Raw genomic sequence first — 140,626 nt, 5'->3', positions numbered from 1 at the left:
CCGTACTAGCTACCGTGTAACTCAGGGTTTAACATCTATGTATCTGTGTGTGTGTGAGAGCCATGTGTTAATGTCTTGTGTGTGCGCTGTGTGTTTCTGTGCCTACCTTTCATCTTTTAACGTGTATTTTAAATCCATGAAAACTTGAATATGTGGGGTGTTTTTAGAGGGATTGCGGGGGAATCAGTAGAATGTGTTACCAAAAATGATCTCTGGTGAACCGACGACCACTCCACTGGGAACTGGAACTGCACAAAATCACTTCAGCACAAAAGCAGAGAGAATGCTGGTGGTAACAAATGCAACTGAATACGTGTTGTGTGTGTGTGTGTGTGTGTGTGTCTTGTATGAGTGTATTTGTAAAGGTTATCTGGCGAGCGAATCGAGAGGGCATCGTATCCCAGATCACACTCCGGCTCGCCACGGAGAAGACATCTTCTAACAATGTACTGTTGCGATACACATATTTGTACTAATGTCAAAAGTTGAAAGCAGTTAAGTATATGACTCCTAGTAATTCTAGACTTCGTATCTTGGCCAGTGGAGCTATATTCTCTAGCCTAGTCATTGTGTCTGTATCCTGTTAGGCCTGACGCTGTTGCCTACTCTTAACCTACGAACACCTACAGCACTGGTATGCTTAATCCCTACCGATAACGGCTAACAAGTCAGTCCAGACCTCTGGTTTTCGCTTGGTGTGGGTGCAAGAGACGGCGGCGCGGCGCGGCCCCGTGATGGCGAGCGTAGGCCTACGCTCAGGGCGGGGTCGACTGTCATGGTTTGAGTTCAGAATCGAGGGGATGTCCGACGCGACTACACCAATACTCGCATATCTATATAGTCACGCTTCTTTCCTTCAAAGCGGCATTTCGTTAGAGCTTTTCTTTTTTTTTTTCCATGTCAATTTTGTGGCACTCGATAGAGCACAAGTCATCAACATAGTAAGAAAATAAGGTGCTTCTTTGTTGACTTGCCTTTGTTTCCTTTTAACATGGTGCGCTTATTTCATCCTCCCGTAGAAGGCATATAGAGACTCAAAGGCAGCGTCTGTCAGTCCGCTGCTTCTATGTCTGCGGTTGTGCTGCCGGCTATTGGAAAGTTGTATTTCCGTAGTCAGATGAAACCTACTGTTGGGGGACACATCTCATTCTCTACAAACATAAGTGCTATAATAAAACATTAATTACCTTAGAGTGTCTCAGATTGTGAGCGGCACACTTGGGTCCGCCATGAGGCCTCCCCCTCTCTCTCTCTCTCTCTTTCTCTCCCGTCATGTGACATGTGACCTGTGAAGCCTCCGCCTCCGTTCGGCGGAGGGACTTCAGGGCAGGGAAGTGCTTCCTGCTGGTCTAAAGTGACACGCCAGAGCTCTGCGGGGCAGCGGCTCGTGGCGTTGGGCTGTCGTCACGACAACCGTTACTCAAATCACCACTCGTGAGTGGGGCGGGGGTGATCTGAGGCGTACTCGCCACACCCCCTTTTATATCGCTGGCTGCCTCAAATCGGCGAGCCTTTTTTAAAAATAGACTTTGGAAATAACATTAGAAACGCAAAAAAGATTGCCCAGAGTTCTTGGTGTGGAGAATCAAGGGTCCTTTAAGCTTCTTTGCAACGGTCATGACTGAACGAGTGAGGCCAGTCTGGGGGGGGGGGGGGGGGGTCTGCCTGGCAGCAGAAATTCTCCCCATTCATTTCCATCTTTTGCTGGGGAGTATTATTTGGCCTTAACTCCAGAAGGTGCTTCAAGAGTGTTTTCTATTTCTCTATCACCTGGTAGAAGACTGTCCAGTGTGGTTTAACATGTACGTTTTTTTTTTTTAAACAAAGTGCATCTTTGTCTGAAACCACTCAGTTCACATTCTGACGTCTCTCAAATAGATCTCTACCGTTAAATGTAGTTCTACATGTCATAATGATTTACTCGGGCGCAGGGGACTCCCCTCTCAGACTGTCGATGCATCTGTATGTAGGGGCCAGTTCAAATTCATTATATTTAAATACAACATTAAGTGCTTCTGTTGGGGCAATACAATCAAAGCTTTGGGAAAAGGGACAACAGGGAGGGGGGGGGGATAATATAATTTACTTTTTTTCGGAGGAGCAGGGTAATAATCTTGCATAATTTAGGGCTTAAGGTGCATAAATGCATGGGTTTACAGCTAAACTCTAGGCTACGCTACATTGGTCAAAATAAGATCGCACACTAATAGCATGTTGGTGCAGAAGTGCTCCTGTGATAAATAACCAATTAATCAATAAAGGCGTATTTTACTAGTAAATGTGTTTAGCAGTGATACTGGACTACAGAGGCTGGGGGGGATTAGGGTCACTGCACAAAATAATGGTATATCACTTTGTTGAAATCTTCCTCGCGCTAACCAGACTCAAACTTGGAACATCACTCTGAATCCATGTAAGACAAACCTCACACGAGACGGCTATGGCAACGGACCGCATCAACACACAGCTACCAACCATGGCAACCCGGCCGACAGTGGAGACCACATCTGTCACCGAAGCCGCTAGCTTAACATCTATGTGCCGAGATTCAAACAATGGGACCATTAATAACACAAAATAAGACGTTTTACCTTGACAGATACCCTTACTTATGATGGGATGTTTGGGGGGGCTCTTTTAAGTTTTGGGTTGTAATGCGGGTGGGGCTCCAAGCTTATTTTACTCTTGAGTGCGGGGGGCCAAGGAAGAGTTGAGGAGGGTGCGCGGGTGCTTACAGACTCATGGAGATAAACCTCTCTTCATAAAACAATGTAAAACCACATAAGAAAACTAAAAAGGAAGTAACAGCTAGCTGCTTAATCACTTGGAGCAGCAGGGAGCGCGAGGAGGAGCCTCACCTTGCCTCCTGCTCCAGGTGATGACGTGCACAGCTCGCAGGCGGGGCTACAAAAACAGGGAAAGGCAGTCAAACACAGAGGACTCTCTCAGAGCAGCGCATCCCGGGGGAGGCTCCCATCACTCCTCCTTCTGTAGCACTCCGTCTGACGGACAGTCGTCAAGGCAACAGGGGGTCTCCACCTCCACCCCCTCTGATTGGATGTCTCTGCTGGCTAAGGCACACGGGATTGGCTGGGCCAGGGCGGCCAGATCCAAGGGCTGGCCGATGTCGGGGGCCGCTGAGCCGCCGTTCAGCTGCTGGGTTGTAACCTCCGGCATGGAGGCCGCCTCCTCTGAGGGAATTGGGGGACTGCTGGATGGGGGGGGTGGCGACGTCTGAAGGAAGACAGGTGGACAGAATTGTAACAAAACAGCAGTGGGACAGGATTTACAAAAACCCAGAGTTATGCTAGGTTCCTACTTGCACACATCTTCAACGACCTTTCATAATTTATATTCTGTGTAACATGATGTGTTGAATTATGGGAAGTTCCGTGAAGACAGAGGTGTCAGGGTCAGCTGCTTGCAGTACAATAAACTAACTCCTCTCTTTCTGTTTGTATTAAGGCGGATCTGTGTGGACTGACTCCTACTCGGACTCTGTCAACTCAAAACTATCGACACACAAAAAGATACGATTTGATGTGGACTGGCTTTGTGTTTGAATTCCAACCTGAAGTTGGATGTGATGATAAACTACACAACTAAGATTTAAGCAATAAAACAAAAACAAACAAAAAAGAACACCTAAATGCAACACGGCAATTGGGAATGTGTTAGAAAAAGGAGGGAAATTATAGCGGTGATCACTATCCATGTTTGCAAATGTGCAAAGATATAAGAGCTTTGTATGAATGTTAGCTACCTGTGATCTGTTGGTAGGTGCCTTTTTCACTGGCCTTACTTTAGCTGGAATCTCTTTGCCCCTCCTGTGATGAAGGAACAGACAGAGGTTCCGATCAGATGTGGAGCACAACAAATTATTGGTGGTCTGCTCTCCGGCGTTTCAGACAGACTCCACACAGAATTAGCAGCAAAGTAAATCCATGCAGTCAGTTCACTTCTATTTAACGTTGGGGAACTTTGTAAAAGCACATTCACTCTCTGAAGCAACAGCGATTCCTCTTTGTTATGAACGACTATTCAAAAGAGAACATTTAGGATCTGATTATTTAAGCAAACATTCTTTCTCTGCTACAGTAATATTTATATAAGTGAGTGAAAAACACTGATCATCTTAAAATCATCATTTTCATCTTCTCAACAACTGTAAATCAATTTACAAAAAGGCAAACTGGATTTTTTTGATAGCTAAGTGTAATTAGTGGCTGGCTGTGTTGCTTTTTATTATTAAAAAAAAGAAAAGTTAATGTATCATGTTTTCTTTAACAATTTACATCTCACTATTGATTAAATAAAATGCTTACGGTAACTGTTACGGTAAAGTAGTGACTAACTAGCTTAGTTATAAGCATTACAATATTTAATTTATGTTTATTATATTGATCTGATATAAATCATATTCTTAATTTGTATTACCCGCCCAATGCTGGAGATATAACTGTAATCCATGCATCTCATAAAGGCTATCTCAGGGTTCATCTTCAAAAGAGGCAGCAGTTTTGGGAAATTCTGCAGTTTACTAAATTATTATCCTTGAAAAAAGAACGTATGTATTTTTTATTTAATTATTTTGGCTGACCGACACACCAGCCGCAACCAACTCTGACCCGTGAAAGGAAAAAATTGGACCGGAACCTGTGCACAGACGAAGATGACAATGGCTTTCCAACTTTGTACATTTGTTTTTCTGATTGTAAAAACAGGACACACACTCGGCGGAACGAAAATAGCTCTGCAATAACTCAATTGTCCTTCGCTAGCCGTTTTGATGAAAGAATCGTGGCGTTACTCACCCTCTCCCTGCTCCGACAGACACCACCTGCATGTTGAAACCTCCTCGTCCACGGACTGGTTTGTTTCCCGCCCACTGGCCGACCACCATTCCAGCTATCTCCAGTTTCCCTCCCTGAGGGGGGATTGACTGAAGGCCTGAACAAAAAAAACAAGTCAGTATACCCAATCTAGAATAAGAAACCAGTGCTGTGTCGCAATTCAGGAATATGTGCTAACTGGATACACTGTATGCTAGTGTTGTTGGAAATTGACAAATAAGAATAAATTGATTTCTTCATATTTGATATATCAAAAGAGATATTTCAATGATAAGGTAAACAACTTTTAGTAGTACACAGTATGTATAGATTTATCTTTTTATCAGTTTCTTTTTAAGTTTGTCTTCTATGCCTTGTGTTAAGCACTTTGTCTTCTGGACATGTCACACCCCATTAAATCATTATATTTTATTGGGTGTTTGAGCTTTTCTTCACCATCAATAATTAGTTGAAATATTGCATAACAGAACCTTCAATTCCTTTATGCTTTACATTGTGGAACGATACTGTAATTCAACAGCATACTCTTCACAGAGCTCATACTAAATATTTTCACTTTCCACTTAGCGTTCGCACAATAAACACTCAAATGTTGTTAGAACTGGAGTGTAGTTTTAAACTAGGACAAAGCAAAATGTGTACATTGACTTGAAAGGTTAAAGCATGCTTTAAAAACGATGTGTAGAGAGAAAAAAAATCATCTCTGTACCTGGGAAGGCTCTGGGTCTGTGTTGGGCAGGGTGATGTGGATGATGTGGGTGATGGTGATGAGGCATGCCCATTGGGCGAGGAGGGTACAGGGGAGGCATGGGGTAGAAAGGGGGCACCATGGCTGGCGGAAGGAAGGCGGGAGGTGGAAGAGGAGGAGGGGGAGGAGGGCGGGACAGGTTGATGCCCTCGAGGATTGCCTGACGCATCTTCTCCACCTTAGACACCAGCTCTTCCTGCACGGCAGAGAGACAACTGCGACTGAGCCCAAGAGTTATTCATGTGAATCCATCTGAACAGCCTTTGTGCGTCTGATCAGGGAAACTGAACAGCAGAAACATCCTGAGCCGGAACAAACGGCATCCCTCTCTTCACTCAACTCTCCTGCAATTCATCCACCTCGGCATTAGTTTTTCCTTTGTGCTGTCGGCCACTGCGATAATTAATGGGATTATAGAGGCGTCACTCTGCAAAACCACCGTGTACCCACGGAATGGACCGAGTGATGTGCCGCCTCCTCTCCACAGGCTCTTGTTACGCTTGTTTCAGGAGTTTCATTCTTCCAGTAGTTTCAACTTTATATTTAAAACATTTTGACAACGTAGCCCACGGAAAATAATAAAATTGTATGGCTAGCTGTTGTTTTTGTGTGCGATATCATGTACTAAATGTATCTAAATGTCTGAACATCACATTACATCAGACACTCTGTCCACGCAATCTGTTAAAAATTCACTTCTGTTACGGCATGTAAACAAACCACATACCTATCGGCTGTGTGCTCAGGATCAGACTGATCAGATCAGATCATTAATATATAAAACCAGATGAGAACGGCTCATTTATTCTTATAAATCTACATTCATATCAATAAGTTCTGCTTATGATTATTCTGTTCTTCTGTTATTCTGTATCTGTATTCTGATTATTTGACCTCAGATAATGTCAGAAGTTTGGAGCTGATAACAAACCTGCAACCAGGGGAAACATGACAAAAGAGTTGAGAACCACTGATATTTTCCCTCCACTGTTACCAGTAGAGGATAGGAATAAATTACAGTTTAGCTCAAAGCAGCATGTTGAAAGGAGGACCATGAAATATGTTCTGGGACAAATGAACTAAATTCCATTCGCTTATAACAGACATCCATCACATCCTCGCCACGGGATAACACATACCTGACCCTCGCACATGTCAAGCAGGGCGGACCGGTCGCGAGCGGCCCGGGACAGTTTGCTCTGAAACAATTTGCCGTCAAAGAAGCCCCAGGGGCAGCAGTGTTCCCAAGGCAACGGCTGGCCACACACGTCATTGATGAACAGCGCTGTGTCTACGCCGGCCATGAAAAGAGAAGCCAGCTGCACGCCGCGGGAATCCACCTTTTCCACCTAACAGCAAATTCAGTTAAAATATTTATACATTTTTAAAGCATGGAGGCGGTTTAAAAACAAGTGGTAGAAAATATGCAGGTGTTTATGTATTGAAGACAATAAAATCCCGTATGTAGACACCGAAATCCCTTAAATTGGTCTGTAGGGGTGCAGGAAGATCAGTATATTCTACCAGCTTTGCTTGCACCACGTTTCAGGGTTTGTCTCATCTGACTTTTGACTGACACGAGCAGGTAGGTTCTGTTAACACAAACGATAACAATGTTTGTCCAACAATGAGGAAGTGTGCAGTGGGATCTCACTTTGAGCTCCTGTAGCTGATCGGGTTCATAAAGTTGGCTGGAAACAGCCTGAGCCAGAAAGGCATCCAGCTCATGTCTCTGCAGGATCCTTCCTCCAGGCCACTGCATCATATACCTGAGAGAGAAGATAAACAGAGTACATGTCTACAATGATATTGATGGAAATAACACTCTGTATACTGCCATTACCTTTAAAGGCTTTCGGTAAGAATTGTGCCCAATGACATAATACAACAGTCCATTTTCTATCAATGGAGGAAAGGGCAGATTGATCAACGCCATAAGAAATGAGTCACGTCAAATGTAACCACTGACATCACACACTAAACCACTGCCAGCAGAGGCGCAGAGCACCATCATACCTGAGCACACAGCACATGAGCAGCAGATGCTGTGGGACCTGCGCTGGGTTGAGGAGGGCCGGGCAGTCGGAGCGTAGGCAGGCCAGGAAAGCCCTGGTTCTCCTGGAGCGATCCTCGCTGGCACGACCCAACCACAGCCGCCGCAGGTTGGGGCAGGTCCACTCCCGGAAACACAGGGCCGGCACCAGCTCGGGAGTCAGGGCCGACTTGGCTTTACCGCTGCTCCACTCCTTGACGATCACTGGAGGAACTGCAAACGCGGTGGCGAGTTAACGCATTTACACAATTTGGTTTCAAAGGACCGAGGCAACCGAGGCAACCGATTTAACGACGCAATCGATTAGAGACAACGATTCAGTACCAGGCGTCGAAGCACACAGATGTATTAGCGTTGTGATATTATTCTAATCACATCGCTTATAACTCATCCAAAGCTGCTAGAGGTCAGAGAGCAGTTGGCTGTGTATCAATGTACCAAAATATAAGTAGTAGCGGTTTCATTCTAAAGAAAGAACTGTAAAGAACTGACTGTTTTCTTGTGTTATTTTTTTGAGTGCTTCAGGGTTTTTGCAAACCCCAAAGACATTGCACAAATCTTGGAGGTGCGCCTTACCACAACCTTGGATGCAACATTTGGGTCGAATAATGTTCTGCCGTTTAAAAGAAAAATAAACATTCATCTAACCTCTTTCTCCCCGATCTCATGAAGCCAAGACTAAATTGTCAAAAACTGGAACATCTTTAAGCTGGTTAACTGCCTCAGTAAACTACATTCCGAATATTGAAAAAGTATAATTTAGTCTGGACTTGCACCCTAATTTAAGAGAGAACTTACATTTAGCTGTTCCAACAAGCTGCAGACTGCTTAAGTTTATGCACAATTTCAAATGTTTTCACTCAAGTAGCTTTTCTAAATGAACCAGTGCTTGAGTCACTGTATTTGAATATTTTCCACCACTCAATTAATGTGAATATGTATATAATAAAAAAAAACATGTCCTCCTTATTGCCCTCATCCATCTACTCTTATGACCTACCTTCCAGGGGAGCCCTCTTGCGGAGAGCGAGCCTCTCCAGGCGGCGGTGCGTTTCAGCCAAGCTGAAGAGGACCCCGTAGGCATACTGTCTGCCGGCACGGAACAGCATAGAGGCAGGAGGCAGCTCAGAGTTACACTCGTCCTCTATACAAACTGGCATCTTCATCTCTCCCTGCAGGGTTCAGAAGGTGAAGGAAGGAGAGATTACCGGGTGGCTCTGACGACATTGATACATGAACACCATTTTCATTTTTTGGAACAATTCTTTAACTAGACAAGATGACTTAGAGGCCTTGCACAGACCAAATATATTCCAAAGACAAATCCCAAATGCTAAATAATTGACATGTAAGTGAAGCAAACCTTGGTCAAAATGTGGTAAATCTGGGGATACATTAGTCCTCTTCGGTGTCTGTGCTCAGCTACTCGAAGAACCTCAGCACTGACCTAAAAAAACAGGAAACATGGTGACAAAAAATTACAACTTACAACTGTGTCATTTGGTTTTGAAACCTCTTCTACATGCCCACACACAAACATACACACACCTGAGGCAGAGGGGGTGTGGTTATGTCCATGTGACTGCGCGTCGCCATAGACAGCAGTGACGGAATGTGTGATCCGCTCCCGTTGCCTTGGGAACCATCTCCAGAGGCCAAGACCACCCTTCCAGCAGGATCATCCCACCGAGAGGCCTTGTCCGTCAAATGGCTGACAGAGAAGGGTTTATGGTATCGTTTCATCAAACTGGTCTGGTATTCATCATGTGTTTATACAACAACCAGAGGAAGCATTTCCTCAAAAAACTTTTGAGCTGATGAAATAAGTTAGCTCGATGCTAACCTTGTTTTGACATATGCCGCAAAAGGAAATTAGCAGGAGCATAAGGCACCCAATAACGTGCCACACTAATCCCAAGTGTTCCTATTTGGACTTTTAGGCTAATTTCTGGGGGAAGTCTGTGTATCTTACTTTGCGTTGCTGTCGTTGGGCTCATCTCCATCTGATGACGATGAAGGAGACGGAGAAGGAACAGACTGGGTGGTGGTGTGATGATGATTGGGTAATCGATTTCCCCCCTGGGTGGAATCATACGGAGCCGACCAATCAGAGAAGCCCATTTTGCTCGTCATTGAATCATTGCAGTCTTGGGATTGTGGCGGTGGGTTCTGGAACAGAGGGGTGGAGCCAGGTCCATATGGAGCATTTTGATAAGGTGGCTTTAATCCCAGAACCTGGGGAGGAGGGAACTGTGATTGGACAGAAAGGAAAAGAAGAAAAAAAGGATTTAAAAAAAAGAGAAACGCGAGCGCAAGGGAAAGGGAGGGGGAGATGAACTAATACTGTCCTATTTTATTTCAGATCCAACCAGATGCATCTAATCGAGGCATGTGGGAGGATTTACACCCTCCTCCTCTGTCATTTTTACTCCTCTAAATGAGCACATGCCACAAAGGGATTTCAACGGGGAACAAAACGTAATCCTTTCTGCTACATGTGCATTCATGTGGAGGCCAGACAACAAATTACACACACCTCAAAGAGGAACAAATGATTACTGGGCTAAGGAATCTACCTGATTCTTTCCAGGCTGCATAGGTCCCATGTGGCCAGGGGGTCCCCCAAATCCAAAGCCAGGCACTAAGCAGAAAAAAACAACTATGCAAATTCCCATTTTCTTCTCATAAAGACATATTTACTGAGGCAATAATGAATACATAATGATTGAAAGTTATTTTTTCTAGATCGCTCTACTACTCACAGATAAACGAAGAGGGTCCCATGTTGGGGGAGCGAGGTTTGGAGGCAGCTGAGAAATAATCCACAGCTTTCTTGAATCGCTCCACTTTGTCCTCCATACGAGACTAGAACCGGAGGACAGAAAGCATTATGTTGACTGACAAATGACAAAAAAAAAGCATCAGATATTCACTTTTGAAATGCTTTGCTGCTTTTATCTCAACTAAATCAACAATCTACATTTCAGTTCATTTTTTGTTGATAAACTATTAGACGAATTAACTAATTGTGCCATCAAGTAAAATTAGCCAATAAAGACTCAACGGGGATAAGGATTTGATCAAATGCTACTGAACTCCAACCCTACTTGCTCAATCCAAACATTCTGGAAAGCAACGTTGCAGCCTCGATGAACTGAAACTGGATAATCCAGTAAGTGCTGAGCAATGCGATGGTTCCACACTGATGTGTGAGGAAGTGCGCATGCTGACTCAGGGTCTTGTGTCAACAATAATGACCCATTTAACCATCAGGATCACGCTGGAGTGTACGCTCAGAAATGAAACAACTCAACCTATTTCAGTTGTCAAACTGAACCCGATAAAGTGTTGAACATCATTGACAAAGGCGCCCACCTGTGATTGTTTGAAGACATCTCTGGCGATGGTGTCAAGGTTGCCGAGATCTTTGATGGAGGAGACGTACTCTGAGACGGCCTTGATCACCACCTCACAGGGCGGCAGCACCAACTGGTGAGCTCGCACCTAAGAAGGAACAGTAGAAAGGCTTTAATCCACACTTACCTGTTTGGGTGTGGACTGACACTGTCAGAGCCGCGTGACGATATTCTGTTACTTATTGTATTCAGTGGAAGCAAATAAAGAGCTTAAAAAAACTTCTTTTACTGCCGTGTTACTGGAAGGCTCTTCAATTACACCGGAGTTAAACATATGGAAGTGGAAGTAAATTGTTTGGTGCGAAACCATTGGACCCACTTGTTTGATTGCTCAGGGGCAACGGTCAGGTTGATGGTCTGTTAAGGACGGTTCCAACCACAAAAATGAATACAGTACAGATGGCATGTGTGCTATTTTTTTAATTCATCATTAAAAGTAAACATTTAAGACAAACCCTTGATAATATTGAGAATAATATTTAGTTCTCCATAATGAGTTAAATTTGGTTATCAAAATGTTCTCCAGCAGCTACATTTTAAAAATTGGAGAGATAACGCCCAGAAAAGGCCTTCACTTCAGACGAGCTGGTCGGTTAACAAACCGCATACGAGTGTCTTTAGTCGAGTTCATAGCAGAGTTAAATTCATTAATTTGCCAGGTCTTCGTAGAAAAAAGAAATTGGCCTCAGAGGATGCAAGTCATTACTCATAATTGGTGAATTATAGAAGAAATGGCCAAAGCTTGAAATTGAAATACTTTGTGAAGATCAGCGCAGAGGATGCTATTTGACTTTTTAACTTATTATGTTATGTTCTATCAAACTGCCAAATTTATGGCATCCATTTTATATCAATTTTAAATGCATATAAATATTAAAAGTTTACTTTTATTGTTAAACATGCAGCAATGTTGTCTATAAGTGGGAAAGCATTATGTCCCTAAACCATTGAAAATATTTGATTTGAAAAGACAGTATGGCTTCTCTCAAAAATGACAATTTACTTGTAACACATGTCGAGGTAAAGCAAAGCTAATTATACAGAAGTTTGTGATTCTTGGAGCCGACATTCTCACAAGTAAGTAAGTAAACAGAGGACTTTGGACTTAACAATACGGCACCTTGAGAGAGGCTAGTGGGTGTTCTGGTCCCAGCAGACTCCAGTGGAAGGCAGCCAGGTCCTCATCAGGCAGAATATGATTTCCTGGGAGACAGAAACTCCTTTCAATGTTTGTTGTGTCAACAAACATGGACAAACAAAAAGAGTGGTGCCAAAAACACAGCTTGCAAGTAGCTGTGTGTATTTCAGAGAGCTAAACGTAGCATAAACGTTTGGTTTTTGTGTATTTGTGTTGTCTGTGTGTGTGTGTGTGTGTGTGTGCGCTCCTCACCCAGCAGAGCAGCGAAGCAGGGCAGGTGCTGTGTCTTAAGCCCGAGCTGCCTGGCGGCCTCAGACAGCAGGTACTGGTGTGTGGTCAGGTTCTTGCCGTTCCAGCTAAGTTTGAGCGCGTGCGATGAGAAGTAGGCGGGCACGTTGCAGAGGGCAAACTCGGAATCCTGAGCAATCAGGCCGGCAAATCCAAAGTCCCGGTAGAGAGACAGCACTTCTTGGTGGTGGTCCTCCAAAGTCTGTACAACCTGTGGAGGCAGAGTGGACAAACTAAGGCGGCTGTGTCATAGAAAACCAAAGACTCAAAATGGAGTTAGACACAGTTTATATCCTTTCAGGATTAGCATGGTTTGATTTTGTCATATTTTGAGAAATGCTGGACAACTGTTAGAATTTGAGATTGATTTCATTGACTTATAGGTTTAACAGAAAATGTATCTGCAACTATTTGGATGAGTCTTTTAAGTAATTGTTTGAACAAAAATGTCCAATTGAGAAGATCTTGAGCTCCCCCAACTTGGCTGAATAGTAATGCATTTTGGACTTCTGGTTTGACCAAACAAGTAATGTGAAGAAGTACCTTCTCTAGAACTTAGACCATAAAGAGAATCCTTAACAGAGTAGACATTTGCCAAAGACGGACTAGCATCTGTGAAACTGATCAACTAGAACTCTGCAATATACACCGACGGACAGTTGAGCCAACACTTTCTCTACCAAAACAATACTAAAGCTCGACAGCCCTTGAAAAAACACATCTGTGGAAAGTTTGTGCAGCAATTAGTTCCAAATCACTGGCGATGATGCACATACCTGAACCTTAGGTAACACTATAGCTAAAGAGCACACTCATGCACCACCTAATTGGTATGAGATGTGGTCAGTAACACCAGACAGAGCACGCAGGAGAGCTTCATGCTGGAATCGGTATGGTAATCTTATTAAACAACTTCAGTTTTCAGTGCGAAAACTACATAATTACAATGTTTAATTATTTAAACACTAGGTTTCTATTAATTGAGCTGATAAGCAAAACTGAACAGAATGAAAAATGAATATATGAGGCAGATTATGAGGAAACGGTTTCCCGACTTGTTTAAATAGATTACTATTTCTTATGTGACCAATAATAAAACAAACCAATAACTCGTAATCAGTTTCAACAACCAGCACAATATATTAGCTATAACTCCAAAATAGACTATATAGACATGCAGTACATGTAGAGCTACGGATTAGAAGGCTGCATAGTACTAATGACTCAAGTGAAGGTTTAATTCATGCAGGGGTGAGATAATCAAAGTTGCAGAAATAGGACTGTTTCTCAGAATACGGCCAGAAAAAACAAGAACGTACACACGGGAACAGTGAGTAATGATGCCATACACACACAGGGATTAGAATGTATTGTCCTGTAATGTGAGTGGGATTTTCTACCCTCTATCCTCTCACAGCTCACTATGGCAGTGTTTCTTAATGCTACCGTCTAAGCAGATAGGCAGGTACATGAAGAGCAAAGAGAGCTAAGTGAAGTTGAAAGTATTGAACCACAAAAGGCAATCAGCAGTTTTGAAGCTGTTATGGCAGGCTTTGTACATAATGTTATTAGCCATGTGTATTTTTTAGCAAACCCACTTACTGTAATTGTGCCAACAACTGTGCAAAACATTTTTTTTTTAATATCCTCAATACCAACTACGTGAAATGCATCAAATAAATCATTGCACATGTAGCCATGGCAGACAAAGGGGACCTACAGGCGTATCCACTGTGCAGTTGTCCGATGTGTAAAAGGTTCAATGAGTTCATGTTGTGTAATATACGGGCTGGCTAGACTGGGTCATGGTGCAAATGCACATACTGGTTTAGCGAGGAGCTGCTGCTTCATATGTGCACTGGATACTTTCCTCCTCCCACTAGACCAGCTCATCGTCCTCAATGAGGGAATTACACAGAGAGACGGCTATACTCTGCAGGCTAAAAACAGCAAATGCAAATCAGTCCACTTTTTTTATTACTATTAAACACCACCATTACAGATCGACTCATTTTACTGGCTGCACTTGCTCCCCAGCTGCAAGGAGCTAAAAGGGCGCTGCATGATGCAAGCCGCTAAACGGGCGTGCAGAGAGAAAAGGGCAAGTGGTTAAATCCACAGTATGACCGCCGTAAAACAACTCGACACAGCCACCATCACTCATTGCTCACCCGCACTCGGAAGCGAAACATGGCCAGCCGGACGCAGTGGCTGAGGCAGGCCGGGGGCAGGAACCATGCCCGGGGAGGCGGGGTGGCCTTGCTGCCGACGTGGTTGACTATCAGCTGCGCGGTCTGTCGCTGGCCCTGAGCTCGCCGCGCCCACTCGGGCCAGCGCTCCTTCCCCAGCGTGCCGTTGAAAACCACGACCAGCTCCAGGCCGCCCTGGTACAGACAGGCCTGCGACAGGGCGGCCAGGTAGCCCAGCATGGCGTTCCACTCTCCCCCGCACACCCAGTCCGTCTGGTAGCCGCCGTAGAGGCGTTGCAGGCCGGAGTCCGCGTCGATTAGGATCCTGGCAGGCGGGGGCGGCGGGGGAGGCATGGGCCCGGGGTGATGTGGGTGGTGGTGGTGTGGATGGTGGTGGTGGTGAGGGGGCTGGCGGGCCGCGGTGCGGGCAAGCTTTAGGAGGTCCACCGGGACTGCGGCGCCGGGACACCGCTTCTCTAAATACTCTTGAAAACCCTGCACTCCCATGACGGTGTTGTTGAGCCTGTGCGTCTGGCCGGGAGCGGGCTCTGAATACGTTCTGTACGCCGTGGTTGTAACGTGATGTGGGGCGAGACCGTAGCTAGCTGTGCACTTTAGGCAAGCTAACTGGTCTCCGATGAGGTGACTAACTGTACTTTAGTTAACCCTGCAGAACGTGTGTCACCCGGACACGGGAAATGATCCACCGTGCACTAGTGTAAACGGATGTCAGCGATCGTCGTTGTACTATAGAAATGACTATTTCTCAGTTTTGTGCGTGGGTGCTCAGTTTAGTGTCCATCCCTGTGGATTTTTGGTGAGATGCCAGCAAGGCCAGTGTAGCTACCTACAACCAGAAAAAGTTCAACACATTTCTTGCTCCCATAATTTGGCTTTAACATAACCGGCTCCAAACAAGTCGTTGGCAGCAAATAACGGATATGCAGCAAGGAGGTGGATTTAGGTGAAAAATGCCAATAAAATAAAATTTCCTGTCGATTTGTGCACATGAAACGGATGCAATACTGCGCATTAGTTAACGTTAGCAACTCACAGGCTGGATGGCCAGTTCGCGGACATTATGTTGAGTCGAGCAGCTTGCAAAAATCCTTAATTTGTGTGACAGCTTAACAATTTGACAGGCAGAATTCCGCACATTTGCACTGATAGCTCGCTAGCTCGCGGGTTTTCCGAATATCAATCAAAACAAACTAACAAGCTATGTCCCTGCCTGGCTGGCTAGCTGCACTAACATTTGCTAACTGTGTGGCTAGCTGTTAGCTGCTGGCAGTGTCCCCGGCGTGATTTGACGCGTCAACTCCCGAAGACAAGTCCGGGGCGGACACGACGCGGAATGAGATGGATGTTTGACGAAATAAAAGAAAAGTAAATAAAACAAAATAAAAATAAAAGCCCGATGGTGCCTCCCTCGCTTTCTTCCACACTCACGGCTTCATGTTGCAGAGGGGAACATTACTTCCAAGCGACATCAGCCATCTTGCGACTTCCTCGCGGCCCAGTGGAGTGGGAGGGAAGGCGTAGAGAGCTGAGGGAGGAGGCACAACCGCAGGGTATGCTGGGAAACAGAGTCAAATACGTGTGTCACGTCCAACTAGAACAGATGCGGTGGGAAATAGAATGGAACTCCAACTACCAGGGTGATGATAATGACGGTTAGAAGAAGATCATAAAGCCAGAGTAGAATTTCTCCAAGTGGCCCAAAACTGAACCGCCGTTATTTGTTCGCTATCAGTCTGAGTCTGGTAATATTGCGTCTTGCATTTTAACATGGGAACGCGATGTTTCGTCGATAATGATACTATTACGCTATCGAACTACTGTCATGGCAAACCAACACCGATGCTGCCGAATAACGAATACAGCAGTGCAAATATAACGTTAGGTGATGAAGACCAGCGAAAAAAAACACATTAATACATCAACATTAACTTGAATAGAATATAAATGACTGGGTGGTGTAACAGGTAGCATTAAAATGATAGGACGGTTCATGTTAAATCGTGAGTGTTAATGTTGCCTCCCGGTGGTTCAACACAGTATCGGACAGAAAAATTGCCACGGGAAAAAAAATGGGGGAATAAAACTAACTAGGCCACCAGGCCTTCGAGCCTGTGTATTAAAGTTACCATGGTGACACGATGCTAGCTGGAAGTATAGAAAGCAAAAAAATGGAGAGAGAGAGAGAGAGAGAGAGAGAAGGAGATTAATGCCCCTGTGTGTCCCTCACTCATCCCCGGGAGGAGTGGACGTGATGGCCCGGTCAGTGTGCTCGCTCTCCGGAGCACTAAAGCTTGTGTTCGGCAACCGGTCGACCAGGGTAGGATCAGTCTCTCAGTTCACCAGCAGATAGTTAACGTTCATTGTTAAAAAACGACCTTTTGCTTTCGGTTGCTTTAAATATTCGTAGTGGTTTAACGCTGGTCTTGGTTGGACAGTGGTAGCTAAGCTGCTTAGAGGTTGGTTGGTTAACGGGGCGCGCTTGGTTAATGTCGCTGTCCTTTCAGCACCACTCGGTTTAAAAAGAGAACCTACCGATACTTCTCTGTTTGTTAAAACTGTAAATGTTTACTTCAACTGGTCCCTGCAGGTCATGAATCATTTAAACAGCATTACAACAGGAGCGCAGTCGACCAGTGGTGGAGTCAGTTAACGTTATAATAAACAAGTAAAATCCTTGAGTTCGTAACATTAAGTAGTGAAAGTATTATCATCATTGTAGAAAGAACGGTACAGAATTTGAAAATTTGACAAATACTTTCATACTTCTGGTAATCTGAATATGGAAAGTAACCTAGTAATCCAGTGGAGTAAAACGTACAATGGTGGTTTCTAAAGTAGAGTAATATCATAACCTCCCCTATCTGCACATACACACTTTATTGTCACTGAAGTTTAACATCCAACTAGAATGTTATACAGCAGAAGCTCAGAGTAATTTAACCCTTTTTTCTGCAAATAACCACCTTTTCTCTGTATTTTCAGTTTCATGGTGCAGCGACGTTTGATCGGAGACACAATTCGACTCACACTGTGAGTTGTTCAGTATATAAAACATGTTTTCTTAAAGGAGTTCAAGCAACAACTACCTTATGGCCTCATAAGCCCCCCACCTTGTGGAATTCAACATGTCTTTAGGCATGTCCACAAGAGCACCGACATTGTTTGGTCCCACTAATGTCCCGGCATTGTCATCAAGAAGCTGCAGGTCAGCATGTGTCTTCCTCTCTTCTTTGTCCCACTAAACTCCCTGTTTTCTCTCCTCCGTTCTCAATCCCTCCTCCCTCACGCCAGGCCATAGTGAGTATGCTTACTTACGTTGCACACACAGACATGTACCATACGTCTAATTAGAACTTCTCATAACCGCTAAAGGATTACAAGCGTGTGTCTTTGTAACAGCTTAGAGTCTTCTCAGTAGTTTTGAGGAGAAAGCGTCTACTGCGTCGCATGAGGAGGAGTTCAAATTTCATTGTTTGTGTGTGTGCTCGCGTTACAGCCTCCCCCGGCGCGGTATGGAGGCAGGCACACTGTAACACTGATCCCTGGTGACGGCATCGGACCAGAGCTGGCAAAACACGTGTGTGAACTTTTCCGGTGAGTATTCACACACACACACACACACACACACACACACACATATACACATATTGTTTGAATTAAGTCAGTAACAACACTCATACTCTCGGGCCACTACGTGACTAAGCTCTGTGATATCAAAGGAATCTCCATCTGTTCTCTATTATGAGGTTCTGCTGTGTGCCAGTGGACTTTGAGGTTGTCGATGTGGACTCATCCATGGCCTCAGAAGATGACATTGATGATGCCATAATGGCGATCAGACGCAATGGAGTAGCACTAAAAGGTTAGTGTTTTATATGAAACGTGTCCATACAAGGACATCAATGTTCATGTGGGTCAGCTGTTGCTAATCAATTAGGCCCAGAGAGCTAAACATAGCCCTGTGCAATATCACAGCCAATACATCCCAGGAAAAATTCGAAATGGTCATATGGTACAATCAAAACCTTTCAAAAAGCTGTGGTTGTGGCGCTAGAGCAAAGCTCATTTAATCACAGAAGCAATTAGGTTTCATTCCCAGGATATCATGAATGTCTGAAATTTCATCGAGTTTTCAGTCTAAAAGAGCGACATAGTCATCATGTAACCCACGCTGAGAGAGATGAAAGATTCTCTAAGAAAAGTTATGTTTATTTATGGTACTTACATTGCAGATGACAAAAAGAAAAAGCTCTTGTGAGTGCGAGTCATTTCAACCAGTTACCACGATAGAAAATACTAAAAGCTCGCTTAGATTTTCAGCATTTGTAAAGAAGAAGTCCGGACATTCTGATATTCTGATTTTTAGGTGTAACTTTGCTTGTTTATCCAGGTAACATTGAAACCAACCACAACCTGCCACCATCCTACAAGTCCAGGAACAACCTGCTGCGGTGACTTTTTTTTAATCTTTCATCACTTTCACCACCGTCAGTGCATCTCCTTCTCCTATTCCATCTGTCAACATCTTTCTGCCTCTCCATTCATCTGTTCTATCATTTCCTTCTGTCCTCTTCATCTCATCCTCTCTGAGCAGCACCACTCTGGATCTCTATGCGAATGTGATGCACTGCCAGTCTCTACCAGGAGTGCGGACGCGACACAGAAAGATCGACATCATGATCGTCAGGGAGAACACAGAGGGCGAGTACAGCAGCCTGGAGCACGAGGTGTCTGTTCGCAATCGCACCGTTGGTGAAATACGAAAACCATAACCAATCCGGGCCTAGCGTGCATCTCTTTCTCTCTGCAGAATGTACCGGGCGTTGTTGAATGTCTGAAGATCATTACCAAGACCAAATCTCTGCGCATCGCGGATTACGCATTCCAAACTGCTCGGGCCAAAGGACGGCGACTAGTCACTGCTGTGCACAAGGCTAATATCATGTCAGTCTCTGACCGCTGTCTCTGCGTGATTTTGTTCATCTGTCTCTTTAAAAACACATGACACATCCTAATGTGTGTGTTTGTTGGAGCAGGAAGTTGGGTGATGGCCTCTTCCTGGAATGCTGTAAAGAGGTTGCGAGCGGTTATCCTGAAATCTCCTTTGAGAGCATGATTGTGGACAACACCACCATGCAGGTAGCTATGACCGAGGTCATCAGATGTTATAGTCTTTATATCAGGTTCACTCACTCGCATTTCTGTTGGTAAATACATCCAAAGGCTTACATTTAATACAGAGTTTCTATAGTTGCATTATACATTAGCTTGGGACCCTTAATTATAGTTGAAGAAACAAAGTTCTAACGTAAGAGTTTTCTGATATTCTGTTTTGACTTGTTGGTATCAGCTGGTTTCCAGGCCCCAGCAGTTCGATGTGATGGTCATGCCCAACCTGTATGGAAACGTCGTGAGCAATGTGTGCGCTGGGCTCGTTGGGGGACCGGGTCTGGTGCCTGGAGCAAACTACGGAGAGAACTACGCAGTGTTTGAGACAGTGAGACGGGTCACGTCAAGCAAGAGGGAAAGGGACATCTAAGAGTATTTCTTTGGAGTTGGGTTTCTGATCTCCCCTTGAAGTTGTTTTGGTCTGCGCCGCTTCCTGAGGGAAATATCCTCACTTTTAAGCTCCTAAATGCTCCACCATGTCTATCAGCTTGTTTCCTATTTTTCAACAAAGTGACATTGTGTTAATAATCACATGTTAAAGGTGCTACTTCCTTACATGGTGTTCTACGTGCAGGGCACCAGGAACACCGGGAAGAGTATTGCTAACAGCAACACAGCCAACCCCACGGCCATGCTGCTGGCCTCCTGCCTGCTGCTGGATCACCTCAAGCTCCACGACTACGCCAGCATGATCCGCAGAGCCGTTCTCTCCACCCTCACTGAGACTAAGGTACTGTCACGTCCCACTAATGGCAGGTAATCAGAAAAATAATAATATTCACATTGTTTTGTCATCTCCTTTGTCCTCCAGCTGCACACTGCTGATCTGGGAGGCCAAGGCTCCACCTCAGAAGTGCTCCAGCGTGTCATGAATGCAGTTCAGAGCACCGGGCCCCGGACGCTGAGCATGTAGAACAAACATGTGTGCCTGTCTTTAGTTGTTCTTCAATGCACTTTCAGAAAAACAGCAAGTTTGGGGATTACTATACTGATATAAAATGTAATGGTTTTTTTTTTTTATCTTAGTAGAGTTTCCTCTCCTCCCGACTGTTTATGCACTTCTTTTCAGTTTACATCCTTTACCTGAGCCAACCATCATGCTGTTCCCTGTGTGAGACAGACCCAATGCTACACCTGTTTTCTGTTACACCCAATCCTTTACATGTTTATTAGTTCTTTAATGTATTTAGTATGACGTGAAACCAGTTATATTTCATACGTTTAAGTTATTTCATCCAAACAGATGTTTTACTACTGAATGTAGTAGGCATTGATGAAGTTAGTAAAGACAATAAAATCCATGTCCCCGTAGTTTGTTTTCAGAATCATCTGTGGTAATCCATACACATATTAATGCATGCAGCATTGGCTTGTTTAGACCACACAGAGTCCACATTTACTTGAGTCCTCCCCACCTGTTGTTGAGTCTGTTGTAACTGAGTGAAATGTTTTAGGAGTTGTAGCTGTACTATTTGTGCTGCACACAAGCTCCAGAATGGGACAGCTGCAACTGATGCAAATAATTGATTCAGTTATAGTACATTATTTTAAATTACTTGAGTATTACCTGTTAATGTTAGATCGTTTCAAGCATGATTAACTGACTTTCTAAAAAAACTCAAATATGTTTTTTTAGCAACAAGTTAAGAATTAAAATCTAAATAACTCAAATGGATGTGTAGTAATTATAGAGGTCTATGTGTTATTAATTAAGGTTCTGATATAATCATTTCTATTTACTGCCAGCCTACTTTTACCCTTCTCACATTGCAAGCAAGGTGCGTCGTACTGATGCACTGGAAAAGTCCACCTTCCTCCTCTCAGCTGAAGGTGGCCCAATTCTTTATGAAATCCCCCAAAAATAAACATCTCATTTATGGCTCCAACGTAACATTTTCTAAAATAAAATCTAAAGTAAAATATGGCTTCAATCTGAAGACACGTGTAGTTGCAGTGGTTAATCAAATGTCTTTATTGTCCTTATTTAAGGATCTTTCACTCCACTGAACCTGACTTCAAAATAAATGAGAATCAAAATGAATTGTATCTTGCTCGGCTCAACCTCTTGCTTCTAAGTCATGTTGCTCTTTCCTGTAATATGTCTGGGTCCTCTCTCATGGTGTCAGCATGTACAGTATCTCCCTCTCTTCTGCTGTCCCTCCTCCACTCCCTCGCACGTGTCCGCTGTCTCCTTTGCTTAACAGGAGCAGTCTGCGTTCTCATTGACCATCTGCTACAACTTTTACTTGTAGTAGGATTTTGGTTTGCTCCGGTCTCTACCGGCGGAGCGAGATTCAGTTCACACATGGCGGATTAAACATTTCTCTAATAAGAATATCAAGGCAGTTTAGTGTGACAATTCAAATGAAGGTGTTCTGTCTCTATGTTAGTCTGCCGCTGAAAAGAACAACAACAATTGCAACATCGGCTAGATTAAACAACTTTATAGTGACTCTGGAATAGACGATAAAAAAATATGCGTTAATATATTTTCTGTACCAATGCTGTGGGAAAAACATCTCTACTGGAGTTAAAGCTCACCGATGGAGCTTTTTGCAGACCAAAGAATTCCCTTTCATAATAATAATATCAAAATAATGAAAAGAAACAGCTTGAGCAGCCTGTGTGAGTGTGTGTCCATGTTTCTGTGTGCATGTTTAAGGTCGCTCTGTGGGCCCCTCAGTAATGAGGGAGCAATCGGGGTAGGCCAGTTGAATACTGCAGAAAGAGAGATGGAATGCATTGGAGACAGAGGGGGGGGACCAGGGAGCAGGGGTGAGAAAAGGGCAACTCTCTTGTTGCTTCCTACTCATTTATCTCCATGAAGCGTAACATCCCATCTGTCACAACATCTGACGCTTTGTCTCCTCTCTATCTAACAAATCACACGTATCAGTTGAATGTTTGCCTGAAAGGTCTTTGATCATTTTTGGGAGGCTACTGACAGAAATATCATTTGATCTGATGGCGCACGGACCCTCTTTGCACTTCTGTCCTGCACTGAATCTGGATCAAAGTAAGGCCAACAGCAACGTGGTTTATATCCAAACAATCAGCGGGAAATTACATTAATTTACCGCTGCAGCCCGGGCATCATCGTCCTTTGATCAACCCACCTCTTTTCCCTCGTTTCCCTCCTGCTTTAAGTCCAGTAGAGAGAGAGAGAGAGCGGGCGGGATATGTTAAAAGAGGAAGGCAGAAGAAGGGAGGCGATGGGGAGACAGGAGTCAGCAGCGTGAGTTGGCTCAGGTCACCCTCGCAGTAATAAGCCAGAGGGAAACACAGCATGGACGCGGTTAGTGTGTGCAACAGCAGATCAGGTTGTCCTGGACCCTACAGATGCTTCATGGGACGCTGAGGACGAGGACGAGATGAGTGAGTCGCCTGTGTTTGCTTGTACTTGCTTACTCTCTCTCTGCTTTCTGCTAGAATGGGAATTTATTATTGGCACAAAAAGGTGTTGGTTGCTTTTAATGAGGTTCAGGAAACAACAAGTGGATGTGAGTTGTTTTTTTTTGAGTGAAGATTCATCTGTTGACAGAAGATCATTTTCAAACATGAACAATGATTAGAGCAGAGAAAGACAACATTCAGAGAGGATTGATTTGTGCTTTATGTTTTGTGAAAAGCAAAATAAGTATTAAACAGCAGGTGTCCGGTGGTCTAATTGGATTAACATTAGCCAAAAAGCTTTGCAAACCAGAGACCTGAAATGACTATGGGCAGAAATAGATTATTTATTAAGCCTTTACATACAGTTTATATGTGTTATCGCCTGCTATGAAGCGAATGCCTTTTACACCTTCAAACTGAAATATTTACACTAAGACGTGCTACCAACAGCTTTTGTAACAACATTACATTGCTATTTACATGTTAGTCGTTTTGTCAACCCTAACAGGATAATAATATGTTCTTTATAATACAGTTTTTATATTGTGCAGTAATCGTTTTTTTTAGCAAAATTCATACTGGATAGATTGCTTTTCGTAAATAGGGAAGGGTTAGGAAAAGAAATAAAATCCACGTTCAAATATTACATAATAATTATCAGCAAAATGAACACAAAGTATCAAAAGTATTTCACACTCCAAAAATGTATACAAATTTATATTTATACCTCGAACTTTTGTTTTGGTAAATATTGGATGATTTTAACATAATGTTCAACATGGAGCCTTGGGAGAGGTTTAGAAGGGAATGTCTCTGGAAACGTTAATGTTTTAATATTCAATCTGGTCTTTTTTAATCTTATCCCCATGTTGCTTACAAAATTACGTTTCCTTACAGCTAAACTGCACTCTCAATTTCATTTTGGATATTGCACCAAAAATAAAAATGCTATAAAACTACTACTATTAATTATTCGGCTTAAAAATGACAACTATAGGAAAACAAAAACAAAACTCACTTTATTCACACGGAACACATTTTGAAACATATTTTTTTCACAACACAGGTTTTTTTTTTACAGTTTCGCAGAAACCGTAATTGATCCCTGGAGATGAGCCAAACCACTCTGTTCTTATTAGACTCTGCACATTTGCACTAGGTAAATAGTCCTCCATGAGGGCCCCTCTCTGCATGTCTTTGTGATTGTGTGTGTGTCTGCTTTTTGAACTGTAACGGTTTGTGAAGGCGATTCTGTAAACATTCTACTCATCTCATTGTCTTGCAATTAATGTGCCTGCCCGTGCTTGGCCGTGCACATACACACTTCATTTCAGCTGTGCGTTTGTGATGGGATGTTAACAGGCAGCAGAGGTCAGATAAAGTGTACGTGGTACCAGCTTTGACCCCAAACAAACAACTACTCACACACACACACAGAGTTCAAGTGACTAACACAGGTCCGCTTCATAATCAGCAGCAATATGTTCGAGCAGTGCAGAGAACAATGAGAATTTGAAAGGGCTTTCACTAATTGGGTGAAGTATCACGCGAGAAATCAAATCGGAGTGGTGGAAAGTTACAGAGTACATGTACTCAATTTATGTACTTCGGTAATGTAATTGAGTGTTTGTGGATTTATACTTTTAATCCACTGGAATCAGACGAACACCATGTACTTTTTACTCGACCAAAATTCATCTGACGGATAATAATTACTGGTTTCTTTAAAGATAAATATTTTTCCTGAAAAATATACAACCTATGGGATGCGTATAAAATCCTGAGCGAATGTTCCTAATGTCCCAAATGTTTTAGCTTGTGACCCAGTTGGGCCTGTTTCTCATGTTTACACCAAAGCATGACTTGCCCTCAAGTTTTCTCAAGGTTTTGTTTCTTTTCTTTCTTGCAATGCCGTTTTTCTCACTGTTGCCTTCATACCGTATAAAGTTTAAGGTAGAATGAGGTCCTGTGACGATGTGAGGGTTTCGGGACAGAGGATGTTGTATGTGTACAGACTGTAAAGCCCTCTGAGGCACATTTGTGATTTGCGATTTTGGGCTATACAAAATAAAATTAATTGAACTGAATGAGTAGGATTTGCACAACCCCTGAATGCCATTAGAGCTGTGCTTCTCTCCAGCAGGAGAAAGACAAACCCAGATTTCACCCTTCTGTATTTGTGTGAGTTATCGCATTTCTTGCAGCTTCCCCTTGGATGCTCACTTACTATCTGGCACCTGGAAACTGCAATCATCTTCCCTTCAGGATCATAACTATAAGCCTGTTGTGTGAACAGTCTTATTACTCTCCTTTTTGACATTTACCTCTCCTCCCCTCTAAGCCAACATATCGGTCTCCACGGTAACAGACTCATACCCGTCCATCGGCTGGTCGGCGGCTCCTGTGACCCCAGCGGTGAGGAACGTCACAGACTGGGAGCGTGATGCCCTCCTGGCAGTGGCAGAGGTCGTGGTGCTGACAGTCATCTTGGTGATGGCGCTGCTTGGCAACGGACTGGTGCTGGTAGTGTTGCTAAGGCGGAGACAACACCACAACCCGCTGCACCAGTTCATGCTCAACCTCTGTGTGGCCGACCTGGTGGTGGCTCTTTTTCAGGTAGGGGAGTCCCAATATACCGGTATTGGCAATAACTTTCATGTCTGTAGCGGCAATCTTAATTCCGTCCTCGTTGATCGTTATTATCACTACAGTCTGTGTTTGGGCCGTGAGCTTGACGCGTAATGAATCTTCGTAGACAGCAACTTCGTTTTAAAAAGATTTACTTAACAAAACTTAGTTACAAGAAACATTCAGTGCTCGACTTGGCACAACGGTCAACAAACTGTATTGCTCTGCAGACTGATAAACCTCGACTGGAGAACATAGGCTATGACGTCATCAGCAACGAAACTTAAAGGAGCATTGACACATTTTTTATAAGACAATAAACACATCTTATTAAGGCAAATATGGCTCTTACAATGTTTAAGTGAAATACTTATATCATGTTAATAAGACACATATGGGAAGACAAAATTAGTTTTTGAGTTAAATCATTATTTTAAAGAATATAATTTTTGTTTAAGCCAGAATAATCATCATCGATTTATTTTTATTGCTTTTTTATTGCTTTTCTTTATAGCTTTTATGACGCTCCCCCTTCATCTCACTCCTCCCTTCCTCCCTCTCCGAGGTGTTGCCGCAGCTCGTGTGGGATGCTAAAGGTCTGTTTCCTGGGCCGGACTTCCTGTGTCGCCTGGTGAAATACCTGCAGGTTCTCGGAATGTTCAGCTCCTCCTACATGATCGTAGCCATGACGATGGACCGACATTACGCCATCTGCTGCCCCCTGCTGGCGCACCGCAGTGTGGCCACTCAACGCTGGAACAGCTTCATTCTGCTGGCCTGGGGCCTGTCGCTGCTGCTCAGCCTGCCACAGGTAGGGAGGCACAGGAAGGGGGACGCAGGCAGGGAGACACAAAGGCTTCACATATTCATTGTTGCTAACATTTGACATTTGATCCATATAAAAGTCTGTGTGTGTGGTCTACTTTGCTCGTGGCGAGTGTTTTGCTGCGATCACAAACTACCTTCATATATAAATAATTTTGCACACGTTACATTTTCTTTTGTGTTTGTAAATTTTGTCCAAACACGGATTTCGACGTCTGCCCACACACCTCTTTACTCCTCCAGGTTTTCATCTTCTCCCGTTCAGAAATTGCCCCAGGGGTCTTCGATTGTTGGGGCAACTTCACCGAGTCCTGGGGCCTCAAAGCATACGTGACCTGGATGACCCTGGCCGTCTTCATCCTCCCTGCCTTCGCCATCACGGTCTGCCAGGTAGAGAGCGACGCACTGCACCAGGAGAGAATTAGTCCCAGATGGGATTTGAAAACATCTCAACATCACCAAATGTCTCATTTTCTCTGAGGTGCGAATCTTCAAGGAGATCCGCAACAATGTATACCTGTCGGAGCGCCGCCTGTCCCCCGCCCCGCTGTCTCCGGCGAGACGGGATAGCCAGAGAGGAGGAGGAGGAGGAGGCAGCGGAGGAAGCTCCAGTCTCTCCGTGTGTGTTTCACCACCCGCGCTCAACCGCTCCAGCAGCGACACCAGCTTCGACCCTGAACCCACCGGTCTGACCCTGCCCATGGGTCCTCTCCATCGTGAGATTCACGGGGCGCCCTCCGCGGCCTTCGGCCCCCCGCCCAGGGGCCCCGCTGCCGGCGGTAGAGGGGTATCAGCGGCCATGTCGAAGACGGTGAAGATGACGCTGGTCATAGTGCTCGTCTACTCGCTGTGTTGGGCCCCTTTCTTCAGCGTCCAGCTGTGGGCCGCTTGGGACCCCAACCCGCCTCAGAATGGTACCACTTTTCCTACCGGACATGTTGCAGTGTTTATGATTGCAATGGCTTTTACTCTTTACACAACATTCTGTCATCACATAGAAAGTGTCCATTGTGATCAGGTGGAGCTGAAACGTGATGCGGTTTGTGTGTTAGTTTACTTCAGTACCAGTATCCAGGTATAGGTCACAAACAACTTTTACTTTTATTATAGAATTGTAGGAGTTACTAAGTGAGGTTCCTAACTACATTATTCCTATTTTTTTAAATATCTTTATTCATGTGTCACTCGATTTTTAATTTCCCAGATAGTCCGTTTTATACTCAAATCTCTTTTCATTGAGTAGTTTAATGACATTTTCCTGACAATACTTTTAAGTAGTGATGGAGTATTGTGTGCACTGGGGAAATTGTACTTTTAAAATAGTACTTTTTAAAACACTTCCTTTTATCACTAGTTTTGATCAGGCATGTCCCAACTGCTTCCTATGTGTGTGTGTGTGTGTGCGCGCGCGCGTGCGTGTGCAGGTGCAGTGTTCACCCTGCTGATGCTGCTGGCCAGTCTGAACTCCTGCACCAACCCCTGGATCTACTCCGCCTTCTCCAGCAGCGTCTCTCTGGAGCTCCGCCTGCTGCTGCTCTGTCGCACCAACTCAAAGCGGCGGTCCTCGTTACCCAGCGACTCGACCACCACACACACATCCAACTACTGAACAACACACACACACACTCAACACAATCAGCGTGAAAGGAAGTACAGTCAATGAACAGCAGTCTCACACCTTTCCCGTCCAGGTGAGACGGGGTGATAAAATCCAACTCCCAGCACCCCTTAGGTTCAGTGATGCACACGTTATGTCTTTCACGTTATATTAATTCATAATAAAAACAAGATTGTGTACCTGACAGGCAACCAGCAGAGACTGTAGGCTAGTTTCTTTTTTTCTTTTTTTTTTTTTAAAAGAGTCTGTTTTTTTCCCCCTGCAAATTAAAGAAACAAGTTAGATTGTGTTAATAAGTGTTACCCTCATTTGGGTATGGCCAGTGGTTTTCCAGTAGACTAAACTATGCTAAAGAGCTGCCCGCTGGGCAAGGATGCCATTACGGTAAACAAGGCTAATTGTATTTAATTATTGTAAAAGCAGGTGTTTGGCTAAAAATGTTCTTGTTTTATTCACAAAAAATGAAAATGAAGTTGTTTTTTAAGTTTATTCATTTTCTCAAAAGTTCATACATACAAAAAAACATCCTCAAAAACAACATTATCCATTTTACAGAAACTGCAATTATTTTTCACAAAAATGTGCTGTGGTTCAACGGCCCCTTTTCCAGAACACTCACGACGTGACACGTCAAGGAACGGAAGACTGAAACTGAAATCCTAAGAGTCATATTCTTTTTCAAATAGTCGTATCAAAGGACAAATAACTAAAAGTTTGAGTGAAATTGTATCTATGCAAATTGAACTTGCCTTATGAATGACACTATATTTTGCAATGCGTTTACTGTTACTGAAACCGGGCTTTAGGAAATGTGACAGCAGGCACGTTCACACTCTACTTCCACTTAAATAGGAACCCGTCCACCGACATGAAAATAACTTTGCATTAAATTCATATCCTTCTACTGTAGGAGTCTGTGTGCCCTCGGTACCGAAATGACTCATTTTAATTTATTTTAATTTCTACTTTCAGAAAAACATTGCAATGAACTGGTTTCAAAAGGAATACTTGCATTTGGTCCGTAAAATGACCAGAACCTCGTTAAACCTGCAAAACATGAAGCCTACAGTGCAAACTTACACCCTTTCCACCAGATTTGTATTCACACTTTAATCTAAAAGGTAATAAAAAATAGTGTTCCATTACAGAAACATAACAGCTGTACCTTTCATTTGAGCAATTTCAATTGTCTTCAGATTATAAAAGGATAAAGCATAGTTTTATTTTTGTTTTGTCTATTTTCTTCAGCATGAACAGAATGAAGGGCTGAGTCAAAACGAAAATACATAAAAATCCACCAGGCATTGATGCGTAGAAAATACTGGTAGGTAGGATCAATCAATTGGTTTTATTCTCTTTGTCAGATTTGTTGACAAACACTAAACTAATTTATCCCAATCCTCATAATGACTTCAAGAAATAAGTCTGTAGTGTAACAACAATAAAATGGTTATAAATATCCTTCAAAGCGACTTTCAAAATTGTAAACAAAATGCTTTTTTAAAAGGGGTTGTATGAGATAAAATATCAGTTTTAGTTTATGCAAAAATGAGTTTCGCTGCAACATTTGACTTCAGTCAACTGATACGTGATAAACTGACCGAGTACCTCATACAACCCCACTTCAAAACACCCAAACAATCCATTTAAACAGTTTCCAACGCGCAATATTTAGAAGAATATTTTTAAAAAGTTAAAACTGTTGTATCAAATCTTGAATTATGATTTATTTTCTCAAAAAATAAAAATGTTCATTCAGGCTGAATAGGTCTCATGTCTTCTGTTCCTTTTTAGCCTGAACTCAAAAACACCTTGAACAAATGTTTGCAGTAAACTCACACATTGATCAATGCATTCATTTCATTGACTGTTTGTGATTGATAAAAACATTGTAAATCTGATAAGACGCTTTCTGACAGCTCAGATATAAACTGACACATGTTGGATAGGTCGACTGAATATTAAAACAAATCTGGTTTAAAGTTTTTAAAGTGTCAAAATCCAAATACTGGTTGTCAGATTTTCATTAAACAATTAAACTAAATGTTTTAAGATCAACAGTTAGTAGATACAACTGTAAAACTGCAATGTGTTATTTGCAATAAAAAAAAGGTACGCAACTCAAATAGTCCATTATGATTATTAAAATATTTAGGATCGTGTGAAATTTAGTTCTCTCCATCAAAATTCATCAGGACAGCCGGGCAGTTCACACACACCAAGTCAACCTCTACCTCTCGTCCAATAACAGTCTTTTACCCATCCGGGGGGAAAAACAAGAAACAGCTCGGGGTGTAATTGAATATTGAGACTGCTGGTAACACAGCAGGTAACTCTGGGGCGTAACAGTGTGAGCATAGTTCTTCCAAAGTGTCTTTATCAGCACTGCGATGCAGGAGCTGCTCTGGCTGAAGAGTGTAGAACACTAAAATTACACAAAGTGCACAAATATTTGTGAACAAGCAAAAGGTGAAGAGTACAGTCTTTAACTTATTTTCCTATGCCTTTTGCATTTTTAAGCAATATTTGTTTTGTATGTGCACAACTATGGGTTTAAACTCCCTCTGGTGAAAACAGTCCTCCCAAATTGTTCTTCGTTTGTGAGCATGACTACATATTAACCTGGCAATTTCACTCTTATCTGACATGTGAACAGAAAGATTGGCCCTATCCACGTTAATAGGAATGTGTCCTTTGAATTCATGCCCAGCTCCTGAGAAGTGAAGCAATGAGACGACGTCGTATGTGAGGGTAAATGTACAGTATTTGTTTACTGCAACAAACGCAATTTCCTGTTTAATCCTTGGCTCGACTGCTTGTGAGAGGTTCAGCACCTTTCCAGCAGGTTGACCCTGAGAGTAAAGCCCTCATTCATTTATTGGGTTTTTATCTTAGTCATTATGTCTGCTGTGCGTCCATCTTCTGCCTGTATAAGATTCAAATGGTGCGCTCCTAGAGGACTTGAGGTCACAAAAGGCACGTCAAATACCAAAAACTAGAGGTCTCAATGCGGTGAAAAGCAAGTCTCAGTTATTTTATTTGAAAATAAACGTTAGTGTCTATGGCCTCAGGGTTGTGTAAACAGATTCTATCGCTCTACCAGGGCGACGTGTGTGTGTCTCCGTCTGGACTCTGTTTTTTGTTTTCTACACCGTGTCCTCGTCCATCCTGGCAACTTCATCCAGCACGACAGCAGCTGGCTCGGCATTCTCCCCGTCTGATTTGGACGGAGAGGGAGGCGCCAACATAGCGGCTCGCTCCTCCTTGGGCTCCTCCCTCTCTTTTCTCTCCTCATTTTTCTTCTCTTTTGCCAGCAGCCGGTAGTTGAGGCCCATTCCCAAGAAGAGGATGAGGCTTGCAACAATGAGGATGATGCCACAGGAGATGTAGGTGTAGTCATAGCGCTGGTAGTAGTTATAGAACTGACCTGAGAGGTGGGGGAAAATAGACGAGTCAGATTTAACATTCATTTTGAAGTGTATGTGACGTATTCTTTCATAAACTATTTTAATCTCAAATGTATGGAAGCCCATTTCTGTTGAAGGACTAGAAGAGATTATTTTTTATCTTTATTTTTTTCTGGCAGAAATTGGCTTCCGTACAAATGGAATTGTCATCACTTGGGTTTGAATGGTGACTCATCAGGATAATCCGCTCAATGAGGCAAATGGATGCATATTCAATGACCCTCACTCTGGTGAGTACGGCCTTTGAAAGATCTGAATCAGCCCCCATGTGCCATCACCGGTGGGAGTGGGATCACGCTGATCCTGATCCAATGACTCAGGGCCTCCCAAAGTTAAATGATCACACCTACAACTGTGGGTGTTGAATTTAAAACAGACGAGCTGATGCTGTTCAAATAAATACAAGCGCCCCCTTTCCTGTTATACGTGTCGAATGCTTTACCTGTCAGCGGCGGGCCCAACAGCACCGGCCCACACTCCACTATGGTGACCAGACCCACGGCCGAGGAGAACCTCTGAGCTCCCACCAGGTCCATCAGTGTCTCAAACAACACTGCGCTCAGCCAGCCGAAAGCGAAACCAAAGAAGATGGCGTAAACGACAAATCCGGTGTAGTCCTCCGACAGCGGCGCCAGCACGTGACACACGCCGTTGTAGAGGACGGCGGCGGCAAAGAAGTACTGAATCCTGGGCCGGACCCACTTGGTGTTGGCCAGCATGCCCATGGAGGGCCGGGCGAACATATCCACCAACGCCAACACCGACAGCAGGAAGGCCGCCTTCTCTTTGCTGATGTCTTTGCTCTTGGCAAAATTGGAGAGGAAGACGAGGGGAGCGAAGAGGCCAAAGAACATGATGACGTTGCCGAAGAGGTAGAGCAGGAAGCCGCGGTGTTTGAACAGCGTCAGGTCGATGAAGGAGTTGATGGTCTGCAGGACTGTCTTCTTAGGCTGTGGCGCCAGGGAATCCACCGCCTTGACAGTGTCCGCCTCTGGGTCGGGTTTGGACAGCTGCACTTTGGACACGAGGGGGCGCATCAGGGAGCCGGCCACGCAGCAGTTGAGCAGAAGCCCCCCCAGGATGAGGAAGCTGCCTCTCCACCCAAACTGGTCGTACAGCCAGGTGTTGAGGGGAGCCAGCGTGGACAGGAACACGGGGCTGCCTGCCATAGCGATGCCATTGGCGATGGGACGCCGCTTGTAGAAGTACTGACCGATCATGGTGAGGGCTGGATTCAAGTTGAATGCAAGCCCCAAACCTGGAGGGAGAAGGGTGGAGGTTACAGGAGCAGAAGATGACGAAAATGATGGAAAACTAAAGAGCCTAAAGATGTGGAAGTCTGAAATAGTTTTTACCAAAAATGGAATTACATTAAGAGAACTAAAGCAAAGTCAGTTAAACTATACGGTTTCAAAGGGTACATTCATCTTGGAAGAGAGTAAAACACTGACCTCCCACTACGCCTATGAAGAAGTAGAGCTGCCCCACTGTGTTGCAGAAGGAGGCCGCGACGAGTCCCGAGCCGGCAAGACAACCTCCGACTAAGATGATTGGTCGACTGCCAAATTTATTCACGAGGATGCTGCTGATTGGACCTGGAGAGATGCAAGAGAACGGGAGGTGGTGTCATATTAGGCAAAGAGACCGTATAGGGAATGAGGCAAAAGGGGTGTTGTGGCGTGAAACAATAATGAACAAATCAGATAGTCTATAAAGAAAAAAAGAAAGCTTCAACATCCGTTAATTATTTAGGAGGATTTTCTGTGTTTTTTTAGGAAAAAGGTTAACCCATGTGTAACAATCATTCAATTAAAAAAAAAAAAAGCCCTATGCTCATGAAATTGATAAATGCTGGTAGTAACGTGCTGGCAAAGTTTCAATGTAATTGTATCAGCTCACCGTTCACACCTTTCACCAGCAGGGGGTGCTATGGTGCAAAAATGGACAATTACCCGATTGTTTACCAGCAGCGTGTTGCATGGATGTAACATGGAGGAAGAGGGGAGGAAAGAGAGAAGGCGTGTGGGGGGAGCTAGGGAGTGCATGGTGTAGCATGGGACACGTCAGAGTGGAGGGTGGGGTAGGAGATGAGTTCAAAAAGTCACGAGAGAAGGAAGTAAGGAGGAGGAAATGAGGAGGAAGAAGACAACAAAAAAGTAGAAAAGAGGAAGAGGAGATTAAGTCAAAAGTAGTAAAATGTAAGAATAAAAATCATTAATCACCAATATGAAGTCCCTTAACAATAAAAACAAGTAATACAGTTGTAAGAGGATTATTAAAATAAGAACCAAAAAGATTATACAATTTTTTACAAACCCCAAATAAGATGGGTCTATAGTTTGTGTACGTATACACTTCTAGTCGAAGTGTCCCTGAGCAAGACACCTAACCCCTAATTGCTCCCAGGCAAAATGTGGAAAAGCCATGGGTTTAAAGTGTAATGTAAGTCGCTTTGGATAAAAAGCGTCAGCTATATGACCTGTAATGTAATGTAAAAGTATCAAGTATCAATATATTCAAGAATGTTCCAGCGACTTAAGCGACATAATGAATGAAAGCAGCATCACTAAATGCTTTTGTCCTGCAACATGTGAAAGGAGAGCTGGATGATATGAAGGTCCGTCCAGGCTCATAAACACTGAGCATCTTTGATAGATTGGGCCTTAAAGAATTGTACATCTAAGAGGGAACTCTCGTTTGAATCAAGCAAGGCCAACAAGAGAAAGGAGAAAAAAGGGAAGAATAGAGAAAGAAAAGAAGATAGATGAGAAGATAAAGAGGCAAAGGGGAAGGAGGAGAGTGGAGGCATTCCGCGTGCTCAGGCTGCCTGCCAGCATCACTATAAAAGGGCCTCACATGGACTCAGACTGCACAACGTGAGTACAAAGTAAAGTCTGCTGAATCTATACAGCAGCTCTGTGTGCTCCCTGCATGATGGGGCGGAACGAAAAGTAGGAACATTCCGCCGAGATAACGACAACATGAATAGAAGGTGATGCAACTGTTGAGACGAGCAATTGTGTTACTGAAAAATATGCCAAAACAATATATTTTTCAGAAAAATCTGACAAGTTAACGCACTTTCATCCTTATTGAACCACAGAGGTGCGTTCAGGCTCTAGGTATTGAGTTTTTGTGCCTTCTGCCTACTCAGAGGTTAGATTCAATAGGTTTAAAGCGTGATTTGACTTTCCGTAGAATGTTCAGTCGATACTCCAACAGTGTTAAGAGTTCTGCAACATGTTGACTGCCGATTCCAGCTAGTTCTCGGATTAACTAGCTGGAATTCGGATGTTCTAGAAGGTAAAAGCATTAGAGACCAGTCAAACATACAGACAACCTGTGAATGGACCCTATCAACATTTTTTGGCAGGTGATTCCAAACCTTTAAATATTTGGATTAAACACTACCCATAAACACTAAATAGGTTAATTGTCTTGTTTTATGTATTGGATGAATTAGCATAAATTAAGCGTAACAGCTCTTACTTTCCAGGACACTTGAGGTTTTTAACTCACGACTGTAACACTTTTCAGCTAAAAATAAACCAAAAATATTATCTGCTGTCTGGCACTAAAACATTTGTTGGTTACAGTCCTAATGTTGTGTGAAAGAAGATATGATACATACAAGTTTCGTGAAGAAATATGAAAATGACGTCTGAAAATACTCATTCAAATATCGCTGCCATTCTGCTCTCAGCTGACATCCATTACCTCACAACCATGGCGTGGTGTGTGTGTTCACAGACACACACCACGCAGGCTTTGCCCTTGAAACTTGGCAGCTGACCACGGTGGCTGAGGGGTTGGGGGGGGGGGGGCAACTCGGGCTGCACGAGACTCACAGGATCCCTAAATACCCCGTCTAGGTTCTTGCGTTGCGTCGTGGTTGCGTTATCGGGGGCGCTGAGTTTCCATGTTGATAAAAATCCCATGTGGATAAAAAGAGGCCAGCTCGGAGGCAGCACCAGAACACCCGTCGCAGAATCATCGCGGCGAACAAAGGTGAACCTGTGCAAGGACGGGAATGAATGTGCGTCCACTCAGCGCTCACGCACACATGAACAATCAGTGGTGACGATCTTTGTGACACAAAGAGGGCCCGGAGTGGTGTTCTCAGAGACATTATATAAACGATCCGTTGTTCCCCTCCCAGTCTCTCTGTGTGAGAAAAGAAAAACACTGAGTGGAGGAAAAGCCTGTCCTCAGCTGCCCTCCACACAGCAACCACAAACCATTAAACAAAACATCTGCAGAGACGCAACCCGACTGTGACGAGCTACCCGTGTGTCTAAATTTAGCTTTTGCCTTCTCACACTAGGTTACGTTTGGTCGTGCGTTACAATCTGGTCTTTTTTCAGTGGGCCATTCAATGCTGGGATTTAAGGCTGAACTGAAGAGGAAGAGGAAGAGGAAGCAGCAGAGCATCAGCTGGTGTCGAGTCATTCTGACCACCAGCAAACATACGTCAGCAGGGAGACAAAATGACCACACTGCACTAAGGATGTTAGTATATTCAAAATGTCTCAAGACGCCTTCAGCAAGGAAACTGTTAAGGAGCTTTAAGATTTTTTATATTTATAAACAAAATAAAAAAAACACTTTCATAAAAGTAGATTTTATGGCAGCAGTTGTACTGTGTAACTTGTTCGCTTCGTGTTTTTTCTTTCTTTTGCTAAATCGGCTTACGTTTTAAATCTTTTTCATGTTAGACCGTATCAGTATCCTGTAATCCAGAGCACTTATTGCATTAAAACAAGCCGATGTGCACTGATGCACGTATTTTCACATTTCAAACACTACTTCTTCACGCCCACGAAGGATTAGAGAAGTCAGACGTCAGCGCTCACCCTCGGTGAGGCTAAGGCGGTTTTAAATAAAAGCAAGATAATTAAAAAAGGTAAACTGTTTTCACCACCATTCCCGTAAAGCCCTTACACAACTTGATAAGTGGCAGGTAATTAAAAACAAATCTTTGTTCAGGCCTATCGTTTTGGCACTGTAGAATGAAGATACTCCAGTACTTCAACTCGGAAGAAACTACTTCAACATCTGCGGCTGTTACACAATTTCACTCCTCCCCTCGGCTCTTCCCCTCTGCTGAATGCCCAAACACACGTACAGCAGTCCGCAAAGCTCTGGAAAAGGATGAATGAGTAAGTGGAAGGAACGGATACCGTTTTAAGATACAAGCTGAGACTGAGCGAGCAAAAGAGATGATTGTCTCTTGCTTTAAGGGTGTGCTGGTGATCAAATACACTGGGGGGAGACGGAAGAAGGAGGCCTTTGGATTAGGAGGGAACTCTGACACCATTGTGTCAAGAGACAGAAAGAGACACCCGATCTGAAACTAGATCAGGGCTTATTTGTAAATGGAGGCGCTGTAGTTTGAGCCGTGCAAACAAAAGTCAGTAAAGACGTGCTGCACACTTGAACACGTTTCTGAGCCGTAAAACAAAATGACAACACCAGCTGTTATTTCTCTAATCTCACTTTAATAAATCATGGTCTCTATCAGAGCGATGTAGTTACTTTTTTTAAATTCTGGTCAGTTTTCACAGTGCACCAATCAAAGTGGAGCAAATAGCGACGCCGATTCTCCTGAAGGGTCTACAATGCGCAAAAATCCCTTCTCTCCCAGTTATCCTCGATAGTTATCCTTTATAAACATATTTTGCAGATCAAGCATATCGTGTCCAAGATGTTGAGCAAACATCAGGTTTCTGGAGAAACGTTTGCTGCTCCCCCTTCAGCAGTGAGGTATTCAAGCTGAGCAGAGACAAAAAAAAGCCTGTAAGAAGATTACACTTCCGATGGGATTCTTACCACCTTAACTGAAGCCATAGGCATTCACGGGGCGATTTTGTTGTCTTTTTGCTTCAGTGAAGCGTAAACGATAGAACATCACGCTCAAGTAACAAGAAACGCAACAGGCTTAAGAAACACAAAAAAAAGACCCAAAAAAGGACACTCGAGAAGACGAGTAAGAGCTGAGTTAAACACTTAAACTTATGGCATCCACTGCTACTGATACAAGATGAGTGTTGGTGCTGTGAAGACAGCATTACACGTGAGTGCAGAAATATGACGGTACCTCTGTCACAGTAACTCACTCACCTCCAGCATACATGACGGCCAGCATGATGGAGGAGATCCAGGACACCTGACTGGGCGTGGCATCAAAGATGACCTCTATCTCCTTGAAGAACACGGTGATGGACTTGGGGAAGGCGTAGGAGAAGCCGATGGAGATGAAAGCCCCCAGTACCACCGCCCAGCCCCAGCCACCTTCGGGAGGGGGGGGGCGCACAGGCCCAGCCGGCGCGGGAGGCATGTCTGCTGACGAGGAAGAGGAGGCGGGGAAGAAATGGCCGGACGAGGCGCACAGAGATCAGGACTCAGAACCTGTGGGAGAAACAGAGCAGAGAGCTGGTAAAAAAATCTGCGTAGATGATGCAATAAGCTGAAAGAGACGAGCACAGAGTTCCTCCTTTCCTGCCTCTTAGCATACTGATAGAAATTGCTGCGAGATGAGAGGACAGGAGTTAAGAGTTGGAGAAGACAAACACGGAAAAATGGGGAGGGATATCAAAGATTTGCTGTCATGGTGAGGAAGAGCACCTCTGCTGGTCACACGCCAACATACCAGGAGAAGATAAGTAGCTGGCATATTTATCTTATTGAGCAACCAAACTGCTGGAAACCAAACTTGTGCCCAATGCTGAACTGAATGCAGCATTTATTAAACACTTTAGAAACATACGGAATACAATCCATCCAGTTAGTAGAACCACTTAAAATCCACCGGCTTCCTAAATGAATGCCTCCATCCAGATGTCCTCGTTTCCCCGTTGAGGCCACACACACAACCAAGCTATTTGTGGTCGGCTCTCATGTCGACTCTGCTACTGTTTGGGCCGTTTGCCTTAAATGGTCTCTAGATGATAAGTCTGCAACCAACAGTGACTCAACACTACCTCTGTGCAGTGGTGCTATATTTAAAGAAGAAGGCAGAGTAATGCCGTCATAATTGGAGACGTAAGAATAGAAAAGGGGCGTGGCATTGGTCACGTGTCCCAGAAATACTGACTAACCTGGTTATGACTAATGAACAGCGAGGTGTCCTCCTACATGGAATTTAGCCTGGATTATGTTGTAAACAGCCACGCTTCTACCAATCATTACACGGCCAGCCTGTAGCAGCGCGCTGGCTGGTTAATCCCCTTCAGTGGTTCACAGACCAACGAGGCTCATTAGACCAACTTAAACGTCTTTGCTTCCTCTTCTCGCTGCTCTGTTTTAAGGTCCCCGTCTCCTCACCACTAAGGTGCCAGGTTTGCAACCTGACTGACACATGTACTGAAGCTATGCAAGGAGATGCAACAACTGCTTTTGTGCTGCAGGAACAGTTTAGTATATTTGTTTCCAGTTAGAGAAAAGCTGGTTAACGTTTTATCTTTATTTTTTATTTTTGGTACTTCCTGCCGTACGGGGCAGTTTAAGTTGACACCATAACACAAAAAGTGATGTGTCTTCGCTTCAAAGCTTAAAGTCAATCATTGGTCCCGCTAACATGAACGGGTTTTCAGTAGTGACACTACTACGGTCTGTGCTACGTGACAGTTGACACGTAGCACAGACATCAACAGAAAAATGACTTTTAAGTCATGAAACTTCCACTTTCAGTCTTGTGTGGTTGGAAGCTGCTTTCAAAACCACACAGCAGCATCACCAAGAAGAAGTAAACAAAGCAGGCCTGCTCTGTGTGAGTGCGGCCATGATTTTGCGTAATCATGACAGTAAATGTTACTGGTAATGTTTAGTGACACCGCAAAGAATCGTAAGTCAGAATGAAATCGTCACTTGTTGCCGGCTCTCAAATGCTGCTCATTAAGTCGTCAGCAGAGCCCATCCCACAATGACACGCATCAACATGCATCTCTGCAATTATCCCTGGAGCTCTGCTTCACTAAACCTTCGGCCTGTTGCATGAAAGCTACAATGTAGGAAGAATATATATCCACAGAGGATGCTGCTCTCCTTTTGCCCCCACTTTTTTCTCATCTACAGTCGGTTCTGAAATGGTGTTAGAGATTCGGTTTGTCTGCAACAAGACTGTAAGGTCTCTTTTCTCTGACAGGCTAGGCATCAGGAAGAGCATCGCAGCCTCCAAGTAGGTAAAAAAAAATTAATAGATCCAACAAGGGATCAAGAAAATAGGCTGAAAATAATCATTCTCAAGACAATCTGCCCACGAGCCCCAGAGGAACCAGAACAGTGGCCACAGCGATTTGAAAAGAGCAGTCAAAAGAAATGATCTGTAAAAATGACCTCAATCACACTGGAATAATGGTGGTCAATGCATTTCTTATGTAGGTGACACAGCCAATAAATAAACAGATGCCAATACGGGATGCTAAAAGATTTAGCAATGTTCCCCTACTCCCTGTGGTTAGACGTGCTCACGGCATGAAAAACCAGCGCCGGCTTCCCTTCAGCAGTCTGATCACAGACATTGTGTCCTCTTTTCAGCAAACAGGCCAAACACATAAATAAAAGCCACACCCGGCCTGCATATTTACATGTTGCATATGTGGTGCCCTGTCGTAACTACAGCCATGATGGAGACAAATAGCTGTTGCATGACACAGAGGGGGGTGGGACCAAATGTTAATGAACGTGTCTGTGCTATGCGTGACAAGCTGAAATCTACAGTTTCATAACGGCTTGCACGAAGCCTTTCATGTTTCCGGTCAATCCAGAAGGCCTGGTAAGTGCAAAGCGGACTGCTGATAGTCATTGCTGGTTTCCCCTTAATCTAATCAAAAGGTTACGATAAGCATATGAAAAGAGCATTTGTCACAAACCCACTTTCGCTGTTAACACCACAGTGTGAAAAAAGAACCCATTATTTAGGAGACATATGCAATACGTCAAATTAAAGCCGATGGTCGCGCCGCTGTCCGTCTATGGCTCGTGACTTTCTTATAATGCGTGAATTAGGATCCCTCATGCAGGGTTATTGTTTCGTAACAAATCAACTCAAGACTTTAAAAAGTCAGTCGGAGACGAAAAGGGTCGACCAAACTTTGAAGGCAATGTTTGCTTAATTTTGAATTTCCTAGCTAGTTTTAGCTGATATAATCTCAACAGTCGCCACCAAATGAGGAGTCTGCTCACACGGACCTCTGAATTCAGGGGCACGCTGTTTTCTGTAGGTTATAAGTCGGCCACAGCGGCAAGAAACTTTATAGCCTATTGTGTGTGCTCCACACTGACTGAGAGAATCACTTGAACCAGTTGTCCATTGTATGAAAGAGAAAAAGAAAACGATATCAGGGCCCGGACTTAATGGAAAGCAGGCTTTGTCAATGGGACTCTGCATCTCCCCAGAGCCGGAGCTTAGTTAGATCTATCTCTGTGTGTGTGTGTGTGTGTGTGTGTGTGTGTGTGTGTGTGTGTGTGTGTGTGTGTGTGTGTGTGTGTGTGTGTGTGTGTATCAGCAAAGCAGGACAACTCTTGGAGGCATTATCAGGAAGACGGCCTCAACCAGCCGCGCCTGGTCTGCACACGCACACGCTCGCACATGAAGAAACCCGCTCAAAAACACAGCGTTGCACAGAGTGAAATAAGAGATTTCCTTGCGAAAATGAGCCAAGCGAGCAGAACTTGTGGAATTTGTCACGTCGGGGCGAATTTCTTGAGAGGAAATGATTCGGAAAGGTCTAAAGGGTGCTTGCGTTGCAGTATTCCCAACACGGTTTTTCCAGTTACACCTCATTTTCCAGACTTTGTGAAGCATGTAAACCGAGCTCTGGGAACAACAGATGTTTTATGTCTGTTGTGCAACCAAGTACATCACTAGAGGCATTCGGGTTCCCCAAAACTGAAATAAGCTAAAGCTTGCCGTGAATCTGGTACTACTTGTGTCTTTCCCTATTAATTCTTACCACACTGGACGAAAGAACAGCATCACACACCGCCGGCGTGTCTTGTTCCTCCCTTTATCTTCGGCTCGTCAACATGCACAATCTCCTGCATTCATTAAAGTCTATAAACCACCTTCCCACTCAGTAACTAACCTTGAGCTGTAAAAATACTACACCAGTTTAACACACGACTTCCTGCATTTGGGCAATAAGCTTGGCAGGAAAAAGGACAAATGCTTCTTGAGAAATAGACCCACCTTACTTACGCATCACAATTAGGAAGCATTACAATAAAGGTTGCACAATGCCGGAACATGATTGCTGTGACGCAACTCTACGTAGAAAAGAACACGGTTTGCTTCCGAGATGCAGAAACTTACATCACACAAAGCGCTTAGATCTTCCCCAAGGAGGGAGATGTTGAACTGTAAGTCCTCGAGAAGGGGGGGAAACGCGTATATTCATGAACTCCACGCAAACGAAACAGCGAAACACTCGCTTTTTTTCCCCATAAACGAGACAACGATCGGCTGCGGCGGACAGCGACCTTCAAAGAGGAGACAACGTGCGAGACCCCCCATTCATTCCCCGCACGCGACACGTGAACGCGTCAAGCCAGAGGGTAAAAGGTACCGACCAGGTGACCTATCTAGCGTGGAGCCGCAGACGGTTCGGATCCCGTTCGAGTATCACGCTGAGTGAAACACGCCCGTTTGAGCGCGTGCTCGACAGAAGCGGAACAAACGAGGTGGCAAATGTTGTATCGTAACGCGCCGCCGTAAACGGAGGAAACTACGAGGACGGCGGAAGGACGTACGCGCGATGAACGGGATTAACGGGCGGAGCCAATTTAGAACTCGAGCGCATTTAGAACGCGAACCCGGGTCGAGATGTGCGCGTGAGGGGGGTGAGGTGGTGGTGGAGCAGTTTGTTTGAAAGCGGCACGCAGCCTCTTTGTCCCAACGGTCGCTGCGCCGCACGCTCGGTTCACTCACCGGGCTCGCGTTTCCTCGGGTGGCCTCTCTTCTCCAGGCGGAGGCTCGGTTTTTGGCGGAGGGCAGTGCGGTGTGTCCCTGCCGGCCAAGGGTGTCCTCGCCAATGACGGTGTAGCCACGCGTTCGGTTCTCCGGCAACTCGGGCGCGGGGGGGGTTGTATCACCACGCGGAGACGGGAGGACCACGTCTGTGATGGGGACACCGCGCGCGCGCATGCGTAGCAGCGCGTGAGCCGCAGCGTTGGAATCCGACAAATAAAAAAAAAAGAGCCCGTGTTGAACGTTGGAGGCGGGTTTAAATAGTGAACGCAGCGCGCACGTTCCAGTAAATATCTAAAGTCGAGTATAAAATGATCAGCATCAAAATGCGAAGAATAGGCTTACTGATTATACAGAATATATTGTGTTACTCTATTGTAAAGCTCTATTCCCAGATGATTTTTCATCATTTTTATTTAAAAAGAAGTGAAAAACAGCAATTACAATCTAGCAATCAAGTGATGAGATTATTTCTGTTGGAAATTACAGGGGGGGAAAAAGAAAATACAAAAATTATCTCTCGTTTTGGTCAAAGTAAACAAAAACGTTATGGTCGATTAGTTGTTTTTGAATTACATATTTCCTGGAAATAAAAATATTTAATTTTCATTGTGTGCAATTTATTTACAGATATATTCCATTGTACAGATTTTTCAACTAACTGGTCGAGAACTGTGCATGTTTTTTCTTTTTCATGGGTTTTAGGATTCGGTTGAAACTGCAGTTTAGAGAGAGGATGCAATTTGTACTGTATCATAAAATCCATTACAACGACCCTGCAAAAGCTAAAGTCTGTTGACAATTTGAGCCCTCTTCAATCTATTCATTTTTGAGGCCACAGTATGGATTCCCATTAAACAGCCCATTGTTTTTCTGTTATATATACGTGGCCTGTGTGGCACGTGTGCAAACAAAGTACGTCACAAATGATAGTAAAGACCTTTGCCTTTACTTCCCCCAACAAATCAACAAACAATGAATGTTGCCCTGATGCATTCCAAAGTCTATAAACCCTAAGAGGCGCTCTCAACATCTGTATTTAAAATCTAGAACTGGAACAATAAGAGACGGTTTCATACAGACTTTTCTTTGGAAAGGTGACTAGATTGAACACACACTTGAGTCAACGCCTCTTGCTCAGACAAACTTTATACGCTTCAGAAGAAGGTATTTACCTGCAAGGCTACTTGACGTAATTGCATTATATGATACAGATCTATTGTTGTGTATATCCATCCACCCTCGTGTGAGGGTCAAAAATATTGTGTTTAAAACCTCGGTCTTAATCTGTGAGAGGTTACTTGAGGCTGAGAGTGCTGCAAAAAGAGACAGATTTGAATAGAACTTAAAAGTGAAAGATAAATGAGCATCGGCCCTTTGACGTTGTGCTTTCTATCACTATCTGTAACTGTAACCACTGGGAGTTAAATAAATATGTACACTGAAAACACTTGTTCTTGAAGCCGCTGTTGTACAAACCCACAGTATACAATAACAACAAGCAAGCACCTTTTAAGCACCAGCACCGTTTGTTGAATTAACATTCCTCGTGCTCCACCTAAAAAAAGAACAGTACATGTTATCTGATCATTGCCCCTTAAGACCTCTGATGCCCTGGAATCCCTCCACCTCTTCAATGTGCTTTGGTGCTGCTGCATCCATCGACAATCTTTTGTTTCCAGCTGAGAGCATGCGATGATGCTTTTGGCACAGCCGACTGACAGTCGCTAATTGGAATATTCATTTCCTTTCTGCTAATGAGCAGGAGACAGATGAAAGACAATGACACTGCTAGATTTTAGACGAGACAAATTACAGAGAGAAACACTTTTGTCTCTGTGTTTGAAATGTCTTTACATCCCATATCAGGACCACGCAACTGAGATATCCATGACTTAGGTCCTGTGGTGGCCGCAGCATTCATATCTTTTACTTAAACAGAAGTACTAACAGAGTGGAATGAGGAAAATGTATTTAAGATAATAAAAGTAAATGTTATTATAGAGCATTAGACTGTTAACACTCATCCTTCCATGTAAAAGCGGAATCTTTCTGTTGTAACTAGTTGGATTCAAACATAATATTCTATAAGCTCTTATATTTTAGTGTGCACAACTTTTTATTTGCAAAGTAACTGGTATTTAAAGCAGTCTGATAAATGAGGCAAAAGGTCACATAACTTTCCCCCGAAAGTGATTTAAGAGCGCAGAAAACTATGTGATTACATCCTACATTGTTTCTCTCTGAGGTGCTTGAGTTGGACTCCCTCCCCCCGAGTGTCAGACTTATTCCCAATATTTATCTGGCCTCTCGTCCTGCAACAAGCAGGACGTCCAACCCCGTTTACCTAACAGTTGTGGCAGTCTTTTTACAAGGCTCACTGCCACAATAAACAGTTTAAGGGGGATGGCGACACATACACACACACACACACACACACACACACACACACACACACACACACTGTGGATTTGTTGTTTCATCCCAGAGGGAGAGGAGAGGGAGGCCTTAAAGAGAGAAAAAAGTAGAGGGTGAGGGGGAGGGAAAAAGTTACAGGAAAAATCTGATAATGAGAAACAGATTGTGTTTTGGGGAAGGTTCAGCTGCATATTTCTGGGTGGTTAGGGGATGCGTAGTGTGAGCGAAAACAGTGTTGGTGTTCCTGTTTGTCTTCTCTAGAGGATCTCAGCCATTTTACCGCCACAACTCCAGAGTTTTTTATTAAAGCCAGACAAACTTTAAGACCATAAAAAACACAACTGGATGCCAATGTGCAGAGTCCACTTTGGTCCTACCAAACTAAATAAATACAAATAAGATCCCTCTTCTACATTACATGTAATTTAGCTGACGCTTTAATTCAAAGCGACAATAAGCGCATTCAACCATTAGGGTACAAACCCAGAAGAACAATAAACAAGAAAGTGCAATTTCTCAAATAAGCCAGTTTACAATTTGCTATAGATAAGAGCCGTTATAAGTACAATTTAAGAGAGTCTGAAGAGGTATGTCTTTAGTTTGCGGCGGAAGATGTGAAGGCTCTCTGCGGTCCTGGTGTCTTCAGAGTGCTCGTTTCACCATTTCGGAGCAAAAACAGCAAAGAGTCGTGATCTGGTCGAGTGTTTTGCTCTCAGTGAGGGAGGGACGAGCAGTTTTGCCACCGGTAGCCAGTGAAGAGAGCGGAGGAGTGGAGTAGTGTGGGAGAATTTCGGAAGGTTAAAGACCACTCAAGCTGCTGCATTCTGGATGAGCTGCAGAGGTTGAATGGCGGTGGCAGGGAGACCTGCCAGGAGCGAGTTGCAGTAGTCCAGGCGGATGATGACAAGAGCCTGAATCAGTACCTGGGCAGCCTTCTGAGTGAGAAGAGGACGTATTCTCCGGATGTTGTAGAGCGAGTATCTACAGGATCGTGTTGTCGCGGTATTGTTGGGAGTCAGGGAGAGTTGGCTGTCGAATGTGACTCCGAGGTTCCTAGCGGTTAAAGTAGGCATTAACACGGAGTTGCCGAAGTTGACAGTCAAGTCCTGGGTCGGAGAGTCTTTTCCTGGAAAGAGAAGTAGTTCAGTCTTGTCGCGGTTGATCAGATGGTGGGCGGACATCCACTGAGAGATGTCAGTCAGACAGGCAGAGATCCGTGCTGCCACCTGGGTGTCCGAGGGAGGGAAGGAGAGAATTAGTTGTGTGTCATTTGCATAGCTGTGGTAGGAGAAGCCATGCGAGCGAATGACAGCGCCGAGAGAGTTGGTGTAGAGCGAGAAGAGAAGGGGACCCAGGACGGAACCCTGAGAAACTCCGGTAGTAGAGGACAAGGTTCCGACACAGATCCTCGCCAGGTTACCCGGTAGGTGCGGCCGTCGAGGTAGGACCAGAGATGGGAGGAAATAAGGATCGGGTGGTTGACTGTCAAATGCAGCAGAGAGGTCCAGAAGGATGAGGACAGAGCAGAGAGAGGCGGCTCTAGCAGTGTGGAGTTGCTCTGAGACAGCAAGGAGAGCAGTCTCTGTGGAATGGCCTGCCTTGAAGCCTGACTCGTGGGGGTCAAGGAGGTTGTTATGGTGGAGATAGGAGGAGAGTTGGTTAAAGATCGCACGTTCAAGGGTTTTGGACAGAAAGGGAAGAAGAGAGACTGGTCTGTAGTTGGATCCTGCCTGGAAGTGCTTTCAGCATGAGAAAACCTACAGAACCGCAAAATAAAAAACACACGAATGTATTAACAAATACATCATCCAAAAGGTGAAACAAAGGAAACAATTAAACTGGCGGAGTACTTAAAAGCTAAGGTGCCGCCGCAGCAAACTCTGAATCGCCCTTTGACTTTAACCCGTACTCTGGAACAGCTAACAAGCCGAGCCCAGCGGATCACGGACGCACTCCGGGGCAAGGCCACGTTACTAAATGTTAGCTTGATAACCTTTTGACCTGATGATAGCAGAAGATGAAAAGATGCTTCGAGGTGAATGCTGTGATGTGGTTAGAATGCTGTCATTCTCAATAGATGGCAATGCAAACATGCCCGTGTTAATCTAAAACATATTCACTCTGCTACTTCAGTGAGTCAACTAATAACATTTGATTGGAGTCATGTTTGGTTTCAGACTTTTCAAGTATGCTAATAAATAAAAAGTACACAAATATCAACACAAACTAGGTGTATTTGTCCCGTTTGCTTTGGTTCAATCTCACTACTCCTACTTGAAGTGCTTTTCTTTTCACTTGACAACTGTGGCTCAGTGATAAAAACGAGGTCGTCCTTCTATCAGAGGCCCCCGCCTCCACTGGGCCAAGGGGACGTGTTTTTGGGCGAGACACAACTTAGAAATCGATCTCGCAGGCATTCACACCCATTCAGCAGGTAATTGTCCCTCAACAAATGAATGGGTGTGAATGATGAATGTGAATGGTCATTTAGAGGGACACTTTCCATGGCAGCCCTTACCATCTGTGTATGAATGACTGTGAATGGGTGAATACTGAAATGTAGTGCTAAAGTGCTTTAAATGGTTGAAAGACCAGGAAACCGCTTTGCAAGTACAGGTCATTTCCCATGTGAAAACAATGATTGAAACAGTTTCCACAGAATGAGAAAATATAGTAGCAACTTTGATTTCCAGTACATGCACTTTTACATTCCAGCCCTGCTTAAAATGAACAGGTTTTACGTAGAGAAAATAAAAAAGAGCAAAGGGCTCAGAGATATTTTTGTCTAGAAATTCTTCTCCATTCTTCTTTCGGGCATAAAACCACACGGTCATCAGTGCGCCAGACAAAGCAGTGAAGTGGACAAAACAAAATGGCACAATTCCTACTATGTTCCTGTTTTGTTCTTTTGGGGGTTCACACGCATTGTATCTGTCTGCTCATGAGGAAGAGTACAAAAAAAAACAAATGGCGCTTTCTCACAACACATTTTAATCTGGCCTTTATTTCGCCAGCAGATACATGAGGCAGAATTTGTGAGCGACGTCCACGTCTGCAGAAAAAAAGGAAGGGCGAAAGAAGGGTGAATGTTAAAAGGGTAAAGATGAGAGAGGGTTGCTGCTGGGCCTCAACTCCAAAGGTGTTTTGGATTAGCTGTAAAATGTAGTCACGAAGTTAAAAACAGAGCATTGGTTTTTACTAAAGTAAGGTTTAAGATACAGTTGTTTTACTTGTAACTGTATTTTCACCGTCTGATATTACGTGTTTACAGAAGAATTCCTCCACCACTTTATCTGATGGTGATGACGATGGTGTTTATCAGCAGTGGCATCCAAAGATTTGTCAACTGGATGGAAGGAGTTGTGCAACCATACAAACATCTATCGAGCACAATGTGGATGTGGTCACACCGGCACACTATGTGATCTTCTTAGCCAGCACAAACTCAATAATTGGATGAAAAAATACAAGCATTGGCTAATCCAAACCAGATGAGATCGGGTTCAACGAAGGGCACTGTGTGCTAACCGGCTACAACTATTCACTAAATCACACTCCAACAAGATGTTTCCTGCAACGTAGAAAGAGAAAAATCCCCAAACTCCAAATTCAAGCCATGTGCAAATTCGATTTCCGCCCACGTCTGTTCTTCCAATCGCAGCGGAGGTGGAGCTGTAACGTCCTTCCCCTCCAGACTAGGTCGTCAGTGTGAAAAACAACCCTGCTCTTCGTTTTCCACACAGAGTTGGTTGGCTGTCCCGCGTGTCTTTATGTGGACACAAGAATTTACTCTTTGATCTCAAGGTCCTCCGCTGTACTGTAACATGTGCACAGACACATGCATGAAAATGGGGTGAAAGACTACTCGTGCATTTTCACATTTAAACACAGATGTGCTGTTGTGCTGCTCATGCACGTTCATACTGCACTATGTCAAGTTATAAAGCTGACAGCCTGGTCGGTAACATAAAACCTCATTTAGGCCTAAAAGATTTACTTGATCGCAAAGACACAACAAACCGGGTCAGAATATTCTCACAGAGTACATTTAGTTCCCAACCTTGGATCAGAGCCCCTTTTGTTTTGAGTGTTAGGTAATCTGATAACCGCATAGATATTAATACTTCCTTTTTGAACATAAACCCATAAACTAATCAACCACTCTTGACCAATCAATGCTGTTGAATACATTTCGTAATAAAGAATGTTTAGAAAATTTCTCCAAACAAATATTTACTGCCACATAAACAGATATCTGTGATAAACTTGGCTGATTTAACATTATGATATACTGCCGTAGTCTATAATAATACTGTTCTAATGTAAAGACTGCGATGTGTTCGTCTGCACACATGTATGAAATTCCATTGCTGCAGAAAGGCATGTGAGGATTGTTTAACGCTTGTACCACAAGGCCTTCCTTTATGGTCACTTACAACCCCCCCCATGTCCCTCCTCTTCTGGCCTCGGTTCTTATTTCCATTCTGCTTGTGAATTTCCTTCCCTGCAGTATAGTTCTCTGTACACTCTGCTTCACTGTTTTTTACACTTGTTGTTAGATGCATATTATGTTTGTCACTTTTTACAATTATGTTGAACTCAATCTAAGTTTATCTAATCTACTATTGACTTAGGACACACCTGATGACGAGCAAACATGCCCAGTACCAGCATTACTGAAACCAAACTAAATACAATATGGCCATAATACAATTTAGATGCATGTATTTTGTCTATTTGTCTGTACTTGCAAGCATGTTTTTACTTTCAGTTCTCTTTCAAGTCGACAAACTCACAAGAAACTCAATACTAAACTATAAAATAAACTCAACTCAATGATGGTCAAAATCCCAGCAGTGTTCTATTATCAGACTGTACTATTGGCTAAAGTAAACTGAAATTCAAACCGAACCATGTATGTTAGTGGATGGGGAGGAAATAAATTGATATTTCACTGTCTCTTCCTGTGAGGAATTGCTATACGGAAAAATGTTTAGTAAGTGATTTGCTTCTCTCTCATTTATAACCTAAACGATCAGACTTGTGAAGATTTTGTGAAGAGTTGATCTGCAGGTCGCATACTTATGTAAGTATATAGGCAGGTTTCCAAATGCAAGGACAGAGAGAAAAGCACTATACGTCTGAACTGGACACCAGACCGACAGATGTCGTCTGACCAATAGTCAGTTGTTCGTGTCTGCCATCTAGTGACTAAGAGGAACATTACATAATCAATAAACTGCTACCACGCCGACTGCTGGACTAAAGTGTTATTTCGCACAATACTAGTCCAAAGAATAGACTTGTGATGTTTTATTACTAAAGTATTGACAGGCCATGATACATTTCTGTAATATCCAAAGTAGATGAGGTAGAAACATTTTTTTACACAAACTACAATACAGCCATTGACCGAGTACATGTAATCCAAATACAGTACAAGCTTATTTAGGTGTTTCATTTGACTTCACTACTCTTCCAAGTAAAATGTCGTACTCCCACTGAATTTATTTTACAGCGTTAGTTACAATAACATTGCAGAATACTTTAATACATTGTTTAGAAATGGGCAATTAAGCTAAAATAGCAGTATATTAGTTCAAGTATTAATCCAGTACACAAATGGATAGTTTTGTGTTAACTGCTGTGTTGCAGTCCTGTCAGATGAATGATAACTATCTGAAGTGTGAAACAAACTACCTGCCACAGCTCAGATGAGGCGCGACAAAATACAATCTGGGCAAAAATAGAGCAATTGTGACGGCGAAAAAAAGATGCGTGCACAAGACTTGCCATAGTTCACAGCATAGTTCAGAGTATAGTTGAGGTTTGGTGTCGAGACAGGCCGGTGAGTCAGTGTTCATCTGAGCTGACATGTCTCACTGTCTGATGTTAGTCTCTCTTGCAATAAAATAGAGCCTAAGTAAGAGGTAAAACAGCCTAAAAGTATCAAGTACTTGAGCTTTTATCACACAAACAGTTTGCTTTCCTTTACAATGAGCATTACAGCCTCATGCAGCCGCAACCATTACTCTTTTTAAAGGGTAAATGTTATTTTGTATCAAAGAGAAAATTGTGGAAATTAAAGAAAAAGAGAATATTGGCTTTTCATCTTCAGGATCATTCCCTCCATTACTCCCAACCAGAGAACCGCCAACAGCTGCTTATTGTTACTTCCTCTGACCATAGTCTTCATTTGTAAAATCGGAATTTCCCTTCAATTCTTTAGATTGGGCAACAAGGACCGGTTATTACAAAAGCCAAGTTTGTATTTCTACGGAATATCAACCAAGACGCACAAAAACAACACACACAAAAAAAGAACAAAGCAGACCGATTACAAGATTGAAATATTGTTTTTTGCATGAGAAGATGCCAGTGATCTGGATCTGGTATTTACACTTGTTAGATAGACCACTGAGACGGGTTCCTGTGCTTAAAACGACGACGAGAGCGACAGACAGGAAGAGAGGACCGATCCTTTCTCTTTCCTTACGACACCATGAGTCACGACACAGATGCTGATCTGCGGATGATCTCATAGATCATCAAGTCTGATCAGCGAGTCCCTGCATGCCCTGTGGCTTTGTGTATTCACCTGTTTAGCTCATCGTCTAGTTTTCACTAAACTGTGTCACAGCATAATGAAGGTAACGGCTGTGAAAACAGGTGGATTCAAAGCAATCCATCCTTGAACAGAATTCCTATTATTACTAGACAAAATGAAATGTATGTATCTAAAATATATATTTAATAAAGCACACAGTAGCCTTAAGCAAAATATACTCAAAGAATACTTATCTCATAACTAGCCACATAGCTAGTTAGCTTCTCCAATGCAATATGTATACTTTTAGTTTAGTTTAGTTAATCTATAATCTAATCTATTTCCATTCATTCAAACCTGTGACTGAGTATCAGAAAATTGTGAAAATATTTTAATTAATTTACTTAAAATAACTGAGTACTTTTTCCAATGTGGTCTTGAAAAAAGAGAGTATCATATTCAATAGTATCATATTAACAATATGAAACAACAGCTTCTATTGAAGAGGGGAGGCCCAACTCAGACACATGGGACTTTTAACATCAGTTATTGATAGTAAAATAACGTCCAGGCAGCATCTTTAAAATGTCCAAATATGTGATATTAATAACAACAATAAAAAAAAAGAAAAGATTACAAGGAAAAATGAGTGATTCAGTATCTTAATAAACTCCCCCAAAAGCATTTGCCTCATCACTTTTTGTTTTATCAGTAATGCCCGTTTTGTTCAGTTTGATAACCTTTACAAATTATCACCACTTTTAGGATGCAGGCGTAAACGCGACAAAAAGCTAAATTAAAGACTTGAAAACAGAACAAACAAAGTTTTTAGACGGCTTTTCCTCCTTCTCCATGAGAGTCATGCAGCATTGTGAATGAGTCACATCCTCTGAAGTCTTGACCCCGTGAGAAAGTAGGCAGTCATTCTCAGGAAAACACTTCATTTCCAGGAATCTAGAGTGGGTTTTCCCCCCAATCACCCTCCTCTTCCTCCTCCTCCTCCTCCTCCCTGCTGCCTGTCTGCCATGTCTGCTGCTCTCTCACACTGACCGCCGCTGATTGGACGAGGAAGGAGAGAACTCGTACCTGCCAGGTGGAGGTCAGCGCTGCTTCCTTATTGGCTGGTGGGAGTTAAATGAGAGTATTGGGAACGCCCCCTTCCTCCATTTCTACTCAAAGGCATCGCTGGGAGCAGCTGAGCAGCATCAAAAAGGAGAAGGAGAGACACAATTGGCCGACAGCGGAAACCCACGTCAGGCAGTTGAACAACTGTGATAGTCGCACAGGTAGGCTTTTTGTTGTTGACTTTATGAAGAATAAACCAGTCAGGTTAAGCGATTTCCATTTAACTGAAAAAAGGATACGCTGCCTCATTTTTATACCAATGCAATGAAAACAATTCACGCGTGACGCCTGAAATCACCCGTGAATTGTTTTCATTGCATTGGTATAAAAATGAGGCAGCGTATCCTTTTTTCTTTCCATTGTGGGCTTACAGTTGCTGATACTGTGGTCCTTCTGTTGCCTTCGACTCATGACTTTGCAACTTTGCATGAGTCTGTTTTACATGCTGCTCAGTTTGTAATCTAAACCTTGTGACCGAGGAGACGAGACATATGGAGCCATCTAATTCAGCTCTGGACATTTCCACCAGTCGCTTTAAAACCGATTTAGTGGTTTGTATTAAACTCTTCTAATTGATCAGATCAGGAAGTAAATGTTCCCAAATCCGCGCGATTGGATTAACACGTCTTGGTGGACGCAAACATTTTCAAGGTTTTGACTTCTAGTAAAAAGAAGAGAAAAAAAATGTCTTTTTTGATCTGAAGGTCTGGCATCACTTTTTTGTGGCACATTTCCCTAAACTTACCGAGGAGTCCCGATGGCAGTGTAATATCAGAAGAACCCGCACTGTTAGGAACCAACGACCACGGCCCCCCCGCTGGGCGGCGTGGAGACCCGCAGGCTCCGCCCCCCGACCCGCTCATCGACCTCATTGTCCAAATCCTCCGCCGCGTGCGTCCCTCGCGGTGACCGATATTCACCGAGCGATGACGGTGCCGCTGCTTGTGTCTGCTTGCCCCCCTCAGCCACCAGGCGGTGACGTTGCAAAAGCACGCAGAGGCTTGCATGCATGCATGCGTGCGCGTGTGCGTGTGTGTGATGAAGGCGTATCGGTTGTCTCGTCTGCTGCTGGAGGCTCCTTTGACGCGGTCACACGGGGACCAGATGGTCGATGGCTGAATGACGCGTTGTATTGACTTTGTGACTGAAACACCGGGTCCGGGCTGCAGCGACAGTCACGTGTGGGTTCTGCCAATTGTGTTATCGATCCGTGGGTGCGCTTTTTCTAATGCTGCATGATATTCTCTTATCAGTGTGAGACGGGAAGTGTCATCAACATTGAAATGTGCAGGAAGGGTGTTTCTTTCGAGCCTCAACTCTGAGAAGGAACTACTGGATCGAGCGTTTACAGCAGAAACAAACGTGTGTTCTCCTTTTTTTTCTTTTCTTTTTGTGTCCTCAGTTTTTAGGAGACAACTTGCTCCCTCGGCATCGATGGCCTCCGCGGCTCCGTTCAGCCGCAGACCGTGGGCGTCGCAGTCCCTGCGGGTCACCGCCAAGGAGATGTCCATCGTCTCCACCCGGGGGAAAAACAACGCCATTGCGGAACGCTTCTCCAAGTACGTCTGACCTCCGCCCCCCCCCCCCCCCCCCCCCCCCCCCCCTACTCTGGCTTCCACCGCGAGTGTAATTAATAATTCACCAGATCAGTCTGTTTTTTATATCTGTCACATCAGAGGTCATGGTCTTCTTTGCAACCCACTCAGCGGTTTTTGAGTTTCCCCTTTTCTGTAAAATAATCTTTTTTGGGTTGACAGACTTTTATTTTCCTAGAAGTTCATGAATATCCAAGACTTTCCTCCTTTTTTACCTGTTGCATATATCAAGTTACTCTTTCGTGAACTGAGAAGGTTGGATACTCCCTTGATGCGTCTGACCACTAGGAGATGGCACCGCTCTGAGGACAAAGTGTACAACATTCTTTGTCCTATTAAACTGCGTTAGAAACGGTCCACTCTAGTTTTCTCTTTTTTTGGTCACCAATGCATAGTTTTAAGAATTGACCCAACTTGCAAAATATTCCTAATATATGCTAATATTTAATACAATTTGAAGTTCTCAAATGTTTCTGGAGAGCAGAAGAGATATTTGTCCCATTCACGTCCAACTTCCTCGTCCTCAGGTACCAGATGGCAGCAGAGGAGGGAAATGCAGAGAAGAAGAAAGCGGTAGGAGAGAAGTTTTCACATACTTCACTCAAGTAGAAGTATCTACACTATACTACAATACTAGTGACGGTGTTCATTCAAAATTTGCCTCGAGTAAATTATTAACAAAATGTACCTGAGATAAAAAAAAACGCTCCTCATCATTCAGAAGGCTGCAAGATTACATAGTTAATTAAACGTTCAAGAGATGCTATACTTCAAGGACTCCATATTAAATACGTTATCTTAGGGATGTCACAGGAATTAATGTGGCCCCATGTTGATATCAAAGGGACTAGTCTCATTTCGAAAGGACTCAGTTTTAATAAAGGCAGTTTTTCAAGAGGTTCTTGGCAATATAATACAAATATTTGAGGCCGGGTTACGACCTGGTTAACTTCCTAACTCGCGCTCAATGTACTTTTTTTTTTCTACTTGCACACCCACGCGTCCATGCACACCTGCTGTTCATTTCTTATTAATTTGTCTCTGCATGCACAGACAGATCGACTGACATTCCCGCTCTCTTGTTGGTGTTTTTATAAGACAAGTTGAAACTTACTCCATTTGTATTGCTGCATGCAGATTTGTAATCTCTATCCAACATCAAACCAGCCATAACACGATTCGTGGACACCAAGGGCCTATAAATCAGTAATAATGGATTTTATAAATTCATCAGGAGTTCTGCACATGTCAAAGTAAATTGAAGTGGAGGCAAAAGTACAGGACATTAATCTTGAACCGAGACATTTTATTCCAAAATAGTTTGCGTGTTATTTCTTCGGTTTTGAGTCCGATCTCTCAATAATTGCCAAACTATTGTCAAATGTTCACGCGTGTTCTCTTTATTAATCCCAAGGACTTTAGTGATACTTTTCCTCTAGTGCCACCGTCACGTCAACATCTAAATGTTTCCCTTTCTTTGCTGCCTCAGCTTTACTTTATCTTACGAAAATAGATACTTTGCTATTATTTCCAGTCTTGTGTTTTGCTTGTTATTCTGAAAACACACAACTCAGAAGTTGTGATTGCGCTTTTTTCTTTTCTTTTCTTTCTTGTTCTTGTCTCTCTTAAAGTGTTCTGTGGAATGTCTCTCACATTCCTCACATAGAGACGGTAAAGGCAGTCTAGATGGAGAAAGGTAGTGAAAGGTGTCTGTCAAATACAATCAGTAAAATAAACATCACATGGAGACCTTGAACACTTATCAGAACATTATTATTATTTATCCAGTTTTTATCTCTCTGCTGTTCATTTTCAGCACGCTCCCTGCTTTCACCTTTTATCTCATTTCCTGGAGTTATTTTCCCTCACTGACTGTTTCTGATTTTCTCTCCCGCCCCTCACTCAGTCCACTCCCCCGGTTTCCTTCCTTCCCTCTGTTGTAGGAGGGGGGTGGGTGGGCTAGTTGCTTCATGCTGCTCTGATCACTTCTCAAGGCGTTCACATCTGGGACAGCTTGTAGCCGGCCAGCAAACGCACTCAACACTCGAGACAAACACACACACACTTTAAACGTACGACGCCAACTGGGAAGCCGGGTCTTCAGAGTCTCTCTGGTTTTTAACTCGCTACCTTAGTTTGGTGAGTTTCTCAAGCGTTCTGTTCCGTATCCTGCAGGTTCAGGTTTGGAGACTTTCATTCTGAGCAGCTCTTTGTCTTCCAGGCTTTCATAGCTCAGCGTTTGCATGAATGCTAACATGTAGTTTAACATGTCTGTGTGGACAGTGTTGTTGTGGTTTTTAACTTCCTACGTTTAAGAACCAGTTAGCATCTTTACAAAATGTATGGAAAAAACTAAACCGATTCCCAGAGCAGCATGCGTGTCCTCTTTGCTAAAACTTGACCAGAAATGGTGAGTCATTCCGTTTCCCACTACTGTTTAAATACTCGTGGAGCCAAAGTCTAATCGATTCGACAAGCAATTCTGCTGAATGTGAAGTCAACAGAATATATCTTGGTGTTTTTATTTGAAGACAAAGTATGCATGACCGGACGAGGTTACCCAATGGTTTGGACGTTTCGTATATTCAATATTTCCTCCAGTTTGCTGGTTTTGGACATTTGTGAGATTTTATGACTGTTGCAGATTAATGCCGTCATTTTTGTGAAGTGTGAAGTGCTTAGTTTGTCTTTTTTTTTTTTTTTCTCCGCAGGTTGCAGAACCTCTTCCCTCCACGCTGCGCAGCGGGAATCTGAGTTTTTTAAAGAAGCGCTGGGAACAGCAGCAGCAGCAGCTGTCCAGCCACAGACCCCAAACTCAGGCCTTCATCCCGGCCGACCCTCAGAGCCCCGTTGGCCAACCAGCGGGTCCCACACCCACCCACAACCAGACCTCCAAAACCACCTCGGTCACACCAGACCAGGATCCAGAGCCGGAGACGCTGCTTCATCCGCAGACCAGTGAGACGAGCACCAGCCGGCTGCTCTCTGCTCAACGCGAGGATCCGACCAACATGGAGAAGCCGAGCAGAGGATCAGAGGGGCAGGACGGAGCGACGGCCGCTGAACTATCCGACTGTGAAAAGCCCAGCGTCCCCCTCAACAGCCTCAAGATGATGTTCGAGAAGGGCGAGAACCTGACCGACCGGGTGAGTCTTTTATTTTTAATAATGGAGACCAGCAGATTGTTTTCCCAACATGAATGTTCACAGGATGGAGTAAAGCGGTTAGGGAGGTGTGAGTTAGGGTCAATTCCTCCTGATTTCCATGCTGCAAGTCACACGGTGCAGCCTCGCTTCACTTCACCATCCCTTATCTCAAAACACACGGCCTCAGCTGACTCAAACAGCCCCTCGGGAAGCCTCCGTGACCGGAGCTTCGTGCACCCAGAGGCAGCTGTTTGTTTGTTTGTGGGGCATAAAAAAAAATCCTTTAACACCCAGTCATGCGTCGCTAAAGGCGTTCTAAAACAAAGTTCTCATATTTGAGGTGGGACATGTTAACAACGACCACGCTGTGTTTTTTCCTCACAAAAGCGGCCATTTACAACCGGAATAGAAAATTACAAGGCGTGAAGAAGCAGACTTTTCTGCATTCAGCTCTACGGCGCGCTTTGCAGTTTTCTGCTCATTTGTTTCAATAAAACGTTTATTGTCTTGATTCTCTTTGAAATCATGGTGTTTTTAAGCAATACAAATCTGTGCTGACTGGCGTTAAGTGAGCAGAACCTCCTGTAACGCAGAGCCATCTCCCCCCTCCAGGCCAACAGCCACTCCAAAGAATTCCTGCTTGTCCATTCCTGTAGATATCTTTTTTTCTTATCAAGATAAGTCAGCCCTAAAATATTTTCCTGCCCACATGTTTGGAGTACCAAATTGCCTGGAGAGAAAAAAAGAAATTCAAACATTGACATGTGGTTGTTTTTTTTCCCTACAATAACTTATTTCCCCAAAACAGTCTTGGACAGTCTTTGAAACGGTTGACGTCAGTGTGTCCGTTGCGTTCAACCAGTCGGGAACAAGCGTCCCACACGGTGTAATATTTGAACCACCAGGCGACTGTGTTCCAAAGTCCTGGTTTCTCAAAGCTTGTCATTGGTACATGAGCCTACAAGCCTGATTCACTGAGCTAGCAGGTGTTTGTGCTGACTCTGAAACTTTTTGGTGTTCCTGTGAGTTTTGGTCAACCAAGCTATCGGATCCAGTCTTGACGCTAAGCTTCCTGGCATCCTATTTGAGTGAGAAATCTAAATTCCTCTGTAAAATCTGTATGTAGGCTATTTTCAGGTGGATTCATTCATATTTGGTGCTGCGCTCAAGACAATGCATGTCGGCTTGAAGAAAAATACAGCTTATAACCAGACTAACCCCGGGGTAGCTTGTTAAGGTTTTGTGGGATCCATGATAAAAAAAAGCAATGGTTCTTGCCAAAAATATAAAAAATTCATTGCAAGAGTGTAAACTTTCAAAAAAGAGGGATTGAGGCGCATTTTGGGAATTCTTTTACTGCATGTTGCGTGGTTATCTTGTAAAAAGAGCGATCGTGTAGGGAAGCATTGAGCCGTAACACAAAATCTAGTTCTGCTACAATGGCGGTCACTATATAGCGGCGGCCGGGCCTTTGGCTCCTCTTCTCGGGGCAGATGATGTAATGGTGTCTGCTGGCAGGCTCCTGACTGCAGACAGCTGATCTGCACTTTGAGCCTCTTCAGACGCTCTTCCCCCATTCGGCCATCAAAGCTCTGCTCTTCCCCCCCCCCCCCCCCCCCCCCCCACCTCATCAATCATCCATGTTGTCCACTACTCCTCTGCTCGGCGCCCCGTCCACATCCTGCCTGTTTTCTCTCTCGACCGCCTCCTCCTCTTTCTAAACCTCAACCTCCACTATGTCCAGTTCTTTTTTTCTTTTGGGGGGGGGGGGGGGTGGTTATATTCTTAAGAAATGGCTATCTCTGGAGGAAAGCTCTCATTTTACTTGAGTGCTATTTGGAAAATGTTATAATGCAAGAAAAATAGTTTACATGCTGCAAAGAAAACCCTCTACTACTCAATCATGTTGAGTTGCTATCCCCCCCCCCCCCAACTCACTCCCCTCCTCAGGCGGGGAAGCATGCAGTCATGAGGCTCTCTGAAATTAATTTACCCCTGCCCGCCTAAACAAAACAACACCTCCCCTCCCACACACTGCTCGGCCCCACCTATCCTCCCGCCCCCTCCCTCCTCTCCTCCCTCTGTCAGCCCCCTGCACCAGCTGCTTCCCCACCTCCTGTCCCAATTGACTTCACCCCAAACGCCGGGCGCTTTACTATGAGGTCGGGGGGGGGGGGGGGGGGGGGGGGGGGCGAGAGACACAGTAAAAACAAAAAGCTGCCCACACCCTCTGAACCATCTGTAACACAGTGGCACACTTTGCCCCCCCCCCCCCGCCCCCTTTGAGGAACCCCCTCCCCCAGAGCACCTGCTCCCTGTCGCCTCCCCTCTGCCCACCCAGTGGATGTCCCCTCCTCCCCGTCTCCATCTCCCCTGTCATAAGCCACATCGGAGCCGTATCTTCTCAGTGTGGTGTGTAGAAGTCTGCTGGATTCAGTCGTACGATTCCTGGCTCGCTGCTGACATCCATCCCTTCTTGCCTTCTCTCTCCCCCCCTCCGCCGGACGCCTTCGAGAGGTAGCTATGGTGTTTTCCTTTTCACGCGGTGCAATATGGGGTTTCTTTCTTTCTTTGTTTGCTCGCTGAACAGGCACCCGGCTTCATTACCCAGAGACCCGCGGCCTACTTTTGCTATTTCTGCCCGTTTTATGTTGACTAGTCTGTAAGATGATGCTGTTTTCTCTGCAGCTGAATGAGACCTTTCAGTGGACACTGCTGCAGAATGAAACCAGCCTCTCAAAGGCCTGTTGGTGGGTTAACTTTATCAGTGACTCATTTGAACAGTCTGTTCACTTTGACTAATATTGGGTGGCTCGGGTTTATTCCCTTGTTTAAAGGACGTTAACTCATGGCGTGGTTGTCTTGTGTCATTGTTTTGCACAATGTAAGAACATCTTATTGTGTCAGAACCGCGGGAGGTGGGTTCAGGGACAGGGTGGGGTCATCACGGCAAGTCGGTCTGTAGGAGAGCTTTAATAGTATCAGGATTAGCGGCAGATTCTTTGTCTAGCCCACTGATCCAGCCTCCTGAGACCCAGCCTGGTCCCGGATGGTCTGCCCCCCCCCCCCCTCATCCCCCTTTTCCCTCCGCACACATTCAAACCAGTCAAACTCCCCCTGTCCCACCAAGCTTCACCTCCCATCTCGGGAAGATAATCCACCCTTAGGGAAAGATCCATTATTATGATGGCGGCTGTTTCTTTTGTTGGGATCTTTTTTTTCCCAGAGATGAACACGCTGAATGAATCCTGGACACAAATGAAGTCCCGAGTCGGCGTACGTTTAACATGCATCTGAATCATTTAGGACCCCGTGCTTGTACATTTAACTCTTGGATGCTCCGATATGGCAGACTCGCCCTCGATGACATCCTCTGATATGCACATGTTCATACTATTCACCTGATGCAGGTGCAGAGTGCAGAGCTCTGAAGAGTAACGGATCATAAAGATTCATTTAATTTGTATTGCAATACATCAAATGACTTCATGTTTGTGTCAAAGACTAATCCTGGAAGCATAATGACTCATCCGGAAATTCCAATTTTTTTATTTTTATTTTTTTTACAACTCTTAACTTTCATGACTTATTGGGACTTAATATGTCTGCTTGAAAGCCCTGTACACTGAACGTTTAGCACCAAATCGCAGACTGTTCGCAGCAAGCAAAGTTTTCTTGGAAGTTGGTAAAAACATGGAGACCAGATATGTAGCTCACAAATACTAATGCAACGTTTTTTGAAAAGGTTGATTTCAGCTTTTACGCCACAAAAAAAACCCCTCGTGTGCAATAAGGACACTATAGTTTACAAAAACAAAGCCTTTGTGGTCCAAACCAAGATGGCTGCTTTCGGGTTCCAAGGCAGCTGTAAAAGATCCAATCCTTCAAAATAAAAGTCTTTCACATGTTTAAACTTATTTCAGAACAAGAAACTTTCAACACTATGGGTTGGAATTGTTTTGATGCAAAATGTGGTTTTTATTTTACACTTTTAGGGTGTACAAAAGTGATTCCACTCATTAATGGGACCTGATGAGCATTGACTTGTCTAAACATACTTGTTCCTTTCAGCATTCACATCTGCTTTGTTGACTCTTGTGAAATATTTCCCCGCTTTTACTTGCTGCAGCCTGCAGACACCGTGCGAGCCTGTCAGGACCGAGTGGGCAGCTCAGGTGATTCAGGCCTAAAAACCATGCAGTGATCAGTGGGAGAAACAAGGAAGCACTTCTCAATTCTACACTTCAGAGGCAACAACTATACGCTTTACTCCTACATTTATGCAAGCGCTTTAGTTGCGAGTAACTTTTCAATTTAAGATCTGTTAGTCATTTCACCATCCCTCAGATTTATCCTGCGACCTGTTTGACGCACTGGACCAAAATACATTTTGCCAGAAATACCTTTCCAACATTAGTTAAAGGGACTGCCACCTATTGCACGCGAATACAGATTTTAATTGTGAATCTGTTAAAGGGTGCCTGGACCTCTGGTCATAATCTGTAAATGTCCTCATCCTCTCATGATTGTTGGTCGGTGGCCTTTGACTGCTGCTGGGGAGTTGGGACTTTATTTTAAAAAAAAAATCCTTTTTTGATGGTAGCAAGGGCGTTGACTCTTTCATTCAATAATCTTTCAATAGAAACTGACTACGCAGCCATGACTCAAATTAAGTTCAAGATTCTGGTAAAAGTTTTTATTTCAAGGCCTATTGATGGAAGAAACTAGCGTAAAACCACCTGGGCTCAGTTTAAATTGTTTTCTGGCTGGTGGTTGTTGACAGACTGTCTGAGGCTCCGTCTCTCTGAGCTCATAAGGAGATTAAAGCGGGTTTGGACTGAACGAGCACACGCGTTGCTTTCTGCGCTCTGATCTTCCTGATGGACAGTCTCTCTTCTAGCCGCTTTGTTCTCCTGGCTGAAACATGTGAGAATCAGCAGGCTGTGTGTTTGCAGACGTCATCCAGGGATTGCGTTGTTCTGTTTTGTCCTTTTGACTTCTGTTTCAATGCCGTACGTCTGATTGTGCGTTCTGTTTTTTCTTTTGCAGGTTCCGAAAGAGCAAACGACTAGAGGAAACTGTGGTAATACTGCCAACATGGACCAGTCACAAGCAGGTACCTTTTGTCTGGTTCCGCATTTCATAAGTAATGATTTGTTGCAGGAGATGAGAACCGATTGGAAACATATGTGTTTGGCTGTACATAAATGAGTTATTTAAAAGTACTTTTATAGTGTTAATACTCTAGATTTAGTCATAATATTCTGGGGTGCATAATGTAAGAACAACTTGTTGTAATCTGCTGCCATTAATACCACTGTTATTTTACTCTGTAATTCCCTAATGTCCATTAACCACTTGGGACAGGTGTGTGCAAAAATGGTTGTAATTGTGTTATGTTGATAAAAAAAAAACACCATTGTGTGCAAAGGAGTTTTGATAGTTTAGTTGTAAATATCGATATTTTTTCCAGTAACTAAATTGGTATTTTCACACTAGTAGGTTACATATTTAACAAAGTGGAATGAAATCATTACAAACTAATTGGTGTCGGTCTGCTGTGTGGTGCTGAGCAGGTTATCTAGTTGTTTTTAGACGTTGGTTTTTATTATTAATCATAATCATAATAATAATCATTATTATTATATCATCATCCTCTGGAGATCCCTTGTTAGCATACACATTTGAACTCTAATGGATACTTTTTTTTCGGTCCAAAACAAAAACCGCTATGTTTCGTGTTTGCAAATCCTTTATCTGCACCACCAGCCTGGTTGGAGCCGTGAATGATCTTTACATAATGAGTGGTCCGACCTTCCTCGGGATGGATTACATCCTGCCCAGAAGTGACCTCTGTAGCACCGCCGTGATCAGCACACTGAACAGGAAGTCAGTCGGAGCCCCTCTGCGCCCCCCCTGACCTCGCGCCCCCCCCCGACCTGGCGTCCCCTCCCACAGCCCGCATGACTAACAGACAGTCTCCACTCGGTCTGAGCTGGGATGGGTGGAAAATATGAACCCTGAACAGGAAAATAGTTTCTCTTGTGAGGCAGAATCATTCCAACAATTAATGGCTTAAAAAATGCTCTGGAACTTCATTCCATTTTTAAACCAGTAAAAGCTGCTGTGCGTAACCAATGAAGTTTAATTGTTTGCATAAATCCTTTTGCATCCGTTTTTAAATTGTCTGTATTATGTGTAACACAAGATGGAAGTCTCGCAGAATCGACTCCCCTCCGGGACAGAATGGCCCTCTACCAAGCTGCCATCTCCAAACAGGAAGTCCCTCCCACCTCAGTCACTGTGAGTATTAATGCCAATCGGCTCCCTAAAATGATGCGTTTCACTCCACGAGGTCTGGTGCTTTTCTACAGACACGTTTTCCTGCACAAACAGTGGTGGACAAAGTATTCTAAAGCAACAAAGGAGAAACCAGCAAGAGCACACAACTTTTTTTTAAATCTTCAAACAAACTCTGCCGAGTGTTGTTTAAACCCATATTTGCGCTCTGCAGTCAAATTTCATCGCTCGACCAACACTGGCGTCAAGGATGTTTTACTTTGTTGCTGAACTTGCGCCCTCGTTTCCCTCAGAGTGATCAGCTGGACGGTTTCTGTGGGAAGCAGAAGGAAAACGTTCCTCCGTTCACTCTGGACCTGGTGAGGAGTCTTGACTTGTGATTTTTCAAATGAATACAAAGTACTTCATATTTCTGTGCGGGAGGTTGTTTTGCTGAGTCGTTAATCTGTTCATCTGCGTTCCACTTTTAAACATGAGTCAGTTTGCACATTCTCTTCACATCCTTTTTTTTTTTTTTTTCCCCTCCAGAGTACGGACTTTGAACCAAACAGCAGGAAAGGTTTTACCCCAGAGAGCAACGGTAATTTACATTCCACATCTTCATATCATGACTCCAGTGGAAAGGAATCCGCCCCCCTAGTTAGAACTTGGCGATCTGGTCATCATTAGAGATCATGTCTGGATGCAGACAAAGAACAAACATTTTAAACTCCTTTTAAAGTAGATTGTGTCTGTATTCAGGTATAACTTTTTTTTCATTAACGAATCTACGATTGACTACCTTGAGTACCATGTCCACCGCTTTATTTAGGCTTCCTGGGTATCTAACATCAGTCTGTGTAAACATCTCCATCTAGTGTTCAAAATGAGTCTCTACCTTTTGTCCCCTCATCCTGGAAATGTTATTGTGATCCCAACAGGCTCCACTACCGGTACTCCCGTATCCTCCAAGACCCCCAAAGTGAGTCCTCGCAGGATGCCGCCTGAGACGCTGGAGGAACCGCGTTGCCGTGACTGAATTTGTGTTGCGTGTGTTTGTAGAGCTTCTGTCTGCCTGTGCGGGAGACCTGTGTGGCCTGTCTGAAGACAGTCTATCCTCTGGAGAGGCTGGTGGCCAATCAGCACGTTTACCACAGCTCCTGTTTCCGCTGCTCGCACTGCAACACCAAGCTGAGGTGAGGACCCGGACGTTACCATGCCTGCTTAAAAAAAATCTATTGAAAATGTAAAATAATAGAATTAACTAGAGGGCCTTTGGAAACTTAATTTCTTGGGACAGTGATGCTGGCAGAAAAAAAACAACACAACATGGTGCGTGTGTGTGTCGTCTCTGAAGCAGCTTAAATTAAGATATTTGAATAAACTAGCAAGCTCTCATGGAGTCTTAAACTGCATGGATTGTAATACCAAACTATCTTTTTTGACTATTTTACGGCATGATTAATGATTTAAATATTTACCTTTCTGTGTGCAAAGATGTGACCTAAAAATTTGTCTGCATTGTTTCTACAATTTTTTTTATATATTGTTCCATGCCGGAAACTAGCTTAAGATATTTCAACTTTTTGCTCTACAAAAACCTTTTTCAGTAAAAATCCCTCGTGTGAATTCTGCAGCTTGTCTGTCTTTTTAAACGGCAGTGATCAACAATAAGCCAACTAAAGCGATGGTATTGCAACCAATGGTTCATATTTAAAACCATCACTACAACTAATATTTGGGGAAAAATGTTCAGCAAACCTTTTGAAGACCAAATATGTTCCACCTCGTCCCGGCAGCTTGTTTTTTTTATTTTCTCATTTGTAAACTTTATCCATTCTTTAGTCTGGTGAACTACGCCTCCCTGCACAACAACGTCTACTGCAAGCCGCACTTCTGCCAGCTCTTCAAGGCCAAAGGCAACTACGACGAGGGCTTCGGCCACCGACCCCACAAAGAGCTGTGGGAGGGCAAAGCGGACGGGGGTGAGTCCTCGCCGCCGTCCAACGCGCACGCCAAGCCAATGATGCAGAGCTCGCCGTCGGCCCCGGACCTGCACAGCCCCAGTGTGGAGGACTCCCCCCTGGCTAAGGTCAACGTGCTGATGGCCACCATGGAGGCGCTGGGACAAGGATCGCCAGAGAAGTCCGACAAGCCCAGTGAGGCGCGCAGGCTGAAGATCTCCTGGCCACCGCGAACAGAGGTGCAGGACGCGGGTGGTGCCGTGGCGTCCGCCGAGGAGGGGTCCCCCGGCAAGCCCATCAAAGCCAAGTGGCCCCCGGAGGAGGACTCTCCCTCCTCTCCGCCGGAACAGTCCAGAGAGACGCCCTGCCTGCGCCGGACCTCCTCCCTGAAGGAGCGCAGCATGCCCTTCACACTGGCGGGGCAGGCTGCCGCCGCCGAGGCCGGCAAACCGAGCCCACCGTCGCCTGCCGTAGACGACGGGCCGCTCAGTCCCGAACCCTCCAGCATGGAGCTGCAGCACGGCGGCTATTCCCCGAGCAGCCTGACGCCCACTGAGGACAGCGTGGCCGTCCATGCCAGCTCTGGGGGGGAAGAAGAGGAGGAGGAGGAGGAGGAGGAAGAAGAAGAGGGGGGGAAGGGGGAAGAGGGTGAGATGGAAGAGGGTGAGATTAACACTGACAACATGCCAGACCATCTCACCAACGTGGTTGAAAACTCCCTGGATGAACAACCTGAGAAGGAGTATAATGAGAGGATGGAGGAGGAGGAGGAGGAGGAGGAGGAAGACGACGACGACGACGACGACGATGCCGTCTTGGAGGAAGAGATGCTGCCTCTGAAACGGGAGGAGACACCAACGGACCTCTCGTCTCCTGGAGGTGAGGTGGAGGCCGGCCGGTCTCCTCAGGATGTGGGGTTCTGGGACAGCGAGGAAGTGGCGGAGCAGCAGGAGGTGCTGACTGTGGAGGATATGATCAAACGAAACCGATACTACGAGGAGGAGGAAGAGGATGTCTAGACTGATCAACAACATGACAACCATGGACACTAGGAGGACTTCTCGCCACTCCTCCCTGTTTTTTTTTTTAGATGTTCTTCTTCTCTTCTCTGTAGAGTTGCTGCAGTGTCTGGTGTGACCTCTTATTGTGCCTCTTTTGAACACTTTCTGAAATAGTTTTTACGAGACTGTCGATCTGACATTTTTTTAAATGTGCAAAATTTAAAATGCTAATGTAAAGAATATCTTTAGCACACATGTCTAAATGTTATGACACAATTATTTTTGTGATTTTTCTAGTTCCATTGTATGCCTCCTATCAATTGAAACCTTATCAGTCTTATTCCAAGATGTCGGGCTGTGCAGGCAATGTTCATTCTTAATGGAGTCATTTTTTAAATATTAAAGATGTACTACCTTTTTTTTTTTTTTTTTTTTTTTTTTAGAAAAGTAAGCCCAGCACTGAGCCATTACTGTATTTGCAAGATAATGTGCTTGATCAGTGTTTGAGTAAACATCTAATCTTTCTCTTTTCAGTTGACATTCTATTTGTAAATGTTTAAAAAAAAAACCTTTCAAGAGTTACAACTGGATTTAATGAATATTGTAGTTTTTTTTTTTTAAACCATGGACCAAATATCCTAAATTACTGTTTAAATAAATTGTTATAGAAAAAGTTGTCTGCGTTACTAACTGGGAAATCTTTCCCTGTCTCGTTAACGGTACCTCAATGGTGATCGGCCCAATCCTTTTTACTGACTTATGATAATGTGCTCGTAGATTAGCAATTCATGCGACCTGCATACGGTTGGTGAAAGGAGACTCCAGAAGATGTATAGAAATGATAAGACTTGTTACCGATTTGGTGATAACGTTATCAGCACCTGATGGCTACTCCAATGTCATTGGATCACGGCTAACGAATGGAGGATTTTACTCCCTAAATTTGCATGTAAAAACACTAAGTTTGTTGCCGCCCCCTCCGGTGGCTCAATTGTGTTACTGCATCCATCTAAAGTCAGTTTTTAGAGGGCTGCTGCGTCATTTGGAATTTTGTTTAATGACACGGCTAAAGACTTTTTACTGAACACTGCTGGAAGTAATGAAGTTCCTTTAAATGGAGATCCAACTTGAACAATTCCACACAAATTACCAATAGAAAGTGTTAGTTTTCTCCCCAAATCCCTCCAATACTTTCGGCTGTTGAAGTAAAATTGTGTCTCAAATGCAACACTTTAGCAGTTTAGCTAATGTCAAGGCACCACTTTCTAATGTCTATATTGATAACTGCTCCTAGAGAATGAAACCGTTGCACTTTGGAAAAAAATGTATACTAGCCATTTAAAAAAAAAGCTTTTGGTTTATAGTGTAAAAAGGCTACTTTCTCTTCAGAACATTTCAAACAAAACAATCCAGTCAGTTACATTACTGAAACCTTTATTGATGATCTTCCATGTACTGAACAAGGTAATTTTAGTGCAACTCAAGGCAAGGAATTATTACAGATTTCCTTGGTGAGTAGAGATGCTATGAAAACATTCAGCTGTAATTTGGTTGAACATTTTTTCTTTTGTAAACAGATTTGGAGTACACTTTAATACCCTGAACTTGGACGTGGCTTAAATGTACACATGTCTGATTAAAATCTTTGCAGTCTAGCATAATAAGTTTAACAGTTCAGAATGTAACAACCTCAACATCAGTCTATCCAGCCCTGCAGGAAAAGAATGTGACAGATTAATATGTTTATATATACACATTGTTTACATCAGTGGCTCTAAAACAAGATGCATGACAACTGCAACGAAACAATCTCCAGCAGATTTGTGATTTAATAGGTAACCCTGTGTACAATGTATTTCTAGAATTACTATCTGCAGCATGAACAAAACAAACCTGGCGTAAGCACCTCAGGTGAAGGAATATGAGGTTTAGTTCATGTTGCAGCGCTGCTTATGTTGTACTATATGAAACCACATGCAGAAAGATGCAGAGGAATTTTAGCCGATGCAATATAATAATGATTATCATTCCCTTCGTTCACATTAATCAGAATAATTTGAGTGGAAACCAGTTCCCACCGACAGGATACAATAAACTTTACAGTATTTCTCGTTCACCTGAACAATTGCTTTGGCTCGGAGGTCTGCGTCGTGAAGTTCTGTCTGTGGCCGGTTTAACGGCGCATAACATTGTGACCCGGGCTAAGCGGTGTTGACTAATACAGCTAGGACTGAGTGGGCCATTAAGTGATGAGGAATGAGTTTGTAAACCCAGAAGTGTGTATGTTTGCTCTTCCTCCATAAGTCGATGGGTTAAACCCGCCGTGTGGTTTGGCTGAACTTCTCTGCAGCATTGAGACAGCCACAGCTTTTCTTAGACTTTGTGTAGAAGCACACGATAGTTTAGCATTTAGCAGTGCTGCTATTATGTAAACAAAACACTTCACACAACATTTTCTACTCTGAATCCGGATCATTGTAACTGATAATCAATTGATCATCATCAAAAACCAAAATACAGAAATAGTAAACAGCAAATATTTGGCTTATTTATACATTTCTTAAAATCTAAAATGGCTGAGGCTATTACTCAATTATCAAACTGGTTGTGTTGGTTGGTATTCTCAACATTTCATTTTGTTTATAAACTGAACGATTGATCACGATGGTCTGACCAGGTTAAAAGGGAGCCAGCATTGAGATTGAGCACCAGCCCAGTGACATTGCTGAATCGCGTACATGTGGCTTTGTGAAACAGACCTCTGGTGCTGCTGCCGAAAGCTGCGCAGACACACAACAACACACAAACAGCAACCAAACGTCGTCTCGATCTTCAAAATAAACATCCAGAGAGGAAATCTTCTAGCAAAGATGAATCAATCATTTCAGGGGGCCTCCTTATTCTCTTAAATGATTGTTCTAACATAATGGTAAAGAATTTGAGTCAACTTTGATTTCAACTGAGTTTGCAGAGTGATATTTTCCTGATGGATACACGCCTCTGGTTACTTTCCGTGGCTGATGGCCGTGCAGACCATGATGCAGACCATCGGACTGCATCATACTGGAAGATGGGGTTTTATTCATTTTGACCCACCCACTGAATTCACGTCTGCCCTAAAAGAGCGATGTCAAAACGCATTCCCTGAACTCTAAATGCAGATAACCTCAAACGTGTATTTGGATGAAAATATACCTGACTTGTTGTTTTCTGGAATCTGGCTCCAACAGAAAACTCCTGAACGGACGCTGCTCAGTAACAGCATCTTATGTCGCGTTGTGATTGCCAAAGTTCAATAATCCTCATACGATTCTCAAGAAAAAACGAGCGCGGATGCATTTGGGAAATATTGCATCAGTTAACCAACAGACGTGGTCGAAGCAATAGCAGGTCCCTGATCACTCACACGAGGGCAGCCTCACTCAGAGAGAGAGAGAGAGAGAGAGAGAGAGAGAGAGAGAGAACACAAACCAGCAACGGACTGCTGGCCTCGCTCTGCTTGGGGTCGGGACAAATGGAATAAACAAAGTGCGCCAGACCTCACGAGAGGTGGTTTAACGGCTCAGCGTCTCGGACACACACTCCGCATGCAGAGCTGGGTTAGACGTGAGGACGATGGCGGTACAGATTGCATAGACTTAACGGTTAAATATCTATCAGCTACGAGGTGCAGGCGTCTACACCTGCATGCTGTGACTTACACAGCTCAGGCGAGGCCTCTCTGCCCCTTTACGAGCAGGAGGAGCATCCCTTTGTGAAAGTGTGACAATGTACAGGTCTTATAAATAAAAGCAGAGGCAGCGCCGGAGACGCCAGCGAGACGCCGGCAGCGCGGCGGGCCGTCGTGGGTGATCTTTGCAGCGCAGCCAGCTGTGTGTGCAGGGCATCACAAGTCCAGGCTCACGTGCACCGCTCATCCGCTGAGGGGACGCAAATCCACTTTGACCTTCTCCCCGCTGCTCAGCATCCCAACAGTGGGGTAGAGGCCCCCGGGAGGGACCCCCACCTCCCTCCGGCCCATCAGCTTCCCGTTCCTTGTAAAGAACACCTGGAGGACCACAGGGCGGCAACAGAGTTAAAACACACACACAGACACACACACACACACACATACCTTTCACGGATGGTAATCCAGCAATGGAGCATTGAAACAATTACCCATGAAAGAAATGTCTTTTCATAATGAGTGATGGTAGTACGAACTTAATTTGAGAGTACACAGTGTGCCTGTTGTAAACAGGAATTATGTGCAGTTAGGAAATATCGTTAAACAAATAAGTGACAGTGTAATGTCTGTGTTCTCCGAGGGGGGAAAAAGCCAATGTTTATAGTACATGTCTCCATTAAATCAGCGAGTGATCAAACATCATCCAGCTGTTAGCAAAAGAACACCAACACACTTTTCAATGCTAATACCGAGGGCCTCTTTCCAAGTCTGAGAGTGAATACCGACACTAAACCAACAAAGGAAGCACTGTGCAGCGTGTGTGTGTCTGTTCGATTAATCAGAATGAGTCATCGAATCTAACATTCGCTGTGCCACCCGCTCCAAATACAGTTGTGTGGATTTTTTATTTTTGTGTGAGGTACATCGCCGTCCACTGCAGGAAATACACAGACTATAGATGTCAGCACTCCACCATCCGTCGGTCAGTGAGGGGGGTTACTGTGTGACTTTGGGGGTTTTCAAGGTTACGTTGTGAAACAGTAACACAGTCAGAACAAACCCGATTCTCACTTGGGTTTCAGTATGATTGTAAGGTGAATATCTTGGCAGTTCTGGACAAGAACAAGACATCTGAAGACACAACCTTGAATTCTGGAAAGGTTTGATCTGACTCGTGACTGAATAATTACTCAAGAAAATAATCCTCCTCGCCTTGTTTACATTGCGTACGCCTCCCTGTGCACACACACACACACACACACACCAAGATTACCAATACGTATCGGACCGATACTGTGCTCACAACACCGTCGAGGAGACATGCAGCCGGAGACTTTCCTGGAGTCTCCAGTGCGTCACCGCAAGGTCATCGGCTGTGTGTCTGCCTGGTACACACGGTCAGGGTTTCCACCAAAGCTTGGTGCAACGATAGTTTCCAGATGAGAGGGAGATGTGTCTCTAAAGTCCGATGTGTCTTATACCTCCACGCCAAGAAGCTCCTTTGTAATCGAGCCCCTATTGAAACACGTCAATGAGCCACATCGAGGAAATGAGCTCAGTCGACACCTGGTGCATTCGCAGCTTTCGTTTTTTCAGGTTGAAAGCTGCTCTAATCAATATTTTCACATTAGAAATGGGTAGAAGTTCTACTAGTAATGTGAAAGGACGCAAATATCAACTAGCTCCAATTTTTGACCCGGCTATCAGCTGCAGGTTAGAAAATTGCTCTGCACATTTACCTCTGACTCAAAATGCTATAACATGGAGCAGAGGCTTTGAGTTTTTGTGTCACAACATTTGAGTAGAAATTGATTATTGGTATGTTTTTGCTAGAAATGAATTAAGCTGTGCCTTCTTCGTTATCGGATTTTACTCCAGGTTAACTTTTGTGTGGTTAGCCTGAGCACTCTCACATCCATATATGATGGATATATAACAACATTTTGGAAGAGGGAAAGTCTTCATTCTTCATTTAAAGCAGCTATATCAAATATGATTCGTAACTAGTATGGATCAAATGACAATGAGAAAGGTTTTTTTTCCTGCTGACCACCCGGAGACAGAGAATCATCACCTGACATCAAAGCCTTCCCAGTCGGGGGAAGAGGGCCGTTCTTTGCACCTCAAATACACCTGTAGCTGTCAGTAGCTCCTCAGATGAGATTACACCAAGTACGGCAAGACGGACTTTCCAAAGATCCTCGTGGTACCGAAAGAATCCAGCGGACGTGTGAGGTAAGCTTCACGGACCTGGTTTGTTTCGCTCCCACTTTTCTTGTTGTTTTTGGCCTTAAAACCGTCTGCACACTACCTTCCTCTGCGCCAAACATCTGGCAGACACATTTAGGGAATACATGGAGCTAAAGTGAGAGTAGGTATAGTGACATTCATCAGGTGGACTTAAACTTGACTAAGTGCTAATGAAAACGAGTGTTTCTCCACCTCCGATTGGACGCTTGGGAGAATTTTACAAGGTGAGGACTTGGATTCACATCATGGAGGTGCTTATGAATCTTAACCCAACTGTGGTGCGTTTTCCTCACCGTGACGTTCTGGCCCTCCTGTCCCTGCTCCACCTCTTCCCCGTCTTCCTCTTCCTCCTCGTTGAGGTACAGGACGTTCTGGACTGCGGCCGGACACGGCCGGACCTCCGGGCCGCCCCAGTCGCCCGCGTCACCTGAGGACGGAACCGAGGGCGGTGTGAAGACGAAGGCTGGAACAAGTCACTAATTGCCACAACCTGAAATATTTAGTCAGAGAATATTAGCTGCCGTCTTGAACATCGCGGTGCTTGCGACTTGCCATCACAGGTTTGAACGGACCTCGTGAACCCAGCTGAATAGATTTCCCCTCCCGTGTCCTGAAAGCGTCCGTTCGGTTTTGGTTGTGGGGGATCTTGGTTTGCATCCAGTTTCTTTCCCAACGTGCAACACAATGAACTCTGTTGACTGAACGTTGCCTCACGCTAAACCACGATAAGCAGGTTTAAGAGCGAAACCTCCCACGGACACGCCAACCTTCGCCCTCACCTTCTCCATCCATGATGTAGTCTCGTGGGAACATGATGCCGCAGCCCATGATGTCACCTTTGAAGCAGCGAGGACCGAACGCGTCTCCAACGCCGCTGCCGTGAAAGATCTTGCCATCATCTGTCAATGGAGGAAAAAACGTTTCATTCTTAAAGCGGCGTACACGTGGTCAATAACTGCACTTAAGTACACACTTGAGGTACTTAAACATCTAGTCCACTACAGTCCACTAGTAAAGTAGAAATACTGCACTCTTTGTTGCACTACATTCATGTGACAGCATTAACGTTTGAAAATATTCTAAAACAGTGGAAACAATGACAGAAAATGAATGAACTGGTATTAAAAATGATCTTAATTTTTTGTGAAAGCACGTCCAGCTTCACAAATGAGGATTTACTTATTTTCCTTTAGATGATTTCAATATTAAAATGTATTAAAAGGTTTGCAACATCATCATGAAGGTCACATTGGCCTCTGGAGGATTGTGATGGCATTTCTCACCATTTCAGAATTTTAACAGAACAATTGCGCAATTAATTGAGAGAATAATCCATAATTTAAAATAATCACTAGTAGAGTATTAATAAGCTAATAATTGTAAAACAGTCAAATGGAACATTTTTCTGCATTCAACGCATTTACTTTTAATATGTTAGATACATATTCCTGATTTAATTATTATTATAATGTTATAATTTGTTAACTTGTGAGCAGGGTCTCTGCAAGGTTTGCAGAGCTACAAATAGAACCTTTCAAATAGCCTTTAAAAGGTCATATCTTTTACAGGAGGATGCATGACTAAGTTTCATAGAACACCAGCACAGGTAATATGGTCAAAAATGATCTAATCTTAGAACACATTATTTTTTACTATATCCTATAATTGATTAAATGAAGGTAACAAGCGGCAGATAACAGATGAGTAGATTATGAAATTAAAAATGATTAATTCTTTTAAGTTCAGTGTAAAGCAATACTTTTGCAGGCCCAACAACACAACTAGGACAGCTAGCCACAGTCTTTGCTGCAAGCACGATGTCACTGACACAAACTCTGATCTGATTGTTTGACCGGACTGAACAATCCAACGTTAGCTGATGGAAAACACTTGATACCTGCTGACGCTTTTATAAGGGAGCCACATCTTATAAATTTGTTACAAGCCTCATCTTATACCCGTATAAGAACACTTTGTCTGCCTGTTACGTGTCCCATTACTGAAGTTGACTGGACTTGGTGGACTTCACTGCGTCTTGTAATGTGTTCACCACAGCCTGCAACATGTGTACCCTAAATACAATGTGTTGCTAGTATACAGGACATCCTGACATTCCTGTTGGAAGAGGATGCGTAAAAAAGGTGAAAGCAGCGATCGTAAAAACACTCCTCGCCCCACCCAAAAAAAAAATCAGAACAACAATTACAACAGTTGCGCAAGACAACAAAGAGAAAAAAAAAAGGGCAAAAGAAAAACATTGCAGAGGTAGCCTGCAGACAAGCTCTCCTCAAGCGAAGCGGAGTGGCTGCTGCTGCTGGTAAATATTTATGGAGTTGTCATGGGACCCGTCCAAGGCTCAGGATACTGTTTAAACAATCTCTATCTGAGCACCGCGAGGGAGACGGAGACACTGTATCATTACGGCTCCCGTGCGGGCCCTTGTCACAACACCACACACCGTGCAAACAGTGGAGCCACGCCGGCACCGGCAGAGTGCCGCTAAATATAACGGATCAGGGCGGCTTTGGAGGGGCACATGGGCTGGAGGGGAGCCGGGGTGTGGAAGTCCAGGTTCGGGTCCAAGGATTGGCCCGGTTCGCTGGGAAATGTAAGAGAAGAGAGGCAGGGCATCGGGCGCTGTGGCGGGAGTGGATGTTTCAACAAAAGCCCCATTTGCAGATGTATGAAAATTCAATCTAGTTTTAGACAAAAATTTAAAAAATAATTTGACGTATTCATGGTATAAAGGCTGTGAATAAATCCTTGAACACACTACTGAAGAATTATCAACAATGACATGCAATCCTTTTTGTATTTCACTTGATCGTTATTACACAGTAAATCGAAATTTGTTCGAGTTTGGACGGTTGGGTAGACAATCAAAAGCGACCTGTGCACAATCCCAACAGCTCTGGGAACATTTAACAGCCATTTCTCACTATTCTAGCTCTAGTTTTGCACCTCCAAGTTGGCCGAATCGCAAGAGATGGATTGAAAAACCAAGAAACGCAGGCCCTTGTCAAGCTCCATTAATGCTGGATTCCACATCTGCCATAAAGCAACTCAGTAGAGTTGACTCCATACAAACGTGACCTGTAATGACTTTTGGCTGCCACTTGTATAAGATTAGCCGTGTTAACGAGCATACATGATATCGTCTGCTGGTGTGCGGCTAGTGTGCTTTGGTACTTAAATAGGTTGGAATTCTATAAAACTGGCTCAACATGGAGCTCATCTGTGGGGGGAAATGTTCAAATTTGTGTTTGGAGACCGGAGTTTAAAAATAGCATGGAGGTGTTGACCAAAGTTTGGCTCTGAGGCAGGTGAGAGCGCGAGGAGCAGAATACCGGGGATGGTGTTAATGCAACGGTCAAGACCATAAACAAGGAAGTTGTTTGTAAAGCTAACAATGTTCGCTACTGTGACAGATGCCGGATGTAAGGGGGATTCAAGCAGCAACCAGAAGGTGAACACCGGAGTTTCAGGGTTTGGAGCCGGTCCGAGGAGAGGAGAGGGGCAGACTGAGGACTGGGACCAGCTGGGAAAAAAAAACAAAAAAACAGACCTTCTCGTAACACGAGAGTTTGTCTGGAAAATAGCAGGCGTCCCTGCCCAGGGAACAATGACTTCACAGACTCCTAAAACATGGAAAAATAAAACAATATTTTCTTCATAGTTGTCATAAGGATCGACTGTAAATTTGGTTTGCAGCTGTCTTTGAGTTGCAGATGAGACTATACTATTACTATGTCTATAAAAGGATTCTTGAGCTGATGATGTAAAATATACAATTTACTTACTGGGCCCAGTTGCCAGTGAGGCCCAATCATGTAAATCATGAGTATTTAGGAACTATGAATATAAATCTCTGGTTTAACAGTCACCAGAATGAAGTAGCACAGTTAGTTACCCTCTTTGGTTCTAGCCTCAGGCTTTAAGGCGATGCCAGAGGCCGCAGTTCGAGGTCTTGCTGCTTTTCTATGACTTTGGCGAGGGAGGAAAAATAAGTTATTTGAAATCATCATGTAAAGATGACGTGGCCTCGTACATGTTCTTTTCCCATGCCTGATGCCTGATTATTAATAAAGGGCCATAGACTTTTGTCCCGTTAGGTAAGAAGGTAATATAATCCCCCTACAAAACAAGTTGGTATTGAATAATTGTTTTTGCGGAAGCCGAGCTAGAATCAGATTAGCCGCGGAAGTCACACTGAACCGCATTATGTGAGGTTGGCCCGGTACTGAGGGATGGAGGGCGGCGGCGGTGCTGAGGCACAACCTTCAGCTGCGGGTGTTGAGTCATAGCACGTGTGACTCACTGCTGGGCTGGAGTTCGGAGGGGGTGACAGGGTAAACGAGGCTTGCCGAGGAGCACTCGCTGGTTGGATTGCTGGTTGCTCCCGATAGGGCCCATAGTGGCCCACAGCGCCCCATTAACACACAGGATGGAGGTCCACAGCGGGCCGGCTCCCAACACAAACACTCGAGGTAACACCGGCGCAGGCTAAAGAGCTCTCAAGCCCTTCAAGCTATACAAAGGAGCAGCGATATGGTTGGCAGCCGTTTGTGTATATAACTGGAATACATCTGGAGTAAAATCACAACCTTTAAATTCAATAATACACATGTGATCCAGGTCAACATTGGTCGCGTGCCCATTACACCGGACCATATATCAGGATACAGAAATAGTAGTCCGCAGTCACGCTGTACATGCAAAGCATAAAGAACAGACGGAATGTTGCGTTGAATCATTATGTAATTTACGTGTTTGCCTTCGGGCTGCATAACATGAGGCCACTACCGCCACGGTTTTCTTCAAAGCTAACAGTTAAACATTACAAATACTCACAGTGCACTAAGGTCCAGCCTGAGGTTTTTAAAAACAACACTGAGTCCATACAAAGCTATGGGCTGCCAAGAATGCACGGGCAGAAATTTGGTGCTGTAGATACTGAGGTCAAATAAGAAAACGCGCCACGAAGGTTAATAAACATAGGTACCATGTGTCCCAGAAGCGCCTCCTCAAAGCATTCTTGGCTCGCATTGAGCGGGGAAACAAAGTATTTCTTTCTTCAGGCAATTTCTGCAGCGGTTATATGACCTACTCTATACAAAACTGTGTGTACATTAAGTTTCTGTCCCTCCGCCAAAGAGCGGCTGCATGCAATTTCCCGGGCCGTTCGGTAAAAACGTTGAGGCGCGCGAAGAAGAAGAGGTCCCCAGCTGTTGATTTTAAGTAGCTGGATCAGAGCCTGCAACTTAACCCAAGCGTGGGGAAAGCAAACCTCACACACACGGCGCGGAAAGCCACATATATCATTTTAGTCTCTACCAAATAGGATTATTGGGAGCTGCGCTGGGAGGGGGGGTGGGCGTGCACATTTCTGCGGTGTCCAACCCACAGCAGCCAAACCGGGCCGACCGCGGCGCGAGACCTCTGGGAGCGCAGTGACTGGCCCCATCCGTCACTCAGCGGCGAGGTATCATCCGCAGGCCCGGCAGGATGCGCAGCGTCAACTGTTATTACTGTTAATGTATCCTAAGTATAAATGGAATCTGCTAAGGGATATGTGGATTTAGCATTAAAGTATTTAGACTGTAAACATCCACTCGAAATATGAATGGAATGTGCAGAGTGAAGAAGAAACTGTGTTTTGATAGCTGATTTGGAGGTCAGCTAGAAGGAAGTGCACAAACCTCCCTGTGAAAATAATAATCAGGCACTTATATAGAGCTGGAAGAAGAAGCCCTTCTGAGAAGAAATAACAACGGGTTCCGCTTCGTACCAAAATAATGCCAATAGAATGCCAGCAAACTCGGTCTGATAAGGACAAAATCTTGACTGTGACAGCGGATCGTCAGATAAAGAGCCGCCTGACAACTGTAGCTTGTGCGCTGCAATAACAGCAACCTACTCCGCCTGCCACTGTCCTCGCATGACGGCGGTTGATAGCTGATGTCTTCGCACCGATAATGGCGGCTGCTGAGGCCTGGAATTGGAGCTGTGGGGCGTTTTGTGCAGATGCCAATGCAGATATTGTTCACAGGCCTCCCAAACAACCACGACTTTACCTGTGTGTGTGTGTGTGTGTGTGTGTGTGTGTGTGTGTGTGTAAGCCTTGAAAGATAAAGATAACTACAATTTTTGTGGGGGCTTATCGCTGAGAAAGATATCGACATGACCAAACCTCTAAAAGGAGACCGAAATAAGATCCCTCTTCCTCTGATGCCCTCGTCTTATCTGCGTTCTGGTTTTATTCACCTTATCTTTGTGTCAGGCACCGTAACATCCAGCTGAGGCGGTGCACTGTGATGTTAGCATCTAAAAGCAGCAAGTAGATGCTTAAAAAGAAGCGGATCGGATTTATGGATGTCATCCGATCAAAAATACTGGGGGAATTCCACACATGTTTTGATAGCATAACAACCTTCTTTCTGTGAAACTTTCCAGTCTGAGAGAAGAGAAGAGAGAAAATGGGGTTGAAATCTCACCAGCGTGGTACGCCACCGATCCCCGGCTCCATCCCGGGTGTCTGTTTCTGGGGTAGTCCTGCACGGACACAAGTAGATACACGGGTCACACATACAGGTTTTCACATCTATTAATACGGTCGAACAGTGGAGGTTTTTGGAGTGTGTGTTATTTTTGGTAAAAAAGTAACTAATAATTTCACTGAGCAATAAGTCAAGGCAGTCTTTATTTGTACAACTAGTTATCCCAAATTTTCCGGAAGGGGCTTTACAATCCGCTCAAAAGTGACCCATCCATCTTTAGACCCAACTAGTCAATTTGCAGTTTACATCTTGATTGGTCCACAATGTAATCAGTTAATTTTTATATCATTGGAATATCACTTCCTGAGTTGTAGCCAAAAATGTGAACCCTGAGAACCAAAATATAAGCAGCTGATCCTTGATTCAAGGTTGTGCTAAATGTGGAGAAATTTCCTCAAGGAGTTTCAGAGATATCGTTTTCACGAGAACTGGACGCGTTAGCAGAAAAAATAATGAGATTTTAATTCACTTTATGAATGTTAACACATTCTTAAATGTTATGAGCATTCTTTTCCCACTCTAGTTTAGCTGTTGGTCAGTAGTCAGCTTTCCATCCAAAGGTATTGCAAATAAAAAAGTAAGAATATCTGCAAAAGACTGAACGCGGTTTCCATCCACAACAGAGTTGATCATTCCCGATTAGCAGTAGGTGGTGCCAACGCTGCTGTTGAACAAAGCTTATAGCATTGCAGAAGAAACAAAATAAAACAATGTCAAAAACTAGATGGAAATAAGATGTTTCGCTTGGTTTAATGTGTCAATGTGAGGTTACATCAGATCTGTGGAGAGAGTTTTTATCTGCCGCTGTGTTTCATCTTAAGCCGCAATAGATGTTGAAGTCACCAGTTTCATCTGCGTCACGATTAATTCGCCATATCGGTTACAGTCAGTCATCAGTCATCTTCTATGCCGCTTATCGTCTTTACACTGTGGGAGGAAGCCGGAGAGAACCCACGAAGACACGGGGAGAACATGCACACACAGGAAGGCCGCTGGGCGGAATGGAACCCAGGACCTTCTTGGCTGTGTAGTGCTGACCACCACACTGCCCTGAGTCCCACTGCCACATCGGTTTGCAACGCTACACGGTTTTATTTTGGTTTCGCCGTTATCAATACACAAAGCTTTTCACACTCAGCCAGGCATTTAAACGATCTTTGCCGTACTTTGCAAATTGCAGAAAAACAGGTGGTTGGAGTTCCACATAGTGTTTATCGATGTGCACGTCACTCTCTCTCCATCCGTCTGTCTGTCTGCATGTACAGTACGCATGCATTTCCACAGGTCTCGCCAGGCCAAAAGAAACAACCAGTGGGGCTTCGGGTACGATGATAGCATGACTCAGAGGTAATTACCTCAGATTGGGCTGCACCAGTAGGAACACATTACTGAACAAGAAATCTCTATCTTCTAAATGCTTTCTTGTTCAAACTCTGAACTTTCCCTACTGCATTTATTTTTAGCTAGTAATAACAGACAAAAAAAGGCAAAGCTTCAAATTCATCCAGACTCAAGAATTCAAAATATGACCAGGACGGTGTCCAAAAGAAAAAATCCAGCCTGGGAAATGTGCTATAATCCAAATGAAAACATTCACCAATCAGTGGCGGCAATACATTCCTCAAAACTAAACGTGGACTCTGAAATGAAACTATTGAACTATCTGAAACGAATCAGCATCTGGAATGAGTGATGGGGACACTCCAGACAGACAGCTGGGTCAAGCTAGCCACACAAGAGTGAAGCTTTTGAGGGCAAGACATCAGGGAAACCTCAACGATCCTGTCTGACAACCCCATCGGGTCTTGAGGAACAGGAAATGGATGGAGATGGAGATGAGATAGAGCTGAGACATTAGCAGAGAAAGACAGCGAGACATTGAGGAATGCAGCTACTCCTCCAAGCCTGAAACCCCTCCATCCACTAAGTCTGCCACCCCCCCCCCCCCCCCCCAACCACAGGCCTGAGGATTCCTCTGGCTGACCGACATGTGGGCGGAGAGGAACGTCTGGGTATTTCGCTCTCTGATTGATGATTCTCGGACTCTGATCGTGGGCCCCGTTTCAGAACGCGGGTTCAGCGAATCAGTTGACCCTGAGACGAGTGAAACTGGGTTTTTAGTTTTCAGAAACTCTGGGTCAGCTCCCATGGTCAGTTACCATAGTAACTGACTCTGTGAACCTTTTCTTCAACAAATCCTGAGTTCCTCTCATTCTCTTTCCTTTTTACAGAGCCAGACACTCTGTTTTATTGAATCGTTTTTTTTTCAGCCATGAATTCTGTAAAGCACAGATCATATTGTTCTGTGGGAGTTGGAAGGGCTTTCACTCGGAGAAAAGAAACATTCCAACCTATTGGGGTTTGGAAATTGCAACAGTTAATGCTGTGATTTCTGTTATTCAATCAGCGGCGGCGCCACTAAGTTACACCTACACTCATTCTCTATCAACATAAGATGGAATGGGTTTTATAGAGGGAAGCACCATGTTCACCATCGAGTCCGCTATCATGTACAGTGAAACCCTCGAAACACGGCTCCTACCCGGTTCCCCTGCGTGCCGAAGGCTACATTAAACTGTAAGCTGCTTCTAAGAACAACAAACACAAACGCTGAGGCGGCACACCGGAGCGGAGCACTGCAGCATCAGATCCGCAGCTGCTACGCCGGCGTCAACAGCGGAGCCTGCATTTCCACACGGTGGCAGAGCAAACAAGTCTGGAAGAGCAGGAGCGGAAAGGTGCGGGCGCAGCGGGGAACCGCGTGGAAGCAGATAGCTATCGTGGACAGCAGCTCTCACACTGGCAAATCATAGGGCAACCTAAAAATACTAAGTACCACAGATGTGTGCGTGTGTGTGTGAGGAGGTAAGGAGGGAGAGTAGGGTGTTTTTTGTTTCTACGTGCCCACACAGCCTCAGCTATAGGGGCTGGGGAAGAGACGGTGCAGGGAACTAATGCAGGTCTGTTTGCATAACCCCGTGTCATCAGGCTAAGTCCTCCTGCTCCTCACACGATGACAGAAAGTCTGAGTGAAGCTAACAACAGACTATCTCTCGGCATGTGTTCTGGCATGTTCAATGCTTTTAATGGACGTAAGCAAAAATGGAAATGTTTTCTTTGATACGGACAACAACAAAACACTAAAGTGACGGAGAAATCGGTGACCTCGAAAAAGGCCGATCAGAAGATCAGATGACACAAAACCGGCAACGTATACGGTGGGAAATACGACGCAATTACAATAAATGAATAAATACATTAAATGTCTTTTATATACCCAATTTCAGAAAATGACGAGTGCATGTTCATCCCCCGAGTCTTGAAACATCCAAAAGTCCAAAGATCCCCGGTCTAATTCCATATATGGGAAAGAAAGTTGAGAAGTTGGGAACAGCAGGTGTGAAGCAAAAAAAAGACTTAAAACAAATAATTATTGGATACTTTCGTTGTTTCTGTACTGGTGGTCGCTGTGTGTTCTGCAGCTTCCAGATCAGACCTTGGCACAGTGACTGCGCTTTGGCTTTATCCTACATCGACCTTGCTAGAAAATACAGGTTCACGGCCGCCGCACTGAGACCAAGACTGCTGCATCACGGGAGGAAGAGGAAACGAGCCGTTCCCAGGACCGGGTCACACCGGGACAAAAGGAAACTTTCTCTCCTGAGTGGAGTGAATTCACACATTCATCAGAGACTGAGGGTCATTGGTGATGTGGGAAACCCATCGGTTTCTTTTATAGACGGACACAAGTCTGTGTCTTCATCCCAACTAAGATGCACCAATCTTCCTATTTTCAACCCTCAGTCCCACTTCCCTGTGCCCCCACAGGGGTAGGATCTTCTTATTTTTGTTGGATTTTGTTTGTTTTTCAGGACATAAGGGTGTTTTTTTCCCTGTGTTTACATTTACATTTGTGTTGTGAATAGCTTTCCTTGTTTTGATGTTCCAACTTCCTACACACACACACACACACACACCTTCTACACTCACTACTCCCAACCCATAACTAAGCCTAGATCTCCCTTTGTCCTGCAGCCTAGCAACCGCTTGTGTACCGGATTAAAAACAACCGTGCTACCAAACATATGCATGCTATACAGTGTCCACTTGCAGCTAAGGCACTAAACAACACGTTTACCTCACATACAAAACATTCACACTTCCCGGTCAGACAGGAAACCGTCACCAAAGGCTTGGGAGGTTCAAAAATGTACTTCCACCTTTTTTTAAACAGCCAATTAGATGTTTAGGTCTGAAGCTTTGCGTGCTAGTGGCTCCGTGAGGCTGTAGTTAGGTACAGTGGCGGTTTGACACACGGGGGGCCAATCCACAAAGTACTTGTTGAGAAATGCCACCGTGTGATTGAGAACGTTGTTCTCATGGTGTTGCTGGATGTAAAGTCTGGGATCACCAAAGCAAGCTTTAACATCTGGGGACCGTGAACAAACCAGATGCCACGTCATTCCGTGCAACATTTGTTACGATAGTGAAGTGGTGAACCAAATGAGCAACGTCGTCATCGCAGGAGCCATGTTTTAAAATAAGGAAGAAACGTTTACCTTTCTTGTGAACCTAGCGTTCACTGTAAATGTTTATGGAGGAACAAAGAGGGGTTGAGAAATTGACTCCTAAGCTGAGACTGAAGACGAGAACCACAGTAAACATAAAGAGCGGGCGGACAGGAAGAATCTGACACTCCGTAGGGCATCAATGAGTGGGTTGGTGTTGTGTGTTTCGGCCGTCTTATCACAGGACAATAAATGGAAAAACTAGCATGCAAACTCTGAATGCTGTTGAGTAAACAGTCATTGGCCAAGCGCTTCACGTTGCTGCTTCATCACATCCCTCGGACTTACGTTTAATTTCTTTATAATAAAACACAGATGCAGAAAGAGAAAAGAGGTTTAGCAAAAAGAAAAGAGTGGTAATGGAACTGGAGTTATGATCGCTCTTCTTCTTTCCCACCCATGGGAGCATCATGTGAGTGTGTTTAAATGAGAGCATGTGTTACCACATGCATTCTTTTTCTTTTAGGTCCATCAGTCTTCCTCTTAATTAAAAAAAAAAAATCAGTGAATATATGAAATAGATGAAAAGTAAATGTGACCGAATGGCTTGGAAACCAAACTGAATTACAAATATATTATTGCCAAAAATCATTACAAACATCGTTAGCGTTTGTTTTTAATGGTTCACAAATCACCAATAATATTGATGGCCTTTATTTTTGGTTCTATCTCTGATTTGAACCCTCCATTAGTTGCACTGTGCTGTGACTTGAATCACAGAGCAATGCACAAAAGGATGATGTTTCCCGTTGATGGCATTTTCCGTTCATTTGTAGACACTAAAACAAGCCTTGCTGTGCCTTTTTTACAATTTAAACTAGGTTGTATACATACATTTAAAAAGAAGCTATGTCAAATAGCAAAATCAGTGCAGTTAAAAAAAGATTATTAGCGACTTCTGATGGATATGCATATTTGAACAGTGCAACCCCTGTTATTAATGCAAGCAGATTAGTTGAATTACTTTGTTGTTTATAAAGATATTTTTAGATTAATTATGAATTAATTAATAGGCTGATATTTATACTAAAATAAAACCAAGCCATTCTAAGTCACGTCAAACATTAAGCGTACACATATAGGCCAAATGGAATAATCTATGGTTTCATAACCAAATTATTCTGCTATGATACTGGCGATGCATCAGGCTCTTGATGGATTCGTTGCGTAGTTGCCTATTTGGGATGGAAGACTACATGGTACATTAAATCCCAAAAGTTATTTCTCTCTGTCGAGTTTAAATTGCTTGCCAAAAGGACCTGAAGCTCTCGGTCTCTGCCATTCTTCTGCCTACTGTGTTCATGGTGAAAAGGCAGCATATATTCTTTACCACGTGGATAACGGCAATTAGAAGGAAAGAAGGTATATTGATAGATAGATACTTTATTGATCCCTCAAGAGGGAAATTTTGCATTCCGCTGCAGACGGTTATGGGCCCTTGTTTGCGGTTATATCATTAGCACAATATAGTTTGTGAAGTTTGAGCCAGGGGAGATGTGATGATGTCTAATTTGTCACTGGATGTACAGCGTGATGTTCTCCTGTCAGTAGTGTACTACAGATATTGATAGAGTATTTTAGCAACTAGAGAAATGCCCACCCAGAAGTCTGAAACGTAGAAGCCTTTTCCACAAATATGTCCAAAACAGTTTTATCTTCTTTCAAAAAAATATTTATATATACGGACAGTAGCTCAAACGTTAGGGTTTTTTATTCCTTCTGAAAAGAGTTTGACTTTGAGCGTGAATTATGGGACACATACGCCAAGTGGTTTGGCCAGCAACATAATTATGAAGATGGCAAAACAACTCGCGTTACTGATTTATTGTTGTGTCTTTTTAGATATCAATGATATGAATGAATGTGAGGAGCCAACAACACTAACAAAACCATCCACAAAGCGAATGCTTAGATTTCCCCATTTTCCACAATGGCACTAGATGGAAAACTGTAGGTAGATGCACACATCTGTAGGTATACTTCTCAGCTTCTCCTCTTTTTATGCATCTATAGCTGGCTTTGTCGTAATGCCATTTAAAGTGCAAGCCCTCTCTTCTAGATTTATAGGAATTGCCTCAGAGACCTTGAGAGATGTGATACAGTTTCATCTGTTATTTTTGTTATTAAAAAGGAGGAAAGCTATGACCCTGGGAGAGACAGTGCTGGCAAACCTCCACAGGCCTTGGCTTTGGCAGTCACTAATATTTCACATTCATAACACGTTCGAGGCTAAACTTCCAGGGAGTAAGAAAACTGACAAATCACAACCCCATACTGTTAAAGAAATGGTTTCTCAGTCAGAAAAAGAATATTAGGTCAAATCTAATGCAAATAGGTTCTATGACAGTATTTATCGACCAGAAAGCAGCCATTTATAATAGTTTAATCCCACCATTTATAAGCTCAGCAAGGAGGACTTAAAGCAGCCCTGCAGGTCCTCAACTATTACAGCTTGTACGATATATCCTTGCAGCTGTGTCTTGACATATTGATAATTATTATATTTACTTTCTGAATTTCCTTTAGGGAAACTTAACCCGAGAAAAAATAATGTGTGAATAAATAACTCTCCCCTAATGTTGCACTGAATTCTTAGAAAACCAAAAGCAGAGGAAAGGAGTGATGAGTAAATAGGAGTTGCCTTTAACAACTGCAAACCTCTGTAGAAACAACCGTTTGCAAAGTCTCACTACAATGTTAAACACTTATGCATACACAGTACTTGCATCGAGCTCACCTGCACAAGCGTGACACAGATAATGTGTTAAATTTAAATAGAACAATTCAGCAAAGATGCACGTGTTTGGGAAGTGAGCCTTTGATTATACTGTATTATCCAATGCTTTTGCGCCAACTTCAGGCGTATTTGTTTTGCAGCGTGCGAGTAAAAGCATGGCGTGGTATGTGCAAACGGAGGTGTGCAGACTGCCTGGTGCGGGAACTGAAAATGTCAAAAATTGCGCTTTTCCGTGTCCTGCATATGCATTCACAGGAGGGGAAAGTAGGAGACAAAGAGATGGGATGGGATGCGTAAAGTGGGCCGAATTCCCTATTCCGCACCTCCGATTTGCGGTGAAAATTCTCCGCCCCTTAAAAACAGGTGTAAACCAGGATTTTCGTCAGAAGGATCACACCTTTACATTCAAGTGAAATTGTTACGCGTTACAGATGAAGCAGACATGCAATATTACAGTTACTGGAAGAAATCATCAGATCGCATCACCGACTCAGCGTTGACATTCCATTCCAGCACTTATTAAACTTCCCGCTACATTACAATTATTGTCAATAATCAATAGCAGTCAATAGTCAATAGCATCAGCAGTGGGAATATCACAGTCTGCACTCGTATCACGGCAAATAAATTGTAAATACGACGTAAGCGGAAGTATCACAGCGAGCGCCTTCTGCGGATTGGCCGTGGCGGTGATAACGCTGTGTTTGCAAATGTACGTACATGGGGGCCTTGTCTTGGTATTTCTCGTTCACCTTGGAGTCAGAAAGAAAAAACAAGTTTTCTTCAAAAATTCAAGGTCCCGCTAGGAGGGTAATTAATATACAAAATGGTCATTTTGTGGGTGAAGGAGCCCTTTGATGTGCATCAGTCTCCCTTAGTTCCCAAAGGTCTATGGTTGTTTGTTTTTTTGTTCAATTCTTCAAAGCAGTTCAACATGGTAATCGTTGCTTGCAGAGTTGCAGTGCTGATGCTGAAATGGGAACCGCATGTGCATTCTTTGGAAAAAGAAATAAGGGCTCAAATTGCGGTGTTAAAATTTCTCTAATTGTATTTTCCTCTTAGAGGTGTTTAATCTGCCTAAAGGTTGGCTACTATGTCTAAAGAGAATGGCTGCGCTGCTGGATAATGGGAAATAAAATGAAGCCTTTGACAGTACCACTATGTTAAGTAATAGAAGACCCTAACAGACTAATGGACTCCATCATTACTAGGTTGCGACCTCTGTGTCCTTTGTATTATAAGGACCTGATGAGAAGAATGGTATATGAAATCCACATCACCCAGGTCCATTGAGCTACACTACCCAGTATATAATAGTGTGGTAAAATGGGCCAAGCCCCCCAAAAGAATGCTTCTCTGTTGATTATAGGTTTGTGTGTGTAGTTGTCAAAAGTAGGGTTTTTTTTTAACAAAAGCTCACCCTTCTCGCCAGGCCCAGGGCGATGTAGCACTTCTCCCCAGCATCAACAATCTCCACTTCATAGTAGTGGCAGCGGGTGGTGAGTGGCTGGCGGGCCTGGGCCAAACCTACGTCCATGATGCTCTTTCCTTTGCCAACATACTCCAGGAGCTAGAGAGGAGGGGCACAAACAGAAGAGGAGAAAAGGAGCAGGGTTAATATGTTAAACCATATTAAAAAAAGAGTCTAGATAAAGACAAACCCTAAGAAACAGACTCCCACTCCCGCCTGAGTTATTGACCAATGAACTCCACGTTAATGATCACTATCCAAGATCCAAGACTGGATTATTTTCAAAGACAAATGGTGGAGTCTTAAGGAGTATCTTTTTCCTATGATTTTATATACAAAAAAAATCCAAAATCCATTAGCAAGTGAGTCTGAGTTTTTACAGATAAAAAAAAAAAAAGAGAATTCAACTACGCTCATGCATGCAACCACTCCGCCTGGCCTTCTCTATTTACACAATTTGCTTCGCCGGGCTACCAGGCCCAAAGTGCAGTAGTGATGAGTCTTTGTAAGCGGGAAAGTTGAGATGGAGACAAAAGACTGACGACATAGCAAATCAAGCTTGGGCAGGATCCTTGGCCCACTGTTGTTCCACGTGCAAGAGACTTAACCACAACTAGCTTTTGCAATTGTGTCCTGGGTGAGTGGGCAAAATGACAGATTGACACTTTCCAAACCCAGTCGAACCCTCACTGAACCGCCCACAGTGACTCTGCAAGTATCAACAGCCACTGGAGATTTCATGTACAGTGTGCAATTACTTTCAGGTCTATTTTGGTCTTAGGCATCTGAACAGGTGAAGATGGGTGGATACAGGTGAGACGGTGGGCAGCCAGGCAACCACAAAGCCTTTAGGCTGAGCGGGGTTTATTGTGTGCTGCGAGTGCATGAATTTGACTGTATGAGCATGTGTCTAATAAAGAATTCGCCCCCAGTGTGAAAGGCTAGCATGACAGACAAGGTGGGGGTGGACAACATGACTTGTCTATTAATCCTTTGTGTTTAAGTGTGTGTAGGTGTTTTATGTAAAAGCTAATTGAAGAACACACCTGGTGAAAACAGCTATTCAACATCTACATGAAAAAAGTCGTGTCTTAATTAAATTACCATTTTCTTTTTTCCCCCCTATTGCTTAGTGAAAGATCCATTTCAGTCTATGAGCCCGATAAGAATTTAAGCTGGTTGCTGAGAAAAGCACTTGTACAGGCATCTTCATATATATGGACGAGATTAAGTTAATGGGTTATTTCTGCATCTTTCAACCCAGACTCTGTTTTACCATGTGTTTGTGTCTTCAGTGGTCGTTTTTGGCAAGAACAGGCTCTTGAGCTATTATAGGTTTCAGGCATTAGTCTAGAAATACCTTCTCTTTACTTTCACTTGATCATATATATATTCTGGTCACCTTATAGGAGGAACAATTCTGCATTTTTTATATTACAATATATGGCAGGAAGAAATATAATTTCCACCCATTTTATTTTTTATGTTCTTGTGGTGGATCCATGCTCCCACTCACACATGACCCCATGAAGGAGAGGTTCTGAGCTGCATGTGTGATAGGCACTCTGGAAGTATTCAGAGAATCCCTCTTTATAAACTGAGCTCAAACTTGAAAGAAAAAAGTAGACAGATTATGGGGTGATCACACCTCATGAGGAACAGTAAAGAGTAAAGCGTTCTCACTAAATCAAAGCTTTCTTCAGTTACTTAATTTCATCTGCTACTAGTTGGCAGTCTTGCTGCAGAAAGTGGTCACAAAAATGGTCACAAATGTCCCTAAAACACAGAAAAATCACAATCTACAGACCTTTGCAGCCATAAATGGACATCATCAATACATCAATACACTTCAGTTGCACTTGACAAATGTTCATTTTGTGACTAAAGAAAACAACTATATTTGACTCTTCACTAAGTCCCGCCCCTTTAACCTTTTTATGTTGCCGGATCATCAGACGCATATTGTAGACACCCTTTGTCAGTTTCTCTTAAAAAGGGCTCCCTAAATGAGAGTGTGTGCTGCATGGTAGCTCTGACAGCTTGACGAAGTGAGCGGCGTTAGCCTCCACCTTGGTTATGGTTCGCGTGTACCTTTGCCTGCGCATCAATAGTTCCTCTGGGAGACGAGGAACAGAGTTTCAGTGCGATGAGCATTCAATCCCACCTTTTTTGTTGTTGCTTTTTCCCCCGCTGCTAAGTAATGGAAGAAGAAGACACGAGAGGGCAGGAACACGAGAGACATAGCCTTGAGCAAAGCATGCCTCATTGAGATAGCTGACAATCTCCCCCTTTCTCTCCCTCACTCCTATAATTCGGAGTGTCTAGAATGGTAATGGTAGTGTGCAAGGCCGTGTTTTCTTGAGTTGCTGCCTGGGAAACAGATGTAACACCCAGAGATTGGTCGTGCCAATTTTCTGTCACATCTAATGGAGGAGCTTGAAGAAAGGTGAAACTGAAATTAGGAGCAGTCCTCTTTATTATGTGGTAAAACACTTGTCAACCAAACTGTGATCTGATTAGACATCACGCAACAGCTGTCGAGTTCATACACCTCATCGACTAACTTGTTTTCTTTATTACACTGCTGTTTTCATTCTTCTCACTACATTCTGTTTTTCTTGGATTTGCTTATTTTTTATTAATAATGATTCCAATTATATTCAACCACATATACGCGCTTCTTTTTGATCCCTCTCCTATTACCTGAACCTGCACATTTCTTCTTCACAGTTATTTCTTGTATCAATTTTGGAAAGTGTATAAGCTGGCTGTGTCATCTCTCACTTGGGGTTGGAAGCCCTGCGGTAGCTAAAACTGACTTGTCCATCAATCACTTCCTTGTGCATAAGGCTACCAGGATGAATATCCGCACTTTCCACCATAGTGTCACAGCTGGTTACCGCCACTCTGCCATTGCTGCTTTTGTAATGGGCCAGCAGCAAAATTGGGGATGTTTGTGCTGAATGCATCCACTTATGCCTATGGCCAAACACTGTCAAAATGTATATTACCATTACACACGGTACCTTCGCTTGGTCTTTTCGGCAATATATCAACTAACTTTTCTAACCAAACTGCTAAAATTCACTATTGTTTATTCATCAAACGTTAAGCTTTAATTCACTTTTTTGATGAAGCGTGTAATCTCTCCAGAGATTCAAAGGGATATTTAGCACCAGAGCAATATGCAAAATCCACACACAGCCTGTAATTACAAACGCACTGACACCGTAAGTGAGATGGAGTAAGTTGAACAAGTATTTATTGTTAGAAGACAAGACGGTATCTGCCTTGATGCATGCAGTATGCCTTAAGGCAACATCCCCACCTGCAGCAACACTGTGTTTAAAATTCTGCAAGTGACTACCTTTATTTTGTGACTGTGATCAGGTATGACACACTGGCTAGAGAACATATGAAAACAGGCCCATGTTGTTTCACAGCTGCCTAAAACAATAAACATGCGTTACCCAAGTTTACCCAATCAATTGTCCCTCTGAGGTTCCTGAAAGCTGTAAAAACCAACGATCCACATTGTTGACCTTCAGTGACACCTCATCACTCACTGCCATGTGGAAAATTGTAGCACTTAAATTGTCCTCTTAATGGCTCTTATAGCAAGTTGTAAATCACCTTATTTTATGAAATTACACTTTGTTTCTTGTTCTTCTGGGTTTGTATCCTTATGGTTGAAATGCACTTATTGTAAGTCGCTAAATGTAATGTAAGAATAGTCTTTCCTTACCCTTTAATGCACTTTATTTATTATCGCCACTACCACTGTTGGGAAGGCCTTGCTCAAATTAACTGAAACGCCAGCGCGTACTGCCACCAGTGCAGATTTATTTTCAATTCATAGAAAGCTACAAGTTTAGAGGAAGGTTGCCAACTTTGGAAGAAAAAAACACTTACTAAATAGTGGCCCAGTAGCAAGACATTTACACAAAGAAAAATATAATTTATACAATGAATATAGAAGGCAGTAATCTGGGAGATGAGGAATGTGCATTTAGGAGCCAAGTCAATACTTTGTCCAGAGAAAAACACCTTGTAAAAATCATATATATAATAAGTTTTCCCTGGGCCAAAGTTGCAGTATGCCCAAACCCTCTCATGGATCGAGAAACGGCATTCGAGAACAAAAGAAGATGTCAGTAAAGATGGAGAAAGGCGTATTCTTTACATTTGCCTTTACTCGTCAACGCAGATTGTTTGCGTTTTCCTTCATATGAAACATTTGCAAAGCCAAGAAGAAGAAAGAAGACATTTCAAGTAAACTTTGTTTAGTTTAGCTTGCTGCTGTCGTCTTCTCTCTGCCCCCACCTGGAGATTATTGCAGTAGTGAGACACCATTGTTAGGCCGGTTTATTGCTTTCCCAGAAAGCGCACACATGCATGCATGAGATGAACTAAATAATGACCCATTACTAGAAAAAAAATGAACTCCACAGTGAGCTGTTTAGGAAAAGGAATCACTAATAGTCAAAAAGTTGAGCAGCAAAATCATTTTCTCTCCGACTCAACAAATGAGTAGAGCATATTCTCAGGTTTAATGGATAACATGCACAACTCCGGGGGACAATGAGCAATGCACAAATTGTTCCATTTGCACATAGCTACAGGGGTCCCCATGATGTTAACTTATTCATCTGCCCACAAGGTTTGCGGCGAAATGTCCATGTACAACCCAAAACTAGCTATCCATGGATAAGAATGTTGATTTATTTTCGTGGAACACATTTATAATGAATTCAAAATGCAAATTGAAGACAGAAAAGCCTCACAAAACAACCAGGTTCAACGAAGAAACTTCTTGCTGTGAGGCAGCAGTGCTCCACAGTGAGCCACTGCTGAAAATAAAGACAGATGTCACATAAGCAACAGGATGACTATTATGTACTATTATGAAACTGGAGAGTCAGAACTAAGAAAGCTAAGGTTGGTTATCTTAAGAAACAAACAAGACTGTGCTCTAAAATCTTCCGATAGAAAAAAAATCCGGTGTGACGCAGGTCCACATCAGCCAGCCTCCTCCTACTACTCCCAGTCAGTCCATCGACCTTCCTTGGATGAGGCTACTGGTAGTTTCCTCTTTTCTCACACTGCTCAGGCCAGAGAACTGGAGGTAACCGCGGTGGTGCCACTGCTCGGCCGGGGAGGCTGCAACCATAACAACTTGATGGGAATGTTGTGAACTTTCAAATCATGAGCAATGTCATGTTGGGATTTTTGACTATTGTTTCCAGAGGAAGGAAGGAAGGAAGGAAGTAGGCAACCTTAGCGGGGCGTCGGTGCAACAGCTGGCGCTGGCTATTGGAAAGAGGTACAATTACATGACAATGATTGGTGCGGTTCAAACTCCGGCAAAGGTGATGCTCTGGTGAGGATACTGCAACGTGGAGCCAACTAGAAAAAATGGCACTTGGGATATCTGCAGAGTCAGGTGCCGTCCAGTTACTCGTCGGCCCGCTCATCCGCAGCTGAGGGGATTAAGGTGGTGGGCTGCTGTGACAACAGGAGGCGGAGGAATGGATGCTTGTGTTCGCACTGAGCCGCACGTACGCACAGGAAAGCCAGCCAAAAAAAGAAAAAAGGCAGAGCACGGGGGATTTTTATCAAACATGTTGTTTGCCCAAGACGCTTTCAGCTGACATTAATGACAAAAGGTGGCAGGGGAAAGAAATCCCTCAATGTGTGCACATGAGCTAATCTTATAGAAAACAAGATGTCAGATACCTTTTAAAGAAAAATCTAATTTATTGGTTCTTAAACAAAAGCCTTCAAAACTATAGCCAACCGATTAATCCGAATGCTGACCGTTATACGTGCTATTACGTCACTACGTGTGATCACATTGAGCCGCGAGGTACCATTTAAAGCTCTGACTAAAGATTGGGTTTCTGTTAAGCACTTCGTTTTAAGACTTAGGGCCATGCTCTCAGGTGAGTCAGCCACAGGTGTATAAAAACCCGGTGAGAAAGCGCAAAGTGGGCAGCTTTGGCCGTCGGCATCTCGAAAGTGACGACACAAATCGCTTCTCAGTTTAGCCGAGCCCTCTAGCCGGCTGACTGAGTGTAACGCGACCAGCATTACATTTCAATGTTCTTACCGTTCAAGGCGCTGTCAGATTAGGACAATCATTTTCTATTGTTGTTAGGAAGACCTGAAGTGAACTTTGTGAGAACTTGTGTAATGTTCATTCACCAGCATTTGACAATCTGATAACATAATATAAAATGTGATAGAGTGATGGATGAAAGAAATGAAAGATGACTTGTGTCGTCATATTGTTAAAACAGTGTTACTGTAAATATTTGACCCTGTAACCGTAATTACCCTCAATGTATAGTGAAATGGTATTTACTGAATTAATACAAGCTGAATTAACAATGAGTGCAGTGACATCACGCTGCAAAAAGGTCGCAATTTTGAGAGCCAATAAATTGTGGCTATCGAGCATCATTAGGAAAGTTTGTGTTAGATTTTCAAAAGGTGGCGGACCTTCGTCAAACTTATCAAGCTGCAAGAGAAACTTCTCATAACACAGAGCCAACAATAGGCACAGCCATCAAATTAAAATCCACTCCGTTTGCTTCAGTTTTCCACTCAGAACCATGAGGTCAGAGTATTCATTACCCAGAACATAAAAAAGCTGAAAAGAAGCGAAGAGCGTAACAGAATAAAAGGACGAAAAGATTCCAGTTATACCAACTTTATCCGAGCGCTTTCAAGGACAGCCAACAGTAATGATGCAAATGCACTATTCAGGGAAAATAAATAGAAAGAGAGAGTTATTAACAGATAAACACTTGTTGAATAAAAGCCGGAGGGGGATGGGGGGGATGGTGGGGGGGGGGGGGGGGGGGGGTTACCCACCTATCTAAACAGGAGTACCCCCCCTGCCCAACTGTAATGTAAGCAGTTCACAAAGGCAGAGACTTATGTGCAGACCGTTCACTACATCACCGCTGTGCACTGTGCGTACTGCGGCTATGCACCGCTCGAAACTGCCTCATCAAACACCAGTCAGAAAAGGCATTTATCTTGCTCTAATCTTTTCCGTCATCTTGAACATTCAGTAAAGGGGACGGCTATAATCCAGGTCAGTTATTATCCACACGGTTTGTGATGTGATGTTAGTTTGAAAAAAAAAAAAACTGCCGGGCAGCGAGAGACATGCAATTCATCAACGGCGACTGAATGATGGATCCGTAAATCATCGGAAAACCACAGAGACTGGAAATATCTGTTGAGTAGACGCTTGTTCTGAGAAAGAAGGAAAAATATTTCCATGCTCCCTAAAATATATAGCTCACAGCGCAGAGTTTGAAAAGGATGTTGAAATCCAACAGAGTTGTTTGGATGAAGTAAAATAGGAGGGAAGGCGAGAGGAGGAAACGAGGAAAGACGGGACAAAAGAGAAGAAGATCATAGGAGGAGGGCAGAAAAGTATATAAGAGCAGAAAGGAGGAGAGGAGAGAGGACGCAATGATGTGGGAAAGAAGAGAAAAACAGGGAGAGAAAAAAAGAGGGGAGACAAGGATAGAAACATGATGAGTTAGGATGCGAGACGAGATAGAAGAAGATAAATAAAGGGAGAGGAGAGCATGCAATGAAACGAGGGGAGAGAAGAGGGGAGATGAAGAGAGAACCAAGGCGATGTGAATTCTGTATTTCAATATCAAAACAAACACTTGGAAAAACTGAGAACGATTTTTTGGTTCAAACCACATAATGAAATAAATTAGAAGTCAAAACCAAAAAAGGGGATTAAGTGAGACCACCTTGAGTCTCACATGTGCTCCCCTTAAAGCATAATCTTACCTCATATTAATACTACTAGTCAAGACTGCTTGTCTTCAAATACACATTATCTTTTTTAACTTTACTCCTCCGCACATCTTTTCACTTCCTCTGCCACAGTTTAATTTTTTTTCTCTTGTTGATCAAACTCTCTCTGTCATTCCAGGAAGCAGCTACTGTTACTGTTATCCCACACCCTTCCCGTCTTCAGTGTCAGCAACCGAATCCTGGTGCTTGTCAAAACTTGACTGCCTTATCAGTTTGAATACTATCACCATCACCCGCTTAAACCCTCACAATAATGACCACATGTTGGATGGTGGCATGAGAGAAAAACTCAAAAAGGGGAAAGAAAATAAATCACTGCTGAGCGGACCAAGCAGCGCGCCGCCACAGCTGTGAAAACCTCCAATAACACGAGAAAGAGTAAAGGATTCCTCAGAGTCCCGTTACTCCACTTATTGAATTTTTACAACCTGGTGGAGTGCCAGGGCTCCGCCAAAACGTTTCATGCCACCGCCACTCCCGGGGTCCAGAAAACCAGAAAAAAAGACGTAGGGCATGACAGCTGGTTGATTCATCATTTCCACTCGGAGGTGTGTGTGTGTGTGTGTGTGTGTGTGTGTGTGTGTGTGTGTGTGTGTGTGTGTGTGTGTGTGTGTGTGTGTGTGTGTGTGTGTGTGTGTGTGTGTGTGTGTGTGTGTGTGTGTGTGTGTGTGTGTGTGTGTGTGTGTACCACAGCGGACAGACGTGTTTTATCACATAACCACATACGGCCTTGATCGGCCCCGGTGTCAATGAGAGAGCTGCCTGTAGGAGATTTGAGGGGCTGGCCGGCTGCTCACACCTTCACACAGAACAAAGGTGCTTCAGTTTCACTACTGCAGTGGTGGGAATAAAGTAGCCTGATAGCACTGATGACACAGTTGTTATCAATGACAAATTCCATCGGAGCGGCTCATAAAAAGGCCTTTTGAATCGTAGATCAGACGGGCCCTATGGAGCCCATTTGCCACTCAGGCCTCCAGGTCTGTCTCTGTACAGAGGGTCCCTGCCCCAGATACCTCAGGTCATACAGGTTTATGGCTTTAGTTCAGTCATTGATAGCACCAGAGAACATTATCTTGTCGTGCCACGCTTTAATTATATACCCTAAAGTTTAGACACTGTCATTCCCTTCGTGGGAGAGACTTCCTTGCATTGAGCACGCTTGTCAACAACGAGGGATTTGCTGAAGAACAGGCGGTTGAAGGATCTTGTAAAGAACACAAAACAAACAGCGGGAACTGGTGGCAACCACGCAGAAGAGTCGCTATAATCCCTCCCATTCAAAAGACGTACGTTTAAAAAACACAGCACATATTATACGTGTGTGTATTGTGTAAGCTTTACGTTATACGTTGGCTGTGTGTTCACAACACATGGAAGGCAAATAACCACTCGTATATATTAGTGTGCTCCACCAATATTTAGAAAATAGTGTTTGAGTTATAAACCATGAAGTGAACTGATCATTTGACATATACAATATGTGACTTGGATCCAAGAGTGGTGCCTCAAAAATAAGTAAAAAAGCTTATCTGTTGTGTATGAATGAATTGTTTGTACTAAAACCAGGATCTGAAAGCAAAATGATTGAAGTTTGAAAAGATTGTTACTTGCTTTTCAACCTTGAATTGTATCTGGCCACATTAGCAATGGAAAACTCGTACGGTAACGTAGTTGCCTAATCGTGTGAGCACTACTGGAATCATTTCCAATATTAGTGCTTAGCCAGACTAGACTTCACACAAAATGTCGACGTGTTCCTTTAACTGAGAAAAAACCTACTTCTTCTACTTCTTACCGTGCCGCTAACACTGACGTCGAAAAGCCGCCCCCAGTCATCTTCATGGCTGTCCACCATCATCATACTATCATCTTCCTCCAGGAACGACTCTGCCTTCAGGTCAATCTTCACCTCCTCCCCCATGGAGTGCATCCCCACCGCTGGGAACAGCCCCTCTGCAGACACGGGAACCTCCACGGATCCCACCTGCACGAGCGAGGTGACGAAACGCCGGGTGTCACACACTCTTTTGCGAAACATCATAGAAAGCAATTTTGATTCAAAAACACCCACCTCTTTGCCATTTTTGGTAAAAAAGACTACGGTGAAACCGGCTTCAACGTTTTCCGAGTGTATTCCACAGCCAATGCGGTCACCGCGAGCACACTTTGGCCCAAATTGCTGTCCAACAGGGTTGCCATTGTATAATCTAGGAAGAGTGAAGAGATAGGAATCATTATAACATGAGAGCTAGCGAGAAAATAACCACGCTATCATCATCCTTTTCATAACTCCAGTGTATCCTAATATAGAAAGTACTACAAAGCCAAAGACCTAAAAATAATAATTTTTACCAACGAGTTCCATGTGAGGATGGAGCCCCAACCGAGCTCAATTCATTTTCTCAAACCATACCAGAAACCAGAGCTGCACCGTAGCGAGTACATAAGACTGTGGTTGGACTTACTTGCCGTTGTCAGCATGGTAAGCTACAGAGTGTGGCAGCCAGCCAGGCTGGTGGTCCAGCCTGTAGAAGTTGGGCACTAGGCCCACGGCAATGGTACCCCTGACCCCTGTGTCCACTATCGTCACCTACAAAGAGAGAGAGAGAGAGAGAGAGAGAAAACTATGTAACTACAACTGAGGCACCAATTAGCTGGTCGAAATGATCGTCACAACCAGAGAGAACTGTGAGCGATCTTACTAACCTATGTGTGTTACATGAAAAGCGTATGAATAAATGTACAGTTGATCTAAAAATCAAAGCTCAGTTCATACGTTATGGGAAACACTCAGGAAAAGAAGCCCCTCCAAAGAGAAAATCTTTTTAATTTTTGACCTCAGTCCGTCTGGTCGGTGTGGATCTCACCTGAATCCCTGAAATTGGACTCCCTTCACGGGCTTAAAAGAGTAGAGATGTGCTGGTATACATAACCAGGGCTCAACTATATGACTTACCCGATTACTAGAGGCAAGTAAAACTAGTACATCTAGCAACTATTTAATACAAAAATACAATTATTTTATCCAGATGATGGAAGAAGGGAAGTCAAGGAGTCTGCATTCTTATGTATTATATTTGTATATTAACATTGAATTTATGTTCCATTTGAACGTTCTCTATAAATAAACTAAACATGAGCTCTTTCCTTCATTCCTTGCATTTCTTTCTCCCCTTCCTCACTCCTTCACTACCTCCCTCTTCAGCAAAGATCCCCAAATGGCTGCGCCTGCATGACGCCGCGTGTGAAATCAAACCGCTTTTAAACATTCCAGGTCCGATTCCTTCTCAGTCCGGCATTTTAAATGCATTCCTGAACGTGTTTGAACTAAATCAAATGATTGTACTTTGATGAAACACAGCCATGCTTGTGGTAACATTGCTGCTGTTAACCAATTTATATTGCTTGTAAGCGTTTTAGCACTTAGCATTAATATCATAGCACAGGCCTTTTTATCTCCTTTCTGTAGACGGAAAGTTAAGCGAGCGACACATTGCAAAATCTAGTAAATCTTTGCTATTAATTATCTGCCGATAGCAATGCTCGTTCCTACGATGAATAATCAAATTGAATTGAATAGTTAAAAAATGAATAGTAAATGTACTTATTCGCCACGATTGGCCTCGGCCGCGCCTAACTCCAACATGTCAACTGTTTGAATACCATGGCTGATACAGATAAGTTACAAAAAAAGAATAACAATGGCGATGTGACGGTCATTTTTCAAACCATCCTATTAATGCTGCAGATGTTCAGCTGGAACAGATGATACACGATGTGAAGTGAATTCCTTATGATAGTAGAACAAGAAAGCAACACACGGGCAGCAGTGACGTATATTTCAAAAGAAGCCTGACCTTTACCAGCACAAACACATCGAAATGTTTATAGATATCTGTGGAATGAAAGTATGTGCGTCACACAGTGGAGGATAATACAGAATAAGACTCAGGAGCATGGTATATTTTGGTCCGGGCATTACCCAAAGGGGATTCTCATTGAAAAATAAACACTGTTATCGTCATTAAGATTATCCTGCTGGAGATGGAGAGGGAGGGACATCATGGCCAGATGAGAATCAGATTTAATGGAAACGGTCACATCTGGCACGAGTTTGGGACACCTCACAGTCACGATGAATAATGTCAAAGCACATTGTCAACCTGTTTATAATCGTACTGAAGCAGATCTGAAATGTTTCGACATCTGTCTTCATTGGTGCTTCTTGTTCCAAAAGAAAAAGAAGAAAAGAATAGTGGAAGAAGGAAATCATTTGCGCTGATGCTGCACGGTCTTGTCTGGCTCTATTTGCGGCTCAGAATGACGCAGGTTCGCAGGATAACGTACAGCCCTAACGCTTCCTTCTGACGCTTAAATATCCCGATGAGGAAGTACGTCTGCCTCACCTGACTTCTCGTAAACACACGTCACACGGCCTGTTCTGACGCACACCCTTGACAAACAAGCTGGGTCAGAAATAACACACTGCAGCCCCCTACACCTTATTTATGATTATCTTTTGCTACCTTCCTGTGCTAAATCAACATCAAAATATATTTTGCCTCATGCTCTTCTGTGAGAACCGTTAGAACGGTCTGACGCAGATTTGCTTTACGGATGTCCGATAGATTCTTCTGCTGCCAGTCTGCAGAAAAATAGTGTGTTAGGCTAATCTTTGTGCTCAAAGATACCACCTAACACATACACACCCTCTCCCTCATTCCGATGCAGCTCAGGGCAGTCAGAATTTAATATGAAGTTGAGAAAATGGTCAGCCATGGGATTCCAGGGGATGGAATTGCTGGCTGGATGGTAAAGGAATCTTGGACACACACAGGGACGATGGTATGTGGAACGCCTATCACATTGTGAAAAATCCCCCCCCTCCGACAATTCCAAATGAATAACTATGCAAAAAGACGCTGCTTATTTTCTAATGACCTTGTATCCAAAAAAGTGGATAAACGTAAGACAGTAGGTGAATGAGAAATACATCTTCGACAGTCAGGTCAACATAGTTAGAATAACAGTGTCAGATGCTAATCTACAGCATCACCGTCAGTGAGCCTTACCTCAAAGTAGCAATTTCCTTTTGATAAAGGACGCCCTGCCACATAGCAACCGACCTCTTCAGAGTTCCCTTGGTAACTAAAGAGAAGAAATGACAGGTCGACAATAGGTGACTTCTAATAGGTACGACTTCTGTATGTACAATCAGAAACACATCAGGAAAAACAACATCTGACGACGGTCGAAGCACTGACTGTATAATCAAATGCACCGGATATAATAGGTTCCCATTATCAACAGTATAGGACAATTAAATAATGTGCTCTTTAGCATGATGACGATAAATTATATGACATGGACGTAACAATTGGATGTTACTTTTTTTACAACAAGTATGATGTCCACCTACTTTATAAAGGGATGGGATTTTTTTTGTTGGGAAACTGAAAAGGACAAAAAACGATTTTTCTGAGAACGACTGAAGCTTCTGAAGGTTTGTATTAGAAATGCAATGTGTTTAGTGTATTACACGGCATTGAGGAACTAGATGAAATGCCAACTTTAAAAGAAGGAAGCACATTCACACTTAAAGGAACTAGATAGATGGGTACAGTGAGGATATTTTAGGTTTAGAGTTAAACAAACTAAACTAACCTCAAACTAATTACATTTATTTCAGTTGGGAAAGTGTAGATGTTAGAGAAAACTACTGTGCCTATCATGTTAAATGACCTGTAATGTAATGTAATGTAATGCTGACCTAGAAGCAAGCCTCTGTGGACAGTGTTTCTGTTGTAAGCCAAAGGACAAAACAAATGCTAACAAAAACTATGCCCCTCAATCTGTCTGCCTTCCCTTCACCACCATTGTTGGTCAGTTATATTAACACCCTATCCCTTCCCCAAACACACACATTAAGATTTTGAAGATTTTGAGATGAGTTCTGCAAACTATCAAAATACTCTCAGAGGCCAATCCGATCAGTCGTAGCGAAGACGACACAGACCTTGTTAAAGAAATAAAAAGGATGCCAAGGAGTCGGCAGAGGAACCAACCTGAGTGTGTCTCCCTCCTTCTGCAACCTCATGCATCGTTCCTGTGCAGGGCGCCCATCCCCAATATCTCTGATCCGACGTCTCAGATTCAGGAGGCATCTGTGGTGCAGTACGTTGATGTCATCCATCTGAACGAAGAACACCAATTAGTCATTTTATTATATTCATGTCCTGTGTTTTTCCTCACTACTACTGGAGTTGAATTCTGACAGCTCTTTGTATTCATGTCCCATTGCTACTTGTGTGAAGGGACAGACTTCCTAAAGCCAAGACCCTCAGATTAAAAGTAAAGGACAGGGAAGCGTTCGACTAAAGGAAAGCATTTCATGCTGCAAATACACAGTTCGCAATTAGCAAAATGAAACTAGGGAATATTTGGGGGGGTTTTCCCGCCAAATAACTGAAGATGGTAAAGAACTGATAAACACATTCTGTTACAACCATCAATGTAAAAAATGTTAATATAACATTTTTACATGGCACTACGAGCTTTCCTTTCTCTCTTTTGAGGTTTACTGTTCTTCTGTACACCACCATCGTTGTAATCCTCAACTTAAACAAATACAACATGTATAAAACCAGAATGTGATGTAGTACTATGTGACATTATTTTTTACTGTATTTCTTTAAGATAAGCTAGTAAGACCTTAAACCATTTGTACGTTGTACAACATATTCATTAACTGACGTATCGTTTCTGTCCTTGCCCACCTGGTATTATCTGTGAGAGTATTTGTTTTGTTTCACATGCTGGCTGCCAATAAAACGTGAATAACGGAATAAATAAAAATGCAAGAGGGGATCATGTTAACTCATGTGCCAATGAAAGACGCATTTGCACACACTATCTTGCTCTCCCACTCACGTGCAACATCGACCGTCATTGGTTTGTATGGTTCTAATTTGTGACGTCGTTCAGCAACGTTGGATGATGTAACGTTAACTAACGTTAATTAGCGAAGGAAAAGGAAACCAGGTCGAACGTACACGCCGCGTCTCCCCCTCACTTCAAAACTCATTTTTCTCACTATCTATTGGGAATACACCGAACCATTATCAAAATAGGAAAACGTCAAAATGCCGCAGCGAGGGCAGGGTGGGCGTGCCAGTGTTTACATCCAAGGGTGCCGAGTTTAGCCAGATGGGAGCTGTGCTAACGATGGAGGCTAGCTGAACTCAAGCTAGCATGAATGCTCGGGCAGTTGACCGTCGCTACGGCTCGTGGCTTCGTGTTAACCAAACACATCTATTTAAGGAAAAGCATCCATTGGTCTGGTCAGTTGGTGACGAGAGGTTAAGTTAGTCTACACGTAGGTTTGCAACGGTAGCAGCTGGCGTGATGTCTTCTAGGCTTTGAAGCTTTGGTTCGGTGCTTAGCAAAAACGCTGAGTGTTCGGGAAATGGAGCACAGAACAATGATTTATTACACGTTTTATTAACAATAAGTCCATCGCTTACCGGTATTCTTGCGGCTAAAATGACGGAAACTCACTTTCTGCTTATCAAGCTCTTCATAGCTTATAAAAAACTTTGTAAACTAGAGTTCGGCGCATCAAAGTGACGTCACATTCTCGATTCGGATTTGGCCAATTGGGTCGAGTTTTGAGAAATGGTGACAAGCTTCCAGCCAATCCTGGCTCTTAGATTTTCTGTGCGACTTTGGGTCCAATATGACGAGAAACTTTCCAAGCAATCAAAATATTAAGTGGCAATCAACGTGAAAAATCCTTAAAAAAATATGATATATTATATCCTAACCAACAATTATATATTATAACTGTATTATGACTTGTTAATATACAAAAATGGAAACATAGAAACACTGTAGTTTCATTTCCTAACTGGTTACACGATCCTCAACTGAAATTTCAACAGATTAACAGAAGCTCAATACTTCTCAACAAGAGGAGAGAAAATTAAGAATCTACGGGTGAATTGGAAAAGAGAGCCCTAGTTGGTCTGCCGTGTGTCTTGGAACATTTTCTTGATGTGTGGAAACCGACTAGCTTGCGAGCCAATGGCAGGTGATTTCAGTCCTCGCTGCCAAGATTAATCAGAACAACAGGCTGCTGATGGCAAGGCAAATTTTGGTTTTATGTAAATCCTGGAATTTACCTATTCCGCTTTGTTCTGAGGCGCCATAATAGGCTGAGTGGATAGTAGAGTAAGTATGTTGTAAGTAAGTAAGTTTCATTGTAGTTATAACAGAAGAAATCCTCTTTAAAAAAATCTCTCTCTCAAAAGCTTCAATAACAGCAAATACTTTAACAGTATTCAGAATTGGTTATTGGAGAATACTTCGTAGTCCAATGAAGTATGCATGTATAATTTAGTATAATGACATCATTCAATTACAAAATAACTTCAACACTAGAGTACACAGAGCAGAGATGACCTGACAGACTAAGTGGTGTGTTGAGTAGACAAGTGGATGTAGCAGTGATTCTTTTCAAGATGGCATCTGTGTAGAACATCCTAACTGGCTGAGTGGAGCGATGGATTGCATTATCAGCAATTTGGCTCGGGCTAGTCGACATTCCTACAAAAGTGAGTCCTAATTATCCGGATGATTAATCTTACAATTCAAACAACTGGTGACTGAAAATGCCTCATTGCCTTCACACTCCAAAATGTTATATGGTCTCTGAGGAACGTTCACATATTAGGGCTGCTGTAACAGAGGTTTACTGGATTAGCGTCTTTAAAGAGCAGGGTTAGCATTACATATCTGACACAGCAGTGATTTGGTTATGCCGAGCCACAGTGGTGATACATAAAGTAAGGCTACCCTTATATTGGGCAATATATTAAGTGCATTCAGGAGATCACTATCTTTTCCCCGTTGATATATTTGGCCCACAACTCATCAATTAAACATTCTCTGAACTCTGAAATCTGTTCTTGTTCTTCGACAAAAAAAGACTCAGGTGTATCATTACATCTTGCTCCATGGTTTATTCTTTAAAGAATCCAACGTGGAGAAATTACACGGCTGTGGGTCTCTTGTGGCAAATGGAATTGCAGTGGCGACGCTGAAGGACGCACATATATATTTGTATTTGTTACCATGGCAAACATTATTCCAGAAAGGTCTATGACACTGGAATAAAGTGCAAAAAGCCAAAAATGACTACAACTGTTTAAGAATGTGTGATGTAAAGCATGAGTGAAAGAAGAAGGACCCGATGAATGTGTTAGTGTATAACAGGAAAGGGTGGAGAGATTTTGATCATTTCTGAAAGGAACATAATCCACCCCCCACTTGCTCTCTCCCTCCCTGCCACCTCCTTCTCTCTCTCTCTCTCTCTCTCTCTCTCTCTCTGAGTCCCAGCCCCTGAAGGTGTCATAACTATGCTCTCTCTGTCTCTCTCTCTCTCTCCCTGACTCTCTCCCTCACTCTCTATCACCGCCTTTCAGATCTTTAAAAGCTGGTGCTCTGCTGTGTCTCTCTCGATCTCCATTTGTCTCCTCTGGCACTGCAGGGGACTCAACCGGCAAAGCACCAAGGAAAGCCACTGTATAGAAACGGGAAGAAGACTGAAGAAAGGAGAGAGAGAGAGAGAGAGAGAGAGAGAGAGAGGGAGAAATATACATCCAGAAATAGCATCAGCCAAATTTAACTGAGAGACAGTGACAGAGTGGAGAACCTTAGACCTGGACAGAAAATGCCTATCCTTTCTAACTTAACAACCGTTGTTTTGTTGCTGATCGCTCACTGCGGATCATGGGCCGGGGCAAACCGCTTTGGCCCCTTCAAGGTCTGTCCCTCCTGCAGGGATCCACTGGGGGCAGGTCGGCCTCCCAGGAACCATAATGTTGCCGGCAGCACGTCAGTCTTGGCCCAGGGAGAGCCCTGTGGTGTGTACACCCTGAGCTGTGCCAAGGGGCTCCGCTGTGTTCCACCACCAAGAGAGCACAGCCCCCTCCAGGCTCTGTTGCAGGGAAGGGGCATTTGCGCCAAGCACAGCAGAACAAGTCCCACAGAGAGGCCCCACCCCACAGGTAAGATACTGATTATGCCAACACACGCACACACATATGCACGTGCTTGAAATCATGTGTGCACACTTACACGCATGCATCTACAGAGACACATGCATGGACTCGGCAGGTACGGCTAGACAAGTGCAGTGGCAACGACGCCACACATATTGCATTTACAGTGTCTCCTCAATCGCATGTGATGCTGTGTCATTCACCAACAGAAAGAGAGGCCAATTAGTGTGTGACATTTAAGCCTGAATGCGTTTGTGCACTACAGATGTAAATGCCGACCTCAAGCATCCAATACTGCTCAGCAGCGTCTCTGGACTCAGCGGGATAAAAATGACGATTGGCATTACGGCCATAATGTAAAAGCACAGCGATTTGTTGATGAGAGATAATGGCAAATCACTTCAAACAAGGAGCTTATGTTCACGGGTGTTGCAACAGTGCATAAGTGAAAATGCATATTCCTTCGTTAATATGGTTTGTACAGTGTTATCTATATCATCCAATTGAATGAGAGTGTGCGCGCCAATGATCTGTCTCACAAGTCAGCCTCTTTGTAGAGAATTTTGATTTTAATATGAAACTGTCACGCTGTCACCTACATCCTGATCAAGATGCTTTTCATTGCAGTGATCTCCATCTACTGTTCAAACGAAGATATTGCGATGAACTATCTAAAAAGGAAACATACGGATGGAAATTCGGTCTCTGTTTGAATGACCATCTCAGATTGATCCCATCTGAGTGACTGCTTAGTAGTGTAGTGTGTAGAGATACCAGTCTAAATATTACATGTGCAGTTTATTTTGTGAAATGTGACATCGGATGTAGCTTGATGTTAACGGCTGGTTTAATGTCACATTCTCATGCTTGTGTGTCGTTTCCTCTCAGGACCCCATCCTTCACACAGTGGTGACATTGAAAAAGTAAGTTCATGCTCTTATTTTACAGTCTTTAATAAGCAATGATAATGGACCGTCACCTAAATGACCAAAAATCCTAAATGAACAAGTAATTTTATACAACAAGAAATGTAATGTTAATATCCTTCTTAGGTGATGGAGAGGGTTGTGCATTGAGCTGTGTTGTATTTTAGAGATTTATAACCATAGATTCTCTGCTGTTTGGGGTGTTGCAGTGGCATGTACACACACTGCCCTGAAGCCATGCATTGTGGTGCATGATGTGTGTGCTGCTATGCGGCAGAACTAATTGAGCATGATGTGAATCAGGAAAGTTTCAAGTTGGCCGCTGCCGCCACACATTTCTGACTTTGCAAGCTGGGTGATCCGCAGCATTTTAATGTCGTGACGGGAACAACAGCGGTTGAATATTTGTTGAAGATGACACACATGAATTTCCCAAATTATGACAAAAAAACGCACAGTCACTTTCACAAACCATTCAGTGACCTGAAAAACCAAAGCATTGTGTAACAATATGGTTATATAATCGCACACAATATGTGACATCTGATATAAATATACATATTCACTGCTTCCAGCTCTAATGCTGCATCCCCATGTTAAATGCTTTATGGTTCACATCGACATGGGCTGTAATCAAAGATGATTTCTGCCAACAATCACCTGAGGGCGGATCATTAGATGAAGACAGGTCCTCTATCTTCGCCGCTGGTGATATTTGAAGTCACGCTGTGCGTTGGTGTTTGCAGGCACCCTGCCGCAAGCTTCTCAATAGTGTCCTGAGGGGTCTCGAGCTGACAATCTTCCAGTCTGACCGTGACATCTATATACCCAACTGTGACACTCGTGGCTTCTACAGGAAAAAGCAGGTACAATCACCTGAAATGTCATTAAACATGTGAACTTTATTGGCTGTTATGTGGTGGAAAAAATGTGTCTTTGCTGCAACTCCACTGCAGCTTTCCGTTCGGTGCATCCACAGATCTGCCTGTGACCATAGGGGCTGAGAATAACTGACACTTCCCTCTCCCTGAGCCGCTCAGCTGGGAGCTCAGAGAATCAGTACTGCGCTATGATGACAAGTCCTTTTCTTCCTCTTCCTCTCTCACCACCTATCCGACTCCCCCACTCAATCTCCGCCCTCCTTTCCTTTCAAAATCTCCCCCTCTGTCTTTTAATGTCACACAGTGCCGCTCCTCCAAGGGCATGCAGCGTGGCCACTGCTGGTGTGTGGATGAACTCGGCACGCCCGTGCCCTCACGTGCCAGCGAAGATGGCACTTTACCATGCGATGGGGAGTGAGGGATGAGTCTGTTCTATTGCTCGGAGCCTGGAGGAAGAGGAGGAGGTGGAGGAGGAGGAGGAGGAGGAGGTGATGGTGGAGGAGCAGGAGCACAGGGAGAGGGGGTGGCTTAAGCATATGCTAGACACTGCCTGCACAGAAGGTAGCAGGGATAAACCACTTCCTATGGAAAATACACACAAGTTGATGTTCATGTCCTCCCTAGAAGAAAGACACACACACACACGCACACACACACACACACAGTCCAGCAGCAGCCACAATAACATCTGCCTGAATGTTCAACAGTTGCAGCAGCGTTCTCTGCGTCGTCTGGTGACATGCTGCATGCTCACATTAACGCTCCGTGAACTGCCTCAGTGATCCAAGCGGTGTTACTCCGAATGATCTCTATATTCCCCCGGCTATTGTCCTGGCTTTCTGGTAGATTTTTGTTTGACTTTTGACTTTAGGATAGCTGACACTGCCTGTGTTTGTTCTGATCTCAGTGGGCTGAAATACTGTTACGCAGGTGATGTGACACAAAAGGTTTAAAACAATGTGTCTCCCTCACCGTCCTCTCTCCCTCTCTCCAAAGATACACTGATATCAACATACCTAATTGACAAAACATTTCTTTTCTATTAATTTATTTTTGAGTAACATGTTTCCATCAAGTACTGCTTGAATCTTACAGTATCTTATATATATGTCAAGTCAGAAAAAAAATTAGTCATACAAATATTGTCCTGAATGCTTCTTTGTTTTATTTGTCAAAATGGCATTCTGACCGCTTATTAGTTGATTGTTTGTAAATATGTTGGAATTCTGTGGTCGACTGTGTGTTCTCAAGTGGCAGACAAAAAGCTTACGGCTGTTACACTTTTCAAAAAGTTGTAAGGCATATTTTTATACACGTCAATATAATATTTTCTATATGAATTGTTGGTTTATTTAATGAACTACAGTACAATGCCATGTATTTTTATATTGTCAGCAGTTTCTTATTTAAAGATAGAGATTATTTTATTTCATTTTAGGGGAAGTGTTGTGCTTCAAAGGCACCTTAATGGCAAAACTCATCACATTCATCAGAGCTCTATTCGACTGCTGCACATCTTATGGTTATATCTCATCGTTTGATTTCCTTTTTATTTATGCTTTGTTTATTTGAGAATTCATAATGTCCATGTTACTATTATGTTTTATTTTTGGCCCATTATACAACAAATTCTGATTTCAGTAGAGGAAAAAAATGATCTAATTTGTTATTGTTACGTCTTTCCCTAGTCCTTGCAAAAGTTATGAAATTGTGTGCTATTAAAGTGTGATTAGAATTTATCTATTTCTGAACAATCTTGTTGTGCCGATGTATGTGTGCCGTGATAATGGGTCGATGCACAAAGGACCTGTAAGATTTGCAAGTATGAAAATGAAACATAATGATAATAAAAATGGAGAAGAAATAAACATATATTAATATAACGACTGCTTGTTTGTGTTCTTTTCATTGGATGGACGGAGGTGTTTTATACAACATCCATAATGTAGAAAGAACATTAACATTACTGTACAACTTGATCTTGAAGTAGATCAGCGTCAAGGCCTCACAAACACGTAGAAGAAGAAGAGCGCTCCATAGTTCTGCTGGGATGGCAACGATAGTGACGAAGGTGATGAAGTGATACTACATCAGTTGTATAATCCATTTATACTTCTGCACGGTCACTGCTGAATCCTTGGGTGCTGCTGGGGGCTCCTCTGAATCTCCACCAGCACATGAACAGGTAAATGTATTTCACAGATTCAGTTTGAGGCTTTATGCTCGTAACCACCGAGCATCCCCTCTGCAGTGCAACTGAAATTACACATCAGTGTCCGTTGGAGCCGTGCTGCTTTACTGTCGACACAATGCACATAAAGAAAGATTTTGCAGCTGCTTCGCAACACAGGGACCAGATACATGCCTGTTTCCAAGGTAACAGCATAGAAGATCCCATTTGTCAATGCGTACTATGAAATGAAGTCCTTGCAGAAAATGAAGGAGGATGATCCTTTGTAGAATCACACCACCACACGTCCTACTTTTCAATCTAGGGTGGTTAGCTATTCTTGGAGATTATTTTCTGTGCATTGAGCATGAGATGCCGCCAGTGATATGTCTGTCAAGCAAAAAGCATCTAGCTACTATTCTGTATGGAATTGAACTATTATGATGTAAGGACACAACAGCATTTCTAATTCAAAATCAAACATTTGAATCAAGAGTTTTGATATTACAGATAGATTTGAATGAAGCAATCATACAGGAACAGGATGTTAAAAGTGATAACGGGCACCAAAAAATGATTATTTCTTACAAATATTTTTTTAACACGTGCTTTACAAAGAGTTGAAACCAAAGATCATGCACTCGTTCATAATACTTTATTAATACTTCTATTGTATTGTACAACACATAAAAATGTCTATATGCAGTAAATAGACAGATTTATAAAAAAAAATGTATATGCATCGAAACAGTGCCATGTTCACAGCGTATTGGAAACATGGACATTTTGACACAGATTATCAAAAGGCCTACAGGTTGGAATAAAAGCTTCAAAAAAACCTTGATACATTCAAATGGAAATCTAGGAAATATCACTGAAGACCCCCATAAAATCTTGTTTTTGCTGACCACTTTTCTCCCTACTTCAGTGACGTCAGAGTGCATAGTGGCGTCCCTCTTAGATCTGGTTAAGTGCATTATTTCTGACTACACTCAACTATGATACAGACTTGAAACTCTTCTTTCCAACCTGGTTTCATTACTTATCTCACAATGGTACCTAACACGTGTTAATTGTGAAGTTGAATAAAAAGAGTAAGCAGAGTCTTTGAGTTTTGAGTTTGAAAGATTCATATCTCAAACTCTGCAGTAATGTTTAACTTGTATTAATCCCACAGGTCCCACAACTTTATGTGAATGTAAAATAGCATTGCTGAAATGCCCCTTTAATGACAAAACTAAAACACGTTTTGTTTTAAATGTTTTCAGGCACCTCAAAGCACGATGTTGTGACATATGGATTAGGATCCTTCTGCCCCCTAGAGGTTAGAAATCCTTTGTGGCATCTGCAATGAAAGCTGCTGTTTCTCACATGTTAGTGCATTTATGGGTTCTTCAAACTAAAGGAGGACACTGACACACACAGTTTTGATAATATTTTAGTTTTTTTACTTATGAATCGATGAATCATAAGTATACAACTTTTATCGAGGTAAAGGACCTTAACATCAGTACTGTACACTGTGGTACTACTGCTAGTAAAGTAGTGGAATATATTGGAATAGTTTCAAATTTGATGGTAAAGTATGATCAAAACTGTACTTACGGTACTTTCGCAGTTGTATTATATATTTTTGCTCATAGTCAGTCTCAATCAAAGCCTTCTTCAGACTGTGGAAGATTATAGTAGTGTGACTAAACTTCTCAATTGATTGAAACGTGATTGACATGTTTGTATGGAGAAGCAAAGCATTAAAGAGAGTTAGATTCTTAAATCGGATTCTACTGGTGTTTATGGATACACAGATTAAACAATTATTCTGCTTATCTTCCAAAAGATGATGGAAAAAGTTGAACATCATCAGTGTTACATCACTATCTGTGATACATTTCTGATGAGATATGACTCACTTCCCAAGTTAGGAATGCTGCTCAAATGTTTTTTTTTCATCACACTGACAACTTATGTACAGTTTGGACTTAGTTGTGACTGATGTTTAGAAAACGGCCCTCTGAGGGTTGACAGAAGGAAACAGAACCCTTGAACCATTGACACTCTTTCTCTACCAGCTGAGCTGACAGATAACTGTGAGTGAAACTGACTGTACATCACAGTGTGCCAGTTAGTCAGTGCTGACATCTTTCAGTGTAACCTTGAGTTGTTCAGCCCATCTCTCTCTCTCTCTCTCTCTCTCTCTCTCTCTCTCTCTCTCTCTCTCTCTCTCTCTCTCTCTCTCTCTCTCTCTTTCTCTCCCATTCCCTCCCGCTGGACTGTCTACCGTACTGACATATCTCTCCAACCAACGACCCCCGCTGACGAGTAATTGGTCCATTAGCTAGCTTTTCTAAAGTATCCACTGCATTACGTACTTTAAGTTGATAGTATGACATCAGAGTATCTGAATCGGCTTTCTTGGCCAAGTATGTGAAAAAATGCCAGGACATTTCACTACTCTTAATGTGCATAAACAATAAACTATTTTAAGATTGAAACTCTGCAAATTGGTCCTCCAAAATCTCTGGATAATTTGTGAGTCAATTCTATCCATCGCTCCTCTCCTTCTTCAGGCAGCAAACAGCGTGGCCTCAGACTTCACATTAAAATGTAGTATTTGTCTACATCTGCTGGTTGAACTGTGGGTCTACAACCACCCTGAACGCATTGGCACTCAGTACAGTTTTGGCTGGTAAAAATAATCCAGGGGTTTAACACATTTAGATGAAATTGATAAACATATAGTTACTTGTAGATTAAATCAGTTTTACAGTTACTGAGAGGTGCTCTGTGAGGATTCCACCTTAACACGCCGCTACTAAAATCTCTGCTACGTTGTTTAACAAGCAAAGACTACCAACGACGTAGCTGGGTCAGAAACATTTAAACCACAGGGGACAATTTAACCTTCATTTAAAAGTGCCACATGGAATGACTTAAAGCTCTAAGGCGACAAAGCATCTGCACAGTCGAGCATCCCAGCATAAAGGTTGTTGAGAACTGGGTTCTGCTGTGGACTCGGAAGCAGCCGCCCACCATCGCCGGCGGCAGATGGTCTCCGTCTTAGTCAGGTGTCAGCTGTTCACACGGGCACAGGTCGGACACGGAGGCTCACCCACGGTTCACAGAGGGACCGACACACACTGCTCGCTCCTTGTTAAGTTGACATATTCTCACATTTACTCTGTGAAGAAATGCCTCAATGCAGGTAGGCCGCTCTCAATGTCATGATTTTATCTTAGAGATAGTCTTGTTTTTTATCACAATCTTTGTTGGAAATGACTTGGTCGTGTAGATAGCTGTAGTCTCTAATTACCATAAAAAGAGTATAACATCAAATGTATCAAAAACATGTCAAACCAATAAAAAAGGAATTATTTCTATTGCTTCATCTCCTTCTGGAAGCAATCAACAGTTTTACCAGGAACCGGTAAGAAAGGGGAAGTGTTTGGTTGTTTCACACTCACCTTCAAGAGAGACGGATAGAGAGTTGAAATAAACAAAGTGGAGGATTACTCTGCAGCTAAGTCTTGCTTAATTACATTGGCTTAACGGAAGATTTGCCTGAACAGCTGGTACGGTCTTTACAGTGTGAATAGACAGACGCTAACATAAGAGCAGTGTGTACACAGGATTTATACAAGTAGTTGTTAGTCTTTGTCAGTTCAATGATAAGTGATAAATGATGCAAAGCTATCACCAATGGTGGAAGGTGCATTTATTTAAGCATTTGAAAGTCACCATTTTGACGTATACTTCTACCATACTACCATTGAGAGGCAAATATTGTACATTTTCCTCCATTTATTTGATAACGTTCGACTTTGTAATGCAGATAAAAGTTGATAGTCGACCTGAGTGATTCTTCAGCCATGCTTTTTTGTGTTCTTTTATTTTTTTCAGTAAACAAGTACCAAACCACACACTTATAACATTAAACCTGTATGACGATAGCATCAAGTCACAAGGGTCATTTCCTGGGCTGTATTCCGTTCTTTAACAAAAGAACTAGGACAGAAAGACATTCAAGTCAGAGAGGATCCCCGGCTTCCTTCTATGGTTCCTGAAAAGGAAATTGGTAAATTAGAAATAGTGAATGTGGGAAAAAGAAATGTGCTTTCCCATTAAATATAGATGTTCATAAATATCAAAGATATATAAACATAAAAGAGCTGACTCTATGTTGCCATGGAAACTTGAAAAACACTCTTGTCTTTTTGCAGGTGCACAACAGGAAGCAGATTAGTGCTTCATTCAGGAGTTTCCTCCGTCCCTGAACACCACACGCAAGATGTTCTGATCATCGTCCTTTAATGAACAAAGACCAACCTGCACAAAGCAATAGAACCAGTAATCCTCCAAGATGGCTCTCACTTCGCTCTATGGTACTGAGGAGCCAGGAACCGGCATGGTTGATGTGAACATATGTACGCTTGAGATTAATATCAAGTATGAGATCATCTCATCCCTCGTCTGCTCTGTTTGCCTTTCGTTCGGCCTCATCTTCACGTTTTTCGGTATGTATTCATGACAACGGAAACAAAAACTAGACGTAAACATTGAATTCAACATGTCACTGCTGGAACTTTGTTTGTACTCTTCATCGGGTCATACGACGGCTTAAACCTACATTTGCAGGTGTCTGAAAGCTGTCTGTGTGTTACGGTGGATAAGCACAGGGACAGATGGGTCGTCCTCTGCCTAAAGTGGAAAAGCAGCACTGATAAAGTGCCACCTGTTCTACTGCTCAACACCTCAGTGGTTTCACAGTGTTAGTTCTGGCGCTGTGGGTTTTATTTTCTCGCAGATAAGGGCCGTCTGTAACGCCTTATATTTAGTATCAATGGTGTGCGGGAGATTTGACCCCGATGGCACTACCCCTAAAAACCGATACTATGAAAAAAGAGTTCAGAATAACTTTCTGTTTTAAAAAATAAAATATGTGGACAAAAATCCAATAAACACAAACTGATTAGGAGAAGTTTGTCCTATGGACCTAAATCACTGTGTGATGCGTTAAGTCTATGTCCCCAGTTACTATAACAGTGTTGCCTGTAAAAAATATTATGACTGGAAATGGTTTAGAGAAAAAGTACTTTTCAGTATTAACCTGATGTCAGAGCTTTGAAAAAACAATGTTCCTTCCATTAAAAACATGGATGATTTCCGGGTAAAAGTTCAAATGAAGAAAGTACTGCAGCAGTGGTAACAAACCTGCAATGTACACCAATGGTGGCCTTTAGAATCAATCCAACGCCACACACTTGTGAAATGTAAGCAAATGTCTTATCTAAACTAAAAGCTGTGCAGTTTCCTCCTTCACCTTCTGTTCTAAAATGATGTAACATTACGATTGAACGGATGAACAAGCACTTTTATTTTCTTTTTTTAAATCAAGCCTGTTCTCAATTCTGCTCCGTCAGGATTCCGCTTCTTCAAGATGGTCATGTTCATTTCCGGCTTCATGTTCGGCGCGACGGCCGTTCCCTTGCTGCACCACAGTGAGCCCCTGCTGGACGCCCGGCTCAGGTCAGAGACCAGGGCCGGGATCAGCCTGGCCGTGGGTGTCCTCTGCGGCCTGATGACCACGCTGGTGTCCACGCTAGGACTCCTCCTCAGCGGGCTGCAACTGGGGGGCCTGCTGTCTCTCGCCACCCTGGTGGTCGTCGGGCAGCTTCACGGCCTCGGCCCGGCGTGGGCGCCTCTGGTCGCTGTGGCTCTGGCTGCCAGCCTCTTCGCGGCTCTCCTCTCTCTCCGGTGGCAGAAGCTGTTCACCGTCATCTACACATCTGTGCTTGGAGCCGGCACCGTGACGCTCTGCGTGGATTATCTCGTGGGGACGTTCACGCTGCCAGATCAGGTGTATGACCTGTTTTGCCAAGTTGCCCCGAGTCCACTCTGCCGGTTTGACTGGGTGATCGTGGGGATCTGGCCCCTTTTGGGTCTGGCAGGTGTGTTGGTGCAGCGGGGGTTTACTGCCAAAGGAGCATCACACAAAGATGGTGAGTTATACATTCCATCTGCACTGCTGATACATTCAATGCTTTTTCTTCATGTTGAATGAGCTCAAAACCTCCTCTTGTGATGTCAGATACTCATGATTTCTTTTACTCCCTTTCGGACGCTTCCCAGCCGCACACAAAAAATACAAGAGAAATATTAAGAACCACAGATATAGAGAGTCAAGGAGAAGATATCATCGTCGGTGTAGGCCTCCCCCGCTGAAACGCTACGCCGGGGACGTCCTGGCACCGGTAAGTAAACAAATCATTCAGCTTTCATCCCATTCATCTTTTCTCTTAGTTACCACAAACTCCTACCACAAAGCCGGATGGTGAATTTTGGTACTTTGAGTTTCAGTAAATCATATAATTTAATAACAATATCCTATTTTTCTCTGCGATTGGAATTATAAGCAAATACATCTTCATATAGCCTCGCAACATCACCATTCATTTAAATGTGGCTATTGGTGCCTTTATATAGCACTACATTATCAATATGAGCATCTTAAACTGCAGAACGACACAAATCATTTGAACCATTGGGCTCATCGATTACCTTCTTGTTGATTATTTGTACGTGACCACAATGTCAACGTGTCGTTCTCCCGTCTGGCTTTCAGAGTTACCTCCAGAGCCTTCAGGAGCGCCGGATGGAGACGGGTTCCTCCACCAGCAGCGGCAGCACCATCACACATACTCTAATTGACTTTGACTTTGAGACGGGCTCGATGGTGTCTCTGACTGCTGCCTCGCCCGTCTACACAGTCTGAAAGGAAGCGGCAGATGTTTGTAACACAACTCCTTTGTAACACTGATTAATCCATTGCATTTAATTCAGGATTTTATGAGTGCCAGTGTGAATCCACTTAAATCATCAACATGCAGACTGTCACTGTGTTTACAGTTGGGACGGCAAAAAGAATTCACCTATGCGTCTGAAAAATGGGGACTGTTTAGAAAAACAGCCGATAAACTAGAGATTCTCTAGGAATTGGACACGTTAATGAATGCTGTTTTGGTGTTAAAAAAAACAAACAACAAACAACAAAACAGCCACTGTGGACCAAAAATGGCAATTAGTCTACTAGATGGCTATAAAAGTCGTATTTTAGCAAACTTTATCCAGCACTATCTCTGAGAGCGGTCCTATATTAAATTACAGAATATGATAATACAAAATCCTTTTGAGTGTTGCTGAATGTTACATCTCAAGATCCGTCACTGTCGTGGCTTATGTGCTATCTAAAATATAATAACATCATGCTTGATTAACAGTGGGAAAGTAAATCACTGAGGCAACCTGTAGACACTGTGGCAACGGTCCAAAGGATATTTACCTAACTATGATATAATCAACCATATCAAAAAGTCCAGTAAGTTACATTACATCTGGTAATAGATAGATCTCGTTATAACTTGGGTCAGAGATTGTTTTCTCAGGGCATTACAAGTGGTTATGGAAAGATTTGGCTCATTATTGAGAGGCTACAAACATTCCTTAAACTCCCAATAGTATTCTCGTAGTATAACACCTGGCAGTTATCTCCATGCATACGCAAATAAATGTCAGAATAACTATCTGCGGGGAAAATAAGGATAGATTCCAAGATTTCACCCGTTAAAAATAACTTAACTTAACTTAGAACCAAATATTCACATTTTTGATTAATAATGAGCTGAATCTGTAATGAATAACTATCAGAGCTCATCTATCTTTGAATGCTTCTAAAACAATCTTCTTATATGGAACCTTATGTAGTCCGACTGGTTGTTCTCTTCAAAAGTAGTGTTGAGTATATATGAATATATATAGAACAAGACAAATAATTACATATGCTTAAGAAGTAGTAATAATATAAGATTGTATTTATTTGTAAGCTTTAGTAGCTTGATTTTCACATGTCAAACAACTGGGATACAGAACTAAGCTATTATTAATGTCAATGTAAACACTCCTGTGGGATTCCCGCTAAAAGTTCAAATGTTTGTCGAGAAATAAGTACTAATCAAGGTTTATTATGTAGTAATAGTTTCAGCATTATTTCAGGAGTACTCCACACTGAAGTGGAGAACAGGTCTTAGCTTGTATTTAATTTATGTATACGAAAATAGCTTCCTTTTAACTTATAAACAAAAATAGAAATATCAGAACATTATTATTATTATTATTACACAATTAATATTATTATCATAGGTATAAATTATTATATGATTATTAACTCTGCCACTAAAAACTCAAAGGCGAGTTATTAAGCATCTCTCTGTGTTTTTACACTGACTCGTTGTGCCTGTGAAGGTTTCAGCTGAACCGCTGGTGCCCTCTGGTGGTTCAAACCGCATCCAGTGTCTCAGGAGAGGCCTTCTCCACTGCTCCGTGGTGCTGCTCGGTATAGGGGGTCTTCAAATGGGTGTATACGTGCGTCTGTCCATGTGAATGACGTGATTCACACGTGAAAAGAAACCTTCAACAAAAAGTCGGAAAAATAAATTTAGCGTGATAATTAATAATTACTTTTTTTGCTCTTATTGAATTAAAAGGCTGAGCCAAAATTTTGCAAGAATGTTGTAGGAATCCATTTGAAGATGGTCAAGTGAAATTGCAAAAACAACGTTTTTTAATATCACAGTAATAATGCATGACGTAGCGTAAGCTGAATGGGACGCCTTTAAACAGGACAGTAAATAACCTCCAACTAGTCTAACTTGACTTTGTGGGTGCAGCTCTATGAGGTAAACAACTAACCACACTTCCCTCCATGAAACAAAAGCTAATTACGTGTCCTATTCAAGGGAAAACCAATGACGCCCTCGTGGATCACTAGAAATCACCCTTTGAATGGAGAGACGAAACGCCTCTTTGAACACAAGGATAAAGCTCATAAAGGGGTGGACAGATGGGAAAGAGATTCCGATGTTTAAAACAATAAAAAATTCTTAATTTAACCTTAGATCGAAAATAAAACGCTGGACAACCACTGGATTGTTATTGAAGGAGCAAAAATGAATATAGGGAGATTTTCTTGTTTGTAAGGTGTTCACACTTGAAAACTGACAAATGTGCTTGATTTGAATATGCTTTCAATGTTAAATAATCTCAAACAATGCAATGCACCAAGGACGGTGGTTCAATGAGTTTTTAAATAAATATATTAGAACCCCCCCATCATGTCTTATTGACATTTGTTCATACCTGTGAGCTTACATACTGCTTTAGTAGGAGTTAATAGCGCGTTTGTTTGACTCAGTAACTACAGGGTCCATGGTCATCGTAATAAAGGAACATGTGATCGAGGGCAACAGTCAGGCTCATGGGTGTATTTTATTGCATTTTTATTTGTTTTAACAATGGAGCTCTATGGCACAGAGGAATAAGCTCCATCAGGCTTTAGCTACAGAGACAAAACTGGTTGTACTGATCAACAAATTAACTTCTTCCATGGGATTTTTTTGATAATAGGAAAAATATACAATACAAACAACATTATACTTTAGGTGTATAACTTGTTTCCAAAATATACAATGACACCACATTATAGATTTGTTTTAGATCCCTCCTCCCAAAATAAAGCTGCTGTTTACTCCATCTCTCAAAACAATGTGAAATAAACATGTTTTAATGTCATGACTGTATAGACAGTGACTTAATATTGGTGCAACTAGAAGGCATCCAATGACTGGGGAAAAAAAAGGTAGACAAGTCAACAAACTATATTGTCTTTCACAGAAAATATTGTATGTGCAAGTGATACTGGATACTATGAAAAGGTACAAAATGGAAAAGGACAAACAAAGCAATTTACAAATGAAAAGATATTCATAAACGAGTGGCCAGGCCAATACACGTGTACAAGCAGGAGTCACGCTGTTGTCTGGAGATCTAAGTCTAGAAAACGGGCTTGTCAATTCTGTCGACGTGATGGCCGCCACCAGGACCATCGGTCATTCTCTGCCTGTAAGGCGCTGGCACTGTGTTCACTTCCAGAGTTCATGATGAGTATGAATCAGGTAAAATCATCTTTAACAGACGCCGTGATCAGCAAAGGTCCCTTCCCGGTCTGTCAGTATGTAGTTTGTACGTTTAGTCTGTCTGACTGTCCTCTGCTTTCCATCATTGCTTTAAGAGTCACACTCGAGCTGCTGTAATTCATCCTGTAGGGCCTTTACCCGGAGCAGCTTTTCCAACTGGTCCTTCGTTGGCTCTGTTATTTCCCCCGAGTCCACTTTATGCTTCAAATCCTCAGCTTGCCGCAGCTTCTTTTTCAGGTTTTTGATCTTCTTGGCCTTTTCGTCGGCCTCCGCTGAGGAATTACTGGGAGACGAGACGGACACCGCCGTCTTGTCGGAAGACTTGTCGCTCTCCGAAATGGACACGTTCTCGACGGCGTCGCTCACCGAGTCCACATCCTGCTGCTGTTTTCGCTTTTCTTTACGTTTCATGTTGCGTTTGGCGGACTTTGAGAGACCGGCTGCATCGGCGTCCCCGCAACCTGGAATCTTTTGCTTTGACGGAGCGGCGTCAGACGGACTCATTCCAGGCGGCAGGTCTGGTTTGCCCTTGAAAAACTTTACAAACTTGTTTTCATAGCTGAAACGGCAATAAAAACAAGCTTCAAAAATGAGGGGAAAAGGATACAAATGACTTTACACTTTCAAAATCAGGGCCAATGAAACCAGTCCAGTCAAAAACTTCTACTCAAGTAAAAAGTATCCATTTTATTCACCCCCTGATACTTCCACAATAATATTATCTTCATGCACACATGTAGGGTGGGAGAAAGAGCTGCACTTACACTGGCACTTCTTCCTGTGGAGTATAACCATCCTTCACCCGCCTCGGCTTCCTCCAGGTTCCATCGGCTCGCTGAGTGGCAGCAATGTATTTCCCTGAAGAGCAACAGGTACAACATTTTACAACCCGCATTTCCTAAACATTTTTTTTTACAGAGACTCTCTCTTTTAAAAAAAAAAACATTGCTACCTAATCCACAATATGGCTTATCTATATTTCTGCATAACCAGCCGTTTCAAAGAGATACCTTTTTTTTAGATCATAAATGAGAATACATGCATTCAGGTGGAGTTGAAGGTTTTTTTCATTCTTTTAATTTCCTGTCATTAGTAAAACAAACACAATGTAGGTAGCTTTTAATTTGTGGCCCCTTTGTGTGGCTCAACACTGTAATGCAGACATAAAGGTTGGATAAAACGCTGGAAAATCATTAATATGATCTCAGGCTACCCACTTGTGGTTCCCAACCAGGTTTTTGGAAATAGGTTTTACAGCGTATCCCTACATGAAGGCCGTTGAATGAATACAATTGCATATTTGCTGTGCATTGTCAAAAACACAATTCAGCTGATTTAATAACTTGAAAGCTTGCCACATTAGTATAATGCATATAACAGTCTCACATTGTGAATGTATTTACAAATCCTGATGACTTGGCAAACCAATAAGTAGGACTGCTTTGGGACATTTTTTTCACAATTTAGGCATTCATTTAAGATTTTAAAAAACAAATTAGGTTCATTTGAGCGTTGAATCTACTTCTCCTTACATTCGCAAGTTGATGATCCCATGTACAGATTGATGTCATTTGGATCATATTAATTATATAATGTGTATGTTTCTCCATTAAAACATTTTTCGAGATTTTATAAGCAAAAAAAATCCTTATAAGTCTTTGTCATCATAATAATACATATTGCTTGTACGAAAAGGTTCTAATATTTTTACACACACAAGAGCGGCGCGTAAATAGTGCCGCTGTAGATGAAATATCGTGATAGTTTTAAACTCCCGTTAGCTCATGTTAGCTAGCTCATGTGTCAGTTTTTTTATGCAAAAGGCAATAGGGCTACGAGATAGTAAAGTTACAAATTAAATGTTTCAATGGGAGAAGCGTATTTGGATATTAGAAACTGACGATATTTAATTAATGAGGCACAATAACTAACGTTAGCTAAAAGCCGATTGTGGAGAGTTTTAGCCGTTTAAGCTACCACTGACCGCCTGCTAAACCAAGCATCCGAACCAAAAACATCGTTTAACATAATCGTGTTTAAAATGCTGCAGATAGAAACAAAGACATGATTGTAGTCGCTGTGTTTAATAGTGGCTGTGGGATTTGTTCCAGTTAGACAAAGGTCTGGCACATGCATCAACCCTTACCAGAATCATCTTCGACATAGGGGGTTGCCATTTTGGTGTAACGTTGAGGTGTTGCTCTTCCAGCCGGTCACTGCGTGACGTTGTTCACCAAACGTCGCCTCGCTTCCTGCGATATCACGCTGCAACGAATTAACACAACTTTTCCCACTCTTGCATCCCCCCCGAGGTGAAATGTTTCATAGCAGCTTGTACGGGAGGTCTATCACAATGTAAATGTTGTGCGGGACACCTGAAGAAACGTCTACGGTTTGTGTGCGTGTGTAATCGGACGCTAAGAGGAAGCAAAACGTGCGAACCCTTTTCTTCAACTTCGGATGTGACGACGTGGATCGTGGGTTGCCAGGTTTTCATAGTCGACGGGTGTGTTATAATTTAACGTAACAGCTTGTTCAAGCGGACATCGCCGCAGAATGTACTGCACTTATTAACTATTGATGTGAAATGTTTCTCCGTATGCTTCGTTCGAATGAATATAATGTGCTTCTTAGTCGTACTTGTATTTAGGATGTTTGCATACAAAACCCCAAAAGAGCTCGTAAAACACAATCCTGTGATGATTCTCTCACAGATTTTTTTTACAAACAAGACAATCAATGAAAATAATCATTCATAAAATCAGCATATACTTTTCAAATATAGGTTCAAATGACTGAAAGTCAGCCTGAATATTCTGGTGTCTGCTGTATAGATGTAGACAAGTTCTTGATTCATAAGTCACTTTACGCATGCAGTTTATCCCAGGAAGCAGGAACATTTCTTGCATGGGGTCATATGCCAAATACTAAACTATTTTGCCAATGCGCTGTTGGTATAAACTTAGGACCAAACATAATTTAATGCAACTTTACCCAAACAGCCTGATGCTGATAGTACTGATCGTATGTTGGAGATCTGAGACAAAGAATTAAAAATCTGTAAACAAGTTGATCCGTTCTAGTTCTTAAATCGGAGAATTTGGTCCCTGGCTGTTGATCTGAAAAACAAGAACACTAAATCATATAACTAAATATGTTGTTTGTCACTCATCTGTCATACAAGAAAAAATATTTTTACCCTTTTGTGCATTGAAGTTAGACTATTGTGGGTAAAGTAATGTCTACTATCCCACTAGTGCAATATGTTGCATAGCAAGCACACAGTCCACACACCAATTATCTCACAATTAACAGTTCCACACTTAGTGTCTTCGGTGATTACATGCCCCTAGTTATTCATTCTTTCTTATGGGGTACTCCACCATCTTTCCGAGAGATATGCTTATCAATTACAAACATATGTGTCCTCCCAGGCTGTAAAGATACCCTCTTATTCTCCAACTCATCAATGTATCTTATTCAGTCATCTTGATCCTTTAGCTAACGTAAAATAGATTATCTGATGCAATCTATCCTTTTTATCAGATTATTATTATTTCTTCTTATCAGCATTGCAGATTATCTTGGTGTTTTTATACGCCCAGGCCTTTTTCTATGTCCATATCTTGGAAACCCTCACATTTTCAAAACTACTTTTTTAAAAGGGAGGTTACTGCAAATACGAACTGGCAACCCGCTGCCATCTAGCCGTGTATAATATTGCCCACAGCAGACTCTGGCATCACAGACGGCTGGCGGTGGAGTCAGTGGTTGCCTGGCTTCAGAATCTACAGTTCAGCCTTCTTGACAACACCAAGTACGTATTCAATAATATTTATATCGAGTTAATCACAGGTGGATGATAATCAATGCTTTCATTTGCAGCTTAGCTGTACAACGTCAACGTTGAGCCGCTAACGTCCAGGTGCAGCTAGCTTTAACGTTACAAAAGCGCGTTGGAAAAATAAAAGCTGCCTGCTAGCTGCGTGCTAGTTAAGGATGCCTTCAATGGTCAATCCGTAGAAAAGATGCTAACAGTTTACGTTGCATTTAGTCTCTGTTGTTTTTGTGGGCGGTGGTTTCATGTCAAATTACGGACGTTGGTACCGCAGAGACCAGCGAAGCTAATGACACAGCCGTTAGATGATGTTAGCAAGCTAACGTTCACGTAACCTCCGGACTTCACCCTAATAACGGTGCGGGAACCCTCCCGTGTCACTCAAAATCAACGGGACCTCTTGTTGAATATATTTTTTGTATCGGCCAACATTGCAAATAGTAATTTCTCATCAATTGTTTTTATATTTTTGGCCGGCATTCACGTTAGGTTTGGCTCTTTGATGCTAAAAGTTGGTCGGTGAGCTACGGTTTTGATTTGCTTCGTCTGTGATTTGGAGGAAACTGTGAACGTCTGGAGACCCTTTGCGGCTGTCCTCGGGCTCATCATCTGCCTTCTGCAGTAGATCGTTTAGCCAAATTTGCACGCGCTTTAAATCAACGGCAGTGACTAACTTATTCTATTTAAGATTTGAACCGAACTGCGACGTGTAGACGGGCACCAGTACCATCTTCCGAGCTACAACTTAAGAAGTGCTCCAGCTTTGGGTGCAAGGACTTTGGACACAAGTCTTTCTTACCTGTGTGTCAGGAGGACACACGATTTGTCTGTGGGGATGACTTGCGTGTCTGTATGTAGAAGTACTCGCATGTTGGACCTCCCAATGAAAACTGAAATGTTTGGTATATAAAATGTCAGAGGACTGAGACAATTGTCTTCAAGTGTCTATTCAATCCAAAGCTCCATAATACGATCATCTGTTGTTCGTCCCGCAGCGGGCAAATGTACTCACTTTAATGTGATGTAAAACACAGAACGACGTTCATCATAATAGTCGTCGACAGAGGACCCTGCTGTGTTTAACGTTTGGGGGTCAGGGCTTTACTTAAATGCTAACTTGGCACTTCTTCTGAGTTGCATCTCAAGTGCACCTGGCTTCCTCCTTGAAGACTCAAGCAACCATCCCTCTTGATAAACATTATGCATCCTAGTGTTTTGCATGAGCCACTTGTGCGGTGTTTGACGTCGGTGGAGGTGTGGTGGAAACAGGACTGCGTGGCATGCCAAGTCCTAATCTGCTGGGTGTGCGTGTGTGTGTTTGCACAGCTCGTAAGTTTCGCTTTTTAGGCAACTTGGCCAGAAAGGGAAACCTAAAAGGACACCACAGCCTGGTCGGCTGGGGGTCTGGTGTCGGTGTTGGTGCCGATTGTTACTGGCCATGTGCATCTCTCAACAGAGATGAGAAGGGAGGCAGAATGGATCAGGTTGATGTTTCATTCATAGAGAACATTTAATAACGACACAAGTTCAAAAAGCGCTCAACTGTGCAAAATAACAATTCAGGCCCATGCGAAAAGCCTCACTTCCATCTTCTTTGAATGACTGTATTACCGTACTATGTGCAGCTCTTACAGCATTATCACACACCACTCCTGCACAGAGCTAAGAAAAAAGGAACTACCATTCAGAGATGTGTTTCTTTAATGTCCCGCTAACATCTTCTCCCCTCCCCCAAACTAAGTGCAGCTTTTCTGCAAAGAGCAAGATTAACTACAGATTTCTTTCAAGAATGGTTTGCCAGACCGACAATGAGTTATTAATTTGTTTTTCCATTCATTGAGGAAATGGGTTTCATTTGCATTGATAGTTTCAGATATTACACAAGCGGGCTTTTGGTATCTGCATTTCTGCTCCATAGAGCATTGTGACTCTGACTTGTTTCTTTTTTGCATTCTTGACCATGGGGCAAAACGGTTTTCAGTTTTGTTTCCCTTTTGCCTTCACAGATTTGGATCGACTTTTTGAATATTTTGAGCCTTATTGGAATCTTCTCTGACAGGAGAAACTCAAGGTGGAATTAACTGCGCTTGGCGTCGTTATCCGAACACCATCTTTAGCATATTTTAAGTGTAATTATAATCTTGAGGAAGTACACTACCTAGTGCTGCCTGGATATTTGTGTGTGGAAACATGGCAAAGAAAAACCAGAAGGGTATGTATCAACTTTTGCAATTTATGTTTTAACTGTACTTTTATAGTATATAATATACGAACAGTGTAATTGATTATATCGTCTCAAGAATATCACTATTCTTTAAAGGGAAATGCTGGGGAGATTTTCAGTAACATTAACCTACTTTCCTGTCCAGGAGAAACTTCTTTTATGAGCCTTTTTCCACAGATGCTCTGACAGCACTTTATGCTTGATCCTATCTTCTTTGGCCATCGATTGACTTTGGACTTTACGCGGACTTTTCATACTTCGCTGTATTTATTTTTTAATATTTGTCCTCTGACCTATGTTGGAAATAGGTATTTATTATTTTACTGTAATTATTTTATTTCGGTTTTGACAAAAGAGCCCCGCTGAGGGTATTTTTCTTGCATAGATGTATTTTTGTAAACCTCCATTGGCATTTGAATCCAAAGCAGTTGAAGACATTTCAGGCACAGATGAGCTCCTTATTTCAACAAGTGTGCACAGCTTTTGCTGGTGATCAAAGTTGTACAAATGATGCCTTCACTAATCCAGTCCAATATATTTTTAGCCTCTTAGATCAAGTCAAATCCTACTAAGACATTTTTTGGCATTTTGAAAAAAATACAAATGGCCTCCCAAGCAGAAATGTGTCATTGGAACGTTTTTCATAAACCGTAGCTGACGACTCTCCAAGAAGTTTCTGAAGGTGTCTGGTGCTTGTGTGTTTTTGCAAAGAAAGCTCTACAGTGAATTGCAAATGAGATTCAAGGCCTGGACCGACAATGAAGTTGTTTGTTGTGACCTTTTTCCAGACGCATCGGGGGTGGTGTTTGACACACGGTCCAAAATGGTGATGTCCCAGGGAGGAACAGCTGATAGGATGAAGGAGAAGGTAAGAAGCATACACAGTGCACATCACTGGCAGATGTTTTTGCAAAAGCTGCATTTTTTTTAGAACCATTAACTCACTTTCTGATACCAATGGATTCTGATCTGTTCCCACAATTCAAACATTCCTGGTGGATTCTCTCCTGAGCCTTCATATTCAGTTTTATTACTGCATGGCAGTGTTGACAGCAGTAAACCTGAGAGGGAAGTTGTTTGAGGAAGAACAACAGTTCTAGTGTTGCTGAAGGAGAAATGCAGAGTATGAGAGCCGAGTCAATTTAATACTGTCTGTAACAGGCATGTGTTCAATAGCTCAACATCTGAAATCCCGTGAAGAAAATCACTTTGTCTGAGGTATATCATTGTGTAAACCCATGACGAGCCGTGTCCTTCTACTTAAAGTACTTCAAACCGAGCTCTCTGTGCTATTCACATTTTATGGTGTTCAAACTACATGGTTGACCAGGCAAGCTGTTACACACTACAATAACTTTCACAGGGAAGATTCCCAGAGGAGTGCAGCTGCTCACCAAGCTGTTTAGTTTTTAGTTTTCTTCTTTTGTCATGACAACACGCACTAGTTGTGACTTGGCAAATGATGTGGTACCATGCTCGCTGATTTTGTTGTTGGCACACATGGTCATAAAATAGCCTGTTCTGCATATCTCTTATTTGTTTGTATTAAAGGCGCAACAACGACTTTGGTTAGTGTTGCAAATGCATAACACATGGCAGAGGCTGTTACAAGCGACCCGTCCCAGAGTCCCCCCCCCCCCCCCCCCCACAACCTGTTGTTTTGCGCTATTGTTGGCATTAGCTCCCCAAAAGACTCGCCGGCGGGTCCAGATAGTTCGCCTGCTGGGTATCTGCAACGTGCCGGCGTGTTTGAATAGTCGCACCCGAAGGCCGAGCCAATGCCAATTCTCCTCTGTTCTTGGGCTTTTTATCGGGCAGCTCCAAAAACCGCCAAACAGTGGAAAATCGGAGCTCAAGTCATGCTTTGTTAGGCATCGGGAAAATGGGCCATCACACAGGGGAGTCCCACGGGTTTTATGGAGGATTTGTTTGTAACTCAATGGTTTTGTGGGGTTTCATTTCTGAGCTCCGTTGAAACAAAGTGGCTCAGAACTAGAGCAAAAACCAATGTTGGTTCTCATTGACCTGTATGTGTTTTTAATGTTTCAATGATGTGGATAGTTGTCTTTCTCGGGTTGCAGTACATCAAATGGAAGTATTCAGACCAACGCGTTGGGGCCTATTCCCACATAGCGTTTATTTTATTTTAATCTGAACACTAGGGGCTTTTTAATAAAAGCTCGCCAACGAAGAGAGCGATACGCCGCCGCCCACAGAGAAGGTGCTCGACCCATGGCCCTTTTTCTTCTCAGCTCAGCGTCTTTTCAGTGTGCGACGGCCCCCGAGTGCTTCTTGTTCAAAATCTCTGAGAGAAGCGACGGAATGTGGGCGGGAGGCTTGTTTTGACCGGGACTATGGATTCTCAGCGTTCTGTCCCACAGACGTCATTACGAGGACTGATAAGTCCGTTGCGGGAGCAGATCACACGCTGGCTGTTGTTGAGACGTGTTGTCATTTTTATCATTGTGCGTTTTGACTCAAATTATTGATTGGTCCAACGAGGGCTGTCAGATTGAGTGATGAAAATCTCATCCGTACAATATTTGAGGGTGAACCTGCCCCAGTTTGGGCTCATGTCTTATCACGTGGAAAGTAGGGCTTTTTATTCAAAATGTTTTTCAAAAATCTGTTTAAACCGTGTGTGTGTGTGTGTGTGTGTGTATATAAATATATTGAAATGGGTTTTTTTCTGCTTTGTTCTTTTCTTTGCAGATCAGTGCCGTCAGGGCAGTTGTCCCCAACAAAAGTAACAATGAGATTGTACTGGTTTTGCAGCATTTTGAGAACTGCGCTGACAAGGCCGTTCAAGCTTTCTTAGAAGGTATGAAGACGTTACTGTTTGACATCAACAATGTCAAATTCGATGCCTTAAAGCAGGGGTGCTCAATACGTCGATCGCGATCTACCAGTCGATCTCCAAGGTACTATTGGTAGATCGCATGACAAGGTGAGGTGACATTGTCATGAACTGACGCTATACAAATAAAGTTGAGTTGTTTTGAATAAAAAAACTAGACGTCAGCCATCCCGTCACTTGATTGATACACAGGACAACCAGTCAGATGACATCTGATTTTTTTCCCCGTACAATTAGGTCACTGTGCGTGTTCAAACAACGCCCCTGAGCGCTGCAAAGCTAACAAGCTAGTCGTTAGTTACATCCTAATTTTTCGCTTGGTTTTTTCTTCTTAAACGTAAGATAGGGTATAAAAATGAGTGGGGGAGCTGGACCAAGTAAAAAGAAAAAAACCTATCACATACGGAATGGGAGGAGGACTTTTTTTTCACGATGACATTTTCAAAGTGCGTTTGTCTCGTCTGCCAGTCTACCGTCGCAATACCAAAGAAGGGAAATGTTGTAAGTTGTAAGAATCCTCAATATATTTCTCAATAAATATAATGGGTAGATCATTTTGACTTGGTCATTTCAAAAGTAGCTCCCATGCTGAAAAAGTGTGAGCACCCCTGCCTTAAAGCCTCCTTGTGAATACTTTTTTGATTTTAAACAGATCAACTTCACCAAACGCATCAGCAGCAAAATCCCTCAACATAATGACATTCCTAACCAGCACATATTAAAGTGCTGTACCTAATAAGGTGCAGCACAAGTTAATCACTTTCCTGGTTGCATATTATTAGGCCTTAAAGACTGGGATATTTGTACTACATGAAGAGAAAACCAATACTTATGTACTATATTTTGAGTACTGTCTTGTGGATCGACTGCATACCTGGCAGGCCGCCCGCGTTACTCGTGTTAAACAATACTTGGAAGTCAACTCTCTCTGACGTGTGTCATGCTTTGCATTCTGGAACCCTGAGCGTCATTTGCATGCCTCTTGGTTTTGCTGGTTTAAATATAGAACAACAAGGATGTCCCACGTGCGTCACGATGCTTTGTTCCTTATTCAGCGGTGGCTAAGCAAAACCGCAACGCATTCAGATATTGTTGGTCATGTCTTACTACCTTTTGTCATAATTGTTTTCTTTACACACCAGGCAGTGCGGTTGAGATCTTGAAGGAGTGGAATGTTACCGGCAAAAAGAAGGTGAGAACCTGAAAGGCTGCACCTTGAGTGTCTTAGTTGAGTCGGCATAAGTACGTCAGCTGTGTTTGAAAGAAATGACTCCATGACTTCAAAGTACTCTTCATTACTTGTGAACTATAGATTAATTGGTTACCAATTCTCAATGACAAAACCCCCATTTCAGCTTCAGCAAATCTTCCTTTCCCTGTGTGTAATGAAATTGTTCCCAGTCAGTGCTCTGATTCAATTCATTTCATTTTGTATCGCCCAAAATTACAAATTGGCCTCAGAGGGCTTTACAGTCTTACACATGCGACATCTTCTGTTCCCCGAAACCCTCACATCGGCACAAGAAAAACTCTTCCATGAGGAAAAAAGGGAAGAAGCCTTAGGGAGAACGTCAGGAGGATCCATCTCCCAGAATGGACCGACTACAATGGATGTCATGTGTACAGAATGAACAATGTAAAAGATGTACAATACAGTTCCTATAACAGAAATGATTCAAATAATTGCGAGTAGTAAGCCGGGTGTACGGCAGGACCACTGCAAGGAAAACCCCCATCAGATAGAACCACCATCCACAGAAGAACGTGGGGAGGGAGACTTTAGTAATGTCGGTCTGCATTACCCTGATTGAGAAGGCAATCGTGAACAACAATGAAAAATGACTTGACACTAATATATCTCCTTGTTCAGCCCAAGAAGAAAAAGAAGCCCAAGCCTCAGCCAGAGGCTTCAGCGGCGCCCGAACCGCCCGAGGCCACGCCGCCCGAGGAGGGCAAGGATGAGGTGAACGGCTTTCATGCCAACGGCTCGGTGGTTGATGAAGAGTCCCTTGACTCTCTGAGTGAACAGTTGGACTCTGCCTCCCTGGATGCAGTGGAGCTGGACTCTGAACCCGCTACATCCGAAACCACCGGTAAGCAAAACTCTTGATACGTGACGAATGGCTCCATCACGGAGCCTTTTAATTGAATGTCAAACATTTCCTTCTCGAGAGTACCTTGCTTCTGACTCAGCATAAATTTTATTAATTAATAAAATCATAGATGTGTTTTGTTGCACAGTTTGCAAAACACTTCAAAAAGTAAGAGCAAAGTGCCAAATTTAGTTTCATGGGGAAAGTTAATTGTGAAAATACTTCCTTTACTTGTTGTAAAGTCATCGTTCTCCTCCCAGGCGCAGAGGCAGAAAGTCATGGTAGTGCTCCAAGCCCCCCCTTACAGCAAGCAGGGAGGAATCACCAGGTTCCTAGAGGCAACAAGATCCGCCACAGGCCAGGCTCTAATCTACACCCACCCACCTCATCCTCATTTCCACCCCCCACTGATGAGCAAGGATCCTCAGGAGTCAAGAGGATGGGTTAGTAACAAAATACCCCTTACTTCCTCATTCATCTTTTCCTGCATGAATACCTTGATTATCATTTGATTAGAGTTAATAATTACCTGGGACCGGATATGTTGCAGCACAATCTTTCTGTGCCACTAAATCAAGTTGATTTTATGTTTTTACTTCTCCGCTCAGCTCCCAACATTGACCGCTCTGTGAAGGACCTGCAGCGATGCACCGCCTCGCTGACCCGCTACAGGATAGTGGTGAAGGAGGAGATGGACTCGTCGATAAAGAAGATGAAGCAGACGTTTGCTGAGCTCCTGAGCTGGTGAGCATGTTTCCTCTAAAATCGGCTTCTCGTCATGCGGCAGTAGAGGTTGTTGTTGTTGTTTTTTTTTAGAGGGAATTGAATATTTAAGCATGTTGAAAGTGAACGCTTTTCCTGGGTACCAACAACCTTTTTGTGTAATTTAGTTATTGTTCAATGGATCAAGTAGCTAAAAAAAAGGTTCTTCCTTCAGGTGTGGTATTTTCCAATGGATTAGGGTTCGTTGTGATTAAAGGAAACTCGTACAGAAATGCTCCTGAGTTTAGTTCCTCTCGGTCAAGATGCCCTGGAAGGATTTGTTGTGAAGGGCTATTTTGTTTCCGAGATAATGTTTTACTAAAGCACTGTGGGTGTTGATGCATTTTTTGCTGTTAAATATTAGAGGTCATTTTTCGGGTTAGGTAAACCATGTCTTTATCGAGACGTTCTCAGTCCTTTCAGTACTGGGACTACTTTTCTAGAAACTGAAACGGTTCATAAATCCAACGTTTCAATATCTGTGAAAAGACTTGCAAGAATAAGAAGCAGACTCTGTAGATGCGACCGGAGGATCAACCTTTAGCAATCTCTTCATGTGCTAAATCAAGTGGACTAACTAGAATGTAGCACAGTAATTCAACAACTATAAACATTTATGTAAAACTACAGTTTTCATGTGTCTAGTTCAAAGGAGTGACGGCTTGTTATCTGACATGCTAATTTCCAGGTTCGTACTCGTAAACATGTTCTAGTGGAAACCAAAAAATACTTGCTTTAATGTAAAAATAAACTCTTCATTTGTCTTCTGTTTATCTGTATTCACCCCTTCTCAAATCCGCTTCCATTTCAGTACGTTTCATCCAAATTGCCTCCATGTTTACTTCCTGTGATCTGATCCCGTTCCTCTGTTTTACATACATAACACATCCAGACGTGACATTTCATATTTTACCTTCAGTGAGAAACATGAAAAGGTTATGGATTGTATATGTGAGACATCTCAACCATACAGAAATCCTGGCTGCTTGTGTAAAGGTCCACTTTCTGAATACAGGTTGTGTATCTCCATTGATTAAGCGTTTATTACTACAGTGTTTATATAGCCAGCTAACTTGTTTTTTATAATTCATTGACCCGTACGTACTTAACTTCATGAAAAACTAGAAGGGTTCCAATGCTTTAGGAGGAGATATGTGTGTATGTGTGTTGGTTGCTGGGAAACGGAGATCAAAGGAGAGTAACTAGCGCTGCAGTAAATCCCAGCCAAACATAACTCCAACTCCACTGAAATTAAACCAAACTGTTTTATTGATGGAGGATTTCCTCGTCCAGATAGCGATAGATATCTTGGAATCAAGAATTTTCTAAAACTTTTTATCTGAATAATTTAAATCCTTCAGCTTGTAAGCGGAGTATAAATTGAATTGTAGAACAGTAAAAAAATAATGAATTCAGTGTTGAAATTTACAACTTAAAGAAAAATCCACCTCATCCGTTCTTCTTTTCTAGCTTAATGGACAGAGAAGTGACTCTACTGGGAGAAATGGACAAAGTCAAAGCAGAAGCCAGTAAGTATTGTATTATTTTTTCCGAGTATGCAGGCTGAACTAAAGCCGTGCTTCTCACACGTCACCCGGGAGCTGTTAGTATTCTTCACATATAATGATCACCTCATTCAAGGGCCGGGAGAGTCTGACCTGAATCACTTCTGGAGAGGTGGTAAAAGAAATGGTTGTGTCCCAGTTTCTTCAAAACTGCAGTGATGCCCTCGGGGTCCTGATATACGTAGAGCATACCTGTGTGTGTGTGTGTGTGTGTGTGTGTGTGTGTGTGTGTGTGTGTGTGTGTGTGTGTGTGTGTGTAACATGACAGAGCAAGGCTGCATGTTTATACAAGTAGGCCATTCTAGCCTCTCTGTGTAGAGTGTTGTGTGTTCCAGGCCTGGAAAAAAGTGAATAGTGTCAGGTGTCGAGGGAGACTCAATGCTGTCTTTGTGCGAGGTGATTTGAGGATTGAGAGCGAAGGAAAGAAACTAGTAATTCTTGGACATTACAAAAGACCGGTTTCCTCAACAAACCGTGTTTAACCGATTGTTTTCTTTTTTTATAACCTATATACACAGATCTGTGTGTTAAATATAATATCACATTATTATTATTGGTAAGAAAAGACCGTGTATATAATCCAATTTGTATTAGCCCCACCGTTACCAGAATTAATTCAAAGTGATTAATACAGCGATGTATCAATTATAACTAGTAATCTTGAGTATTAGTATATTGTGTTATTGCTAATTTTACTTGTAAAACTTGTTAGAGTGGTTTTCTTAAGACAAAGACACAACTATTTTATTTGATTCATAATAACTTGTTTGTTGTTCTTTTGTCCTTGTAAAAATCAAATTGTATTAGTCACCACAGTAGCTATGGGTCCATTCAACAGCCGAGTGAGTTCAAGAAACCTTTTAAAATGTCGCAAACTATGTTGATTAAAGTGCGTTTCCATGGAGGAAATAAACGCTGACGGCGTCGTAGGCAATAGTTTTGTCCAGTCCAGAAGAACAGTGACTCAGTGGTTATATTGAAGAGATTTAAGCTGTGACTTGTCAGTTCATCATCCCGCTGACGTTCGTAGTGCTACCCCTCTTTCTATCGAGAAGCTTCTACTTATAGGTTGAGTCCTGTTATCTGATAATTCCCGCTTGCTGCAGACCGTATTACTGTGCATTTAGATACTACGCTTCCAGTTTATTATACCAGGGACTGGTGGTTTATTCTATTTCTATTGAACTTGCTCACAAGTTCCCTTTTGACTCTTTCGTTATTTCTATTGTCAGTCCACTTGAACCATTTTAAAGTGTTTTGCCCTCTGTGTAAAAAATAACAAACCCTTCACGAAGAAGGACCTTTTTTTGTTTGAAAGGACGTTCTACCACCTAAAAGCATGAAATACCTTTCATACTTATGGAGTCGTCCTCCCAAGCATCTGACTGGACCCCATGAAGCTTTTGTGGCAGGAGATGTCAGCTGTTTCAGTGGACATATCTTGCTTTGAAAGTGGCTTTATCTCTGACCCTTGTTCATCTCTTGGATGCTGAGTCAGCCGTACTTTGTACTTGTCATATCAAATAACAGCTGAGTTCTTGCAGGAAACTGAAACTCACCGGCACTGCGGGGGGAAATCCCTTGTACAGAAACTATAGTATGTTTTATTATTTGAATATTTTGCAGCTGCGCTTTAAATATAGTATGAAATATTCCAATAATTCCGGCTCCTCTGTTTGCTCGTTGTTGTTGTTGTTGTTGTTTGTAACAATGCATCGAATACCTTCAGTCAGAATTTCTTTAACACTCAGACACTGTACACAAGGAAGATCTGAGAAAAATATGCCGTTTTGTTGTTTTAGTGCTGATTCTGGACGCCCGGCAGAAGCGAGCAGAGGAGCTCAGAAGGCTGACGGACCAGTCGGCGTCCATGTCCGAGGAGCAGTTGACTGAACTGCGTGCAGACATTAAGGTACCCAAACAATGCCGCTGCTCCAGCATGGCCTCGCTTTGCTCTCCCTTAGTTCACTCTTCGCACAACGGCTGTACACTTTTGTCGATGAAAATCCTCTGTCTTGTCTTTTTTTTTTTTCCCTCAGCACTTTGTGAGTGAGCGTAAATATGATGAAGACCTCGGCAAAGCGCTGAGATTTACGTTTGATCTTGAACCACTGAAGACGAGCATCTCAGGGTTTGGATCAGGTATCCTTTATTATTCCTTTTCATATCTTTTTATTTTTGTATTTCATTTGTGTTCAAAGTAACATTTTAGAAAACACTATTTTGAATCAGACAAGCGAGCAGTTTAGCGCTTAGTTTTTTATGTATTTTATAAGGTTGCCAAATACGTGCCACTATAAACGACTTGGAGAAGGAAAGGACGCGTGAAGCCCAGTTTCTCCCAATTTCAAATCCTTTTTGATTTTAGTTTGATTTTCATTGTTTATTATTGTGTTATCTGGTCATCTTTGTCCCCTATAGTAGTTGAGTGTGCCCAGTCCCTCCCTTTTGCCCTTTACTACACTTCTGATAACACACAAAGATTGTGTGCAAGTATGGTCTAGTTTTTGATTGACGATCAGAGAATTTTACCACATTTGTAAACTGTTCCCTGAAGCCCAGAACCTCTTCAAGTCCTATTTATAGACTGTGCTAAAAATAGAGCTCCTTTGGGTTTTACTCCCTTGTGGGACGCGTCCCCGGTTGTGCTGTCAGTGACTTACATTGTTTTCTCTTTTACAGTTTACCATCCGCATACAGGTTACTCAAATCGGTCCCGTTGCAGCTCCACGTCCTCTTCGGTCGCCAGCCCGAGTCTGCTGGAAACTCCGCCTCCCACGCAGACCCAAAGCTGCTCCAACGAACACCGCCCTCCACCAAACAAACAGGTCAGCCGAGAAAGCGCTTCATACATTGACTCACTCCGGCGGTGTAAATGATTTAGTCGCTCGCTTAAATCTGGATTTTTTTCCCCCTATTCTCAGATTTTCCAAGGCAACCGGCGCACCTTCCAGGGACAAGGGTACCACTCGGGGGGTCCGAGGTATAACGGCGGTTCCTACAACGAGAGGAACGCTGGTCGCGCTAACCACCGCTATCACAGTGACGCCGGTTCTTCTGGTCCTGCCCAGCACTCTCACAACTCCAGAGGCCCCCCCCCTTCCACCGCGCCCTCCTCCAACCAGGACCGACCCGCTAATAACGGGCTGCCCCAGAGGCCTCCGCGGACTCCGCACCGCCCTTGACATTGGAGATCACTTTCCTAATGGAACCCACCTACTAACCCTTGCACCCGCCCCCCATAGCCTTCCCGTACCCTCAACACCCCCCCACCCCCCTCACCCTACTAGCTCCTTTCAATGAAGGATAGAATACAAGTTTACATATTTTCTGTCAGTTTAGCTGTAATGCCACCTTTCTAAATCTTTCCCTTCATCATTCAAACTTGAAAAGCTCTCACTGTTCTATATTTGTTCTTCCTTTTTTGCATTGATCCGTTTCTGGTTACGGTAACGGCTTCTTTCTTTGGCCCCTCTTTGAGAGAGCTCTGCTCGCTATGCTATCCTCCGTCTCTGTAACTGATATTTTTGCAGTTAAGCTATCTTCCAGAGACCGACGTGATTACCTGCAACAATTTGTGCACTATCGAAGGTGAACTCTTAGTACTGTTTTTGTTATTGCGTGGCTTATGTCGGCTCACTGATTTGCACCTCTGATTTTTGTTGTTTCGCCCATTTCAACGCCTTCACGGTGGAAAGTGTAGGGAAAGTGCAAAAGTGGTTCTAGCGTTAGAGATTTTTGTCATTAAGGGAGTAGACATGCAATCAACCCTACAGACTATCATTAATCTTTACAAGGTAGGAGAAATCAATCGTATCAAACTAATCCAGAGCTTTTTGTATGGCTGGCATTAACCGTAGGGGACTTGTTAACACTAGGACTGAAATGTGTTGAGAGGTGCTCTCTGAACGCAGAGGATTTGCTCTTAAAGCAAATGTTTGACACTTCGGAAAGGACTCTATTTCTTTTTTCTTTTTTTAGCCAATAGTTGTATTAAAATATGGATCCCAGTCTCGTATATGATGATATATGGTATGGTATAAATGTCAAACTAACTTTGTATAGCACAAAGACTGAAAGCAGTTAGAAACCGCTTTGTTTCCTGTCCTTAATCCACACAATCAAAATGTCTCCAATTAACACTTTCTGTCTGGTTTATTTTGTTCAATTCCTAAATGTTTGGGGTGTGTGTGCACGGCAGAGCCAGTCCAGTCTTTGTGCTATACTGAGCTATGCAGCTCAGCTGTAGCCTCAAATCCACCGTACTGACACGAGAGAACTAGACTCATCAAAACGTATCATCCAACTCGATATGCACATTTCTCCAAATGTCAAGCCTGTACTGTTTTTAAAATAAGGGCAAATCCAGCATTGCGTTGGTTTCCCTCCAGCCAGCGGGCGTCTGCTGTGTGCTCGTCATGGCTTGCTGAGCATTATTTTGTGAGAAGGTGAGCGATCATTACCCACTGTTGAAAAAAATATCACAAAAAAGGAAACTGTCCTTATGATGTTCTATATTTAGTGCGCTACATTTATTTTGATTTCCTTAGCACAGTTTCTTTAATTTTCTCTGCCCGAGGAGGGCGTACTGATGAAATGCTTGCCTTTATTCACAGCGAGACTTCACATTTGCCTTTCTAGAGACGTGGATGTCTTTTTAACAGATGGTACTTTAAAGCAGGCGTGGGATTCATAAGTATGTGTGAGAGTAAGATATTTTCTTCCCCTTTTTTTTAAGATTCTCACTTTATCCCAAATGTGAACATGGAACCGATCAGAAACCGCATGGAAAAAATGCATTGAAAGGTTGTATTGATTTGGAAGAATTTTATTTTTAAATGTTTTCTTTTGCTGCTAAGATGCTTTGAGGCTTTTTGTTTAAAGTTCAGTCTCGTCGCAGTGTCCACATCTGGTGAATACCTCACTGCTGATCTTTAGACGCGGCCGGTTTTCAAGCGTTTTTCTCTGAGTGGGCCCTCGTTTATCTTCTTGTAGTTATGTACATACAGTGTGTTGAGCTGCAAGGCTGTAGTAGAAGACTGGTTGTTTCGTTGCTGCTTTTCTTAATGTGTCGTCTTTTGCGTCTTTTGGAAGGAAAATGAATTTATAAGTTCCATCCCCCTTTTTGTTTCTTTGTGGTTTTCCGATCGAAAGGAGCTTTTTCCTCCGTACTTGAGATTAAGGCCTCACCTCAGTACTTGTATTGGTTAAAGTGGTGGAGAGACGAGCATCAGCTTGTTTGCGGTCTCTATGTGCTGTAACGACGCATAAATATGTTTTGACTGAAAGGAAAAGTACAATATTTTATGAAATACGCTGGTTTCTTATTGTTTGAAAACACTTCTGATGCAGCAGACCGTGAGCCTACAAAGAGCCAATCGGACTATAAAACTGCCTTTGACGAGCACCCAAAAAGTGAAATGTATGCCTCATCAGAAGCGTTTTAAAATGCTATTTGGCTTAACGGGAGCAAAGCCTTCGATGATGAAGACTGGTTGATTCGAGGAACCGTCTCCCACTCGGCCCCCGGACAGGGCAAAGAAACTGCTTTGTTTCCGATCCTTTAAACCGTGTATTTCCTAAAATGTCAAACTTTTCTTGATGCTTTCAGAGGTGGTGCAGACTTTTATTGAAGGGTGTTTGGGGGAGAGGGAGGGGCTTCAGTTTGAATTAAAAGCTGTACGAAGGATAAACAAATCAGCGTTTACTGCGCATATCTCCAGGGTGCTCTAGGGGTGCTGGATGTAGTCTGCCTCTCTTCGTCTTCTTTCTTTGAACATTCTAGTAATTTAGTTTTTCACCAAAGATCGTTTTGAAAGTGCCCCCCTCCCCTTCCCGTCCTCCCCCGTCAGCCTGTAAAGAAATCCAAAAGGGATTAATCCAAACTGTTGCATTTCTTTCTTCTACCTGATCCCACCTTACTTCACGTTCCGATTTCTTACTGTATATACATTTATGTAGCTATATAATTTAGTGCTCACATGGGGCATTTTGTATGTGATATTCATATTAGGCATAACGGAGGTTAAACAATCTAGTTCATTCCTCCTTTCTGTAGAGTGTGTCCTACTTCTCAAGACAACTTTTTCTTTTTTTTTTGAGACAACTGTAAACTCAAGTGCCTTTTCTTGTCTCCCACCAATTCATTGACATCCCTTCCACCAGAGTATGGACCAAAGACATCGACCGTCCCCGACTCCCCCGTTCTCTTTCGCCCCACTCACTGAATTGCACACTTTTCATTTACTACGAATAAACAGTTTGCGATACTGAATGTGTCTGGGTTTCTTTTCTTTTATACGGTCCTGTCACGGTGTGATGTGCATCCAAGTGTATGAAACACAAATAAACTTGTAGCTAAGCAGTACTGCGCTTGCATTTTATGTACGGTGTCAATTGTATGCAATGCCATACTTATGCTACATTGATGAGCATATATTATACTTCCTCTCACTAAAGTCTTTACAGAAGTGTTTTGTTTTTTTTCATCATTTTACCGCAGAGGATTAATAAACTACAATTGACTTGGATGAGAAATGCATCGCTGCTTACCTGAAAGCAGGACATAAACCTTGATATTTAAGCGGATCGTTTTCTAACACCAGCTTGACTTTTACACTTTTATGATCGGCTGTATACATTTTTACTGGTTTTCTTTTTACGACATTTTGAATTAACATTTTTAAAAATCAGTAAAAAGTGAATTTCATCCAAATGTCATAAAACAGGATATTTTAAGATCATGTGATTGTACTGTTTGCATTAAAAAGATCTAAATATAGTAAGGATATTTTTAAGCCACGGTCATAGTGATAATAGAACTTCATGGAAAGGCTGAGCAGCTTCTGTTTTCCTTTTGTTGGCATTATTTCCCTCTCCTCTCCTGCGTTTGTGCGTCAGTAGACGTGGCGTTTCTCCTGCAGCTGTTACTGCGCAGCTGCAGCTGGCGATTTTTCATCTCTGCCGAGACGGTTGCCAGCCCATCGACTCATCGAGCATGTAGCGGCCTCCCAGACATTCTTCAGAGGCTCCTCTCTAGCAACGCGTTAGATAATTGACCTTTGCTTCCCTCTAGTGATGTCGTTCGTGAACGATACATTCATTTTGAACGAATCCTTACAAGGACTCGAGAGTAACGAGTCCTCTCAAAAAAAGATTAGTTCATTTTCTCGTGACTTGCATAGGCTCAATGAACGAATCATTGACCCGAAGGCTCGGTTGGGAGTAGTTATTATTTTCATGCAGGAATTTATCTTACCACCCCCCCTCGAAA

At 43.0% G+C, this 140,626-nt stretch overlaps 10 protein-coding genes across 20 annotated transcripts in view; 6 read left to right on the top strand and 4 right to left on the bottom strand.

The window, feature by feature from the left end:
• fam120c (family with sequence similarity 120 member C) overlaps window positions 1-16,322 on the bottom strand; it is an 18,782-nt gene extending 2,460 nt beyond the window's left edge. The window contains exons 1-17 of the mRNA XM_040193562.2: window positions 14,668-16,322; window positions 12,461-12,707; window positions 12,191-12,273; window positions 11,030-11,158; window positions 10,417-10,519; window positions 10,231-10,295; window positions 9,627-9,904; window positions 9,203-9,365; window positions 9,018-9,101; window positions 8,655-8,826; window positions 7,618-7,867; window positions 7,256-7,370; window positions 6,741-6,950; window positions 5,563-5,797; window positions 4,815-4,950; window positions 3,764-3,827; window positions 1-3,234 (exon numbers count right to left, since the gene is read on the bottom strand). The exon at window positions 1-3,234 is cut by the window's left edge and continues 2,460 nt beyond it. Of these exons, the coding sequence (XP_040049496.2) occupies window positions 2,977-3,234; window positions 3,764-3,827; window positions 4,815-4,950; window positions 5,563-5,797; window positions 6,741-6,950; window positions 7,256-7,370; window positions 7,618-7,867; window positions 8,655-8,826; window positions 9,018-9,101; window positions 9,203-9,365; window positions 9,627-9,904; window positions 10,231-10,295; window positions 10,417-10,519; window positions 11,030-11,158; window positions 12,191-12,273; window positions 12,461-12,707; window positions 14,668-15,192 (3,117 nt within the window). The 5' untranslated portion in view covers window positions 15,193-16,322 and the 3' untranslated portion in view covers window positions 1-2,976. The remainder of the gene's footprint in view (window positions 3,235-3,763; window positions 3,828-4,814; window positions 4,951-5,562; window positions 5,798-6,740; window positions 6,951-7,255; window positions 7,371-7,617; window positions 7,868-8,654; window positions 8,827-9,017; window positions 9,102-9,202; window positions 9,366-9,626; window positions 9,905-10,230; window positions 10,296-10,416; window positions 10,520-11,029; window positions 11,159-12,190; window positions 12,274-12,460; window positions 12,708-14,667) is intronic.
• A 19-nt stretch (window positions 16,323-16,341) lies between these two features.
• On the top strand, window positions 16,342-21,186 carry LOC120829458 (isocitrate dehydrogenase [NAD] subunit gamma, mitochondrial). 6 transcript variants are annotated; one of them, XM_078090185.1, is made up of 11 exons: window positions 16,342-16,448; window positions 17,689-17,736; window positions 18,203-18,300; window positions 18,453-18,568; window positions 19,097-19,157; window positions 19,301-19,433; window positions 19,517-19,650; window positions 19,743-19,845; window positions 20,057-20,203; window positions 20,450-20,605; window positions 20,687-21,186. In XM_078090185.1, the coding sequence occupies exons 4-11, from the start codon at window positions 18,502-18,504 to the stop codon at window positions 20,786-20,788; spliced, it is 903 nt and encodes a 300-aa protein (XP_077946311.1). In that variant the 5' UTR covers window positions 16,342-16,448; window positions 17,689-17,736; window positions 18,203-18,300; window positions 18,453-18,501; the 3' UTR covers window positions 20,789-21,186. The 6 variants fall into 6 exon arrangements, with proteins under 6 accessions (XP_077946311.1, XP_040049500.1, XP_077946299.1 ...); XM_040193566.2 differs by having other exon boundaries at window positions 16,358-17,023; XM_078090173.1 differs by lacking the exon at window positions 16,342-16,448 and adding an exon at window positions 16,743-17,023 and having other exon boundaries at window positions 17,689-18,003.
• Window positions 21,187-22,997: 1,811 nt separating this feature from the next.
• On the top strand, window positions 22,998-28,530 carry avpr2ab (arginine vasopressin receptor 2a, duplicate b). 3 transcript variants are annotated; one of them, XM_078090117.1, is made up of 7 exons: window positions 23,060-23,250; window positions 24,350-24,427; window positions 25,610-25,884; window positions 26,462-26,707; window positions 26,965-27,111; window positions 27,203-27,635; window positions 28,146-28,530. In XM_078090117.1, exons 3-7 carry the CDS (start codon window positions 25,762-25,764, stop codon window positions 28,328-28,330), a joined length of 1,134 nt encoding a protein of 377 aa, XP_077946243.1. In that variant the 5' UTR covers window positions 23,060-23,250; window positions 24,350-24,427; window positions 25,610-25,761; the 3' UTR covers window positions 28,331-28,530. The 3 variants fall into 3 exon arrangements, with proteins under 3 accessions (XP_040049342.2, XP_077946243.1, XP_077946232.1); XM_040193408.2 differs by lacking the exon at window positions 24,350-24,427 and having other exon boundaries at window positions 22,998-23,250; XM_078090106.1 differs by lacking the exon at window positions 24,350-24,427 and having other exon boundaries at window positions 23,090-23,250; window positions 25,637-25,884.
• Window positions 28,531-28,812: 282 nt separating this feature from the next.
• LOC120829371 (monocarboxylate transporter 1) lies at window positions 28,813-43,010 on the bottom strand. Of its 2 annotated transcripts, none has more exons than XM_040193405.2 (5): window positions 42,734-43,010; window positions 37,927-38,214; window positions 33,258-33,401; window positions 32,249-33,064; window positions 28,813-31,766 (listed from the first exon to the last, which is right to left on the bottom strand). In XM_040193405.2, exons 2-5 carry the CDS (start codon window positions 38,141-38,143, stop codon window positions 31,486-31,488), a joined length of 1,458 nt encoding a protein of 485 aa, XP_040049339.2. In that variant the 5' UTR covers window positions 38,144-38,214; window positions 42,734-43,010; the 3' UTR covers window positions 28,813-31,485. The 2 variants fall into 2 exon arrangements, with proteins under 2 accessions (XP_040049339.2, XP_040049341.2); XM_040193407.2 differs by lacking the exon at window positions 42,734-43,010 and adding an exon at window positions 41,760-42,054.
• Window positions 43,011-52,753: 9,743 nt separating this feature from the next.
• lima1a (LIM domain and actin binding 1a) lies at window positions 52,754-67,520 on the top strand. 2 transcript variants are annotated; one of them, XM_040192728.2, is made up of 11 exons: window positions 52,754-53,023; window positions 54,265-54,421; window positions 54,985-55,030; window positions 57,169-57,603; window positions 62,653-62,719; window positions 63,812-63,906; window positions 64,197-64,262; window positions 64,432-64,483; window positions 64,824-64,864; window positions 64,945-65,078; window positions 65,728-67,520. In XM_040192728.2, the coding sequence occupies exons 1-11, from the start codon at window positions 52,873-52,875 to the stop codon at window positions 66,863-66,865; spliced, it is 2,382 nt and encodes a 793-aa protein (XP_040048662.2). In that variant the 5' UTR covers window positions 52,754-52,872; the 3' UTR covers window positions 66,866-67,520. The 2 variants fall into 2 exon arrangements, with proteins under 2 accessions (XP_040048662.2, XP_077946207.1); XM_078090081.1 differs by lacking the exon at window positions 52,754-53,023 and adding an exon at window positions 53,875-54,041.
• Window positions 67,521-68,264: 744 nt separating this feature from the next.
• On the bottom strand, window positions 68,265-103,650 carry LOC120829009 (SPRY domain-containing protein 3). The gene is made up of 11 exons (XM_040192729.2): window positions 103,475-103,650; window positions 102,017-102,144; window positions 101,024-101,099; window positions 98,417-98,541; window positions 98,023-98,158; window positions 97,747-97,935; window positions 88,047-88,196; window positions 79,259-79,316; window positions 73,544-73,663; window positions 73,058-73,191; window positions 68,265-70,895 (listed from the first exon to the last, which is right to left on the bottom strand). The coding sequence occupies exons 2-11, from the start codon at window positions 102,142-102,144 to the stop codon at window positions 70,761-70,763; spliced, it is 1,251 nt and encodes a 416-aa protein (XP_040048663.2). The 5' UTR covers window positions 103,475-103,650; the 3' UTR covers window positions 68,265-70,760.
• A 1,744-nt stretch (window positions 103,651-105,394) lies between these two features.
• LOC120829010 (insulin-like growth factor-binding protein 6) lies at window positions 105,395-109,702 on the top strand. Its single transcript, XM_040192731.2, has 4 exons — window positions 105,395-106,018; window positions 106,901-106,935; window positions 107,685-107,804; window positions 108,124-109,702. The coding sequence occupies exons 1-4, from the start codon at window positions 105,682-105,684 to the stop codon at window positions 108,235-108,237; spliced, it is 606 nt and encodes a 201-aa protein (XP_040048665.1). The 5' UTR covers window positions 105,395-105,681; the 3' UTR covers window positions 108,238-109,702.
• Window positions 109,703-113,052: 3,350 nt separating this feature from the next.
• Window positions 113,053-118,116, top strand: LOC120829260 (transmembrane protein 198). The gene is made up of 5 exons (XM_040193228.2): window positions 113,053-113,191; window positions 114,207-114,500; window positions 115,407-115,985; window positions 116,116-116,237; window positions 116,609-118,116. Exons 2-5 carry the CDS (start codon window positions 114,347-114,349, stop codon window positions 116,756-116,758), a joined length of 1,005 nt encoding a protein of 334 aa, XP_040049162.1. The 5' UTR covers window positions 113,053-113,191; window positions 114,207-114,346; the 3' UTR covers window positions 116,759-118,116.
• A 1,185-nt stretch (window positions 118,117-119,301) lies between these two features.
• Window positions 119,302-122,547, bottom strand: pym1 (PYM homolog 1, exon junction complex associated factor). Its single transcript, XM_040193229.2, has 3 exons — window positions 122,161-122,547; window positions 120,779-120,872; window positions 119,302-120,573 (listed from the first exon to the last, which is right to left on the bottom strand). Exons 1-3 carry the CDS (start codon window positions 122,189-122,191, stop codon window positions 120,105-120,107), a joined length of 594 nt encoding a protein of 197 aa, XP_040049163.2. The 5' UTR covers window positions 122,192-122,547; the 3' UTR covers window positions 119,302-120,104.
• A 1,131-nt stretch (window positions 122,548-123,678) lies between these two features.
• On the top strand, window positions 123,679-139,627 carry spats2 (spermatogenesis associated serine rich 2). Of its 2 annotated transcripts, none has more exons than XM_040193226.2 (13): window positions 123,679-123,831; window positions 125,859-126,064; window positions 126,865-126,944; window positions 128,789-128,897; window positions 130,076-130,125; window positions 130,804-131,026; window positions 131,287-131,469; window positions 131,635-131,770; window positions 133,259-133,317; window positions 135,156-135,265; window positions 135,393-135,495; window positions 136,036-136,181; window positions 136,278-139,627. In XM_040193226.2, the coding sequence occupies exons 2-13, from the start codon at window positions 126,043-126,045 to the stop codon at window positions 136,536-136,538; spliced, it is 1,482 nt and encodes a 493-aa protein (XP_040049160.1). In that variant the 5' UTR covers window positions 123,679-123,831; window positions 125,859-126,042; the 3' UTR covers window positions 136,539-139,627. The 2 variants fall into 2 exon arrangements, with proteins under 2 accessions (XP_040049160.1, XP_040049161.1); XM_040193227.2 differs by having other exon boundaries at window positions 123,711-123,831; window positions 125,912-126,064.
• Window positions 139,628-140,626: the final 999 nt, after the last annotated feature.

Source organism: Gasterosteus aculeatus, chromosome 2, assembly GCF_964276395.1.
Source record: "Gasterosteus aculeatus chromosome 2, fGasAcu3.hap1.1, whole genome shotgun sequence".
In the NCBI taxonomy this organism is placed as follows: Eukaryota; Metazoa; Chordata; class Actinopteri; order Perciformes; family Gasterosteidae; genus Gasterosteus; species Gasterosteus aculeatus.
Note: the sequence above shows the minus strand (reverse complement) of the source record. Positions and strands in the feature narration are given on the sequence as shown.

Bases quoted from the DNA above. Each gene is read 5' to 3' on its own strand.
- pym1 (XM_040193229.2), bottom strand. From the start codon at position 122,191: ATGGCAACCCCCTATGTCGAAGATGATTCTG. The intron at 120,873-122,160 runs GTAAGGGTTGAT...GTTGCTCTTCAG, and splicing joins CTATGTCGAAGATGATTCTG to GGAAATACATTGCTGCCACT. The intron at 120,574-120,778 runs GTAAGTGCAGCT...TTGCCGTTTCAG, and splicing joins CCACAGGAAGAAGTGCCAGT to CTATGAAAACAAGTTTGTAA.
- spats2 (XM_040193226.2), top strand. From the start codon at position 126,043: ATGGCAAAGAAAAACCAGAAGG. The intron at 126,945-128,788 runs GTAAGAAGCATA...TTTTCTTTGCAG, and splicing joins CTGATAGGATGAAGGAGAAG to ATCAGTGCCGTCAGGGCAGT. The intron at 133,318-135,155 runs GTAAGTATTGTA...TTGTTGTTTTAG, and splicing joins CAAAGTCAAAGCAGAAGCCA to TGCTGATTCTGGACGCCCGG.
- LOC120829371 (XM_040193405.2), bottom strand. From the start codon at position 38,143: ATGCCTCCCGCGCCGGCTGGGCCTGTGCGCCCCCCCCCTCCCGAAGGT. The intron at 33,402-37,926 runs GTGAGTGAGTTA...GCATCTCTCCAG, and splicing joins GGCCGTCATGTATGCTGGAG to GTCCAATCAGCAGCATCCTC. The intron at 31,767-32,248 runs GTAAAGCATTCG...CCCACCTCTCAG, and splicing joins GTTGGGCCCGCCGCTGACAG to GTCAGTTCTATAACTACTAC.
- avpr2ab (XM_040193408.2), top strand. The intron at 25,885-26,461 runs GTAGGGGAGTCC...TCCCTCTCCGAG, and splicing joins TGGTGGTGGCTCTTTTTCAG to GTGTTGCCGCAGCTCGTGTG. The intron at 26,708-26,964 runs GTAGGGAGGCAC...TTACTCCTCCAG, and splicing joins TGCTGCTCAGCCTGCCACAG to GTTTTCATCTTCTCCCGTTC.
- LOC120829010 (XM_040192731.2), top strand. From the start codon at position 105,682: ATGCCTATCCTTTCTAACTTAACAACCGTTGTTTTGTTGCTGATCGCT. The intron at 106,019-106,900 runs GTAAGATACTGA...GTTTCCTCTCAG, and splicing joins AGAGAGGCCCCACCCCACAG to GACCCCATCCTTCACACAGT. The intron at 106,936-107,684 runs GTAAGTTCATGC...TGGTGTTTGCAG, and splicing joins ACAGTGGTGACATTGAAAAA to GCACCCTGCCGCAAGCTTCT.
- LOC120829260 (XM_040193228.2), top strand. From the start codon at position 114,347: ATGGCTCTCACTTCGCTCTATGGTACTGAGGAGCCAGGAACCGGCATG. The intron at 114,501-115,406 runs GTATGTATTCAT...CTGCTCCGTCAG, and splicing joins CCTCATCTTCACGTTTTTCG to GATTCCGCTTCTTCAAGATG. The intron at 115,986-116,115 runs GTGAGTTATACA...GACGCTTCCCAG, and splicing joins AGGAGCATCACACAAAGATG to CCGCACACAAAAAATACAAG.
- LOC120829009 (XM_040192729.2), bottom strand. From the start codon at position 102,144: ATGGATGACATCAACGTACTGCACCACAGATGCCTCCTGAATCTGAGA. The intron at 73,664-79,258 runs GTGAGATTTCAA...CTCCATTGACAG, and splicing joins ATCGGTGGCGTACCACGCTG to ATGATGGCAAGATCTTTCAC. The intron at 70,896-73,057 runs GTGAGGAAAACG...GTGGTCCTCCAG, and splicing joins AGGAGGGCCAGAACGTCACG to GTGTTCTTTACAAGGAACGG.
- lima1a (XM_040192728.2), top strand. From the start codon at position 52,873: ATGAGAGTATTGGGAACGCCCCCTTCCTCCATTTCTACTCAAAGGCAT. The intron at 55,031-57,168 runs GTAGGAGAGAAG...TTTTCTCCGCAG, and splicing joins ATGCAGAGAAGAAGAAAGCG to GTTGCAGAACCTCTTCCCTC. The intron at 63,907-64,196 runs GTGAGTATTAAT...CGTTTCCCTCAG, and splicing joins TCCCTCCCACCTCAGTCACT to AGTGATCAGCTGGACGGTTT.
- LOC120829458 (XM_040193566.2), top strand. From the start codon at position 16,913: ATGCCCCTGTGTGTCCCTCACTCATCCCCGGGAGGAGTGGACGTGATG. The intron at 19,846-20,056 runs GTAGCTATGACC...TGTTGGTATCAG, and splicing joins TGGACAACACCACCATGCAG to CTGGTTTCCAGGCCCCAGCA. The intron at 20,204-20,449 runs GTGAGACGGGTC...TTCTACGTGCAG, and splicing joins ACTACGCAGTGTTTGAGACA to GGCACCAGGAACACCGGGAA.